We start from the raw sequence: 138,020 nt of genomic DNA, 5'->3' as shown, positions 1-138,020 counted from the left end.
TTGAAGGCTCGGAAGCCATTTTTTCAAGCAAAGAAGTAACTAAAATCGAAACCGTACCTGAGGCCAGATATGCCAGAACTACATTGTGCTGTAACACCATGATGAAAGCTCCGCCCCCGTAGCCTTGGCTTCATAGCCAGAAGAACCTGTCCGCGAGTGTAAGGACAGTTCTTCAGGTCCTGTGATACTTTATAGGGCTGCTCTGGTGAGATTCTGGATGCGTTCCTATCTACATAAGGTTATCCTGAAATGGTGGTCGCGCAGTTATAGGAAATAAAACCTATATATAACGTTTATAACATGTTTGTGCATTTTTATGGTTATAAAGGTCTAAGACCGTGGTGCCGGTGTTTAGGCAGATTTCTTCTTACAGATTTGTTGTATGCTCTAGACCCTGCAGGATATGTCTGTGTCAATAGAAACATTGAGATATTGCTGCTGAAAAGTAGCAATACTAGCAGGATTAAACGTACCTGTGAAAAGCCTCTAGCGACGAAGTGCAACCGTGATATAGGAATCAACAGCGATTCTTTCCTTACCCGAACGGTCAAGGCACCGTGTTTCGGAAGGACAAGTTAGCCTCCCACCATTTCGAAACACTTCCTCCTCCGTCATTGCTAACTTTGGTTTGACGACGTAGCCGTCGATTTGTTGCTTCTCTGACGAGCAGCCTGACCACTGGCCGTTCTCGTGTAACCTGTCCTCGTCCTCAGCTTCATAAGGCACGCCGATGGAAAATAGTTTATGTAAAATTTTTACGCTTTTACCCTTACATGTATTATTTACTAGAAGTGTGCAGTGCACCGCGATTTAGTATTAATTTTATTTAGAATCATATTTTATTATTCTCTGCTGTCGCCTAGTTATGATCCTTTTTTTATTTCAAGTCATTTAATTTCATTTTTGTCGCACTCCTTTGCCTGGACAAGATATGTTCAGATTGGTTTGTCTGTCTGCTCGCTGTTTTCGCCTGATGCTGCCACTACTCTGCCGTCATAAAAATAAAATGGAAAAAAAAAAGATGTTTGAATCTATTCAATGGTGTTGGAGGTGCGCCATCGCTATAAGAATACTTTTGCTGTTATCCTAATATGTGCTTTTAAAACCTCGCAGACGGGCATAGAATGCCGAGCGACCGCAAATGATTTGAAGTGACTTTACAGCTTCTGACGAGCATAGACAGCATGTCGAGATCGCATGGCGTTCCTGTACGCTGTACGAATACGAGCCTGCGCTTGGGTGGCAGGGGACGGTGAGCGCGCTTTGACTGTCGCTGGCAGGGGATGGTCGCACGATGGCGGTTGAGGCCATAAAACACGCACCTTTGGCACTTGAGGTATTGGCACTTAGTACTTATAAATGTGTGTGTGTGTGTGTGTGTGTGTGTGTGTGTGTGTGTGTGTGTGTGTGTGTGTGTGTGTGTGTGTGTGTGTGTGTGTGTGTGTGTGTGTGTGTGTGTGTGTGTGTGTGTGTGTGTGTGTGTGTGTGTGTGTGTGTGTGTGTGTGTGTGTGTGTGTGTGTGTGTGTGTGTGTGTGTGTGTGTGTGTGTGTGTGTGTGTGTGTGTGTGTGTGTGTGTGTGTGTGTGTGTGTGTGTGTGTGTGTGTGTGTGTGTGTGTGTGTGTGTGTGTGTGTGTGTGTGTGTGTGTGTGTGTGTGTGTGTGTGTGTGTGTGTGTGTGTGTGTGTGTGTGTGTGTGTGTGTGTGTGTGTGTGTGTGTGTGTGTGTGTGTGTGTGTGCGTGCGTGCGTGCGTGCGTGCGTGCGTGCGTGTGTGTGTGTGTGTGTGTGTGTGTGTGTGTGTGTGTGTGTGTGTGTGTGTGTGTGTGTGTGTGTGTGTGTGTGTGTGTGTGTGTGTGTGTGTGTGTGTGTGTGTGTGTGTGTGTGTGTGTGTGTGTGTGTGTGTGTGTGTGTGTGTGTGTGTGTGTGTGTGTGTGTGTGTGTGTGTGTGTGTGTGTGTGTGTGTGTGTGTGTGTGTGTGTGTGTGTGTGTGTGTGTGTGTGTGTGTGTGTGTGTGTGTGTGTGTGTGTGTGTGTGTGTGTGTGTGTGTGTGTGTGTGTGTGTGTGTGTGTGTGTGTGTGTGTGTGTGTGTGTGTGTGTGTGTGTGTGTGTGGCACCACCTTCTCAGGCAATGTTTGCTTGTGAGTACCCAATTGGTTCCCGGAATAAAAGGTCAATAGCCAATATATCGCAGCATACATATTGAGACTAGCATGATATGCCGGGTTATCCTGAGTGTAACTCTTCCGTAAACCTATGAAGCAGTGTTGCCTATCAAACCGAAAAATGTCGTGCTTAGGGAATTTTCGAAATCCCGAAGGCAGACTGCCATATGCACAGTCGTTGCAACAGTCAGGAGCCAAAGGAAGTGGCAGTCATTCATTTATCGGTGACCAAATATTGAAATATTGAAGAGGAGGAAATCGGCAGGATATAACAATTTACCCTTAGATCTTTGATCCTCATTATTTTACAAATACATCAGAGCGAAATTTGCCTTTCAGTGCTTTGAGAGATCATAACCTCTAAGGTACCCGAAATACTTAAGAACATTCCAGCACATTAATCTATTTGAAGGGGCGAGAAAAGATTAAGGAAATTTCATTCCTGTCATTACTACCGTTTCTTGCTAGGTATTTTCAGAGATTACCACTAATGAAGCTGAATAATTATGACCTCCGCTAAACCAAGAATTAAGGCGTGTTCGAAAAATAAAAGCTTTAGATGTACTACACCATATTCATGTGATCAAAGATCAAACCAAAATTCCTGGTTAGTCGGCCCTTTATTTTGGTTTTTCAGCTAAGTTCAACCAAGGCTTTCGATAACACGGGCTGTCATTAGTTGGTGAAACCGACTGGGAGCTTAAACTAACACCAATCTTCGGTGTTCGCATCAGTCAGGTATAATTTACGCAGCTTTATTGAAAGGCTTTAAAAAATGTGTCAGCTGGTAGTAGCAGAGCGAGGTACGTTGTGTTACAATCGCGGAAGAGCTCACTCCAACGCTATGCTAAATGTAGCAAGCGTACATAGGTGGCACAATTTTTGACCTGCTCGAGCGAACGAAGACACATACCTCGGAATGCCCGCTCGGCTGCTGATTCCAGCGCTACGTTCTTGTTTCTATACATTTGGCTCCAGGGAGGAAACAGAGACATTTATATCCGAGAGTAGGACGTATACTGACAAAAAAGCAACATTCCGTGCTTGATAAAGCGTTTATATTCCGGATAATCACGTTCTTGCGGCCAAATTGCTGCATACCTCGTCGGCCATGGCGGCCATGTTGTCAGCGGCCATTGGGAGGCTCTACTGCTCAGCCCCGACCGGGAACACAGATCAAGCTCCCCCTGAGGCTGGCTAAAAGCGCCGCCGCTGCCCAATCTATAGCGGCTGTTGTTTAAGCGTGAGACAGACATTCGGGTTCGCTCACTCCTCTATGTCGACTGGTAACAAAGTTCAGCACCACCACTGGTCCGACAATGCGGCTTGCAATGTCAAATGTCAAAGAATTCGCATCTGGCAGGACACTGAGCTGGTTCTTACACGTTCCAAATTCAAAAGTCAAAAAATGGCATAGCTTTGATTGTTAGGGCTTAGATAAAACAGCCATTCTTGTAGTGCAATGATGAGGAATACGTTAGCATGACTGCTGTGAAATAGTCACGTGCGGCGATGCCACTTTATAAAAGTGCAATGCATCAAAGCGAACACAGCAGTCTTCCAGATGCGCATTTTTCGCGCCCCATATTTTGAGCGAAATAATCGATACAAGCACGATCAAATAGGGGCTCACCTTATTTGTTTAAAAATTTCAATTTTTATACATAATTCTTTAAAACCAATATGTATTAAATCATTCTTTTTAACGTTTAGTCATTGCGATCTGTTACGGACATCATGTCCGCCTTACCCTAGAGTCCACCACCTCATGCACTCCGCACCGTTGTATGTACCTATGAACGCTTTTGAATACAAATATTCATACGATTAAAACTATCGCTCGGATACACTTAAAAAAAATAATATTAATGCATTTTTTTAAATTTGTTTAAGCATGATTGAGAAATGTTGGCCAGCGTCATCTAATAGCATCATTTTGCACATGGTTTGAGCTGGACAAATAAATTAGAATTGCTTAGTGCTTGAATAAGAGATGACTGGAAGATAACGTTTGCAGTGCCAAATTGTTTCCTGGGTATTTGCATGACAACTAAACCACCAGCCTGTAGTTAACGGCATTTTCTCATTGCTTTGCTCTGTGGAAGTGATGTTTGAACTGCGTATAGATAAAAGCTAGTGCTGGGTACAACATACACGCTGCTGTTCTGTCCTGTGGTTGTATAGTCGTTAAAAAAATTGAATTCCGCTTTATAAATATAATCTTCCTTTAATATCTTCCGTTTTATTACAAGCAACGTTTCACAACGATAGGCAATGCTTGATCTACGTGGCAAAATTACTCAAACATATCCGGGCAGCCTTTCCTGGCAATATACACAAAATTTTGATGTGCTAAATTTCTAGCGAAATCGTGTACAGGCCTGGCTTACAGAAAAAGACTCATACAAAATGCACAAAAGCATAGAGGAACATGCATCCTAGAATAGTGTGCAAATTGTAACTACTCGCTATCAAACGAGTTCTTTCACTAAATTAAATGTTATAATATATAATTTATGATTGAAGTTACATCATTTAAATAGTAAAGAATACAGCGCTTGAAATAGAAGCGCATGTATATGTTGGAATTCAGTAAAAAAATAACGAAAGAAATACTTCAAACACCAAAGGAAAACAACGTAATGCCTGAGGAAATTTCGGCGTCATAATCTAACCGTATTTTACAATTCTAACCAAAATCAGTGGAGATGTGATCGTGGGCCCTATTTCTGAAACGTACTTGCGAATGGTGTAAATTTATTTAATATGAAGGTTCTGCTTCAACTCCTTCCTTCGTTCTCACGAAACGTGCCGAAAGGAAAGAATGTGAGAGGCATGGGTAATGGCTAAGAGCTAACGAGAGCCTACTTTCGTAACATCAGGGGTGCAGAGAACATTGGCTCTGGAAAGTAGCCTGCGCTGAGAATTGTAAAACGACACCGCCTTCTCAGCGCCTAGAACACAGATTAGCTATCAAGCACTGAAAGAGCCACACGTCCGCAGATACATCCCGCTCACTACGGGACTCCGAGCCTACGTGAGGGACCACGGACCAGCACGTCGATTTTGAACACCGAAACGTTTCCGACATCCAGCTTCAAGGGCAATCAGCAGCCCAAAAAGAAAAAAAAAATACATTAAAGACCGTCAGTGTGGAAAGCAAGGACCAAGTACCAAGTCTTTTTGTGCGGTCACAAGTGAGTTGAGCCGACATCTTGCGCCCGTAGAATAACGTACCAAGTATGGAAGGCGTTTCATATTTCAGGTAGATACGTGTTAATACGCATTTTCTGTATTTCGTTCCTATGCGTTGTTTGCTCCACTAGGCTAGAGTAGGTGCTTCTGAGTTCTAAACTAGCATTTGCATCCGGCTATAACCAGCGAAAAACGGCCACCAGTTGCGTTAAAAGGCAAGTAAAAGTTTGTTGAAATAACTATGTTTACTGGACACGTTTCGAATTTCCCACCTGTCAAATCTTCTGCACACATTTAGGATAGTTTAAGAGAGCAGTTTCAGTCCCAAACGTGTGAGATAGAGTAGGACGTCGCATGCTTCGTGTGTGGAATTCGTATTTTATCAGACGCAGCTCAAGGAGCACTTTGTGTGCAGGCTAATTCGTCAACAGAGAGGAGAAAAGTTATTTTTCATGCTCCCGTGTCATGGCCCTTACATCTTGACCTGGTCGCTTGTTCTAGATAGCAAGGGTGCTGCTGCCATTGGGAAAACACGGCAGGGAATGAAGGGGCGAGATAAACAAAACATTTAAGACCAGAGTGTTTCTTATTGGGCTTTACTAGATCAAAGTACTAATAATTACGCGTCCAGAAGAAGTTGGCTTCTTCATGACCTGATAGAGGTACACGTTCCGCTTATGATCAACGTGGTCGTCCCGCTATCTGATGCACTGTAGTCGCGTGATGATTTCTGCTTTTTGTTACTAATTGCTGCAATTATAAAGGCTAACTAATTTCATTTCGATCCCAAGGGATGGGTAATGCGTTTTCTTTTGGATGGTCTTTCCATACCGTTGTAGTTTACGACTGTATACTGATGAGATTGTGTGAGATAGTGGAGATGAACTGAAATGCCCCGTTCACAAGAAAATACGACTTGGTGTTTTCGACGTAGTAGCTATGGGGGAAAATTGGCGAGCATGGTTATGGCATCGAGTGGTTGGTAGATTGGCACATGAGAGGACTGAGCACTGTTTGGGAGGCGGAAAGGTCATGACGCCACATAACACAGCCAACTCGGGCTTCCCTTTCAAGTAAAAGGGTGAAACAGGAATCGAACCCTCCGAGACATTTGACGTTTGTCATGTACGCTCCTTCTAACTCCATGCAGCTACGTTGGTATGGTGGGGTCAAAACCGAACTTTATATCCATTTCGGGTGGTCTTTACAAACATGGTAGCTTACAACTGTATACTGATGCGATTGTGTGAGATTGTGGAGGTAAACGTTACGGGATTAAACACTCTCTAGGGCCTGTTGTGGTAGCTAAGGGATTAGGGTGCTCGAGTTTTGTACCATGGGATACGGGAGCGAATCCCAGCAGCGTGATAGCTTTTCGATGGAGGCGAATAATCATCCGTGGGCTGTGCTATGTCAGTACATGCTGAAGAACCTGAGGTGGTCGAAATTACTACACAGCCCTCCATTACGGTGTCCCCTATAGCCTGAGTCGCTTTGAGACGTTCATCATCATCATCATCATCAGCCAGACTGTACCCACTGCAGGGAGAAGGCCTATCCTATGCATCTCCTATTACCCGGTCCTGCGCTAGCCGCATCTACTCCACCCCCCCCCCCCCCCCCGGCGAACTTCTTAACCTCATCCGCCCACCTAACTTTTTGGCGCCCCCTGCTACTTTCCTTCCCTTGGAATCCAATTTGTTACCCTAAGCGACCGTTGATTGTCCTCACTTCGCACTACATGTCGTGTCTATGCCCATTTCTTCTTCTTAATTTCAACTTGAATGTCAGTAACTTGAGATATTTCTCTGACCCACTCTGCACGTTTCCTATCTCTTAACGTTATACCTGCCATTTGCATCCCATAGCTCCCTGAACGGTCCTTAACTTAAGTAGAACCCTTTTTGTTAGCCTCCACTATTTTGCCCCATGCATAGGGGAATACAGGGAAGATGCAGCTGTCATATAGTTTCCTCTTGAGTGATACCGGTAAGCTGCTAGCCATAACCTGCGGATACTTGCCAAATGTGCTCCATCCCAATCTTATGCTCCTAGTTATGGACGTTAAAACTCGTAAAGCCAGGCAATCTCTAATAGTAAGTACGCAAGGGCACACCTGCTGATTGGCGCCGTTAACGCTCTCCTGGCATACCCTTTAAAACAGAGCATAAGTTTCCTTTGCCACATTAAATACACTACATCAATTTTATATAGTCTGCATGCTGATACATACTAGCCTCGTGGCTGCGTCAAGAGAAAAGCCGATGTGAAGAAGCATGCAACAGAAACTGCCCCAAAGCGAGGCTACAAAGCATTCTCTTAGAGGAACAATTGGTTATTTTAAATATTCACGTTGTTTCATAAGAAAACGATAAAGTTTCTTGCAGATTTTTTGTTAGAGCTGCTCTGTGCTCAGTCCTTTCCTGTTATTTCTTGTCGCTCTTTTCTCTGATGTCAGGAATTCTGAAACACAGCTGCGAAGCTTGCCTGCAAGCAAAGTTTTCTGTTTTCCTGTGTACATGCGTACAGCAGCAGGTGTATACGTACTAGTTTTTCTTTCTGGATTCTGGAAAATTTTTCTAATGAAACAATAGGAAGTGAAAGCGTGCTCAAAGCATTACACAGCCTAATTGGTATTGCCTAAATATAAAGATTAAAAACTTAGGCATCAAGATGAATATGAAGGGATTCCTGAAAAAGATGATTTCTTGCTCACTAGGCGTGCCTTTGCAAGAATGAGAGTGTTTGCAACGCTGTTAAACATGAAGAAGTGTCAACAATACAGAGACCGGAAATAAGTCGCATATCTCAATAATACATCAAGCGTCGGCTAAACGTTGGTTGACCATATTACTAATATGTAGGGTGCAACATATACACATACTCTTGGTTGCTAACGTGCAAGGAGTGGCTAAGGGTACTTTCTCTTTAGCGCAATAAAGACGCTTAAAATTAGTTGCGAATCCCCCCCATTTGCTGCTTCCTAGAAATGCAAACTTCTTGCGGTGGTCCTAAACATTGTTCTCTAATCTATGAAAGCCACTTTGTGCGAAATCCTTAATGAGAAAATTCGGCCGATACACTTAAGGCTGCATATGTGTAGAAATTAGAAAGCCTTATAGAGTAGCGCTGAAATATAGTCTAGTGAGGTATCCTGCATTCATTACAGTTTTTTTTTTTTGTTTCTGCTTATACTGCATTAGGTGTGCATGTTTTTGCGCTGGCCGTAGGCTGCGATGCCTCACGCCACGTCTGGCAGCAGTAATTACCGTAACACTGGTTGGAATCCCTGTCGCGATCTTCTAACTTTACAGGAGGCGCATACCACATGCTAGGAGAAGTCCTGACGTAACACGGTACACTTTAAGACGAACTGTTGCGCAGCTTTTTGGATAAAAAATCCACAAAGCATAAAATTCTCTGTACATATGTCGGTCGCTTTGAATTCTTCTCATGCAACGCGGATTAGTGTGAAACTGCCGGGGTCATCATTGTGGTAAAAACTCGGACAAACTGCCTCCACAGGAAGATCAGCCAGTCCTGAGTATGCATATACGAACAGGTTGAGCATTATCTCAAAGGCTGGTGCCCCAAAGTCGTTAATAACCATGAACAACCTTAGTTATTTCATGTTACACAATTCCTATCTTAATGCCAGATACTCATTGCAAGGTTTGCACCTTTTTTCAATTCAAAGCAATGCATTGCAATTTACGTTCGCCGGCAGCCTCTGCCCATCTGCGATGTAAAACACGATATATGCCTTTTTTGTTTCAGGAACAAAACCTATTTTAAAGCAGTGTCTTAAAGATTAGTTATCCTGTGTGCCGCGATATTGGGGTGAAAAGTGTGCACTATTTTTATGTATTGTCAAGAGCAACTGTACTGCATGCACGATGTTATATTGCTTGGATATATCCCTTCCTACTGTAATGCCTAACGGCGCTGTGGGATTATGCATAAATAAAGGAACCCAATAATAATATAATCAGAGTAACGATCAAAATAGGTAGACAGTTTTGTAGGACACTTAACGGGGCAGATTGGTGCATAGCTGTCAAAAATTTAAGCGCAACAGAGACAACACAAAGACTTGTCCTATCTTGTCTGTGTGTTGTCTCTGTTGCGCTTAAATTTTTGACAGATCAACATAGGGTTGGGAACACCTAGCGGTACTTTTTTTAACGTTTTCATGTGTTTTTATGATGAAGTCAATTAAAACCTGGAGTAAGGCTTGCTGGCTGGGAACCACATATTGTTGCAACACTACCCTTTTGTGTACCCCGCCGGGGTGGCGAAGTGGTTACGGCGCTCGACTACTGTTCCCAAAAGACGCGGGATCGAATCCCGGCCTCGGCGGCCGCTTTTCGATGGAGGCGAAAAGTAAGGTACCCGTGTGCTGTGCGATGACAGTGCATGTTAAAAACCCCAGGTGGTCGATATTTTCGCAGTCATTCATTACGGCGTCTCTCATAGCCTGAGTCGCTTTGGGGCGTTAAACCCCACAAACCAAACCAAACCAAACCTTTTTTGTGGTAGCAGCAGAATGTAATCCAGAACCAAGGAATCTTCATGCTATCCGCCATAATCGTCCAAACGAGCAGTTTGATGAAAGTGTAAACATTTTAGCAAAAGAGCGCAGATAGAAGCATCCAGGTGAAAAATTGCACTTCGGAGTGAGTTTACACAATGGCTTCTTTTGCACTTTTGCAGCTTGCTTGAAGATGCCATTTTTCTTCTCGTCGGTTGCGGCAGTGCTTGCTATCTTAGCGCTCATTGCTTCCGCTTATACCCCACGAAGAATCTGGACCCGGTCAGACCCCAACTCGAGCAAGCTCTACGAGGATCTGGCAATATACGCAATCAGGAAAAGTACCACTGGACGCTACTATGACACCTTGCTCCACATTGTGGACGTTCACAGGAAGGTGAAAACTTCTTGTTGCCCACAATGATGCATGTCTTAAGTACTGAGTGTTAGTACATTTCCTCGTATACTCGTACACTACGCTGTTCTGTTTGGGGAGCTTCTAATGCATTCTTCCGCGACGCACAAAATTAGCAACGGGAAGGGACCGAATGTACAGCCTTTGTCAAAAGTGTAGAGCCCAGGGTTTCTGCTTTTAAGACGTGTAGCGGCACTGATTTAGCGTTAATGAAGGTCTTTCCCGTTGGAGAGGGTAGGAAAAAAAATCTTACCTTCAAGAGATCCTGAACAATGGACATGCATTACAAGCCGCACGAAGCGGCTCAGAAGCAGACCCCCTGGACTCTACACCTTTGACAAAGACTGTACGTCTAGGTACGTACTTAGGGCGCACTCATGGGGTCAGTCATTTTTTGCTTCACAGCAGCGTCTTGGCATTTGCACATTCATAATATTGGCAGCCTAGGACTTCGAATATAACTTTTATTCGTGAATGTTTCTTTAGACGGCGAGTGATCAAACTTTGTAAAGTATTTATCCATCACCAAATTCATTGCCTTTTGTTCCTAAATACAAAAGGTTACTGAAACATAAGTAGCTGTGGCTGGAGATTAAGGGACGTATAAAACAGCCTTAGTAAAAAAATGGCATCGTGAGCTAAATAACGGAAGCTTCGACTCACCCAATCACAAGCACATTTTCTGTTTTGCTTGTGGGCTGATCCCAATGTTAGTGCCGTGCCCTTGCAGAGTAGTCGCTGTATAGCAGCGCTTTAATATACAAGTACAGTCATGATAGCGTGTCTATACATAATAGCTATGATCAGGGTAGTCATGACGACCGTTGACCTTGAGCCTGAAAGCAGAATCGTCTCCCATGCTAGCGTCGACGTCGAGGAAACAGCACCTGTGTACCCTGTGAGACTCCACTATCGCCTCGTACTAGAATGTTAGCATAAAATCACTGCATTCCATTAATGGCGTCTTTTAACCCCTACCACTAAAGCTTATCAATTGCTCCCAAGTGTGGCTAACGTTTTGTTGTTCAGGCAATTATTTATGCGGTGGCCTGTAGGTTATTTGGCGCGGTTTGAAGTCCCTTAATTGGGATCGCTCTTTCATATGCATTCCGCTACTGTGGTGCAATGGTTAGTGCACTCGACTTACTCTGCCCAGGGATGCGGGATCGAATCCCGGCCATGGCGGCCACTTTTGGATGGAGGCAAAACACAAGGTTCCCGTGTGCTGTGCGATGTCAGTGCACATAAAGAAACCCCAGATGGTTGGAATTTCTGGAGCAATCCACTGTGACTTCTCTCAACCTGTGTCGCTTTGAGATGTTAAAACCCATTAACTAAACTCTTTCGTATGCAGCGATCCGTACAGAGCAATATAAAAAAGAGACAGTTCTGGGCAAGGTGAAACAAATTTATTAAGTTAGCCTGGTTGACTACACGTGTGGCACATGCAAGAGTGCTGGTGTTCTGACGACAAGTCTCCAAACGTCGACGCTCACACTGGTTGTGACTCTGACGTAGGAGAAAGATGTTCCGTTGCTGTAGGCGCCGATGCGGGACTGTGACACGCTTGCTAGGCGGAACGGACATGCGTTGTCCAGGCATCTTACGAGTCGTGAATTTTTGGGCGAAGCAATGGAAGGCGTACAACTGCTGTCGGATACCTCTTACGGTGGGGAAGTAGGTTCACTGGGCAGCAGGTTCCAGCGGGTACTGCGCTCCTCCTTTCTCTCCCTCACCGAGAGTCATAGTCCTGCTTCTCGTTCTTTCATCTACCAGTGCGATTTATATGAAATGGCAGTTGGCCCCACTGACTGGCATGAATTTTGCGGCGCGGAAGGTTCCCCGTTGCACCGGCTAGCTCAGAGCTTCAGGAGCATATAGCATGGTAGCGCTCAAACAGGTACCGGCCACACTGCGTATATTCGAATTTAAAGCAGTCATAACTGCTTTCCACATTAAACATATATACTTTACGCTCCTGAAGGCGATCGACGAGCGCCTGGATTTAACGTAAGCACAGGTAGTTGAGTAGGTGACAACAAATAATTAGGTCTGGTAGTTCACAGGCAAAGGTGTCTCGTCTCTTGCTACACGTCTTCGAGGAGGGTTTTAGGCATGGTTGATACTTCGAAACATTTAGGGGCATTCCTCTTGCTTAGACAAAATCACGAGCATAATCAATCTCATATTGATGGAAAGTGCACATTTTTACTTGTTATTCAATGCCGAACATTACATTTGCTCGAATAAACTGTATTGTGCATCTAAGGAGGCAAAAATACCGCACTCATGCTGCCGCAACTGGAGATTTGCTATGAAAAATAGGTGTTAAAAATATATTGCTTCCGTATGCCACTCTCGTAAATGTAACATAAATAGTTCCACAAGAAAGTGAGGAGGGAGATTTACACCGTTAGGTGAACTGAAGACTTTTGTATGTTTACTGGAATTACGTTGAATACATATAGCACAGGATCGGGTCAGTTGGAGTGTGTTTTGAGCGATATTTGTCCTGAAGTTGATGTAGCCCGGCAGGCAACAATTCACTTTACTGTATATGCTAGAGTATTTGTCAGTGCGTCCTCAAATTTTACACAAAACATATATTGCGTCTTATTTAGGTCGACTCAAGGAGGCTACAAGCCACCGACGTTGAATTATTGCTATAGAAGCACCGCCGGACATATCAAATGAGCAGCGTAGCCGGGAGAAATTGTCGCTAGAGAAGTTGCGATTCAGTGCTCAAAGTGAAGCCGACAGCCACAGAACATGCGTGATGTAAGGTGATTTCATTGTTTTTTTTTTTTTTTTGCGAAGTAAGGAAGACAATATTAGCATCGACACCACCGCGGATGTCGGCGTTGATGAAAATAGTACACTTTGTACTCATTGACAGCTTGGCATTTGGTTAGCTGGCTGAAATGTGCTTTCTAGTGCGGTCTTCCAGCAAAAGCATGTAACACATTTTACGAGGAAATTAATATCCTCACTGTGGTAAATTTTCAACGCCTGGATATGTCAGACAGCCAGTCGCTTGAAAGTTGCTAAGAACGGCCTCCGGCATGCAGGAACCGTTAAGGAGGATTGACTTCGGCTGGGGTAGAGGAGCTTTGAATCTTAATTTACCACTCGGCCTACAACGCGCAGACACGATGCTGCCACTAAGGGGAGCAACTTAAAGCTTATTTTTGCGGTAATGGTGCGAGCCTATTTCTTGCGTGCCTATTTCCGAAAACAACGGTCGCGTTAATTGTTTTCTATGCTAAAGGTTGCAGGGAATAAAAGATTATTTTCCGAAGGCATAAAACTAACGCTGACTTCATATTTGGGCGCTTTTTTAGATTGTTTCACAAACGGAAAGTCTCTGTCGCTTCGCAATTGTGACCTATTGTTACATTCGAATACATTGATCATGAATAGAGACGCTAGAACTGCCATTGACCTCACAGACCACTTGGCTGTTTTTTGCGACCCTGAGAAATTTCGCGAAACTGCAACCTAAAAGAAGAAACGAAGCAACAGAAATTTTCAGGAAAGTCACTGCTCGGTATTAATAACGACGAAGGTTTCAGTTGATATTACGCAAATAGACCCACAGCGGTGCTATTTGCGCTGTGCTCGTTAGGGTGCTCGACTGCTGTGCCCTATGATACAGGATCAAATCCCGGCCGCCGTGACAGCTTTTCGATTGGGGCGAGAACAAGGCACCTGTGCGCTTTGAGTGTCAGTTAAAATCCCCGGGTGGTCAAAATCTCCGGATCCCTCCACTATGTTACATCGCCTGAGTCTCTTTCGTCGTTAAACCCCATAAACCAGACATTAGCCTATTTATTAGATTTCTACGAACGAGTACAAATGAGCAAAATTTTAATAAAAGCGAAACAGTACGGTGAACAGTGGAGTATACAGAAAAAACATCCTCGGCAAATCGTTTCTCTGTACAAATACTTTCATTACAATACTGATTTGCCTTAAGATCGGACGTATTTCAAGAACTGAGGCATTCACGTGTGCATGTGAACATTCAATGTAAACTGAACTGCTATATCAATATAATATGCATGCCGCAGGTGACTCCAGGCACCAAGTACCGGATCCAGTTCACAACGGCCAGAACAAAATGTCCTGTTTCTCATATAAAGTTCAGCAGAAAGCGCTGTCCACCAAAAAGAAACTCTGTAAGTATAGGATTTGATGCATGATTGAATTTGAGTGCTAAGAAATGATTTTTCTTTCATGAATCCCGTTGGGCTTATCATAAAAAATAACTTTATGTTTAAAAACATTGAAAAGAATATACTGCCGTGATATTTATGTTTCGCATTAATGTCAAATAAAATTCGCACACTATGTGCGAAAGTGGTTTCAGCTAATAAGCTCCTTCACTTCTGGCGCACAAAAAAGACGGATCCTCTTACTATCCAACTTTTTTCATTATAATTTGTGGCGTGTAAAACATCGACTCTACCAGTGATCGCGCACGCTACCGGGTGTGCGCCGGCTGGCCGCCGTGCCCTTGGGAACATCGGCTGACAACAAACAGGCATTTATTACGTCGACAATAACAACGCCAGCTAGCAATAAAACACGCGAATGAATATAAGTCGTCCGACTCACCAGCAAGGTTATCAGCGAATGTTCACCAAAGCTAGAGCTCAAGGTATACTTCGTGGTAAGACGTGATGAGTGGGTAGGACCCAGTCAGACAGGAGCCACGCGGATGTGTACGTACGCGCCGAGTTCACCATACTGAAGACGTATTCCCCCATCGTGCGTCGTGACGAAGCAGTCGGTGGCTCTCGTGCAGCCGATACGCTCGCTCCATATATCAATTGTGAATGTTCAATACCGAAGCTGGCATTATTTCGTGATATGGTCACGTGGTGGTGACCACGCCGATGACAACAAATGAGAAGTCTGGGAGGGCACTAGAGAAACTATTTACTGGGTGACTTACACCCGCAAAAGAACTACGCGATTCTGCGGCTGTGATAACAGCAAAGTTGCTCGCTGGTCGTCGAAGAAAGAATGCCCGTTTCAATCGTCAGCGCTCAGTTTACAGCGGCGAAGAAATATCTAGATAAAACTGTACATTTTGACGTGACTGGGCGACTTCGGCAGCTAACCATGGCCAATAATACTTGTACCGGATTCGATTTAACGTGCGTGCAAGGCCGGGATGTCCTGCCATAGGCTCATCGCGTAAAGCCTGTATACATATAGAATTGCCTTCCTGAGATTTGTAGGCACCACCAGGAGGACTGCGGTCCTGTTTGATGCAGAGTTCTACACAATGACGTCATTTTGTAGATTGAAAGACGACAGCTGACGCCTAAACACAGCGGGAGGAGAAGCTGTCTTTTGTTGTAGGTAATCGGCTTGGGCGGGGGGGCTCTAAGCTCAGGGTCTCATCACTGCTGTTCTGTGAAACTGCTGGCGCTTACGGGTCCCAAAAAGGCGTTGTATTGGCTTGTTTCGGGAAGGTGTCAACAGGAGCCCATGACAAGCAGTCTGCGTCAGAATGCTGGCGACGAGTCTTGTCAACCACCACGATATCGAATTCTTGGAGGTGTAAGCTTCATCGTGCAAGGCGGCCGGAGGGCTATTTCAAATTGTCCAGCCAGCAGAGACTGTGGTGATTGTCACCACCTTGACTGGTCGGCCGTATAAGTACGGACGAAGCTTTGAAGTTGCCCAGATGATCGCGAGGTGCTCTTTCTCAATTTTAAGTAATTCTCTTCGGCTTACAGGCTTTCGACAGCGAACGGCTGGCGAATGCAATAACTCGTTCTTGTCCTTTAGTTCTATGGATGAGAACTGCTCCTAGGCCAACGCTGCCTGCATCGGTATGTATTTCTGTCTCGGCTTTTTTGCCTAAGTGCCAAGAACAGGGCGGCCCTCAAGTTCTTTTAAATGTTACACTTTCGGCGCTACCTCTTTGAAAGGCCCATTAGCCATTATAAGGTGCGTCAATAGTTCGGCACTGCACGAAAAGTTCCTGACAAATAGGCGGTAGTAAGCGCACGGCTTTCTTGTCGGAAGGTTGCGGATACTGGGCGATCGCAGCAGTTTTCTGCGGATCTGGGCTAACGCGATCCTTGTTCACAATATGGCTCAGGAATAACAGCTTCTCGCAGGCGAAGCGGCACTTTTCTGATTTTAACGAAAGTCCCGATGACTAAATGGCATCCAGCACTGTCTGCAGCCTTTTGAGGCGGTCTTTAAAGTTTGACGGGAAGGCAAGTCATCATTCAAGTATACCAAACAAATCTGCCACTTCAAGCCAGAGAATGCAGGGTACATTATTCGTTGGAACGTGGCTAGTGCGGAGCGCAGGCCAAATGCCATTACCTGGAATTCGAAGAGGCCGTCTTTTACGCCGTCTTCTCCCGGCCAATTTCATCGACCTCAATTTACCAGTACCCGCTCTTCAAGTGCGTAGGACGAGATATGCCCTAGGTTGCGGAGACAGTCTAGAGTGTCGTCGATGCGAGGCAGCTGGTAGACATCGTGGTGTTGTTCAAGCGGCGGTAATCGACGCAAAATCACGGCTGAATCCCGTTCTCGCGAGGCGTAATTCCTTAAAATGATCGCGGATGGCCTGGTGTTCGCGTGGCGATGCACAATAGTGGCTTTGATTAGGTCGGGCATGTTCGTCAGTGATAATGCGGTGCTTTGCCAACGGAATCTGTCGCACATTTGACGCTGAAGAAGAGCACTCGCTGTAGCTTTCATGAATACTGCGAATCCGGTCTCTTTTTTTTTTCTCAGGGCAGTGCAGCTTGAATAGGTTGAGTGCATCGTCCTCAGGCTGGCCGGGGACAGCGAAGACGATCTCGGCTGTCCGCTAGCTCGATGCAGGAGTCGATATTCCTCGGTGAAATTCTTAAACAGCACTTGAGCCTCTCCTCCTCAGATACGGGCGACACCTCTAACGATGCCGAGTCCTCCCTCCAAAAGAATCTGGGTGCTTCCTTGGAAGACGGATTCCTTCGGTGGTTTCGATGTCTGCGTTTCCCATGCAGGCGACGACAATTGCTCTTAGTAGCATGAGCATGTCTCCGTCGATGATGTTTAGAGCGGTGTGATGTGTCGATGTCCTCGTGAAGGGTATGACGTTGTCTGTCGAGAGTTTGATGAGGTTTGAGCGAAGGCCGATGATTTTCCGATGTTGACTGAGAGACTCCATACCTAGAACAACGTCTCGTGAGCAGTTCTGTAGGGATACGAAGTTCGTAGGATAAAGTAAGCGCATTTATTCTCTCAGCCCGAACGGCGTAATAAGGTGCGCCGACCAGCGGTGCGGATTAGCGGGCCATCCCAAATGATCATCACTCTCTTTTGCTGGCCGCGAACACTCCACTGATGACGGAAAAGTCGCCTCCGGTGTCCACTAAAGCGGTAACCATGCGACCGTCAACAGCAGCTTCGAGGTCACTTGTTCGTGTCCTCGTTTTACATTTTCTATTCGGTGTTCTATTTATACATCGTCATATGCCGAATGGGCTGGCCTGTTGTAATGCGACTGGAACACGCGGTTGTCACTCCGCTGGGCGGTAGTTTTAGTTTAACGCATGGTCGCGTGGTCGTCGATGTCCCTGCCGTGAGTAGCGGCGATGTCATTGTTGACGCGTCGTCACTCTTCCTCGGTGGTGGAGGATCGTATCTTCGTGAGTGCAGCGTTTAGTAACCTGACCTCAAAATGTTGCGGCTGCCTTTAGTTTCCCCTATGGGGGCTGGGGTCCTTCCTTGGACTTAGCTGCAGCCTGCCGACGCAAATCGGGCGCTTTACGGTGATGGAGAGGGGTGGCAATGGCTTGGTGGCTCTACGCTGTGCACGTAGATGTCTGTTTTTTTTTTTTTTTTTGTCTGTCTGTTGGGGCTGTGAAGCGTTGATGGCGAAGCTCTACAGGTCGATGCTTCTGTACGGGCAATGGCAATGTGGCCGGCCTCACCGCGTTGGATGCATATTAGGCGGTTGTTCGATGCCGTTGAGGCTTCGCACTTCCTTATGCTGGAGGGTTTTTCATAAGCTTGGCAGATAGATGCCAGAGGGCATTTTTCAGGAGCAGCTTGGTCGCGTCCAGGTGCTCTTAAAGGGTCTCATCGGAATATCTGTCAAATAATCCTCATGATTCTCTAACCATATTCGGGCAGACCTGTGGAGTGTAAAATAGACTTGTCGCAGCTTGGATTCTCCGTTCCAGGCATTGAACGTTGCCTTGCGTTCGAGTAGGTCGAGCTACATCCTCATCTGGTCGTCCTTGGAAGCACGGGAGCACAGGTGATTGGACAAAACCAAAGGTGCTCTCTGCTCGACGGGTGCCATCTTCGGGGGTACATCTCGTTTTCGGGATTTAGAATCTCCGCCAGATATCACGTTGTCGTGACAAGGCCTAAGACAACAAATGAACAGTCTGGGACCGCGCTGAAGAAACCCTTTATTGGGCTGACTTGCACCCACAAAAGTACTAAGTGATTCGGCGGGGACGATAACACCAAACTTGCTCGCTGGTCATCGAACAAAGAACACCCGTTTCAATCGTCAGCGCTCAATTTAAAAACGGTAAAGAAACATCTTGATAAAACTGCGAAAGGTGACTAGCATAACAATGAACACTGTATAAACACAAGCGCGTCGCATGGAATCCTTCGAGATACATCTCGAAGCATCTTCCGCAACAATTCAAATACTAAAACCCCGTCTCGCGACAACTATTATGAGCAAACAAAGGGTACATAGTCGAACAGTGTGCTACAATCATAATGATACTGTCACATGTTGGTAGCTGCTAACAAAAGGGCAAATAAAGCTCGATTGTTGCGCGACAATATAGTATAGAGAGAGAGACTGGCTTGGGCGAAAGATGGCTTTTAAGGGGATGATGGGAGATCGTTGCCAATAAATTTCAAGCTATGTCATGTGTGTACACTCTTTATTTGCTGCCTCTACATGTACATTTAACGTTTTGACGTAGGTACATTCAACTGTTCCTGTTGAATAAAATATTTGTGCACTGACAACTTCGCATCATGAACGTGAGCTTTATCTTATTGGAGCGCACTTTGCGAATTTTTTTATTTCCGAAAACTAGCAGCGGCCTTTTTAAAGACCCCGAAACGAACAATGCAATTGTATCTTTCCACCTATATGTGTTGTCTGTAGATTTGTCTAAGCTTCATCTTAAAGGATGAAGAACCAATGAGAATGATCCTTGTAGAATCGACCAGTAGAGACGCCTCCTGGTCACTCTGGTTTCTATATAGAATATGCTACATCAAATCAACTTGTCGCCGTTGGGCTTCGCTATAAATGAAATAATGTCTCGTAGTAAAAACTTTGCCTGTGTTCAGTATGGGCTGGTGTATAAAAATAGAGACATGAAGAAATACGCTGAATGTTGCCTTTGATCTCCATAGAACACAGACAATTCTCATCATGAGAACCATCCTAAAGAGGGGATTTGTTTTTTAAGAGGTGAGTCAGCCCAGAAGAATGTTAATTATATAGCTATATGTATGCCATCTTTTTATCGCTCGAAGTTTAATAATGTTTTATTCAACGCATCATAGAAGCCGATTCCCACTTTTCAGGCACATCTGAAAAAACTGAGTACATGATATTTAGAAATGACGCTACCTCACAATACTTCTAGTTTTACGTTTGCGACAAGTTATTCGTAATTTGAGTGATTATCCAACATATGGTGCTACTTATTTTTTGTTTGCTCGGTCGTTTGGCAATTTTAAATGCCTTGTAGTGCTTGCTTTATTCTCGCTCATTATGCTTCATGCTGTACAGCTGGTAACAACGAATCAATATATTAGTCATATTTTTATTGGAGACATACCCAGAGACGCACCAACCGTTTGGGATTGTGATAAGGTTTATGCCTCTTTTCATCTTGACCAGCAATACAGTAACTTATTCCTTGATAATTTTCCAGGCTCACAACCTGTGCATCGCTGTTGTCCACCAGAATATTGGAGCTTCACTGCACCGTGTTGAGTCGTTCTTGTGCAAGCACTAGGTAAATGGTACATCTCATACGTAAGCGCTTGCATAATGCGACTACCTTCTCGATATCACAGTGAACGTATTCATTGCTCTAGGAGAGATTAAGAAGTTTGAATCAAGCCATTTTGATTGATTGTTTTGCCATCAATTCAAAGTTTTACAGTTTATTTTTAAAAAAAACTGTATTAACCATTAAAATATTTGTGTAGTGAAGGAAAAAGTGCTGAATATCTGCCTGAAAAATTTATCAGCCGTTTTTCCTAGATGTGCGTTCGCGTGATATGGTGGCACATATTTATTGCACTGTGTAAACCAGCAACACTATATCAGCGACACAGACATAAGAATGTTTACCAAAAGAAATGTCTTGCTGGCGTTTTGATTCATATTGAAATTATTATACTGTTTGCAGAATCTTGTAAATCACAACTGCGGAGTAGAATTGTCCTCCTTCTCGAAAAGGTATCGCGCGTACAAAGAAGAGTTATATTATGAGTTTGCAACTTCAATCACACTATAAGCAAATGTTGTGTTACGGAGTGACTAAACAACCATCAAAGGAAACTGTGAGAAGAGGTCGGAATTGAGGCCATGGATGCCGGAGCCGTCGCTTGATGTCGCTTTTGGCAGCGACAAATCGAACAGGCGTCGGAATTAGTGTTATTTCGTTTTGTTCGTGAATACCTCTGGCTGAAGATTGTAGACAGTCCCCAGTTTCAGCTGCGGCGGCCACCTGGCTGTCTTTTGGGGCTCATACTAGCAGCTGATTATACGCATCCAGAGTGCAAGCCAGTTCATCGATAACTGCGCACACAAATCTGAGTTTTTCAAGTTCTTTACATTAATATGCAAGAAAATGAAAATCCCTTAGCAGCTGACACTGAATTTTATGCTACACTGTGCTAATTATCACTTAAAATATTGAACTTTTATTGCATGCTAGCTAAGAAAAATACCAGAGTGCTGCTTTATGCTGTTCGAGCAGGAGGAGTTTATGGCACGTATCTGGATCCACACAATCTCCAGCCGAGTCTCAAAGAAGAGAAATCGTTTGGTAATGTGTGAGAGATGCTCGTGCTTGACTCCAAGTAAAAACGTCTGTCATGTCTAAATAATGTTCCGGGTTACCTTAGGCGCCTATAACGTGATGCTGTCAAATAGTGGTAGTTTATTCAAATACAGAACCTGCTTGTCGTTGACTATATTGTGGTGACTGTGGCAACTGTTATAGTGCCGACACGACGATGTTCATGTAGATTTGACTTCGTTAATGTTGAAACTTCGACAGACATGATAGCGGCGAAGGAAGGGGCGCAAGCTGCTAGTAATTTCCGCTGATTATGTTCTCAGCAATTCACTTTCAAAAAAATTTTGTTTCTTCCATACATATCGCCATGAAATTATAATAATGATGCAGATCTACCAAGAATTCGTGTTTTTGCAAACTACATATAGACAGTCAGAATACGATACCGTCGCCTTTAGCCTCCGTCATCTGTAGCACGCTGTGATCTACCCCCTTTTTCTCTTCTATGATGTCGCAGGCTACAAATACTTTCAGCATACTGTGTTGTCACTGTCTGACATTAAAAAGTATCCCTGTTTGCTCGGCGTAGCACTCTAATGAACTATCTTTGAACTAAGTTTCGCAAGCGTGAGCCGCCAGCCGCAGCCGCTGCCACAGTCACTGCTGCCGCATCGATCTTCGCTCGCTTCCGCGCTTGGTAAGCTTGTTTAGCAGTGGGCTAGTCTCGCTTCTTTTTGTTCAATGGAATCGGTAGCCTGTGTGTCAGGGTTGCTTTCTTTAGGAAAATTTATTGTGTATGGCGTATTTACCTACTTTAAGTTAGAGACTGACGCAGGTGGAGATTCATGAAAATCGCGAAGTTCGCTGCACAGCGCGAGTGTTTTGTAGATGAAACTTAATGAAGACAGCAATATTTAACGCGTAGCAGGAGACTGTGTTGCGATTTTCCACGAGGCGTGATCGGCTGCAGCGGTAGCATAGTGCACTCGTGCCTGGGCAAGACGATAAATACGACGATGGATTCTGCACGACTTGGCCACAGTCGCTCCATCCAACTACCTTATGGTTTGTGCATTGGAGGTGTAAAGCCGGCGCTTTAAAAACCATTTATGCAATACATTTTTCCAGCGACATCTAAAAATTGTTAATAGGAATTTGAGAGCCATTTCATTTTTCCAGTCTGATATTTTTCCCACTCCAAGTGTCAAATACAGAGATTACCTGATAAAACTGACCTATTTCCGGAATTACACAGGCAGCATTATGGCAGTGAAATTAAAAATAACAAACCCCATGGGAACTGTTCACTGAAGACGCTAGAGCATAATGAAAGAGTAATTTCAATTTGACAATATCACTTTATTTTGCCAAATAATGTGGATTATATCTTGACAATTGCTGAATTTTCTTCCCAAGACGAGTGTGAACACAAAGCAATTGTTGTCATGGCATACATTAAAATTAACTGCTTTTTTTGTAGATAACTGTACCAACACCCATCACAAATGAAATACGCACGCATGTTGGCTACAAAGTGTCCGACATGAATCTACACAATTCTATTTCAGAAACGTATTATTACATTTAGCTTACGGAAGAATACCTTGAGTTACAACTTGAAATTTCTGCCTGCTAATTCTTTTATAACAGCTCATAGTCGAGAGCGTGATATAGTACATGAAATCTTCGAGATTGCCAAATTACAGTCCTGTGAAATAGGTTTGTCTCTTTTTGTAGATAAAGAGTTCTTGCCAAGATTTTACCACTTTCTTTTACAGTAGCGAAAAGGAATTTGCGTATTAGTTCTTTCTGTATCCTGTCTACATCATACAATTTTGCGCTTATTTTGCATCTGTGAATATTGTAATTGTCAGCCAAATGTTTATGGTGCTTCTCCCCTTCCTTTCACTTATTTTTGTTGGAGCCCTGTTTTTCAGAGCCTTGTACGCACATTACGTACTTAGCAGGTCTTAGGGTGGTATTCTAACTTTATCACAATCCATTTTGAGCCTGATATGGGCCTTCGTGGACTAGGTGCGCATAATTTCGAAGTGTGTGTTTAGCTGCCACTCGAAAAATATACGAGCATAGCCAACCAGAAACAGTTTCTTCTTGCAGCACGATTATTTGAAAACAATGCCCGGAAATTCTCCACTCACACTAAATCACTTGGGCAAAATACGATTAGTTAATATTCGCTACGCACAACGCTGTAAATTACTTCAAATAGGCCTCCTCAGACAAAAAGAAAGGAGAAATCTCTAGAGCTGCTCATATTTCATCAAGAAAGCTAGGAAAATGTATGATCCAAATATAATATTCACTAGGATGAGGGGTCAGAAAAACCACACATCTCTTTGTGAAAGACTAAGCCGCCACTGCATATCGATCTTATTAAATCTGTATACAGAAGAACATAACCGCGAATATATCTGATATGTTTATGGGTCGGAATGCTTGGTAAATATTGCCAGTACAACAGGTTCTTCCAATCAGAGGCCACTTTGAATATCCTCAATTCTAGACCGAGACGACTTTATTATTTTATTAACAAAACTGACCCACACTAACAAAAGACACGCAATCACAGTTTCTTGACAGTTTTCCGCCACAAAGCATCTTTATTGCATTCTTCTGTAAGTGAAAAGAAACTACTTCAATTTCAGCTGTCTCCGATGATGTTCCTATAAAAGCTAAGCAATGAACCATTTCGACATTGTCGAAATTTAACGCGACATAATGGACTGCGTTGTTTCAGATGCAACTAGAACCTTCTTATTTATCGGTATTGGGGCGAACATTGTTGGAGCCAAATTGCGAATCTTCAATTTCTGCCATTTATTTATTTCCTTTCATCTCTCCATTACGCAGTCTGGCTTGTGGCTAAACTCTGAATATTAAAGTTAGCTTTTCTTAGGCACGGGGGAGCACTCCCAAAAACTTCTTGCATTTGTTGTCGCAGTCCGCGTAGGTGCGGAAGTTGTTTTCGTTTCCACCGCATCCACTGTAGAGGAACTCTTCGCAGCCCTTCGTGAGGGTGTTGTAGTAGTAGCGCGTCTCGTAAATTTGGCATGCCCCTACATCCTTAGGAAAGGTGCACTCTCGGGGAGGCGGGACTGCGGAGGAAAAAAAATCAAGCATTCAAAGATACAGTTCGTATGTGTTGAAAAAGAACATTTCTCAACGCCGCGCGAGTCCTAAGCCCCTGCGAATACACAGCGTCGAAAAACAACGTGCAAAATTCTTCGGCACATTATGTATGGTACTTGACTGTTAATCTCATTTTGGCCTATTCTTCGCAATATCACGATTACGACCAACCAACCCCCGCTACCGACGTAATTAACACGCCAATATAAACTAATGCGCCCTTTCTATAACTGATAGGTGGCGTGAGTATATGAGCGCGGTCTCACAAATTTCATAAAGAAAGAAACTGTATCGACATGCTACAGGACACCACGAGTCTCCGCAGCGAATACATATTCTACTGCCCGACGTGGAAAAAAAAGTTTATCGAGCACTATCGTTTCTCTTTATTCTGTTTTTGCCATTGCATCAATTTGCGAAAAACGCATTTCTCCTAGTTCTGAGCCCATTGCGATTTACACGACAAGCGCGTACTCACTAACTATAATTAATGCACACTGCCGTACGTCAAATGTAGGTAGCCTATCGCATCGTGTAGTGTAAAGATCTGTGACGTATATTAAGTTATCCAATGAAAAATAAATGAACGTTTCATAGGGACAGCTGATATGAAGTCCATATAAGCTTCTGTGCAAAATGGCTGGATGCCTCCTAGGTACGAACCTTTTTTGTAGCTCTCTCAATACATTAGACTTTTATGTATTTATGTAGCAGCTGTTTTACTTCTGTAGTTTTTTTTCGCAGTACTTCTCTGTGGCCTGTGGTTCTGTAGCACGTTTCTGTTGTAACTACAGAAAACTGACACATGATAGTGCAGAAATAATTGTCATAAAAGGTTCATTCTCAAAAACAAGACAGAAATTCCGTTTTCGCACAAAAAAGCGCTGTACTCTTTTTTTGTTTTGTTTTGTTTTCTTTTTTCCACTCAGTAATGAAGCAAAGTTCTTGAGGCTGATAATATTTGCAGAGATATTTGCATCTTGTATTTGACAGAGAAAGTTAAGAATGGGCTGAGCTTTATTCATTTATTGCTGGAGTTTAGCAAAAATCGAGCAGAATTTATCCCAAAATAGAAGCCTGGCCGAGTTGGTATGTATACATTCTAAAACAGCGCAAAAGAGCGCATAAGCTTAAGAGACTACTCACTCGACAAGCCAGGCAGTTCAAATGCGTTGGAGAGAGCCAGGTCTTCAGGGTATTGGGATACTGCGTAAGAAATTGAACAATGCTGATCAGCTCTTCTGTCATATCCTTCGCTCATCAACCTCGTCAAACCCTCGCGATATCTGTCATTTATTTTTGCTGCCTTCTTATCGCTATTCAGTGCTGCAATAGGGTTTTGAGAGCGTTCCGTAGGGATAGCTGATATTGACTCCTATATACTTGTGTGCTAAATTGCTCGGTGGATCCTACGTATGAAGGGCTGGCGAACATTGAGGAGCAAATAGGTAGACTATCAGGAAATGTATAGGCTCGTAATAAAGGTCTTGTTACGCACTGTTCCTTGTTTCCCTTCAAGTGACTACTGTGAAATGGAATTTGCGCAAAAACATAGCATTGTGAGCTGCTGAAACGTTCCTGACGGGGACATCTGGTCTCTTAAGTGGCAACCAGGAAATAGGTAAAGCCGTATGTGGGATTCTGAACTCAAAAAGAGATACCTTTGGCACGATCATCAACATGAATGGCGTGGTCTACGATGATCTGTAGCAGCAAACGTTAGGTCAAGTAAGGCGAAGCCATTGTCGGCAGAAGATTAGGATGGAAGCTGATATATCAAGTTTTTAACAGATAGGACGCTGCCACTGCGCTTAATTTATTACACTTACTGAGGTAATGTCACTGCACACGGCACACGCCCTTGAGCGTTCGCATAAGTTAAGCCGAGTGCTCGGAGATAAACTCTGTCGGCTCACATAAACAAAGGCAGAAGGTGAGTGTTGGACTGGTCAAATATGACGCATTACAAACGTTGCTTGTACGTGAGCTTATCACCAAGTTACGAAGACATTTGCTTGACCCATATGAGACTTAGTTTAGCAAATTTTATATAGTATTCTTGTAATGTATTGAAGTTACCTTTTTGCGAAAACAGATTCGTAGACAGAATCTTACTTCGAATAAATTTCTTTGGAACTGTATTACTGCGCCGATAATTCAGCGTTAACAGGTGTTCATTGTATAAACATATCATACAGTGCATTGAGGTGACACAACCAAAAACGAGAAAAAGCAACAAACAAAAACTAATAGGGATAGTAAACCTCCTCCTTTAAGGGTATGACGTGATAGCGTTAAACTACCTCGCTATTCAGCTGTTCGGCGACCACCGAACAAAACGCTTGGGATGAACCAAGCCGTATGAAAGTGTCTGCGTGGCCTAGGTGTAGCGTGCCTCACTCGGCATTAAAAGCACTGGTAGGTTGATTCTTATTCCGCCTTCCCACCTCAAATTAGCAACCCGAGTCGGCAGCTCCTCCAAACTTCCTGATATCACGTGGTTTCGTTAAGCCGCTCAAACCATCCATGGATCAGTGCTCACCATATCAGCTGCCAGCTAGCGCCATGAGTGTGATCCTTCGCTCACAACGCAGATGCCGAAATCCTTGTGTAGCGAGATTAACGTTATCTCGTCAAAAGAATAATTTGCTGCATCGGGGGTAGACACAAATATCTGGGTTCAACTCTAATTTAGACTGCTGCGTTTGCAGTTCGCTCATAGCCGTTATCAAGGTCATACAAACTCATTACGATGCACACCAGCTTCTCTGTAACTGTAGGCCTCAGCGACTTATTAAGCGACCACATATGTGGTTATGTAAAGCCTGAGTCGACGGACTCGCATTCAGCGTAAGCCGAGGTTAAACAGCTCCGCGACAAAAGTTCACGCACTCACCCCGACACCTGTTCTGGCACTCTTCAAGCGTCACAAAGTTGTTTCCGTTAGCTTCGCAGCCACCATACGTGAATTGCTGGCAAGTCTTCGTGGCGTTGTTGTAGTAGTAGCGGAGGAACAAGCCCCTGCATGGACCGGTCTTCACGGGTTCGTAGCAAGAGATGTCGATTCGCGCTGCGAGAGTTCGTTGCGAAAGAGTTTTACTCACAGGACATGCGTACAGGTAGGTTTCATTCACAGGCTATTTTAGTGCGTTTAACAACAGACCATTGTGCCTGGCAGGGATCTACAAGAGAGCCATTTAGAGTTTGTCGGTACATAGTTTTGTAAACACTACTCTGCACAGCTGGTGGGTTCTAGAAGGAAATAAATATCATAAAAACACAAAGAATTCAGGAGGAAATGTTGATTGCCTGCACATGTGAAAAATATTTGTGCATGCCGTGCGGCATTCGCGTTTTATAGTCGAAAATGCAACTTTGTATATGTAAAGCGCCGGCAGTTTAGACCGAAATTCCCCACGAGCAGCCGACCAGTTCTCAAATTAGCCGTAGTTCGGTACGATTATGCCCCGGCAGGGCGTTCGCTGTTGTGCGACAGGTTGTGACAGATACTGCGCCTTTTCTTTCTTGTGAACCAATTATTATTATATTATTAGAAACATGCGAACCATAACACTTTTACCGATAGAGATTATATCGCCGCAGTCTTAGACGACCGGTTTTATTGGATTATAGGGTGTACCGTCTCAAGGCGACCCTGGCTATAAGCCCCATTGTAGAGGATGACTACATTGGTAAAAACCACCTGGGTTGCTTTAACGGGGACAGACATTACGCAGCATACAGCACCTTGCTTTTTGCTTCTATGGCAGGAGGTAATCATGGCCGGTATATCAGATGCTGCGTACTTGACTTCAATTGTCCAGAGCCCTCAACACTCAGTCAGCGCGTTGGGGCCGTCGTTCCTAAAGTGTATATTTTAAAATACGTAATTCAGATATCTTTAAATGATGACCTGTGGTTGTTTTCATTCATACATAAAAATAATCATTATCACCAAACATAGCACAAAGCCCTCCGTGGGGGCCTAATGATTTTGGCACTCGAGATCTAAACGAAGGATCGCCAGATCGAATCCCAGTGCAGTATTTTGGGGGAGGCGAAAGGCAGCGCACCCCTGTACTGTGCGATTTCAGTGCACGTTGGAAACCTCTGCAGGTTGAACATCTCTCAGCTCTCCACTACAGCGTTCCCATAGCCTGAGTCACTTTGGGACGTTAAACTATTCAGTCCTTACCCTATGGTGAAGGTGCACAAGCATGCCAAAAGAGACAAACTGACTGCTGTAATGCATGTTGTCAGCAATGGCAGGCCAACCTTCGCGATTCAGTGAAAACGTTGTCGGGGCAGTCGTTAGGGCGCTCCACTGTTGCGCCCAAAGGAGCGGGATCGAAATCTCAGCTTCAGCGGCCGCTTTTCGATGGAGGCGAAAATAAAGGCTCTCGTGTACTGTGCGATGTCAATGCACCTTAAAGAACTCCAGGTGGTCGAAATAGCCTCAGTTGGTTTGGAACTTTAAACCCCAGAAATTAAACCAAGCCGAAAAGTTGTCCCGGTGGCATATAAGTTTCAATTTCTCGTTCTAGCTTGGCAATCATCCTACTCAGGACCCCACAATGCATGTGCTTATTCCACCTCCTCAGGAGACTTGCATCCGCTTCGTACATGTATAACAGTCTAGAGTCCGCATATTTGGGATCGGATAAATGGGAAAATCGGATGTAAAAGGACATCGCAGTTGTTGGGACACGTTTTAGATCCAGCGGCAACCAAGTCGGTGCAAAAGAGGCAAATGGATAGATTAGGGCTTCAGTACAGGGAAAAACTGGGGAATTTATAATGGAACTCCAGCATCGTTACGTAAACAGTGAGGCGGGCGGTTTCTCGCGGAATTACTGGGAGGATGCAAACGTAGCATTAGGCGCGGAATTTACGGTGGTAGAGGTCTAATTTTCAATGGGAAACTTCATACTACATCGGCGGCGGGTCCTGATGGGTTTACCAACAAACTGCTTAAGAACTTGGACTTCAGTTCGGTAGAGGCACTCAAAGACCTGGTGCACAAGTATTGGAGGCTGGTAGAACTTGCAGAATGGCAGTATGCTAGAAGTATATTTATTCCTTAGCCAGGAAAGAAGCTTTGCCCTGAGAATCTGCTTCTCATCCCGTTCACGTCCTGTGTGGGGACGTTGATGGAGCACATGATGCTCAGCTGACATCAGGCTTATGCGGAGGACGAGGAGTTGATGCCTGCAATGATGATTGGTTTCAGAGTCACTTTGTCCGCACAGGATGTCATGACGCAGGACATGGCTCTTCCTGGTTGTGGCAAAAGCAGCGATAATATAGGGCCTTGACTTAACCAATGATTTTGACAATGCTTGCGATGAGGTAATATTGACAAACTTATCAGACATATGGCGGAAGGAGGTAGAACTTTCTGGCACATCATATCCTTTTTGGAAAGCATGACTACGGAGATTCTGGTCAAAGAAGTCAAATCAAATTCCTTCCATTTGGGAGGCAAAGGAAGAATGCAGGGATAAATGTTGTCGCAATTCCTCTTTAATCTAGTCTTGATCAAGATACCGGCGAGGCTAGAAGGAATATCAGGACTTAATAATACATTTTACGCCGAGTACGTTACTCTGGGGGTCACCGGGAGCAGCGACGTAAACCTGGATGATACGCTACGATAGGCAGCAGTTATTGTAGAGGACCTAGCAGAAGAGGCAAGTTCTCGTGCTATCAGCCCAAAGTCGCGCTTTTTGTGATTAGGGATACTTGCGAGGCACTATGTGCCGCCACCACTGCTAGATGCAGAGGTATAGGTGTGCCGGTCGCTGAGGTCCAAACGATCATGATCCTGCGCATCTATTTGCAGACTAACAGGAAAAATAGAAATGTCGAAGGAAAGCTTGAGAATACGGTAAACGCTACCGTGAGGCTTATTAGGTGAATCGCCAGTCTTAAAAGAGGGGTGCAGAAAAAAAATTGTGTAAGCGGGTACAGGCGTTCGTGATCAGTAGCAGAATTTATGCAACGCCCTATATAATGATGGGCGTGACGGAGAAAAACAAGGCCTATAAGAGAGCCTTTGAGCTGCCTGACAATGCGTCTAGCGAAATTCTGCTGGTAATGGGGGTACACAAAACCTGGAAGAACTACGGGATGCGTACCTGGTGGTGAAACTGGGTAGACTTTCGAAACCAATAGCGAGAAGAGACATATTGGAGATTGGCATTCGGTCTGAGGGTCAGGCCAGGGACATAAAAACTCAGTTGCAGAATATATTTACAATGGCCCAAGTGCCTAATCAGGTCACGGGACAACAGCCTAGGGAGGTGGAAATTGTCTGGGCGCCGGCAAACTATGGGCACCTTGGGAACGAGGTGACTTACATCAATGTTTGGGGTTTCGTCAGCCGAGCATGTGAGCTCGCGGTTCCAGGAAGGTCCACATGAGATGAGCTGGTGTCCTTTCACGACATTACGAATCATTATAAACGGAACCGGAGGATTTATCCGGAAGCGGTTGGTCAAGGCACAGGAATGCGTCTGGAGAGGATTGCAGACTAGGCCTTTCTTCAATCCATACACATTGAGACTGAGTACACTATGCCTGGAGGAGATTCAGCCGTAGGGCAGATGGTGCCAGGAGTTGGCAATTATGACCATATCTTATTGGAGTGTGGCGTAGCGCAGCCGCCAGCGCATATTATGCGTGATAATTCTCTCGAACAGTGAAATGCCGTGTTGACAAGCTCAGGTCCGGTGGACCGGATCTGACAGGACGACCCCGCTACATGTTGACCGTGCGAGGGGTCTTCAAACCTCGAATTATTCATTTAAGCAGCGCGAACACGAAGACAAAAGACAAGGTAAAAGAAAGACACAGTACAAGCGCTCACTCACAATTATGCCTAAGCCCCTTACTCAAAGGCCCAGATAAAAACAAACATGACGAAAACAAAACAATCACGCGAAACAACTCCTTGGTTCACCTGCTGCACAAAAATTCACTCAAAAAAGACACCTCTTTACATGAAAGAGCAAGAGAAGTCTTGCTGACACACGTATTGTCCGTTGAAATAAAATATGGTTTCACTATCTCTCTCGTCATCTTTTCTTTGTGGCGATACAAAATCCTAACCTGGTCAAACTTAGGAGTGTACTTCTTCTTCTCTTTCTTCTTTGTTTCACATGAATGGCAATGTGGTACCAGAAACGTTTTGGCTTTGCCACTTTCCAAGTTGTTCCGGTATTCCTGTAGTCGCTTGTTAATACATCTGGTATCACATAATGTTCTGCGTACAACTTCCTCTGGTTTCTTATGTTAGTTACAAAACTCGGTTTACGAGGGCTCTTTTTACCGTTTAGTAGGCACTGGTGTGAATTTAAGCATCTCCTCAAGAAAAAAAAATCGGTTTGTAATGTAGCACTCGCCGCGTAGCAATGTGAGAGTCTGAACTTAGCTCAGACGACAATTTTGTATCTGGATATTTATGGTGCTTAACATAAGTTAACTTTAGGATGACTATTGTGCGAGAAATGCAGGTCTTTTTTTCTAACTGTAATGGGAATTAATGTTTGCTTGTTTATTTTAATTTCTCATGTGTGCCAACCTTACGTTATTATTTCAGCAACTATTAACTGCATGCGGTCTTTGTGGCAGTGCATTGTTCTAAAATGCATTCAGTGTGTCTAAAGAAATTACATCTTAGAATGATGCAAATTATTGCTGTTAGCCATGCAATTTATAGCTGTTTGGCTTGGTATGGCTTATGGGGTTTAACGTCAAAAGCAACTAAGGGTATGATTGATAGCATATTGGAGGGAACCGGTAATTTTTATCACCTGGGGTTCTGTAACGTGCACTGACATCGCTCAGCACACCGGCGTCTTGCTTTTCGCCTCTATCGAAAAGCGGCCGCCGCGGCTGGGATTCAATCCCGCATCCTTGGGCACAGTAGTCGAGCGGTCTATAGCGAGCAGGCATAACAATGCACCAAGGACTGACTCTTGGGGAACTCCTGTCGAAACAGGCAATGTTTTGGATGGAATATCCTCCGAAAATCTTAATACTTGAGTGCCAAAATTTATTTATTCAAGGTAGCAATTTTGTCTCCCCAAACAAAGTGCCTTCTAGCATCTGCCTTTCTTTCTTACTCTACATATCTATATATCTTTACATGACTCTCCTGTTGAGCCTAGCACAATTAGGTGTGCTTTCTGCGTAGCGTCTGCCATTTCCTGTTCTTTTTTTTAGTTACATGCATCGCTGAGTATCCAAAGCGCACAGCCCTTAAAACAGGCTTGAGAAACGTATACTAAGAATTCCCGAATTTTCTTCGGCTATTAGATTCAGGCTTTGTTATTCAAAGGCGTTCTGACCTGTCGAAAATTTTTATTACAGGCAAGCTTCATAAGCGCCGGCTCAATTGTTAGACTGCGCGACTACTCAGCCAAGTCCGCGGTTCGATTCCCGCCACAACAGCTGAGTTTCGACGGTGGCAAAACGCCGGACTTCAGTGTAATGGGGGATGATATCAGTACACGCAAAAGAAACCCGAGTGAAGGTCTAAACTTTTACGAGCTCTCCTCTAGGGTCTCCCTTACAGCCCGTGTCACTTTGCTAGGTGAAAATCCACGAACCATAAACCTGCATAGGCAAAAACAATAGGAATACAAAATCATGTCTAACATGTTTCTGTCCACTTTTAAACAGTTCGTAGCTATTTGAACTGAATCTATCGGCAAATATAGGCTCACTGCGCGTCTTTTTATCCCTAGCTATAACGGCTTTTTGAATAGCCTGATGCCCCGTTTTATATGACAAACAAAATAACAACTCACCAGAGATACGCGTGTAAGGGAATTCCAGTTCATCGTAGCTGGGAGCTTGCACATACTGCACCTGCATGCAGGCATATATAAAACATATAAATAAATTTGGGTGATTTTTCATTTACAAATCACGAAATGGACACACTTAGTAGTATCGAGAGTTTCAAAATTTGCTACTCGCCTGACTTAGTTTTAGGGAAATATTCTTTGATTTTGCACCCCTAAAGTTTATCCCAAGTTCGGAGATCCGCAGTGCAAGAAGAAATGCGCGGAAGTGTTTCAGATAAAACTTTCAAATTGCTGATGAAAAGAACCATTCACAATGCCCTGCTTTTTTTTTTGCTATTCGCCCAAATAATTGCTATTCGCCCAAATGGAAGCCCACATTGGTGACCTTCATTCATCAACAACAAATGCAAACACGGCGAAAAAACAAACATCTGCAGACGCGGGTTTTGCCGCCTTCCAATTGGGAGCCAACCAAAGGACGTAATCGTCGGATGGTAACACTTGAATTATTGTTAAATAAAGATTTTGTTGTTCAAAACATTTTTAACTTTCTCTATTGCGTGCAATAAGGTCCACGACTCTTACAACGAGGTGACGATTATAACGTAGGATTTTACAGGTCCGAAGCGCTTAGTTAGGAAGGCGTTCGACTATATCTTTTACCCAAAACGTAGAAGTTTTGTCTTTTGGAAGGATTTCACCCTCCGTCGCAACAAAATGCGACTTAGGAGAACGGGAAGAAAATTATACTAACCGCAATTGTTGTTAAAACGTTTATTAGGGGCCTGCAGTAGAACGCGCGCTCGCGCGCGCACGCTCCGGACGGGGCCTACGTCGTCCTCTGAGCACCGCAAGTAATATTTCTTCGCGTACATATGGGGACCTCATCGCAGCAAACAAAGCGACAAAGCTCACAAGTTTCCCCGCTATTGGAGGCTTCGACGCGTTTGGCGAAGTTTGAAAGACGAGTGTTTATGTTGGTAGCTCATGCAACTGTCGCTAGCTTCATCAATGAAAAAATAGGAAACATATCATGTATAAATTTTGAGTGCTTTGTAGGGGTGAGCAACGAGGAGACGGAACTTAATAAAGAAGTTTTGCTTCAATAAATCGAAAAAAGAAGATATTTCATCAGTACAAAGTTCAGTGCTGAATATGGAGTTGAGTGAAAACAAAAGCGTCTTAATAAAATAAATTTTTTCCATGACACAAATAAAAATCCAAATAACGACTTCAGTGATTCTCAGATGTCTCTTATCTATCATGCAATTTTATTCGATAAGGTTGAGGTGTCAATTATGATTTAGCGTGCAGCTGGTCTAAGATTTATTTTATACATTTGGCTTTCACATTTCGTATTGTGAACTCAGTTGTGGGAACTTTTCCTCGTCCTGTGGGAAATAAGCAATTAAAGTTACGCAGCTGGTGGTAGTAAGAACGAATTTTGCTTTCCTGTTCTCTACACTTTTGAAGATGCAAAACATCCAGCATGTGCGAAACAACAACAAAAAAAAAAAGATTTCTGAAAGGTTCCTAAGTACCCCGCGGGGTTTTGATATTTTATTCGTGAAAGCAGTTCGGCCTACCTCAGTTTCGGAACTCACTTCTTCTGTGGAGGCTCCTGATGGCACGTCTGCAAGAATATGTCAAACCATTGTCTCAATTACATTAAGAACACATATGCTTCTGAGCGACACCCATTGCATGGGAAAAACAATTTCTCTTAGTGTGTACACAGGCTTCTTTTAGAACAATAAAAGATGATTTGATCGCCCATTCATGGCAGCGCAATTATTATGTCTACTGCGTAGTTAGGTTTTTACACAGGTAAGTTGCTTCCAAAACAAGGCTAGTGGTATAAATAATATTTAATATTTTAGCTATATTCAAGATTTATATAATCATATTATTTTTATTCCCATGATATTTCCCCTCAAACAAGCCGTTGCATACAGTCTGAGCTTGATCGTTATGCATGCACGGCCATCCGCATTTACACAATTTAGGATTAATTTCGATTCATCCAGCAATCGCTCTGACGATCGCCGTCAAGACTGGTTTCGCGAAAAAAATGAGAATTCTGTTCACTCACAGCGACACCGTCTCTTGCATTCCAGGAGCGTTTGGAAGTTGTTTCCATTGGCCTGGCAACCTCCATAGATGAATTGCTCGCAGGTATGCGTGGTTTGGTTGTAGTAGTATCGAGGGAAGTATGCCATGCATGGGCCCGGGAATTTGGGCTCGAGGCATGCGACATCGACTCGTGCTGGAAAGATGCATTGGTAAATAGCTGACATTTAAGCATCTATTTTATGGAACATGCATTTCGTTCGCCATCTCTGCGGCTCTCACAGGAGCATTCTATTTGGCCGCATTCCGACACAGAGAAACAAAGGAAATTGGGACCGCAGCATTTCACAAACAGCACCACATTGAGTGGGAACTAAGCTGTCGGCCATTGAGATGTGATTAAGCATTAAAGACTAGACAACTTTGTAATACTCAGTTGATTTAAACATACACGTCCTGGCAGTTTATCATGAGCAAAGGCAATGTTAAAAGCTTAACGAGTGCAGCATGAAGTTGCACTCCTCTCGAGAGAAGGGCACCGCAAGCTCCGCAGCTGGTCTCATGTTTCTCTTCTCCTGCACTGTAATGCCTGTGTTATGCAATCCCGTGTATCTGACAAACGTTGCCTCAACTAGCCAGAAGAAAACCATTACTGCTTTACACACTCACCACGAAAACTCTCGTCAGTGTTTTGTGTTATTTGGCAGAAAAAACAGTTTGCGGTGTTCAGACTGGTTAGTTCGATGACAGCGTGTGATAGCGCGGTTTGAATTGCCCACGCCAGCACGTCGCTCTAACATCACGTTCCGATCTCACGCGCAAATTAGACGTCAGGCCCCGACGATTGTCAAGATTCTTGCTTGACTCTGATGTCGGCATCAGTGCTTTCGTAGAAAACGCCTTGACATAAAGAAGTGAAGCCGGTCACAAACATTCGAGCCACATAAGAAACGATAAAAAATAAAAAAAAATAAATGGTTATTTAGTTTTTATGCCTCTTTGTTAAACACCGTTTCCTTGACACTTTATACGGCATTACTTCTGAATTAAACCAAGCTGCTCTTATACGTTCGGTTATGTGCGCCTCATTTCTAAACATGCAGTGCAGTATCTCTCACAACTATCGGCGGACAACTGACCCGCTGCAAGCGTAAGGAGCGTGGTGGGAATCAAAAAGGAAAGCGAGAAAGAGGTGGGGTAGTGGAGGGTTCTGCAATAATTTCGACCACTTGTGGATCTTTAACGTACGCCGATATCACACAGCTCATGGACACCTTTGCATCCCACCTCAGTCGAAACAGCCGAAGCGGTATTTTCGTATTCTTTTGCTTCAATAGTTGTATATGCCTTATTCGCCTGTCCATGCCATCATTGTCAGCCACTGTATGCGTAAACGCTGTTTTTTTTTTTCCTTAATTTCAAATATCACCATGCCCACTACGCGAACATCCGTCTGGCGCTTATGTCAGCATTCGATAGTTCCCATAACGATGGCAGCGAGGGACAACGGCATGCACGAGAGATATCCATGCGGTAACGCGACTCCATCTCTGGCGCGCTATCAGCTGTATAGTATCACTAACGTATCTCTATGCTGCACGAAATTTTCCCTATTACTAATATAACTGTTGATCAACCGTTCTTTTGATAGCGTTTTGGATGGTGTCATACGATTTGCGATAGGGATCCGAACTGACGACATATGTACCCCTCATTGCGTTCCTCGGCCATTTAACCGCAACACTTGACTAAGGCAGTGGGAGGATGAGGATGGTACTGTCGGAGTGAGAGAATAAGTGGAGAGGGTTCTGTCAGAGGAAGAAAAAAAAGTACACACGGCATCGCGGTACCGTTGACTGCTACAGGAGGAAACGTATAGGAGGAAGCATGCGGTAGCTCTAGCTACAGGAGGAAGCGTAGCGAGCAACATCGCGGCAGCGTATCAAGCAAGCTAGCTTTCGCTGCCATACACGCAGGCCCTCATGAATGTCTCTGCGGAGGTTCCTATTGGCAAACACATTTGTCGAAAACTTTTGTATTGATTATGTGTTCGTGCTAAAGCGTCTGTCCATGGCTTTATTGCTTTTCTTCAACAGGAAATCTTAATAAATGAATTCATAATATTTACAGCCGTGATTAGTTTTCTGTTCGAGATTGTAGTTGAACGATGACCGCTGGTTACGGAAGTTTCTGGGTCAGTTTTAAATTATTGAAAACGGCAGGGAGCCAAACGCATTTAGTTCTACGAGTGCCGAGCATGATCGTTTGTATCACTGAAGCCAACCAACGCGCACTTTACCGGCGTAAAGCATCATAAAAACTTTCAGAGCACTGCAGAGACTACATTGGAGAAGCCTGAGCGTTGGTTCATCCCCCATCGTGCGCCCCATCTATAGGTTTTGCTGGCAACGCCATGACACGTGCCGTATACAGAGGAAATTTCCTTTTTTTGGCGCGGGTTTTGTTGCAGTACTCCTGCAGTTGTGGGTTTGGAAGGTTCACCGTTGCCCCTGTCGCGTGGTGCTCCTTGATTCGCTTTTGTTGCATTTTTTCTGCAAGTGTAGGATCGGCGGTAAAGCGGTGCTCCTGTCGCGTAGCATTATCATAGCCAGGTGGCATTCTTATGTAACTTGACTTTCACGTGACCTTGTCACGTGATACTCTTATAGTAACGTGACAATAGCGAGCCATGCATCAGCACTCTTTTTGACCCAATTTTAGAAGCCTGACTCACAATGCTTTGTGAACCACAAGCGATCACTACGACTTACGTCTTTTTTTATAACTCCACACAAACACTTAAGACAAACCCTAAACTACTTGCCATTGGTGAAAATATTATCTCCATATATTCAACCTCATCTCTCGATTGTCGCTTGACTTAATAAATAAACTCCAATCAATCCCGTAATTTGAATATTAAACCCGACTCACCTTCGACAGGCAGAGGATAAGGGCGTGTAGGGTCGACAAATCCAGGCACGTCTGTGAAGAAGGGGGTAGCAGATTTATGATCAGTAGACTGACACTCAAGTAATGTTAACTGAAGGTTTAATATAAGAGGACAGGCGAACTGGTAAACTCATTCACAGCGCAGACTAACTTCCAGATCAAAGCTTATCTATACTATCTGTACCATGGTAACTTTAAGTGAAACCGAAGGAATTATTTTGAGGAGTCTTTCAGACATTCAGCATCAATGAATCATTTAACAACAATACGGCAGCCAATTAGTCACATTAGCGTACATAAGTATTCTTTGTTAACAAATGCGATCGCCCAGTTAAATAAGTTGCAGAGGTTAGTATTGCATGTACCGTCGAAATATCCACAGAAAAATTGAGAACCGCGACTCTGTGTGGCTGTTGTATATGAATATGGAAGATCGCTGAATAAGGGTAGAGAGGGATCCTCAGTTCGCTCGCAAGCCGAGCCAGCGTTTCAGCAAGTGGACTTGTCTTCATCTGGATCCAGACGAAGACAGGTCCACTTGTCGAAACGTTGGCTCGATCGGCTTGCGAACTGAGCCTCTCCCTCCACCTTTGTTCAGTGGTCTTTCATACCATGTAGCCATCTTTCTTCCTCTCGTTCTGCCATGCTGTGTATGAAGTGACATTGTTTGTAGTGTGTTGTGTATCAGGCGAAAAAGAATCAATGCAATGTAAATAATTTGATTCTCTTGCTATTTATTTATTGTATTATTCCCACTCCTGAATGGGCCCATGGGGGCTCCCCACTATATGTAACAAAAAATTAATAAAACTAAGGCTCTCGACCACGGTGGCAGTTCCAACCTTTCATATGTCAGCATGGCTTTATGTTTGAGCTCACAGCAGGCGCTTTAACTTCTTTTGGACGCGAATCGGAGAGAAGTAATCTTGTGCACGCGCTAAAAATTCTCCTCAGAATTAAATAAAAGTAATTATCACACTCACACCGACACCTGCTCTTGCACACTTCGAGCGTTTCGAAGTTGTTTCCGTTTTCCTGGCAACCACCCCAGATGAACTCCTCGCATGTCCCCGTGGTTTTGTTGTAGTAGTAACGTGGGACGTAGGCGTAGCAAGGTCCAGGCTTCTTAGGTTCCAGGCAGGCTACGTCGACTCTGGCTGCACATGTAAGTGGTTGGGGCGACGTCAAATTTTACCCGTTACTTTATATACGACCTATTCCCTGCGCCTGTCAGTTTTCTTCATGTTCCACGAGCTGATTACACATTTACCTGTTCGCTCTTCTAGCAGCAAGCGAAAAGAAAATACCTTTCATAAAGCTTACCAAGCAGAAAACTGTAGCGACAAGTAATCTACAAGCTAACACACATCCATCCCTCTGCCTTTTTCACTAGATAAATATTTTTTCATACGCAGCTAAATGCCCAGTTTGTGGGAAATATCGAAACTTATATGGAATGGGCATGTGGGAAAAACTAAAATTTTGAGTTAATAACAAAATTCTTAAAATTGAGCACCGCTAGGAGATATTTACCAGCTCATGACTAGGTGACTAGAGAGCACTGGCAATGTGGGCGTAAGCGGCTCCCGGCTCAAATAGAGTCCTAGACACAGGACTCGGCTCACAACAAACAGCAGGCTTTCAGAAATACATCTCGACAATAGATTATATTATAGCTGTCAGCTAATTAATAGAAACATGCTTCGGAATATATACAACACATATGTATGTTTTAGCAGATTACGTCAAAGGATTTCACTAAATCGAAACCTGAGCGATTATGTGGGCATTAAGGAATCAAACTGTAGATGAGACTACATTGGAGAAACCTGAGCGTTGGCTCATCCCCCATCGCGCGCCCTTTCTAAAGGTTTTGCTGGCAACGCCATGATACGTGCCGTACAGAGGAAATTTCCTTTTCTTGGCGCGGCTTTTGTTGCAGCGCTCCTGCAGTTGTGCGTTTGGACGGTTCACCATTGCACCTGTCGCGTGGTGCTCCTTGATGCGCTTTTGTTGCATTTTTTCTGCAAGTGTAGGATCGGCGGTAAGGCGGTGCTCCTGTCGTGTAGCATTCTCATAGCCAGGTGGTAATCTCATGTAACTTGACTTTCACGTGACCTTGTTACGTGATACTCTTATAGTAACGTGACAATAGCGAGTCATGCATCAGCACTCTTTTTGACCCAATTTGGGACGCCTGACCCAAATGCTTTGTGAACCACAAGTGATCACTACGACTTACGTCCTTTTTATAACTCAAGACAAACCCTTAACCATCTAATCACCTAATCTAAAATTGCTCACATGACCACGACAGCGACCCCAAATACCGTGTATGTGCCGCACGAAATGTTCCGCGTTCAGACGTAAGTACTAATTTCACGATATGATGATCACCCGTTCCATTTTGAGGCGAAAACCTTTAATAGCTCATACCAATGGCCATGATTCTGTCTGTCCGGCTACGCGAAGTGTCACACTTCTTCGCGAGATTCCGCAGGATATCGCAAGATTGTGACGACATCATATGGTAACGTAATCGGCTATTATGCGCGGTATTGGGACCGCACATAATAATTCACCTTGTGCACTGTGGGCAAGAGGCAGAAATAAACAAATAAATCCTGTCTCCATCGTGAATCAAACCTCTATCCATTGGATTCACAGCCGAGCACTTCCACCAACTGAACCATGTTCAGAATCGTGAAACACGCATCATCATTATCCTTGTCTATAGCGAGGATGATAGTAAAGATGAAAATGGCGCTGCAATGAGCGATAATGACCATGATGACATTTGCCTTGATGATTACGGTGCAAGTAGTTGATAATGATAATGAGAGCAAACGCAATGCATCGTGTGTACAAGCAACGCTTAGCCTTTCGCATTTCTGCAGTGTAGATTCCACAGCGCTCTCGGAATTTTTTCGTTTCCAGTTTTTGCGGACACGTTTGGTGCCAACATCATAGCCTAGTAAGTAACCATAGACGAGGGAGCAAGGTATCATGATGGTTGCTTTTTTTGCGGCAGTATTGTAGGTGAACGTGGCGTATGGAATTATGTCGTATTTTTTATGTTCTGTGTCCACACATACAGAGAGCATATCTGCAAGCGCCTTGTTTAAGCGACCGGTAAATCCATTTGTCTGCGGGGGATAAGCAGTGTGACGATGACTGCTGCAACTATACAGATAATTCTGCAGCATCAAAAGGGACATGAACGCCGCCGCTAGTTGTGTGATAAGAATTTCGGGGGACCATGGCGTAGAATAATCTGTTTTATGAAAAACTGGGCCACCCCAGCCATGGTGCCACCTGGAAGCGCGGCATTTCGGCATAGTGCGTGAGATAACCAGTGATCCCAATAATCCACTTGTTACCTCATAGTAAAAAAGGGAATAGTCCCAGCATGTCCATACCGATTCGTTGTGTGTTCCTTCACGTGTCTCGTGTTTTTCTGTGCTATTCTTCCTTCGGGACAACCATCCGATTACCCGGAACGGTTTTAATGGTCCCGTGGTAGGTTGCAACAAACCAGCTGTTTGTCAAGAAGGCTTTTTACGAAGCTGGCAGCCACGACAAGAGCACACGTAGCGTGTCACTTCGGATGAAGCAGATCTTGAATTCGAGACACTATACGGGCGATACCTTGTTGTCACGAAGCTGGTTCGTCATGGCAAGCTCCACGTACCTCGCCGCGCAAATATGCACTGACAACGATGAGATACAGTGACCTGTTTGGGCTGAAATTCTTGTAGTTAACGCCATTGTAGATGCAGAGTGTGGACACGTATTGCCGGAAGGCCTTGGGGATGACAGAAGGTTTTTCCGCAGAGTAATCGAAGGCAGCCATAAATGATGGATCGCTGCTCTAGTCACCATCTCCATCTCTTCAGCACCAGACTGCGTGCTGAAAGGTCACTCAGGAAGATGTCTTCAATGACGCTGGGCGGGTGCTCAACAGGCGCCCGTAACAAGCAGTCGGCGTCCGAATGTTTCCGCCCGAACTTCTTACTGTCATATCAAATTCTTACAGTTGGAGGCTCTATCGTAACAGGCGGGTACAAGGGTCCTTCAAGTTGGTCACTGGCTACCATGCCCTGTGCTGGCCGACACGGGACAATAAAGGGCCTTTCGGTACCTTCTTGACTGCTGGACTGTCATCGCCACCACGTGAAAATACAAGAAGAGGCTGGAACCTGTAGCGGCGCCGGCTACACCCTTGTTCATCTTTGAATAAAGCACTTGCATTGACAATACGCGGATCAACAAAAAGTGAGAAAACTACAGCGTCAATTTAAATAAAGAATAGCAAACACGACACACACCGCGTTGTGCCGGCAATGGAGATATCTACCCACACTGCTGGAGAACTGCAAACAATATTTGACGAAACCCTCCGCTATTGCAGGGAATATGCGCTCGGTAGACGAGCTGGAGTGCCTGGGTATAACCTCGCTCGCTGTGCGACCACGTTCGGATGTATAGGCGAAACTCAAAATATGTTCAAGTGCTTTAAAGGTTACTGAACTCATGCCGGAGGCCTCCCATGCACCGTCTCTCTCAGCCTGAGCTGCTTCAAGACGTGAACTCTTCATATCATATAATTGTATAAGATTTTATTATCAGTTTTACCTGAAAAAGCTGAATTTGTTTGTTTTTTCCTAGAAATCTCATTTATCCGACTGTAACCGTTGTTGGCAGAATCATTTTAGAGCATATAAACATGCGCTCATCATCTCCTAAGTAATAACACTTCGAATAAAACGCTAGGGCCAGCTGATATTCTTTCACCTTGTCACATTTTGCGCTACAACTCCTCACCCTCTACAAACTATTTAACGATATGCCTAAAACCATCTATTTGTGTAGGAAGCCCCTTCATACTTGGCGAAAATTTCTGTCAATTTTTTTATTGTTTCAACGCACGCTCCCCCAATAAGACATAGGCCCGCACGCACCCTGATTCCTCCTCCCCGAATTCCAATTCCCGCGTAAGCCTTCAAAATATTTCTGAAAACTTCAGTCTAGAGTTCTACGCAGGTTTCCCCACTTTTTCATAGGTTGCAGAAGCTAAAATGATCATGATCAAATCATTTTTACGGTGCTTTTCATTACAGCTCAGAACACTGGCATAATTGATTTTTTTTTTTTTTTTTAATGAGTAAAGTCGACTTATCGCCACTCAAGGTTGTTACCACATGGGACAACACAAAATGCTACCTAGAATGGGCTGTTTTTTGTCGAAGTCGTAGGTACATAACATATCTAAAACATAAACTACTTGCCATTGGTGAAAATATTATCTCCATATATTCAACCTCATCTCTCGATTGTCGCTTGACTTAATAAACTCCAATCAATCTCGTAGTTTGAATATTAAACCCGACTCACCTTCGACAGGCAGAGGATAAGGGCGGGTAGGGTCGACAAATCCAGGCACATCTGTAAAGTGGTGGGTAGCAGATTTATGATCAGTAGACTGACACTCAAAGAATGTTAACTGAAGTTCTAATATAAGAGGACAGGCGAACTTGTAAATACATTCACAGCGCAGACTAACTTCCAGATCAAATTTTATCTATACTAGCTGTACAATGGTAACTTTAAGTTAAACCTAAGGATTATTTTGAGGAGTCTTTCAGACATTCAGCACTAATGAATCATTGAACAGCAATACGGCAGCCAATTAGTCACATTAGCGCACATAAGTATTCTTTGTTACCAAACGCGATCGCCCACTCCAATAAGTTGCAAGAGGTTAGTATTGATGTACCGTCGAAATATTCACAGAAAATTTCAGAACCGCGACGCTGTTTGGCTGTTGTATATGAATATTGTCACGTAGTGGTGACAAGGGTTGAGAGGGATCCTCAGTTCGCTCGCAAACCGAGCTAGCGTTTCAGCAAGTGGACTTGTCTTCATTTGGATCCAGACGAAGACAGGGCCACTTGTCAAAACGTTGGCTCGATCGGCTTGCGAACTCACCCTCTCCCTCCACCGTTGTTCAGTGGTCTTTCATACAATGCAGCCATCTTTCTTCCTCTCGTTCTGCCATGCTGTGTATGAAGTGACATTGTTTGTATAGTGTTGTTTATCTGGCGAAAAAGAATCCATGAAATGTAAATATTTTGATTCTGTTGCTATTTATTCATTGCATTATTCCCACTCCTGAATGGGCCTATGGTGCCCCCCACTATATGTAACAAATAAATAAATAAACCTAAGGTCCTCAATACCTCAAAACCCGCACTGTACTGCACACCTCAAATCGGTCGCACGGCTTCGGCGAAGATACATTTCTCTCATTTTTTGTCATGCCCTTACATGGTCCGCGTTTCCGAGGAGATAGATTCCTGTCAATAAAAAAACCTCGTCCCATAAATCTCAATACTTCACGTGAAATCATCGCCTTGTAATGTCAACTTCTCAGAATTGTGATAGTTTCTCGACCACGGTGGAAGTTCCAACCTTTCGTATGTCCGCATGACTTTATGTTTTTGCTCACAGTAGGAGCTTTAACTTCTTTTTGACGCGAATCGGAGAGAAGTAATCTTGCGCATGCGCTAAAAATTCGCCTCAGAAATAAATAAAAGTAATTATCACACTCACACCGACACCTGCTCTTGCACACTTCGAGCGTTTCGAAGTTGTTTCCGTTTTCCTGGCAACCACCCCAGATGAACTCCTCGCATGTCCCCGTGGTTTTATTGTAGTAGTAGCGAGGGACATAGGCGAGGCAAGGTCCGGGCTTCTTGGGTTCCAGGCAGGCTACGTCGACTCTGGCTGCACATGTAAGTGGTTGGGGCGACGCCAAGTTTTACCCGTTACATTATATACGACCTATTCCCTGCGCCTGTCAGTTTTCTCCATGTTCCACGAGCTGATTACACATTTACATGCGCGCTGTTCTGGCAGCAAGTGAAAAAAAAAATACTTTTCATAAAGCTAACCAAGCAGAAAACTGTAGCGACAGTAATCTACAAGCTAACACACATCCACCCCTCTGCCTTTCTCACTAGATAAATCTCCTGGCATACGCAGCTAAATACCCATTTTGTGGGAAATATCGCAACTTATATGGAATGGGCATGTGGAAAAAACTAAAATTTGGAGCTAATAACAAAATGCTCAAAATTGAACACCGCTAGGAGATATTTACCACCTCATGGCTAGATGATTAGAGAGCACTGGCAATGCGGGCGTAAGCGGCTCCCGGCTCAATTAGAGTCCTAGACACATGACTCGGCTCACAACAAACAGCAGGCTTTCAGAAATACATCTGGACAATAGATTATATTATAGCTGTCAGCTAATTAATAGGAACATGCTTCGGAATATATACAACACATATTTATGTTTTAGCAGATTACGTCAAAGGATTTCACTAAATCGAAACCTGAGCGATTACGTAGGCATTAAGGAATCAAACTGTACATGAGACTATATTGCAGAAGCCTGAGTGTTGGCTCATCCCCCATCGCGCGCCCCTTCTAAAGCTTTTGCTGGCAACGCCATGACACGTGCCGTACAGAGGAAATTTCCTTTTCTTGGCGCGGCTTTTGTTGCAGTGCTCCTGCAGTTGTGAGTTTGGACGGTTCACCGTTGCACCTGTCGCGTGGTGCTCCTTGATGCGCTTTTGTTGCATTTTTTCTGCAAGTGTAGGATCGGCGGTAAGGCGGTGCTCCTGTCGTGTAGCATTCTCATAGCCAGGTGGTATTCTCATGTAACTTGACTTTCACGTGACCTTGGCACGTGATACTCTTATAGTAACGTGACAATAGCGAGCCATGCATCAGCACTCTTCTCGACCCAATTTGGGACGTCTGACCCAAATGCTTTGTGAACCACAAGTGATCACTACGACTTACCTCTTTTTTATAACTCAAGATAAAGACTTAACCATCTCTTTAGTCATGATTCCTTAATCATGACTCACTTAATCTAAAATTGCTCACGTGACCACGAACACGACTTCAAATACCGTGTATGTGCCGCACGAAATGTTCCGCGTTCAGACGTAACTACTAATTCACCATATGATGATCACCCGTTCCATTTTGAGGCGAAAACCTTTAATGGCTCATACCAGTGGCCATGATTCTGTCGGTCCGGCTACGAGAAGTGTAAAACTTTTTCGCGAGATTCCGCGGGATATCGCAAAATTGTGACGACATCATATGGTAACGTAATCGGCTATTATGCGCGGTATTGCGACCGCACATAATAATTGACCTTGTGCACTGTGGGCGGGAGGCAAAAATAACTAAATAATTCCTGTCTCCATTGTGAATCAAACCTCTATCCATTGAATTCACAGCCGAGCACTTCAACCAACTGAACCATGTTCAGAATCGTAAAACACGCATCATCATTCTCCTTGTCGATCGCGAGGATGATAGTAACGATGACAATGGCGCCGCAATGAGTGATAATGACCACGCTGACAATTTGCCTTGATAATTACGGTGCAAGTAGTTGATAATGATAATGAGAGCAAACGTAATGCATCGTGTGTACCAGCAACGCTTAGGCTTTCGCATTTCTGCACTGTAGATTCCACAGTGCTCTCGGAATTTTTTCGTTTCCAGTTTTTGCGGACACGTTTGAAGCCAACATCACAGCCTAGTAAGTAACCATAGACGAGGGAGCAAGGTATCATGATGGTTGCTTTTTATGCGGCAGTGTTTTAGGCGTGCGTGGCGTATGGAATTATGTCGTATTTTTTATGTTCTGTGTCCACACATACAGAGAGCATATCTGCAAGCGCCTTGTTTAAGCGACCGGTAAATCCATTAGTTCGGGGGATAAGCAGTGTGACGATGACTGCTGCAACTATAGAGAACATTTTGCAGCATCAAAAGGGACATGAACGCCGCCGCTAGTTGTGTGATAAGAATTGCGGTGGACCATGGCGTACAATAATCTGTTTTATGAAAAACTGGGTCACCCCAGCCACGGTGCCACCTGGAAGCGCGGCTGTTTCGGCATAGTGCGTGAGATAACCAGTGATCCCAATAATCCACTTGTTACCTCACAGTGAAAAAGGGAATAGTCCCAGCATGTCCATACCTATTCGTTGTGTGTTCCTTCACGTGTCTCGTGTTTTTCTGTGCTATTCTTCCTTCGGGACAACCATCCGATTACCCGGAACGGTTTTAATGGTCCCGTGGTAGGTTGCAACAAACCAGCTGTTTGTCAAGAAGGCTTTTTACGAAGCTGGCAGCCACGACAAGAGCACACGTAGCGTGTCACTTCGGATGAAGCAGATCTTGAATTCGAGACACTATACGGGCGATACCTTGTTGTCACGAAGCTGGTTCGTCATGGCAAGCTCCACGTACCTCGCCGCGCAAATATGCACTGACAACGATGAGATACAGTGACCTGTTTGGGCTGAAATTCTTGTAGTTAACGCCATTGTAGATGCAGAGTGTGGACACGTATTGCCGGAAGGCCTTGGGGATTACAGAAGGTTTTTCCGCAGAGTAATCGAAGGCAGCCATAAATGATGGATCGCTGCTCTAGTCACCATCTCCATCTCTTCAGCACCAGACTGCGTGCTGAAAGGTCACTCAGGAAGATGTCTTCAATGACGCTGGGCGGGTGCTCAACAGGCGCCCGTAACAAGCAGTCGGCGTCCGAATGTTTCCGCCCGAACTTCTTACTGTCATATCAAATTCTTACAGTTGGAGGCTCTATCGTAACAGGCGGGTACAAGGGTCCTTCAAGTTAGTCACTGGCTACCATGCCCTGTGCTGGCCGACACGGGACAATAAAGGGCCTTTCGGTACCTTCTTGACTGCTGGACTGTCATCGCCACCACGTGAAAATACAAGAAGAGGCTGGAACCTGTAGCGGCGCCGGCTACACCCTTGTTCATCTTTGAATAAAGCACTTGCATTGACAATACGCGGATCAACAAAAAGTGAGAAAACTACAGCGTCAATTTAAATAAAGAATAGCAAACACGACACACACCGCGTTGTGCCGGCAATGGAGATATCTACCCACACTGCTGGAGAACTGCAAACAATATTTGACGAAACCCTCCGCTATTGCAGGGAATATGCGCTCGGTAGACGAGCTGGAGTGCCTGGGTATAACCCCGCTCGCTGTGCGACCACGTTCGGATGTATAGGCGAAACTCAAAATATGTTCAAGTGCTTTAAAGGTTACTGAACTCATGCCGGAGGCCTCCCATGCACCGTCTCTCTCAGCCTGAGCTGCTTCAAGACGTGAACTCTTCATATCATATAATTGTATAAGATTTTATTATCAGTTTTACCTGAAAAAGCTGAATTTGTTTGTTTTTTCCTAGAAATCTCATTTATCCGACTGTAACCGTTGTTGGCAGAATCATTTTAGAGCATATAAACATGCGCTCATCATCTCCTAAGTAATAACACTTCGAATAAAACGCTAGGGCCAGCTGATATTCTTTCACCTTGTCACATTTTGCGCTACAACTCCTCACCCTCTACAAACTATTTAACGATATGCCTAAAACCATCTATTTGTGTAGGAAGCCCCTTCATACTTGGCGAAAATTTCTGTCAATTTTTTTATTGTTTCAACGCACGCTTCCCCAATAAGACATAGGCCCGCACGCACCCTGATTCCTCCTCCCCGAATTCCAATTCCCGCGTAAGCCTTCAAAATATTTCTGAAAACTTCAGTCTAGAGTTCTACGCAGGTTTCCCCACTTTTTCATAGGTTGCAGAAGCTAAAATGATCATGATCAAATCATTTTTACGGTGCTTTTCATTACAGCTCAGAACACTGGCATAATTGATTTTTTTTTTTTTTTAATGAGTAAAGTCGACTTATCGCCACTCAAGGTTGTTACCACATGGGACAACACAAAATGCTACCTAGAATGGGCTGTTTTTTGTCGAAGTCGTAGGTACATAACATATCTAAAACATAAACTACTTGCCATTGGTGAAAATATTATCTCCATATATTCAACCTCATCTCTCGATTGTCGCTTGACTTAATAAACTCCAATCAATCTCGTAGTTTGAATATTAAACCCGACTCACCTTCGACAGGCAGAGGATAAGGGCGGGTAGGGTCGACAAATCCAGGCACATCTGTAAAGTGGTGGGTAGCAGATTTATGATCAGTAGACTGACACTCAAAGAATGTTAACTGAAGTTCTAATATAAGAGGACAGGCGAACTTGTAAATACATTCACAGCGCAGACTAACTTCCAGATCAAATTTTATCTATACTAGCTGTACAATGGTAACTTTAAGTTAAACCTAAGGATTATTTTGAGGAGTCTTTCAGACATTCAGCACTAATGAATCATTGAACAGCAATACGGCAGCCAATTAGTCACATTAGCGCACATAAGTATTCTTTGTTACCAAACGCGATCGCCCACTCCAATAAGTTGCAAGAGGTTAGTATTGATGTACCGTCGAAATATTCACAGAAAATTTCAGAACCGCGATGCTGTTTGGCTGTTGTATATGAATATTGTCACGTAGTGGTGACAAGGGTTGAGAGGGATCCTCAGTTCGCTCGCAAACCGAGCTAGCGTTTCAGCAAGTGGACTTGTCTTCATTTGGATCCAGACGAAGACAGGGCCACTTGTCAAAACGTTGGCTCGATCGGCTTGCGAACTCACCCTCTCCCTCCACCGTTGTTCAGTGGTCTTTCATACAATGCAGCCATCTTTCTTCCTCTCGTTCTGCCATGCTGTGTATGAAGTGAGATTGTTTGTATAGTGTTGTTTATCTGGCGAAAAAGAATCCATGAAATGTAAATATTTTGATTCTGTTGCTATTTATTCATTGCATTATTCCCACTCCTGAATGGGCCTATGGTGCCCCCCCCCCCTATATGTAACAAATAAATAAATAAACCTAAGGTCCTCAATACCTCAAAACCCGCACTGTACTGCACACCTCAAATCGGTCGCACGGCTTCGGCGAAGATACATTTCTCTCATTTTTTGTCATGCCCTTACATGGTCCGCGTTTCCGAGGAGATAGATTCCTGTCAATAAAAAAACCTCGTCCCATAAATCTCAATACTTCACGTGAAATCATCGCCTTGTAATGTCAACTTCTCAGAATTGTGATAGTTTCTCGACCACGGTGGAAGTTCCAACCTTTCGTATGTCCGCATGACTTTATGTTTGTGCTCACTGTAGGAGCTTTAACTTCTTTTTGACGCGAATCTGAGAGAAGTAATCTTGCGCATGCGCTAAAAATTCGCCTCAGAAATAAATAAAAGTAATTATCACACTCACACCGACACCTGCTCTTGCACACTTCGAGCGTTTCGAAGTTGTTTCCGTTTTCCTGGCAACCACCCCAGATGAACTCCTCGCATGTCCCCGTGGTTTTATTGTAGTAGTAGCGAGGGACATAGGCGAGGCAAGGTCCGGGCTTCTTGGGTTCCAGGCAGGCTACGTCGACTCTGGCTGCACATGTAAGTGGTTGGGGCGACGCCAAGTTTTACCCGTTACATTATATACGACCTATTCCCTGCGCCTGTCAGTTTTCTCCATGTTCCACGAGCTGATTACACATTTACATGCGCGCTGTTCTGGCAGCAAGTGAAAAAAAAAAATACTTTTCATAAAGCTAACCAAGCAGAAAACTGTAGCGACAGTAATCTACAAGCTAACACACATCCACCCCTCTGCCTTTCTCACTAGATAAATCTCCTGGCATACGCAGCTAAATACCCATTTTGTGGGAAATATCGCAACTTATATGGAATGGGCATGTGGAAAAAACTAAAATTTGGAGCTAATAACAAAATGCTCGAAATTGAACACCGCTAGGAGATATTTACCACTTCATGGCTAGATGATTAGAGAGCACTGGCAATGCGGGCGTAAGCGGCTCCCGGCTCAATTAGAGTCCTAGACACATGACTCGGCTCACAACAAACAGCAGGCTTTCAGAAATACATCTGGACAATAGATTATATTATAGCTGTCAGCTAATTAATAGGAACATGCTTCGGAATATATACAACACATATTTATGTTTTAGCAGATTACGTCAAAGGATTTCACTAAATCGAAACCTGAGCGATTACGTAGGCATTAAGGAATCAAACTGTACATGAGACTACATTGCAGAAGCCTGAGTGTTGGCTCATCCCCCATCGCGCGCCCCTTCTAAAGCTTTTGCTGGCAACGCCATGACACGTGCCGTACAGAGGAAATTTCCTTTTCTTGGCGCGGCTTTTGTTGCAGTGCTCCTGCAGTTGTGAGTTTGGACGGTTCACCGTTGCACCTGTCGCGTGGTGCTCCTTGATGCGCTTTTGTTGCATTTTTTCTGCAAGTGTAGGATCGGCGGTAAGGCGGTGCTCCTATCGTGTAGCATTCTCATCATCATCATCATCATCATCATCATCATCATCATCAGCCTGATTATACCCACTGCAGGGCGAAGGCCTCTCCCATATTTCTCCACTTAACCCGGTTCTGTGCTAGCTGCATCCACTTGACCCCTGCGAACTTCTTAATCTCATCCGCCCACCTAACTTTCTGCCTCCCCCTGCTACGCTTTCCTTCCCTTGGAATCCAGTTTGTTACCCTCAGCGACCATCGGTTATCCTCTCTTCGCACTACATGTCCTGCCCATGTCCATTTCTTCTTCTTAATTTCCACTAGAATGTCGTTAACTTGAGTTATTTCTCTGACCCACTCTGCACGCTTTCTATCTCTTAATGTTACCCCTACCATTTTTCGTTCCATAGCTCTTTGTGTTGTCCTCAACTTAAGTAGAACTCTCTTGGTTAGCCTCCACGTTTCAGCCCCATAGGTGAGTACAGGCAAGATGCAACTGTTGTACACTTTCCTCTTGAGCGATACCGGTAAGCTGCTAGTCATAATCTGCGAGTGCTTGCCAAATGCGCTCCATCCCAATCTTATTCTTCTTGATATTTCCTTTTCATGGTCTGGATCTGCGGTTACTACCTGTCCTAAGTAGACATATTCGCCTACTTTTTCCAGTATTTCGCTACCTAATGTAAACTGCTGTTCCTTCCCGAGGCTGTTGAACATTACCTTAGTCTTCTGCATATTGATTTTCAAGCCTACCATTCTACTTTTTCTGTCTAGGTCATCAATCATTATTTGCAGTTCATCCCCCGAGTTGCTTAGCAAGGCAATGTCATCAGCAAATCGCAGATTACTGAGGTATTCTCCATCTACCCTTATCCCTAACTGCTCCCATTCCAAGTCTCTGAATACTTCCTCTAAACAAGCTGTGAATAGTACTGGGGAGATTGTGTCTCCTTGCCTAACACCTTTCTTTATGGGAATTTTATTGCTTTCTTTATGTAGAACTATGGTTGCTGTGCAGCCACTATATATATCTTCCAGCACTTTCACGTACGTCTCGTCTACCCCCTGATTTCGCAATGCCTGCATCACCGCCGAGGTTTCAACTGAGTCAAATGCTTTTTCGTAATCAATGAATGCTATGTATAAGGGTTGGTTATATTCCGAGCATTTTTCTATCACCTGATTGATGGTATGGATATGATCGATAGTAGAGTACCGTTTCCGAAACCCTGCTTGATCCTTTGCTTGATTGTAGTCTAAGGTTGTCCTGATCCTATTGGCGATTACCTTAGTAAATACCTTATACGTAACAGACAGTAAGCTGATTGGTCTGTAGTTTTTAAGGTCCTTAGAGTCCCCTTTCTTGTGAATGAGGATAATGTTTGCATTCTTCCATGCTTCCGGTACCGTCGATGACACCAGGCACTGCGTATACAGGGTGGCCAGTTTTTCTAGCACGATATCCCCCCCGTCCTTCAGCAAATCTGTAGTTATCTGATCCTCTCCAGCTGATTTCCCCCTTTTCATAGTTTCTAGTGCTTTCTTGACCTCGTCCTTCGTCACTGGTGGAACGTCTGACTGTTTTTCCCTACCGCCAATCTCACTACGGTCCTGACTACTTCGGCTACTGTAGAGATCTGTATAGAACTCCTCGGCTACTTTGACTATCTTGTCCATATTAGTGATGACGTTGCCCGCCTTGTCCCTTATCGCATACATCTGGTTTTTGCCTATGCCCAATTTCTTCTTTACCGCTTTAAGGCTTCCCCCGTTCTTTACAGCATGCTCAATTTTCTCCATGTTATACTTCCTTATATCGGCCACCTTGCGCTTATTGATTAGCTTTGATATCTCGGCCAATTCGATCTGGTCTGTTGGATTGGAAGCTTTCATACTCTGCCGTTTCTTAATCAAATCTTTCGTCTCCTTAGACAGCTTACCGGTACCCTCTTTAACTATCCTACCGCCTACTTCTACTGCGCACTCAGTAATGATATCTCTGAAATTATTGTTCATTGCCTCTAGGGTAATGTCGCCATCCTCAGTTAGAGCTGAAAACCTATTCTGTAGCGAGATTCTGAACTCTTCTGTCCTCCCCCTCACCGCTAATTCGTTGATGGGTTTCTTTCTTACTAATCTATTGCGTTCCTTCTTCAGATTTAGGCTAATTCGGGACCTCACCATCCTATGGTCACTACATCGAACTTTCCCGATTACCTCTACATCCTGCACAATGGCGGGGGTTGAACACATTATGAAGTCGATTTCATTTTTAGTCTCTCCGTTAGGACTTTTCCATGTCCATTTCCGGTTCTTCCGTTTGCTAAAGAAGGTATTCATGATTCGTAAGTTATTGCGCTCTGCAAACTCAACTAGTAACTCCCCCCTGCTATTCCTAGAACCAATGCCATAGTCACCTACTGCCTTGTCTCCTGCCTCTTTTTTCCCTACCTTGGCATTGAAGTCGCCCATTAGTACAGTATACTGCGTCTTTACTTTTCGCATTGCCGATTCTACATCTTCATAGAAGCTTTCAACTGCCTGGTCATCATAACTACATGTAGGTGCATAGGCCTGTACAACCTTCAGTTTATACCGCTTATTAAGCCTAATTACGATGCCTGCAACCCTCTCATTAATGCTATAGAATTCATCTATATTGCCCGCTATATACTTATTGACAAGAAAACCTACCCCTAGTTGTCGCCTCTCTGGTAAACCTCGATAACACAGTACATGCCCATCCTTCAATACAGTATATGCCTCATTCGGCCTCCTAACCTCACTAAGCCCTATGACATCCCATTTCATGCCCTCTAGTTCCTCTAACAGCACTGCTAAACTAGCTTCACTAGCAAGGGTTCTAGCATTAAACGTTGCCAGGGTCAGTTTCCAATGGCGGCCTGTCCAGCGGAGCCAGGCTTTCTTAGCACCCCCTGCTGCGTCACAGGTCTGACCGCCGCCGTGGTCAGTTGTTCCGCAGCCGCTGGTGACTGAGGGCCGGGGTTTTATGGAGCTTATCATAGGAGGTTGTGGCCAATTACTGCACCAGGGTGGCCAACTCCTGTTCTGGTGAGGGAGTGCGTTGCCGGAGGTGTTCACCGGCATCAGGTCGCACCCCAAACCTGTATATGCAATTCCATCGACACGCGGATTTTTTTTTTTTTTTTTTTTTTGTCATCCGGTGGAGAATTGCGCGGCACCGGGATTTGAACCCCGGTCCTCTTGCATGCGAGGCGGATGTTCTACCGCTACGCCACCGCTGCACCTCATAGCCGCTACGCCACCGCTGCAGCATTCTCATAGCCAGGTGGTATTCTCATGTAACTTGACTTTCACGTGACCTTGGCACGTGATACTCTTATAGTAACGTGACAATAGCGAGCCATGCATCAGCACTCTTCTCGACCCAATTTGGGACGTCTGACCCAAATGCTTTGTGAACCACAAGTGATCACTACGACTTACCTCTTTTTTATAACTCAAGATAAAGACTTAACCATCTCTTTAGTCATGATTCCTTAATCATGACTCACTTAATCTAAAATTGCTCACGTGACCACGAACACGACTTCAAATACCGTGTATGTGCCGCACGAAATGTTCCGCGTTCAGACGTAACTACTAATTCACCATATGATGATCACCCGTTCCATTTTGAGGCGAAAACCTTTAATGGCTCATACCAGTGGCCATGATTCTGTCGGTCCGGCTACGAGAAGTGTAAAACTTTTTCGCGAGATTCCGCGGGATATCGCAAAATTGTGACGACATCATATGGTAACGTAATCGGCTATTATGCGCGGTATTGCGACCGCACATAATAATTGACCTTGTGCACTGTGGGCGAGAGGCAAAAGTAACTAAATAATTCCTGTCTCCATTGTGAATCAAACCTCTATCCATTGAATTCACAGCCGAGCACTTCAACCAACTGAACCATGTTCAGAATCGTAAAACACGCATCATCATTCTCCTTGTCTATCGCGAGGATGATAGTAACGATGACAATGGCGCCGCAATGAGTGATAATGACCACGCTGACAATTTGCCTTGATAATTACGGTTGATAATGATAATGAGAGCAAACGTAATGCATCGTGTGTACCAGCAACGCTTAGGCTTTCGCATTTCTGCACTGTAGATTCCACAGTGCTCTCGGAATTTTTTCGTTTCCAGTTTTTGCGGACACGTTTGAAGCCAACATCACAGCCTAGTAAGTAACCATAGACGAGGGAGCAAGGTATCATGATGGTTGCTTTTTATGCGGCAGTGTTTTAGGCGTGCGTGGCGTATGGAATTATGTCGTATTTTTTATGTTCTGTGTCCACACATACAGAGAGCATATCTGCAAGCGCCTTGTTTAAGCGACCGGTAAATCCATTAATTCGGGGGATAAGCAGTGTGACGATGACTGCTGCAACTATAGAGAACATTTTGCAGCATCAAAAGGGACATGAACGCCGCCGCTAGTTGTGTGATAAGAATTGCGGTGGACCATGGCGTACAATAATCTGTTTTATGAAAAACTGGGCCACCCCAGCCACGGTGCCACCTGGAAGCGCGGCTGTTTCGGCATAGTGCGTGAGATAACCAGTGATCCCAATAATCCACTTGTTACCTCACAGTGAAAAAGGGAATAGTCCCAGCATGTCCATACCTATTCGTTGTGTGTTCCTTCACGTGTCTCGTGTTTTTCTGTGCTATTCTTCCTTCGGGACAACCATCCGATTACCCGGAACGGTTTTAATGGTCCCGTGGTAGGTTGCAACAAACCAGCTGTTTTTCAAGAAGGCTTTTTACGAAGCTGGCAGCCACGACAAGAGCACACGTAGCGAGTCACTTCGGATGAAGCAGATCTTGAATTCGAGACACTATACGGGCGATACCTTGTTGTCACGAGGCTGGTTCGTCATGGCAAGCTCCACGTACTTCGCCGCGCTAATATGCACTGACAACGATGAGATACAGTGACCTGTTTGGGCTGAAATTCTTGTATTTAACGCCATTGCAGATACAGAGTGTGGACACGGATTGCCGGAAGGTCATAGGAATGACAGAGGTTTTTCCGCAGAGTAGTCGAAGGCAGCCATAAATGATGGATCGCTACTCTAGTCTCCATCTCCATCTTTTCAGCACCAGACTGCGTGCTGAAAGGTCACTCAGGAAGATGTCGTCTTCAATGACGCTGGGCGGGTGCTCAACAGGCGCACGTAACAAGCATTCGGCGTCCGAATGTTTCCGCCCGAACTTCTTACTCTCATACCAAATTCCTACAGTTGGAGCCTCTATCGTAACAGGCGGGTACAAGGGTCCTTCAAGTTAGTCACTGGCCACCATGCCCTGTGCTGGCCGACACGGGACAATAAAGGGCCTTTCGGTACCTTCTTGACTGCTGGACTGTCATCGCCACCACGTGAAAATACATGAAGGGGATGGAGCCTTTAGCGGCGCCGGCTACACGCTTGCTCATCTTTGAATAAAGCAATTGCATTGACAATACGCGGATCAACAAAAAGTGAAAAAACTACAGCGTCAATCTAAATAAAGAATAGCAAACACGATACACACCTCGTTGCGCCGGCAATGGAGATATCTACCCACACTGCTGGAGAACTGCAAACAATATTTGGCGAAACCCTCCGCTATTGCAGGGAATAGGCGCTCGGTAGACTAGCTGGAGTACCTGAACATAACCTCGCCCGCTGTGCGACCACGTTGGGATGTATAGGCGAAACTCAAAATATGTTCAAGTGTTTCCCTGGTTACTGAACTCATGCCGGAGGCCTCCCATACACCGTCTCTCTCAGCCTGAGCTGCTTCAAGACGTGAACTCTTCATATCATATAATTGTATAAGATTTTATCATCAGTTTTACCTGAAAAACCTGAATTTGTTTTTTTTCTAGAAATCTCATTTATCCGACTGTAACCGTTGTTGGCAGAATCATTTTAGAGCATATAAACATGCGCTCATCATCTCCTAAATAATAACACTTCGAATAAAACGCTAGGGCCTGCTCATATTCTTTCACCTTGTCACATTTTGCATTACAACTCCTCACCATCTACGAACTATTTAACGATATGCCTAAAACCATCTATTTGTGTAGGAAGCCCCTTCATACTTGGCGAAAATTTCTGTCAATTTTTTATTGTTTCAACGTACGCTCGCCCCTATAAAACTTAGGCCCGCATGCACCCTGCTTCTTCCACCCCGAATTCCAATTACCGCGTAAGCCTTCAAAATATTTCTGAAAACTTCAATCTACAGTTCTACGCAGGTTTCCCCACTTGTTTATAGGTTGCAGAAGCTAGAATGATCATGATCAAATCATTTTTACCGTGCTTTTCATTACAGCTCAGAACACTGGCATAATTGTTTTTTGTTTTTTTGTTTTTTTTTAATGAGTAAAGTCGACTTATCGACACTCAGGGTTGTTACCACATGGGACAACACAAAATGCTACCTAGAATGGGCTGTTTCTTGCTGAAGTCGTAGGTACATAACATATCTAAAACATAAACTACTTGCCATTGGTGAAAATATTATCTCCATATATTCAACCTCATCTCTCGATTGTCGCTTGACTTAATAAACTCCAATCAATCCCATTGTTTCAATATTAAACCCGACTCACCTTCGACAGGCAGAGGATAAGGGCGGGTAGGGTCGACAAATCCAGGCACATCTGTGAAGTGGTGGGTAGCAGATTTATGATCAGTAGACTGACACTCAAATAATGTTAACTGAAGTTCTAATATAAGAGGACAGGCGAACTTGTAAACTCATTCACAGCGCAAGCTAACTTCCAGATCAAATTTTATCTATACTAGCTGTACAATGGTAATTTTAAGTTAAACCTAAGGAATTATTTTGAGGAGTCTTTACGACATTCAGCATCAATGAATCATGGAACAACAATACGGCAGCCAATTAGTCACGTTAGCATACATAAGTATTCTTTGCTACCAAACGCGATTGCCCACTCCAATAAGTTGCCAGAGGTTAGTATTGCATGTACCGTAGAAATATTCACAGAAAAATTCAGAACCGCGACGCTGTTTGGCTGTTGTATATGAATATTGTCACGTAGTGGTGACAAGGGTGGAGAGGGATCCTCAGTTCGCTCGCAAGCCGAGCTAGCGTTTCAGCAAGTGGACTTGTCGGTCTGGATCCAGACGAAGACAGGTCCACTTGTCGAAAGGTTGGCTCGATCGGCTTGCGAACTCAGCCTCTCCCTCCACCGTTGTTCAGTGGTCTTTCATACCATGTAGCCGTCTTTCTTCCTCTCGTTCTGCCATGCTGTGTATGAAGTGAGATTGTTTGTATAGTGTTGTTTATCTGGCGAAAAAGAATCCATGAAATGTAAATATTTTGATTCTGTTGCTATTTATTCATTGTATTATTCCCACTCCTGAATTAGCCCATGGTGGCCCCCACTATAGGTAAAAAGTAAATAAATAAAGCTAAGGTTCTCAATACCTCAAAACCCGCACTGTACTGCACACCTCAAATCCGTCGCAAGGCTTCGGCGAAGATACATTTCTCTCATTTTTTGTCATGCCCTTACATCGTCCGTGTTTCCGAGCAGATAGATTCCTGTCAATAAAAAAACCTCGTCCCATAAATCTGAATACTTCACGTGAAATCATCGCCTTGTAATGTCAACTTCTCAGAATTGTAATAGTTTATCGACCACGGTGGAAGTTCCCACCTTTCATATGTCCGCATGACTTTATGTTTGAGCTCACAGCAGGAGCTTTAACTTCTTTTGGAAGCGAATCGGAGAGAAGTAAACTTGTGCACGCGCTAAAAATTCGCCTCAGAAATAAATAAAAGTAATTATCACACTCACACCGACACCTGCTCTGGCACACTTCGAGCGTTTCGAAGTTGTTTCCGTTTTCCTGGCAACCACCCCAGATGAACTCCTCGCAGGTGCCCGTGGTTTGGTTGTAGTAGTAGCGAGGGACGTAGGCGTAGCAAGGTCCTGGCTTCTTGGGTTCCAGGCAGGCTACGTCGACTTTGGCTGCAAAGGTAAATCAATGAAGCGCTTAAGTGCAAGTCTTACATCATTCTGCACCGTCTCCCGGCGTCAGTCAGTTTTGCTCATTGTTCACGCGCTCACAACATACTTACCTGTTCGCTTTATGACAGGAAACGAAAAGAAAATACTTTCCATAGAACTTATCAAAGAGGAAAGGGTAGCGGTTAAGAATTATCTAATATAACGCGTACCCACACCTTAGCCTTTTATATGGATACACTTCCACGTATATGCGCCACAATGTAAATTTTGTGATGAATGTCACAACATATATCTAATGATCTCGCCATGTAACAAAATTTGAATATTGCAGCTTATAAAATTTTCAGTATTGAGAACTCCGAGTTTACATTCAACAGCTCCCATATGGAGGACCGGAAGCACTGGCAGAGCAGGCGTAAGCGGCAGCTCTGCAAAATATGGTATCCGGCTGAGAACTCCACCCACATTGTCTTGAACAGCATTAAAGTTTTGTCCTCCATGCAGTGTGTTTTCCACTTTAGTCGTCTATGATTTGCCGCGGGATTGAATAACCAATTGCCCACTCAGGTATTTGCGTCCTTTCAAGTGTTATCCATGCGTATTTAAACCAACCTACAGGCAGGTGTGGTGTGATTTCCGACAAAAACAAGTATTCCGCTGGGCTACGCCACATTCACAACGTGGAACGAGCCGTATAGGTAGGTCGACTAAGTCTGCGCGACGGAGTTTACGCAAACAGCTGTTTTCAATGCAGTCAGCGCAGCTCCGCATAGGGCATAGAACGAATAGCGTGTGAGCGTGTGAGGAAAAGGGGGCTAATTTTGAACTGGGGTGTACAAGCTTCCTAAGCCGTTTTCCGCGCGAACGTTGCAGTGCAATGAACCTTCTTGGTGCCATGCGACTATTTCACTGAATCGAAACCAGATTGATCATGCAGACATGCGGAATAAAGGTAGAGATGAGCCACATGTGAAATCAGTGGAATATATTTGTAAAGACACAATGATTACCTTACTCATCCATGAAGAAAGTAACAAAATTTCTATGAGGAAGGATGTGATATAAGGAGACAAGATCTTTCCTATGGCTTTCACCGCTTGCTTAGAGAAATGATATAGAGAATTGGATTGGGAATAGTTAAAGATGAAACTTAATGAATGATAAGTATTAGTAACCTGCGATTCGCTGATCACATTAACTTCTTAAACTACTCTTGGAAATAAGCGCAAAACCAGTAATGACCTTGACAGGCAAGGCAGAACGGTTGCCCTGAAATTATTCAGCAGACTGAAGAATTGTTGAACAGCCTCAGAAGGGAGAAACAGTGTACGACACCTAGGAATGTCTTAAACGTGTTATGCGAATACGTCTACTGAAAACATATAGTGACCTAGGATCCCTACTACGAGAATGAAATAGACTCAGATCAAGCGACCTTGGCAAGTACTCTCAGGTCACGAATGGAACTTTGCATATATCCCATCAGACAAAATTAGGTAAAAGTCGAATCTTACTGGAACTTAATTACGGGGCAGAAACTTGGATGGCAACGAATATAGTTCAAATTATATTTAAAAGAACGCAAAGAGAAATGGAACAAAAATGATATGTGTCCGAATAAGAGGTATGAAGTGTGCAAAGCTAATTAAGGCACAACCGTTGGTTAATGGCATTCCAGCCTAAAAGAAGAAGAAATGGGCCTGGGCAGGACATCTAATTCGAGAGGATAACCGATAGTCGCTAAGGATAATATGCTGGATTCTATAGAAAGGCAAGCATAGTAGAGGCGGCAGTAACTTAAGCTGGCGACTGTTATAAAAAAGTTTGCAGGGATTCGGTTAATACAGCTGGCAAATGTGGGGGCTATTTGGAGAGTAATAGGAGATGCTTTTACCCTGCAGTGGGTGTAATCAGGCTTTTTCTTTCGATGCTGCTGCTGATAATGATAATCTTGGAAGTAAAGTTCTAATGTTTGTGCTTCTTTCAGAGATTTTGCTGTCTCTAGTTAGGAACTTGCTGAAAAAAGCATTTTTACAGCTGAGTGTGGTAGGATTAACTGAAGAGTTTACTGACATATTGTGCCAGGACTTCAAATTCCAATTTAAACACAACCGGACATGAGCTCAGAACATACTTTGCTCTGGTTGCAGACTTGACGCGCCCACCTCAATATTGTGCAAATGTTCTTTATTATGAATGTACAAAGCAGCCCATGAACTTCGCCGAGGTTGAAGCCACTTAAGATACAAGAACAATTCAGAGGCTCCTGCGCTATGAGTCCTACAATTTTCTTCAATTTCTGAAGTGAAGTTACGTAGAATAAGAATGGAATTCAAGGGAATAGGCTGGCACTCTGATATCATTTTAGCGGGATTCCTAGTGCTGATTTCGCTGTTGTACTGCGCGTGTGCGGTGGCTTAGACCATTACCTTTTTTGGCTTAAAGCCCACATCAATTTGTGTACCAACCTGTTAGATTTAACACTGTTAATAGGCCGCCGTCATATTTTATAGTTCACTTGCTACACCTTACTATACTGAACTAATAATATCCTTAGTAGCGTAGTGCGTCTGAAGTTCATTTCCTTGGCACAGGTATCCATACCGACCTGAAAGCACGATCAGCGATGTAACGAATATGAATTACACATTTTCTCCCATCCATAAAGTTGCAACTAGAATAGGGCGCTCGGGAACGGGATTAGCAGCGTCCAACTCACCAAGTGCGCTGCCGCACAGCGCCAGCAGCACGAGAAACTTCATGCTGCTTCTTTGGGTGTGAAAAATCAAGTGACAGTGGCCCACCAAAAACTCCGGTTCTTATAGGAGCCGAGAACGCTTCGGAGCTGGTATTCCGTTGTAGAGATAAAAGCAGCTTGGTGAGCCATGCTTTTGGAGGGGAAAAGCGCTGCTCTTGGAGGAGTGGGCTATCAGTTGCTGCTCAGAGAAGCGTACAAGAGCGATGTTTACCGAGAGCATGCGGCACAAGCGCTGTACAAGCCTTTCGGTGGTGTACATGCCTGGCAAGCACGTCGTAAGGCAGTCGTGTGATCTTTCCTATGTCAGCTGCGAATGTTAACACAATGCTAAGCCTCAGAACGAGTTCCCACCTGGTCTTTAACACCTTGCTAGCGTCCTCAACTATTCTTGTCGACAATGTTCTCGTTTCAAAAAGGAAACCCGGTGTAAAATCTCTCCCTTGGCTCTATGGAAGGTGTCAGATGACATGGCCGCGCACTTATTAGTCGCATTGCATGTGACGTGTCATGGCCGATTGGACAGCAACTCCTTCCATCTTGAATTTCTCAATTCAGAAAGGCGGGGGGTGAAGGGCATTGAGCCTTTCGGCACCCGTGCATTCAGTCAGACACGCCAGCTCTCTATGCCTAGCAGACACGTTCGAAGAGACTTGATTAAGCGTGACATTAAATCTAGGTCGGGTGGTCTTTCATGTATTGCTAGCTTACTGCTGTATGCTAAAGGGTGTGAGATAACCGAGGCTCAAATTAAATGATTAGTGATTAGGCGATTGAAAGCGTGCATGTATGCGAGCAATAATTCACATAGGGATCCGAGGTCGGAACCGTAAACGCTTCTTACGCTGAGCAGTAAACTGATTCAGGAATGCCAAGTAGCCATGGATCTTCCTGTGGATGCTCGTCTCTCGAGGGCACAGTGACAGAGGGATGTCCCATGCTTAAATGGTCCATGCGCACCAATAGAACGTCTTATGGGCAGCTACATATGAGATTGCTCTTTTACTGTGGAGGACAAATTACTACGGGTATACCTTTAAGCAGACAACAAAAATCTCTAGCTATAGCAAACTGTACGTTCCTTTATTTTCAGACCAATGCAGTACTGCAGGTTGGTGTAGCAAACTGTCTGTAAGTAAATGTCTCTAAATCTGTAGACTGCGCCTTATATAACCATTTAGCTGACTGTAGTAAACTATATGCATCTAAGTATGCCGGTTAGCTGCCGCACAGGTTTCTATACGGGCCTATAAGAAATGAATGCCTGCAAAGCTACAGAGTTCAACCCATGCAGTTGCTTTTAGAGAGATATTTTGAAGTCTAGAGCTGCACATCAGACGAATTGCAGATTCCTGCTGAGATATGATTGCTTCTGATGGTTTACCTTCCGAAGCAAGATGATTTTATTTACCTAAAAACTCTAAACTCCTAATATATCATCGACTATTCTTATCAGGCACAATGTACTGTCATTTGGTATGAGATCTTAAAAATATTTCAGATGTAAATTCACTTCATATTCTACAAAAGAAACCAATTCGCGTTCTCATAAATATGTCATTCCAAAGGTATGCAGAATACCGTTCTACTGAACTAAAATTACTTCTCCTTCTCTTCATGTACACAACAAACTAGTTAAAATGCTACACAACTGGTATGAAAGAGGTTAATAACGCATCATTTAATTATGCTAACCTAAAACACGAAAGAAACGTTCGCACTAGCCGACATTCCGAAACCTTATACATTCTGTTTTCTGACGTACAAATTGGTAATTTTTAAATACTGCGTCATCTCCGGTATTATACATAAGAAACATTGTGTACTAATTGAGTTTTTATTGATATATGTGTCTGGAATTTATACGTTCGCGCCATGTATTATAATCAACAGATATGTTTATTCATATTTCCGTATACAATTGTGTCCGGAATATACAATGAGGTTGTACCATTGTATGGTCGTTTGATCGAGACAGTTCCTGGCCCTGTGGGCTGGGACGGTGGGTGGGCGCCGTTTGCGGCGGGGGCTGGCCAGCCACCGAGTTTTTGTCTGCTGTGGGCCGTCATTGCGCTCGCCGCCGCTTTGGTGGTGGGCGACGGCTGTTGCGGCGCGCTCTTTATCTCTCTCTTCTTTTCTTTCTTCTCTACTTTCTCCCTTCTGTCCCCACGGGACAGCGGAGGTGGCTCAGCTACAGAGTCAGTAGCAGGCTCGTGCATTTTCTTTACCTTCTTCCTACAGCCACAGCAACAACAACCCCAGTGTTATGTAGTATATTTTATGATCATGCATGTCACTGCAGCACCGCTCAACTGTATGTTGTCTTTAACCTGTGTGAAAACTGATCTGAGATCATATTTGCTTTTACATTTCTGTACACCTAATGGCCAGAAGATCAAATCAGTCGATATTGTCGACCATAAACCCTGACTGCTCATTGGAGGGTCAAATTCTAAAGTTAAAGCTCAGCAACTTTGGTCATCTGATGAGAAGAGAGGAGTCGCTGGAGAAAGATTTGATGTTGGGAAAGGTTGAGGGTGACCGGAGAAGGGATAGGCAGCGAACGCGATGGTTAGGTGGCATCCTCGAGGCGCTGCAGATGAAGTTATGTGATTTTAGGAAGCTAGTGAGAGACCGGAAAGCGTGGCGTGATATGGTCCATATGGTCACGAAGAGTCGGACGTGACTGAACGACTGAACTGAACTGAACCTAAAAATAACTCTAGCTGTATATACACTACCATGTAACAGAGTCGGGGACCTAGTCAAGCCCGTTAAGAGGCTTTTTGTCAAACGCCCACAGCCTCCCTGACACTGGAATAAAGATTTCAAATGATGCCAGCGGTTTTAGCCAGCCGCAGATATAGTTCTTTTTTTGCCTCTATCGTGCTTTGTTTGGGTTGGGTGGCCCTACTTCAGCTGGTTGCGAAGAGATGTTTGACCGGGTGTCACTTCTGGCTTTTCTGTATACTGCTGTAATGCAATGCTGAGAACACCATTTTAGAAGGCATTAAAATATATTAAGAGAGTTCAACTCACTTAACTTTTAATAAATACCTTAGTTCGAGGCTGCCACTTCACTCGCCAGTAAGGCAAGGCTAACCCGTGGTTCCTCTGCTTTTTGCCTTAAGCTTACGTTTTGAAGCGAAAGCTTCAATTTGCTAGGTAGAGCCGGTCTTCACGTGGGCTTCAATTTGACTTTCAAGGAGCAGGAGGACGAACTGTTGCTATGCAGTTCAAGTGTCCACAGAAAAATGTGACAGATATTGTGCCTTTCCTATAAGCCAACACAAAATGTCAATGTCAGTTTTGGTTGGTTTTTAGCGTTTAACGTCCCAATGCAACTCAGGCTATGAGACACGCCGTAGTGGAAGGCTCAGAGTTCGACCACCTGGGGCTCTTTAAGGTGCACTGATATCGCACAGCACACGGACGCCACACCGTTTCGTCTCTATCGAAACATAGCCGCCGACGGTCGGGTTCGTACCCGGGAACTCCTGCACAGTAGTCGGGCGCGTCTTACCACTGCACCACCGCGGCGGGGCAAAATGGATGTGTGGGCTAGCTATTGGCCTTCAAGGAGCCAAAAGACAGAGTGGAACTCCTGCACAGTAGTCGGGCGCGTCTTACCACTGCACCACCGCGGCGGGGCAAAATGGATGTGTGGGCTAGCTACTGACCTTCAAGGAGTCAAAAGACAGAGTGTGGCTATAAATATACTGTATTCCTTTCCCAAAACATCCAACCGCATGATCTGTACCATAGTGTACTACCTTAGTATTGTACCACAAGGTCATGACCTCGAACATTTGACCTTTGGGCAACTTTTGCCCTTTTCGAACTTGGAGCTCAGAAGAAAGCGTAAGGGGTCGAGCATGTGATTAATCACGTGGGTGTCGTCGCATCACGAAATCGCGTGACGGAATCAGCTATGACATCAATAGATGGGTATAAAAGCCCCAGTATAGTCCGACGTAACGCGCGAGCGCGCGCGCGCGTCTGCCTCCGCGACGTTATGTTGGCGAACATCCGATGTCTATAATCCAACGACACGACGTGACTGGGCGTAGCGACCTCGAACAAGAGCACCTCAACGTCGCCGACGTGCAAATAAAATTACTTCTAGTTCTCATAGCTTTCCGGCCGCGTATCCCAGCATTCCTCACGCACAGGGAAGATGGCCGTTTGCCGCGCAGACAGCGACCGCGCGCGCGTTCCAGACACTGTTGCGGAAAGGCTGCTAGAAGACATTCCAGCGCATCTCTGCGCCCACGATACCAAATGGATTGACTACAGAGACGCAGAGAGATAAAATTACGAGGGACTTTATCAACTAAAGTATGGAAAGGCGAAAGCCTGAGTGCCGCATTCCGCTGCGCAACTGGCAGTGAGTAGTAATTAATTAACTAAGTAGTATTTGAGTAGGCAAATATTTAATCATTATTAGTTATTCAGACATGTCTTAATGAGTTATAATTGATAATTCTTCAAATAATTATTTGATCATTGACATATGGCTGTATAAGGCACGCATTCATGCCTACTGTGGTGTGCTCTGTACTGGTCGAGACCGCTATGACTTTATCCCGTCTCGGCCAGTTAGAGCGCCGCATAAGTGAGACACATTTTGTCCACGACAGCATGAGCCATCAAGGCTTTCGCGTTAAAAAAAATGCTTGCGATGTAGTGCGTCAGCAGTGAGGCCGGGGCATAGCTGTGAGCTCTTCATTGCAGTGTGTAAAGGGCCATGCCCGTTTTAATGCAGTGCTCAAGGAGGTGTAACGATGGCGTTGTTTCCCTTACCTGTACTACTTTCAGTACAAGAATACCTCAAACTGTGGAAGTAGCTTCGTGACCGGTACACGCCGGAATCAGAAGACGTCGATTTGGCGACACGGAACGGCAGAGATTTAGTGGCCCCAACAACCTTGGAATTCGCGAAGTCGATGGAATTCTACAGGAACTATGGCCGACCGAGAACGGGATCCTCATGAAGTGTGATCTATAACTCTGCAATCATGCATATACGTAAATGATGATTAGTTTTCACTAGAACACGCACGTGCACAATCATTATCGCTCCGTTCGTAGTCGTCGTCGACGCGGGCTCAGGCCTTTGCTGGGCTGGACTTCTATACGTCCGGCTGCAAATGTTTTGTGCTGCTTTGAACATTCGCTGTGAGTAAATCGTATCATTGCCTTGATCACGACAGTATATGCCTCGGTAGGCGACTTCCACAGTCAACTATACCCCAGTTCCTCCCAGGAACCATGTAGTCTGCTCGAAAATGCACACCGGAAACGTACCAGCGCTCGAGAGCGTCTTGAGCGACTGCGCGCTGCGGCACCGGGCACGCCAGACGTCACAGGCTGTAGAGGCGACAATTTCTTGACACGCCCGTCGTAGCCGGAATAACGTGACCGACGCTACCGGCTCTGCCAGTCGCGCCAAAAACGTTGGACTATTGTTGTGCGTTTACAAAAAGTAACAATGTAAGCATTGTCTTCTCGGCGCCATGTAAGCTCTCAGAAATTTGTCCAATGATGGTGAAAAAGCAAAAAATTTATTTTAGTATCAAACACCAACTCTGGTTCACCCGGTACATTACAAGGTAGTTTACAAAATTCCACTAAGTTGTAATAGAGCGTGCATTGATCAAACAGGACGTTGTTTTAATGATAAAGCCAGGCAGCACTATGATCAAGTCAATTATTAAAAAGGGAACAATCTTGCTATCCAATGTAGGGATTGTAAGTGTAAGCCCAATTTTCAAAACACTAAGTTTCTTGGGCGCGGAAAAGATCAGATTGAAAGAGAGATTGTTGGAGGATATCATATCATTAAAGCGGCATATCAATGTGCCAACATCCCGTCAGTCTTTCTGCATATGAATGAATTGCCATTTTTCGACGAACACGGTTCACTAACACCTGGCGATAATAGGTATCTTCATAAGCTTGGCTTTTTTCGAATAAACTTTTGTTGGAAGCGGAGCATTTGTCATGTCGTGTGTGTTTCTTGTCTTCGTTTCTTTCGCGCCGCGAAAGATGGATCCCTACCAACGGGCCCAAAAATTGGTTTGTTGCGCATGTTTGCCCACACGTATTTCTTCTTCATCTCCGTAACGTGACGGGTGATAAAGTTCCCATTTCGGTGCTGCGCTCCGCTCCAGTTGTGTCAGCTTCTTGTCTCTTCGGGCACCGAGCCTCACGGCAAGAGCTGCCCGTCGACATTTTCTTATCTTGGAGCCTTGGTGTGCGCTGACTATGGCGTGCACAGCTTCTCGATACCGCACATGCCGATGATGCGTGCTCGGCGAACGTTAGCCAGCTCACCTTCTGAACCGTCTTTCGAAAAACATTTCGGGTTTGGCGGTGTGTCAACGCGTGATCCCTTTATGTACCGAGACAAAGGCGATAGGACTAGGTCAGTGACCTTTTTCTGATATGGATTGGGAAACAAAGACGAGCCTTTGCTTCTGAACGCGGCAGATTCAATACGGTTACGAGCACACCTTGCTGTCCTACTGAAGACCAGCATGGAGTCCTAAATACGCGATCCATGACCAGGTGACTGAGATCTGACCCGGCTTCCTAGATTGGTGCTAATTGAGATCTGTGCAGCTAAGTGAACAAAACTGTTGTATTAAACAGTCGGTTTCATAGTCTGGATATATAAAGGGTTGTGAACATTGCAAAGCCGTGTGAATGGACAATTCAATCCTGCAGTAACAATTAGTCATCTAGTTCTATTGTACATTTCTATACATTAGTAACTTGACCCTAGCAATAACGATGAACATGTATTTATTTTTTGAGCAAGCAGCAGTATTCACGGGAGCCATGTTTTTATTCGTCTACTCTGTGCGGAGTCTTAGCCGCAGCGGGCGACCAAGAACGGCGGATAATATTAGGCCTATATCTACAGGTATCACATACCGACAAACTTCATGTGAAGTTGACGCGTTACACACACGCTCCTCCCTGGGTTCTGGCGTCGGCGGTGTCGGCACTCGGTGCGGAAATCATGATAATGAATATAACAGGTTACGCGGCTGAACTGTGAATGGTCGGCGGGCTGTGTGACGTCACGATACCTTATGGCATGGCCGAGCTTACAGGAGCGGCCAGCTCGTTTACACCGTTGAAATGGGAAGGTGTGATGGGAATAGAAGCTGTGAACCCTGCATTGCAAGGGAGTCACGTTTTACGTAGACCACGCAGCCTCGTTCCTGCGGCTTGGAGGAAGCGGGTACTTCTAACGTGACTAGTCTTTCACATAATATGTTACTGTACGACTCCATGCCGACGAGTATGCGCGATATACTAGAAGGAAAAAATGGAATAATGACCCGCAACCTGAGCCGTAGACGGATTTCATTGTTAATTAAACATCATGCCGGTAAAAGCGGAGCTTCTGAATGCCTTAAAATGTATCTTTTTCACTTCTCAAGATGGCATATCCATATATTGCTGCAGGGGCACAGTCCAAAAGCTTTCGCTATATGCTATGACCAAGTGCTCTTCTGGTATGCGCTGTTGATTGATTCAGGAAAACACAAATTAAAGATTTGTCCCTCATGGTTTGCTGCCAGAATCTTTGTTCGAATTTTGACGTGCACAGGCGGCTGCATATTTATCAAGAAGTAACTCTGTCTGCGCAGCACGCACCCAGGAACGTCTTTACGTATCGTGGTTACCGTGGCGTATCAGGGCGTACGTATCGGGGTTGTCGTGGCGCTTTCTAAATCTAGGACGAGTTGCATCAGTAGCGTCGGCAATCAACTGGCTTTGCTTCTGACTTTCATCAATTCCTCCTCTCTGGCTGCCGCTGTTGGCCCCTGTTCGACCTAACACGGAACTGCGAGAAAGAAATGTTATTCTTCAGGACGGTGACATCGCCACGCGGCAGTTGGCGTACTTTCATAGATATCCGAGAAGCATGCTGATATCTGCGGCTGAGAGCTGTTTGAAGAATATGCGACCCCGAACAAGAGAACGTAAAGAGACTGAAAAGAGAAGACAGGTTGTTGTCCTGCCATACGTACATGGCATATCACACAGGCTTAAGAAGGTGGTAGCCAGCCGATTTGAAATTAGGGTCGTGCTGTCTGCACCGAACAAGTTAAAAAATATGTGCAGGAAGGTGAATGAAACGAGAGAGACTAAAGAAGGATGCGGAGTAGTGCACAGAGAACGTTTTGTCAAATGCCGCACGGGTGTCGTGTACAAGATACCCCTGACATGTGGGAAGGCCTATGTGGGCCAAACAGACCGATGCATCATTGAAACGCTAAGGGAACACAGAAATTCGTGTGCCACATTGCCTGCTCGAGGAAACCTGGCGACTTATTGCTCTCGTTGTAAAAGGGAAGACGATCAACATGACTTGAGGGGCACCCATTGTGTAATAAGGTTCACCGAAACCAAGGTGCTGGCACGCGCAAAAGACAGTTTTAAAAGACAGATTATTGAAGCATTTCGGGGGAAGAAGAGGATTTCGGGGGAAGAAGAGGAATTCGTGAGTGTTCCGTCGGTGGCGCTCAACAGCAAAAAGGTGGTACTTCTCCGTTTGGACAATGTAACAAGAAGTTAGACGTGATTTGTCATTATTTTCGTTTTATTTTCATTCAATTTTTTCATTCTGAATTTCATTTTTTCTGAATCTTTTGTTTACTTCTTCTTCGTATTGTAACCCTGCGTTTTTTGTGATGCATTCTTCTTATTGGTACCACAAAAACATGCAGTTGGTAGCGAGCGCATCATCTGCGTGAACGTCTTGGTTTAATTCTCTTGTGTGTGTAGTGTGTTTGTGTATAACCATGCAGCGCCAGAGGTCGTCGGTGTTATAGCGCCCGGTGAATAATTTTTTTGTCTTACCGTATTCTTATTGTACGTCTCTATCTGTATTAGAGCTTTTCTTAATTTAAAGGGATCATGAGACCAATCTTGGAATATAAACTGTTTATTGAATCTTATTCTCGATATGCCCAGCAACTACACCTCAAAGGTTCAGCTACATCGAAACTGCATATATTTTTAAAACCAGTATCTTCGTTTCTTCGTGAACACCTTACTGATCGGGCCATCTACGCCGCGTCATCTGCTGCATGTTCTCTGCACGAGCGGCGTCAAACCGCGGTTGCGCTCACGGCACTATAATTAAGAGAAGCCGATGTGGCGGACCAAACAGCATTCATGCTGCTAACTGCGGTTTCCGCTAACTGCTTTTCGATCTCTGTTACCTCTTTTATCTTAAGCAATAGCGGCGCCTGTACGCGGGTTTAGCAAGTCGGCGCCCGACTACGAAGCAGCACGAGCTGGCCTGCTCGAACACTACACACTGTACACTGAAACACGACTCAAAAGCAACACATACGCACAGAGTGCCGTCCCACGGCGCTTTTCTACAATCTTCAAGTACCACGCGACAGCGCAGCATCGTAGTGTATACGATACGGCGCGTTACATCGAGGCACCCAATACGCCGTCCCGTCTTAGAAGCATCGATTAAGCTGCTCGTTTTCAGGCCCAAGTCTAGCCTCAGCCGCATCATGAAAGTAGACGATAAGCTTATGACGCTTGTAGCACAGGATGCCGCCAGCTTACAGCAATGGAGCCGCCCGAGAGCACGGCTGACGACGGCAATCTGGCCGTCTGCTTTTCCCTAATCATCGCTAGGCATATAGATTGCTCACCATCGAAGCCACAGTGGGCGGCACTCTGCAAGTGATCAGCGAGGCGTTCTATTTAAAGGGTCACTAAACATAGAAACTTCCTATCAACCCCATTGTTTAATAGGGAAGTAAACTATTATTTCCGGCAACGCCTTAGCAGCGGAGCTATCATACAAGATCACGTGCACCTCACCGGCGGAAGCTGCTGTGCGGCTGCTAGCAAAAACTCCCATCGTATGGGTAAGTACTTCTCAAAATGCATTTATTGTTTAAATTCCCTTTTCCGGGGCCTACAATTTTTAAGAGAAAAAACAATTTGAGCATGCTTTTCTTACATTCTAGTGGAAATCAACCAGAAGAAATGGTCATGGGCAAGACATGTAGCGCGAAGAAAAGATAACCGATTGTCGCTTAGGGTAATAAACTGGATTCCAAGGGATAGAAAGCATAGCAGGGGGCGGCAGAAAGTTAGTTGGGCGGGTGAGGTTAAGAAATTTGCAGAGGAAAGTGGACGCAGCTAGCACAGGACCGAGTTATTTGGAAGAATATGGGAGAGGCCTTCGCCTTGCAGTGGGTGTACCCACTGATGATGATGATGATGCTGATTTCTGACAGAGGTGCTAGGGATTTGCCGTATCGCTGGCGCGGACGGCTTGTGGAAGGCTTGAAGAGCACAACCGGCACACGGTGTTTACGGCGGTGGGCCAGGGCAGTGTTACTGCGGACGATGGCGGCAGTCGCGCTGAAGGTTAATGTGTGGGCTATATAGTAGGCAATAACTAAATCGCGCTGCACAACAGTCTGTGTCCTGTTTCCAGAAACATGCTGAGTACACTCACTGGGAGTCATGGTAGTTTTGAACAAGCCCGAACACAGTAGTGTATCGGCAGGTTATCGGAGCCAGCACAGCAGCAGACGACGCAGAGTCGGTCTGCTACATCGCCAATCGTCTCAACATGGTGGTCGCTGTCGGTGGGAGGAGCTTCGTGGTACCAACTTCAGTCACTTATTTGGAAATAATGAATGCGTCTATAGCACTCAACTTTCAGAAATAACATAATAAGGACCAGTATTTCTGGCCAGACTGCAAAACTGCTATATATTGGGTGATCATGGCATGACCATTTTAAGCGTTGCCCGTTTTGCATAGCTATTTATGAACACTGACTGAGCTCAGAGTAGTTCAGTATAATTCCTCTGTTTCGTCACTCGCAGCATAGTCTCTTTTGTATGTTTCCCTTTGACTCCGACACATTTTCGGGCTTGCAACCGGAGAAAGCTTGGCACTAAACGACCACCTCCTTCTGTCATTTGGTAGCTGGTCCGGCTCAGTTTCTAATCCAAGTCAAGGGATTCTCTTCTGAGCCCGAAAAATTTTGTCCGCCGCCCCTCCCCCTATGGGTGTCTCAAATTCTCAAGCCAAACAGTGGCACATTATATGTTTTTACGGTGACAGTCTGACGATGCCTCGTTTGAGTTGGACCGATTTTGAAGCGAAAGCTTCACTACGGTAGGTAGATCGAGCCCGGGTTTCCCGTTGAGAGAGATATAGAGGTCAAACTCGTGTGTTAAGCCTGGTGGTCGCCATGTGACTTTGGGGCATAGTCATATAAGCCACAAAGTGGCCCGTAAAGGTCAATGTAACGAGATTTAGCGGTCACACTTTTGTGTTAAGCTTGATGGTCGCCATGTGGCTTTGGGGCAGAGTTGAGTAGGTGTAACCACTGTCAATGTCAAGGTCAAGGTCATGAGATTTAGAGGTCAAACATCTGTGTTAAGCCCGGTGGTCGCCATGTGACTGGAACATAGCCACATAGACCACCATGTGGCCCGTGACCACTGTCAAAGTCACAAGATTTAGAGGTCAAACTTCTGTTTTAAGCCTGGTGATCGCCATGTGACTGGGCATAGTCCCGTAAGCCACTAATTGGCCCGTAACCACTGTCAAGGTTAAGGTCACATGAGGTGACATCAGTGTGAAGGGGAAGTAGAGGGGCGATACGTGTATAAGTAGGAACCCCCGGGCTCCTGCCTAAGATAACAATGCGTGAGATGGAGGACGAACACCCTGCTATTGTAGCGCGTCGGATTAAGGCCGTGAAAAGGCGGCATGCCGAAGAGACCGGTGAATAACGCGCTTTGCGTTTACAGAAACGCACAATGTGTTTAATCCAAGCAATGGTCAATGAGCGTAGCCATGTACCGTCTTTGCCAAAAGTAACCAGGCTGCATGGTTTGCTCCTTAACCCTGTAGAAAAGCATATATGGGACATCCGAAATTCCTAATCACATACACGAAAACACCACTCGCTCTTGTTTGTGAAGACCATTTTTTGCAACAAGTTCGCCATGCGGGCTAGTTGGTTTGAATCAAGCATAATGCAACCAGCGAACAAAACGGAAAACAAGAAGGAATACACAGGACAGCGCTGGGCTAACAACATAAGTTTTATTGGAGAGTGATAAACCCCATTACCATTTTTTGCCTTTCGGGGTAGACAAAGGACACTGAACACGGCTTAGAAGCACACCCCGCAGCCTTTTTACATTTGGCAAAGACGGTACGTGAAGCTTTCGCTTCCCTCCAGGGTTATCCAAAGTTAAACAACCAGCTAATTTTGCTCCGGTCGCCGGTTTATGATGCCTCGATCATGTGCTCATTTGCAAGCGAGAGTGGTTTCCCCAAATTCCAGGTGATCCGCATTTTCAATATGTTGGTGACTCATTTCTTGTAGTAACCGATGGGCATGCGGGGCAATAAGATTTTTCAAGCTGAGTCATGCTGCTTGAGAATCCGCAATAACTATGTGCGCGGTGTCTTGTCGACAGAGGCATGCAGCATTTACGATGGCTAGTACTACTAACCCTCCTCTCCCTCCGCCCTGAATGCAATGCGCATGAAGCCCACCACCCTCCCAGGTTCTTCCCAGGCCACTACTCTAGGGACATTGTGATCTGTGTTGAGTATGTTCCCTGTCGCAACTAGGTACATGACATTAGGACTGGTTAGTACTGTTTCGCGAAGGCGAGCCAAATGGTAAAGCGATGCGATAGGATGAGATATGAGTTGATGGCCAGGGTGTCTAATACGAGTGCTTAGTCCCGCGTGAGGCCAGCTTCGAACGTAAGAATATCATATATAAGATGTTTCATTATTTCATTAATATAGTCACTTAAGTAGCGCGGTGACTTCCAGACTGTAGACGCCGCACCATCTTACATTTTCCTCTTAATTATTTAGCATTCAATTATTTAAGCAATATCTTCAGTTCGGACAAGCAATCCCACCATGAGCTACGTGCATACGTTTGATAATTATCGGTGTCTTTGATGATTGCTTATATCAACATAAGCTTTTATAAGGTATAACGCGCTTCAAGATATGCGAGAATTTACCGGTGTCAGTTATGAACTACAGGCTCTTAATAAAACGTTCCTTGGATTATTGCATATGTTGTCTTATTGCATATGTTGGATGTTCTACCGCTACGCCCGCAGCGGTGGCGTAGCGGTAGAACATCCGCCTCGCATGCAAGAGGACCGGGGTTCAAATCCCGGTGCCGCGCAATTCTCCACCGGATGATAGAAAAAAAAAACGCGTGTTGATGGAACATCATAAACAGGTTTGGGGTGCGACCTGATGCCGGTGAACACCTCCGGCAACGCACTCCCTCACCAGAACAGGAGTTGGCCACCCTGGTGCAGTAATTGGCCGCAACCTCCTATGATAAGCTCCATAAAACCCCGGCCCTCAGTCACCAGCGGCTGCGGAACAACTGACCACGGCGGCGGTCAGACCTGTGACGCAGCAGGGGGTGCTAAGAAAGCCTGGCTCCGCTGGACAGGCCGCCATTGGAAACTGACCCTGGCAACGTTTAATGCTAGAACCCTAGCTAGTGAAGCTAGTTTAGCAGTGCTCTTGCAGGAACTAGAAGGTATGAAATGGGATGTCATAGGGCTTAGTGAGGCTAGGAGGCCGAAGGAGGCATATACTGTACTGAAGGATGGGCATGTACTGTGTTATCGAGGTTTACCGGAGAGGCGAGAACTAGGAGTAGGTTTCCTTGTCAATAAGTATATAGCGGGCAATAATAGATGAATTCCATAGTATTAATGAGAGGGTTGCAGGCATCGTAATTAGGCTGAATAAGCGGTATAAACTGAAGGTTGTACATGCCTATGCACCTACATGTAGTTATGATGACCAGGCAGTTGAACGCTTCTATGAAGATGTAGAATCGGCAATGCAAAAAGTAAAGACGCAGTATACTGTACTAATGGGCGATTTCAATGCCAAGGTAGGGAAAAAACAGGCAGGAGACAAGACAGTAGGTGACTATGGCATTGGTTCTAGGAATAGCAGGGGGGAGTTACTAGTTGAGTTTGCAGAGCGCAATAACTTACGAATCATGAATACCTTCTTCAGCAAACGGAAGAACCGGAAATGGACATGGAAAAGTCCTAACGGAGAGACTAAAAATGAAATCGACTTCATAATGTGTTCAACCCCCGCCATTATGCAAGATGTAGAGGTAATCGGGAAAGTGCGATGCAGTGACCACAGGATGGTGAGGTCCCGAATTAGCCTAAATCTGAAGAAGGAACGCAACAGATTAGTAAGTAAGAAACCCATCAACGAATTAGCGGTGAAGGGGAGGGCAGAAGAGTTCAGGATCTCGCTACAGAATAGGTTTTCAGCTCTAACTGAGGATGGCGACATTACCCTAGAGGCAAGGAACAATAATTTCAGAGATATCATTACTGAGTGCGCGGTAGAAGTAGGCGGTAGGATAGTTAGAGAGGATACCGGTAAGCTGTCTAAGGAGACGAAAGATTTGATTAAGAAACGCCAGAGTATGAAAGCTTCCAATCCAACAGACCAGATCGAATTGGCCGAGATATCAAAGCTAATCAATAAGCGCAAGGTGGCCGATATTAGGAAGTATAACATGGAGAAAATTGAGCATGCTGTAAAGAACGGGGGATGCCTTAAAGCGGTAAAGAAGAAATTGGGAATAGGCAAAAACCAGATGCATGCGATAAGGGACAAGGCGGGCAACGTCATCACTAATATGGAAAAGATGGCGCACCGGTACCCGCCTCTCCTCTTCGGGCCGCGCGGGTACCGGTGCGAGGATGCCCCAATACCCTTGCTTTTAATAAGTTTTCTCGCTCTCTCCCCTTCCAACATCCAGCATGCGTCACTCGAACAGGGGTGTTTAGGCGACGCGGCTCCTCTTTCCGCTCACAGCGCGATTGCTAGGTGCAGCGTCTGATGCCGGACGCCTCTGACGTGATAATTAGAAAAAAGTTGTACAGTACACTTAAAAGTGTTGAGTATGATTTTTTTTTTCTTTTTTTGGTGACATATGATGAACCAGCAACTCAATGCAACCCACAAATATATTTTGACATCATATATTTATTGCGGTTGTGAGTGAGAGAAAATGCTTCTTGAGAGCTTATATTGCAGTTTCATAACCTAGCTTCTTTCAGTAACCTTAATTGCAACGATGAAAACTAGGCGAGTCTACAATCAGTATTTCGTGACGGCTATATCGAAATTGAAATGTTTCCTGTTTTGTTGCTTTAAATGTGCTCTGTCCATGATTAGAATATTGTAAATGATTTCCCGTTAAGGAAGCTACATTCTCTTCTTCATGCGCAAGGCAGCACACCCAAAACCCTCTTGCATCGGTACTTGCACTCGGCAAATGTGTAAAAGTCGTTTTCGTTCACTGCGCACTCTCCGCGCGCGAACTGCTCGCAGGAATTGGTCTCAGAATTGAAGTAGAAGCGCGGAGTGCCAGCGTTGCACCTTCTTGAACTGGCTGGATAGTTGCACTCTGGGTCTGGGGGCGGCAAGACTGCAAAAAAATACAAGTTCATGCTAAGAGATTAAGTCAAAATGAGGAGGATGCTTAAGATTCGATTTAGGAATAGACACGATAGTGAGGACGTACGTTTTCTTCATCTATATTTTTTTTAGCTAAGACGGACTACGACGCAGTCACTAATCACTTTCAGACCTTAGTTATGTCGAACTACGACGCGACGATTAATGTCTTTCAAATGTTTGGCTACAACGGACAACGAGGCAATGACTTACAGCCAGTAGATTTTTGCATTTTGGCTACGGAGTAATTTCGACCACCTGGGGATCTTTAACGTGCGATGTCAGCGCACGTTAAAGATCCCCAGGTGGTCGAAATTACTCCGTAGCCCTCCACTACGGTCCCCCTTTCTCTCTATCCACTTTCACTCCCACCTTCATCCCTTCCCCTACGGCGCGGTTCAGGTGTCCACAGAGCAAGTGTGACAGATACTGCGCCTTTCCCTTCCTGTGAACCAACCAACCAACCAACCATCCCTGTGTTGATAATTGTTTTACGCAAGAATTAAATTGCAGTATTTTATTCTTTGGCGATAATTATTCATTCAATTATGTCTTTAGTATTGACCACCAATCATTCATTACACTTCCATTCTTTACCTAGCACTTATCGATCAACTCCGGCCTCCATTTTTCGTGCCGCGTTCCGGACACTTCCGACAAATCCCGACAACGCCCCAGCCGCAACTGAGGAACGGCGACGGTTTTCAACCGATAAGCTGTATACGCTTCGCACAATAATTGCATGTTGCTACACGAACATGACGGAAAAAGTTAACCATCATGAACAGAAAACCCCAACGAATACTGTCGTCAGACCACGTGGTGCACAACTATGAATTTCCAGCTTAAGTTAAGAAATACGTTATCTGCTGAACATGATAACAGGCTCTGAATCTCAATTACGTGATTAGAGTAATTCAAAGCAGTGTAGATTGTAGCGGTCCTGGTTACCAAAGCTGTAATATCACAGCATTGGCGCGTCGCATGATAAGCAGGACATGTAACATTTGAACTCGTCTACGAACTGAAATGGACAATTTCTGGAAAGAGTTTCCTACAAACCGAACACATGTCTTTGCTAGGAGATGTACTCTGATTTTATGGCAGAGTTCGAACTGTTGAAAAACTTCACCGTCAGCTTGCTCAACCTGCCCAATATAAATAAATTAGTAATATAATCACCAGAAACGGCGTCAGCATTACAGCCATTCGGGCATACAATAAACTTTTAAAGTAAGCACTTAATAAAAGTTCATCCAATAGATTACGCGGCTTTTGACGAGCACTTATTCGGTCACTATTTTTGGGGTTGGGACAAAATTTTGCCATGGGTACCTTTGCTTAACATTTTCACACAAACCAAGTTGTAAGGTATATTAAGTGTCAGGTTATTCGCACTGTCTCTAGCTGCGGCGGTTGAGCAGGTCTGTTTAACTACTCGGGTATACATAACTGCTCAATTCTATAGCTTGATCGAGTACTGAAATCAATGCCATAATTAAGCTTGTCATAAACCGCGTGGTTTTTAGCGTCGCGCATTCTCTACCAACAGAAGAAGTTTCCGTGCTATGAGACAAACATCCATAGCTTCATACGCTCCGAAAAGGGGGGGGGGGGGGGGGGGGGGGGGGAGTGTACAGGCGAAATACAGTCCTCAGCCGGCGTCCTTGATATATATACTTTGCCTCACGCTGGCTTGGCGCGTATTCCTGGAACATAAACATTATGTTCAATCCGCTTCTTTGAAAAACACGCCATGAACATAAAATTAACTTAGAGCAGAGATGTCAATTCAAAAAGCAAGATATAAAATAATGGAAGATTGGAGGTGACTGTCATAAACCACATGCCTAAGTTTATGAGATAGTTTTGCAGCTGTTGCCTCCTCAGTAACGCAGTCAGGGGGTAGAAAATACATTTTGAAGAAAGGTGTGCAACAGAATTAAACACTTTGAAATATTACCCAGCAATTCACAATTTTTTGTTTTTTCTAATATTTCGCACCAGCGCGAATCACTAATAACATCTTTGAGGAGACAAGAATTCAATAAAAGGGATTTCCACGTCAAGAGTTGGAGATGCACGAAAAACAAATAGACATTTTCCGTCGCTTCTGAGCAGTTTCGGGGGCGCAATAATACACTTTAAGTTCTTGCTGTAGATGCTGATAAAACAATCTTTTTTTTGTTGCCTGATAACAGTGAATTGTTGTATATTTAAGCACGCAGTCGTGCTCCTTAAGCGTCCGTAAAGCTATCCGCGCTACGTTCCTATTTGCTAACTCATTACATCTATTTTCATTACTATTTCATTCACCATATCGTCGTTATTCCCACCAGAACTACTCGACTAGAAAACTGACTTACAGGAAAGGTGAACTGATGGAAGACCCGCACGTTCGGGCGGGGCGATAATCCGCGTCACCTCTCCGTCTATCGAGGCAGCTGCGTCAGGATCCTGCACAGATTAAAGCAACTTCACTGTCGCATCATCGCCAATATCCTAGCACATAATAAAAATAGAGGGCTAAAAAAGCGCTCAAGAACTTAATGGGGCCATCAAGCGCCCGATACGCACTGCAAGTAAAAATAACACAACGAAAGTTACAATAGTGATGGCTTGGTTTGGTTGATGAGAATTAACGTCGCAAAGCGACTGAGGCTATGAGAGAAGCCATCGTGGAGGGCTTGGAAAATTTCGACCACCTAGGGTTCTTTACGTACACTGGCATCGCATAGCACAGCGGAAGCCTTGCTTTACACCGCCATAGAAAAGTGACCACGGTGACCGGGATTCCTTGGGTACACTAGACGAGCGTTCTAACCACTGCACAACCGCGGCTGGTTGCAATAATGAATATTCTTTGATTGCAACTGTTCTAGACGTTAACACAGGCGCGTCTTTATCAACGTCCGATCTTTGGGTGTTTACAAAAAGGTAGACAATTTATAAAGATATGAACAGAAAGGGAAGCTAGATATTGAACAGCATTCCAAAGTAGTGCCTCTCCAGTGAGCCAAATTCTCTCAACGTTTGCACTAATCTTTAATGCAAGCAAGTAGATATGCTGAGCTACGACATCAAGTAATTATTCACTAAAAGTTAGGTGCAGTTGAGCAAATTTAATTTCAAAACATTTATCAAAAGCATTTTAACTTAATACCTTTCAAAACATTTATTAAACTTGTACCTTTCTGGTAAGCAAGACCCCTATAGAGACTTTGAAAGTTCGAATTTTAAATTAGACGAGCAAAATGTACAGCTTTTAGAAAAAACTGGAATAAAATCAGATATTTTTGTGATTTTCTAGCCGAGAAAGCAAGAGTAAAAGTCAGTTGTCACTTCCTTTTAATCTTAAACCTGGGCATTAATTGTGCCTTGCGACTTTACGTTGATTAAAAGTGGCAGTGTTAACCTCTCCTAAATATATTGTATTATGAAATCACGGGAAGCGGCAGTTAAATCTATACCTGTGGTACCATCCGGGAGCCGGCGGAGGTTTAAACATGGCCTTCGTGATCAACTTTTCTGCAACGGGACGCTTGATTGCGGAGGCCGTATTTTTCTATTGCTAAAGTGAAAGCGTCCGCAGCGATGGCTCAGTCACTCGGCTCCTTGACCCGAGTACTCGAGCGACCTCGGCTTTGTGGGTGGTTTCGCAGTAAAGCAATCGTTTAGAATAGTCTCGCAACGAAACTTTGAAATAATTTGCGATCGTTTTAAGTGGTAAATATAAAAAAGTAATTTTGCTTTTCATCTTGCGAACATTTGTTATTTCCCGGATGCACTAACTTCTGCAAAATATCACAGCAGTCTTTTTTTTTTTTTTTTTTTGCATTGCATTCGCGCTCACTACTTACAATACCATATTTGAGTAGCACATCTGCATGATTACTCTAACGCAGCGAAAACGAACTTTCGCCCAAATATCAACTATAAAAGATATAACAAACAGTAGCCGCATGCTGCTAGCGCAGGCAACGCCTGATGTTAACTGTTAAAACATTGAAAAGACAAAAGGCGCTATTCTCTAGAGCAAGAAAAATCTGCTTGAAATTATCAAAAAGCGGATGGCAATATCACGCAATACATGTATTTTACTTGCGCTAGTTTTGGCATTTGTCCTCTCAAAGCTTCTTTTTCTTCAAGAGTTCTGGTGAAGAACTTGGCACTAGTGCTGCATAAATCAAATGGGCTCGGGAAACGAAATTCATGTAAAATAGCGCTATACCTGCAAACAGATTAACTGTTTTACGGCCCTGAAAATATGACCGTTGCGGCGTCATTAGACGTTGTTATAAACTGTGCATTCAAACATTTTCAAAAGCAGTCGCCTGAGGGACCCTTTTCACAGTGGGAGTATCATTCTCACACAACATACTCGGCCATACGTTGCGTTAAACTATATGCCAACTCTGCCCGCAGATTCTCATTACTCGCATCATGTTGTTTTTCTTTCTTCAGGTATTATCGCTAGGGTCACCTTCATAGGCCTGTGAGTGCGTACTGGAAGGTCAAAGCTGGAGCTTTTGACTGTGCCGCTTTCTTGAGATGATTCTGTAAATAAACGTAAAAATAAGAAGTTTTGCATTTGTGCTCCATGCAGTCATTTAATTCTGCAGGGCAAGTGGATCCATAAGTAGTAACTGAACACTCAAGAAAATGCACAAAAATTACTCAAAGACACGTTCTAGCGCATATGAACGAGGACGAGGGAGATGTAGACAACACGAGCGCTAACTTAAAACTCCTCGTTCATATGCGCTAGAACGTGTCTGCAATGCCCCAACTCGCCCAACAATCTGTGCTCTTACTCAAAGAGCACGCCTTCATGCACGTTACCTAAGCATGATATATTCCTTTATTCTGTCCTAGTTGCTTGACAAGCTACTTACAAAACACCATCTTTTCTTGCGACCTGCAGTCCGTATACCTCTCCCTCATGTAATATCCCTTGAATGGTGCCTTTGAGGTACTAATAAAAAAAAATGTATGTCCGTCCTCCCTTGCTATGTTTCTTTATGCTTCCCGTTTATAATATGAGAAAGAAGACAAATAAACAAATGTGCAACCTAAATGAAAAGAAAGTGCTTGGACAGTAAGCGACTCAAAACCCACATTAACATGGCGCACTAGAACAAATAGCCAATTAGAACCTTTTAATGCTACACCTCCCTCGACCGGATCTCTGTTTTTGTACAGTTGCAAGTTAGTACGTGCAGAAAAACGTTTTTCTCATAACGCTTTGATGCGACCAGACTCCCAAGCCCCATTTTATACGTATTGCGATAATGGCGTGATTATCGGAAATGCTGACATAACAAAAACCCTCAGACATGCATGCGGGAGGCAGGCTAACGGTCCCGTATACCTAGGGCAGAGAATATGCAAGCGGATCATTATATTTACTGCCTCTGAGATATAAGTCAGTTTTATTTATTTATTTATTTATTTATTTATTTATTTATTTATTTATTTATTTATTTATTTATTTATTTATTTATTTATTTATTTATTTATTTATTTATTTATTTATTTTTATTTGTTTATTTATTTAGTAATATTCCCTTATTTTCTGAGATAGATGGTACCTCTCAGAGTTTTGGTGACAGTCAAAACACTTTACTATTTCGCTTCCGCGAGAAAAGCCACAGTGTTACTCTTGGTGTACAGAGGGCGCAACTGTGCTCTTTTTACGAGGACCTGTCATAGAGTTAGTTCATAAGAATGGCATACGAAGCAAACAAAACAATTACATTTCGTCTCAGACATTTAGCGAGGAGAGAACGCGAACAGAGGCCCTAAATGGATGCCATATTTATTTGCAAGAACATGTCAGACAAAGACAGTCGTCTGAGCAATTTCCATAGTTATTTTCATCTTTACTGAGACCGTGTCTTACACACTGGTAAAACAATCAATGGCCGTGCCCAAGGGCGTAGACGTTCGACCAATGACTGCAATAAACATAGGCTGAAACATAATTCTCTTGTTAAGTTATTGCCGCTAGTTCCAATACTGAAGTTCTTAACGCTACCAATTATTTTTACATTGCATCATTAGCTCACCTGAAAGGCGCACATACGGAAGACGCCCACGTTCAGGTGGGGCGATAATCCGCACCTCTTCTCCATCAGATGAAGCTTCTACATTAGATCCCTGCACAAGTTATCAAAACGTCACTTCGGTATTATCGCAAACATTCCTTCACAGCACACAAAACAAAATTGAGCAAAGTGCACACGAACCAAAAAAGTAAAGCATGCATAACGCATCGGCTTTAGAAAAAAATACCCCACATTAGTGTTACAAAACCTCCTGTATTTCAAAACCCTTGGCAAAACAGCGCTTAATGCAACCAAACATATGCAAAAAGACACATGTATATAGCTATGTGTCTGTGTCTTCTTATATATGTCTGGTTGCCTCCTGCGCTCTTTTGCCACGAATTGTGTGTGAAGTGGCCCGGATGCTTTACGTGAGGTCTTTCGTAACGCAGCTCAAGTTCCAATAGTGGACCTTTTTCGGCATCGTCTATTGCTACATTTACAGGATGTATGCATTTACATTATTCTTGCTTTGTGTATTTATTAAATTGAATAATCTGAGAACAAGAAAGAAATATGTACGTTTAAAATACGGCAATGTAAACGCGATTTTAGTAAGCCAGAAAGTTTGAACCAGTTAAGTACATGATATATAAATAAATGCATGCGCTTAGCTACGGCGCAAACTTATTAGCGTGTAGTTAATATTTGAGTGAGCCTCATTTTTGCAAACTTTAATTCCAAAAATATGATCTAAATGATTCTAAATGGTTGATTCACACTGCCTGGGGCGTATAATCGCTAATTATGCTAATTAAATCAACTTTAAATTAGCCGGCAATATGCCATTCATTGAATAAGCAAAAATATACTTAGGATTATGGTTTACTTATAGGACAGGGAGGAGGGCATAAATCCAGGGCTTTTTTTTTTTTATTTTCGGATAAAACATATAATCTGCAAAACAGAATGGCGCTCATGTCACAATTTTTCATACTTTTTACACTGAAAAGATTCATTGCTAAGCGGTACGAAAATTTAAACATATTTTGTAATGTCACTGTACGTGAATGAACGCAGATGGCTGAAATTTGGCAGTGACGTTCCTACTATTTGCCCACATTAAGGGAGCGGTGCTGAGTTGGGCATCCACTGGCCTAAAAAAATTCGACGTGACCGCCTGAGTTTGCGCCATATGATTGATTCAGGACGCGGCGTCACAATTCGATAGCGTCAGCAAAAAAACTTCCCATTTGTTCTCGGGGGTAGGCTCGGGCCAGATTGACTGAAGATTGCGACCGCGTGTAAATTTGCGCCGCATGAGCCACCTATAGGGGCCAGGACTAAGCGCACTGGTGCCGCGTGTCGATGATCTTTAGTAACAGGGTTCTCAATTTTGTTCTCCTGGAATCGCCTGTGCTAGCTAATTCGCCGAGTATTGGGCACAGCTCTCTCCCAAACCACTCACATCGGCGCCAGCTTGTTCGCGCTTTCAAAAGGGCACCTCGTCTCCTACTCGGGATCCCTGCGATATGATTAAGTCGCGTGGGTTATGCGAGGTCACCGATCTTGAACAATAACCGCACTTATTTACGAGCCAATCATCACTATTCTCTGGTCGGCATCTTACCGTAAGAGAAGAGAATGCGCCGAGGATGTCTCTGTTGGACGTTTCGTTAACGCCTCCCGCGGGACTAAACCTACTCAGTAATCAGTATATAAAAAGTAAATTCTCCGCCCAGGCACAGGTGCACAGGGGACCCATTAAAAACTAGCTATGGTTTAGCTTGTGGTTAAACCTGCAGTTACGCGAGAGTAATCTGCATGGCAACGTTAATTAGATTCGGCTTGAAAGTATAGACATGGATATGTCCATAGTTTACTATATGGTTTCGGCTTTATGTCATAGGGGAATCACTTTACTTATGGGTGCCCCTTGCCTCTCAATGTTGAACATTTTTATTTAGGTATAGAAGACTTCTGGTTGCATGACATCGTCTCTACGTCGAACTCCGAGGCCCACCGCCATCACAACGTTCGAACGAACTTTCTGTCCTAGCAACTCGCTGTTGCTTTCGCCTCTACCAACTACCGAGTTATCTGCCTTTTTCTTCTTGTTCTTCTTCTTCTTTGCTTTTTTCTTCTTTTCTTTCTTCCTTCTTCGAACGGGGACGGACAGGCACGGCGAAATGACGACACTGGCCAATGTAGCTCTGACTACAAAAGAAATCCTAAAGTTCTTCGTTTCAGTGCTTATCATATAAACGACCCTATTAAGTTCTCTCTAAATTTCAGTCCCTCTCTGCTTCGACGACCACCAACCCATCTATGTCAAAGTGTCTGAAACCGGCACTTACTCAGCACCTGACTGCCGTGTAATCTACGCCAGTGCTGTCTTAATTCATGGTCGCGGTTAGCGTATTTGACATACTGGGTGCTCTATCAAATGTCTATTAATCCGGACAATATGGCGGACCACCCTCTACAATCCATCTTCGGTCGTTAACCTCAAAAACTACTATATACATGCGCTTGTAGTGTCTGTATCTATTATTTCGTCTGTGTGTTTCGCGCTGTTTTATTTTTAACCATGTATCACCAACTCGCCCGCTTAGCTATTCTGTCATATACATGCATTGCGTTCATGCGCTTATTGAGGCACCATTTTTGCGTAGTCACGCCGAAGTCTATAAAGCGCTATGGTTCTAAACTGTAGAGCTGCGATACTGGCTGCCCTACGTGTACAACGTAACTTTCCATATCAGATGGCGTGTGCCATTTTCGTCTTTGAAATTGTAGGACCTGCCGGTTTATAGGGGCTAAATAAGTACAAACTGTGTAGTGAAGGATTGCTGGCGTGCTTTTGCTTGTTTTTGTAGGCGAGGCATTATTCCAATTACTTCCCATTTACGGCGGTAGACTCGTGGCCTACTAGTTTTGATATTTCGCTGGCATGTATAGTTTGTGCCACCAGCCCACAGTTCCAGTTCATAACATACAACCAAGTAGGCGAATACCTCATCTGAGGAAATCAAGACACATCCCTGCTTTTAGGCGGCCGCGACGCCGCATTAAGCATCGCAAAACTGCCCAAACAACGTAATCGGCGCCTGGTGTTGCCGCCGGGCGTCTGTCGCACCAGCCGCGGTCGAGAAGAGACGAGCACAATGCGCGCGAACAGTACGCGGTGTGAGAAAGCGCTCGCAGACCGTGGGCACGGTTGTTCAAGGCGACACGGCGACACGGCGGCGTCGCACTAAATGAGCACCCCAAAATTCCGCCGCTAAGAGAGGAGCACGAGCTGCAGTCGTGCAGCCAAACGTGAGATTGAATTCCCTATACGTTTTTCATTTCGAAAACCTGTTATTCAAACATGCTAACCATTGAAGCTCTGTTACATTGCGTTAGGGATATTTTGGCGCAACGCATCCTGCGATGTGTAGCAAAATTAGGCGTCTGTTAAAATGTCATTTAACTGTGTATTTGTTTTGCTTGCCTCAAGTAGTTGTTGTTTGATTCAAGTATTACCGGCATCCATACCTGCACACGCCTGTAAGTGGACAGTAGAGAACGAAAGGAGGACCGCTCATCTTCGCCCCTTGCTTGAGACGATTCTGTAAATAAAAGTGAAAATTTGGATCTCCCTTGTGCACGCCCACGCAGAAAATAAATCCTCGAAGCAATTGATGAGTGGATGTATGGATTCCCCAAATACCTCTGTAAAAAGATACTAACCAAAAAATGTGTCATATATGTTACCTGAGAGTGCCGTACTGCCTTCCTTCGCTCGTCTGTTATGCCAGTACATATATACACTTCTAATCTGGTTCCACATAGCAAGTGTAAATTTTAAAAATGCTCCACTTATAAGTGGAATATTTTTAAAAGTTATATTATAACTGGAACATATGCGGAGCCAGATAAAGACTGTATTTAGGTCGTCATCTCAATAAAGGTTTCCTTTTTTTAGCTGCGGGTGACAAAATAAAAGACTTTGTGCAGGGGTCTAATTTGAAACATGGTTTTGCCATTGATCTTCTAGTGCACACAACTCAAAATTCTGTACAAGATGTTTTGCTTTTATTTTTAACCGGCAATCATTCATGAATGAAATTTTGTTGCACACTATATGATTGCATTTTCAGAGCCTATATGTGCGCACAACTTCTCTCAAGACGCTTTTAGTTTTCTTCTATTAGTTGCGCGAAACGAAACTCATACAAATGTCTTAATTGTTGGCAGCAAGCGCTAGTTCTCCTTGTAGATTTTTCTTTTCATCGAAAAACGTCATTCGCAAGAGCCTTGCAATATTCTACATTTTCCTCACTATCATTTTCAAAAACTCGTCGTGTTTTCATTGACGATCTTAACAACTCGATGTGAAACACCGCACTCATAAAAGCTATATATATGATTACCTTCCCATAATCAAAAATTGACTCGCTACTATTTTCAAAAAGTCACCTTATTATTTTTTATGGCGGCCCTAGCAGCTAGATTCTAACTCTAAACAAACTATGAAAGAAAAATTTTACAGTGTGCCGGGGAGACAGACCTCACATGAATTCAGTAACACAGCTGAATTCAGTGCAGCTCTCTGAAACGGTTTTTCAATACACCTAATCAGGCTATTCGTCTATGATTGGCAGAGTCTGCTGGTCGTTTTGTGACGATCAGAATGGTATCGTGATTGTTTTTTTTCTACGCTTCCAATATTTTCCCGTTGGTCGATATTTTATTCAATAGTTTCGGCAGAAATTTTAGCTTTTTGATAGATGGACAGGCACTGTGTGTAGTGTATACTGTCTGTGCCTGGTGTTATTCGTTTTTTTTTTCCTCTAGAAAATAGTTCTCGAATTCATCCGTGATAAAAAGCTGGTTGTAGTCTTATGCAGGCCTGCTCCAGAGGGAACTTTTTGTTTCTATGTTATTGCTTTATTTCACTTTTGCTACTATTCGATGAATGAGAAGCCCAGGGGGTTAGGTACCTCCACAGCACGAACACCAACATAGCTCCGGAGCTGCTCCAGGGAAAAGCAACTTACCCAGCACGATGCCGCAGAACGCTAGCAATATAAGTAACTTCATCCTGCGTCGGCCTTGAGGACGCAACGCCTGGGCTCAAACCAATACTTCGTATTATGCAGGAGCTGAAATGCGTTCCCGAGGTGGTGTTGCCTCGAGTGATAAAAGACGATAAATGGCGCTCGGCGTGCAGTACCGTTCCAGCAAGAAAGTGTCGCGATTGCTAGCCTCGGTTATCTGGTTCTGCGTGCGCAGGCTCACAAAAGCAATGTTTGCAAGCACATGCGCCCGTTTTCTCCGTTTCGGAAGACTTGGCTCACAAAGTGTAAAAGGATTTAGTTTGAGCCACTGCGCTAAGCCTGAACTTATTGTTTTAAAGAAATGAAATATATGAACCAATTATTATTATTATTATTATTATTATTATTATTATTATTATTATTATTATTATTATTATTATTATTATTATTATTATTATTGAGGATATTACCCAGGGAACTATCCATGTATTCAAGTGTCGTTGAATTCGCCTGCGTTTTGTTGACGCTAGCTGCGAAGCACGAACACTCTTGAGTTAGAACTTGATTTTCGTGCAGAAAGACAAAATGAAGTTGACAGGAGAGTCCGCTAACAAGTCAGCTTTTTATTGACAGATCACTTGCAAAACCTTGGTTAGCGTTCTGTCCTTTTATCGTCATAGTGATGCCACTATGATGGCCAAGTAGTGACTACTATCCCTTCCTCCTCCATCATCATCATCATCATCATCAGCCTGACTATACCCACTGGAGGGCGAGGGCCTCTCCCATATTTCTCCACTTAACCCGGTTCTGTGCTAGCTGCATCCACTTGACCCCTGCGAACTTCTTCATCTCATCCGCCCATCTAACTTTCTGCCGCCCCCTGCTACGCTTTCCTTCCCTTGGAATCCAGTTTGTTACCCTCAGCGAGCATCGGTTATCCTCTCTTCGCACTACATGTCCTGCCCATGTCCATTTCTTCTTCTTAATTTCTACTAGAATGTCGGTAACTTGAGTTATTTCTCTGATCCACTCTGCACGCTTTCTATCTCTTAATGTTACCCCTACCATTTTTCGTTCCATTCCCCTCTGGGTTGTCCTCAACCTAAGTAAAACTCTCTTGGTTAGCCTCCACGTTTCAGCCCCATAGGTGAGTACAGGCAAGATGCAACTGTTGTATACTTTCCTCTTGAGCGATACCGGTAAGCTGCTAGTCATAATCTGCGAGTGCTTGCCAAATGCGCCCCATCCCAATCTTATTCTTCTTGTTATTTCCTTTTCATGGTCCGGATCTGCGGTTACTACCTGTCCTAAGTAGACATATTCGCCTACTACTTCCAGTATTTCGCTACCTAATGAAACCTGCTGTTCCTTCTCGAGGCTGTTGAACATTGCCTTAGTCTTCTGCATATTGATTTTCAAGCCTGCCTTTCTACTTTTCCTGTCTAGGTCATCAATCATTATTTGCAGTTCATCCCCCGAGTTGCTTAGCAAGGCAATGTCATCAGAAAATCGCAGATTACTGAGGTATTCTTCATCTACCCTTATCCCTAACTGCTCCCATTCCAAGTCTCTGAATACTTCCTCTAAACAAGCTGTGAATAGTACTGGGGAGATGGAAATTTTGTTACTTTCTTTATGCAGAACTATGGTTGCTGTGCTGCCACTATATATCTCTTCCAGCAATTTCACGTACGGCTCGTATACCCCCTGATTTCGCAATGCCTGCATCACCGCCGAGGTTTCAACTGAGTCAAATGCTTTTTCGTAATCAATGAATGCTATGTACAAGGGCTGGTTATATTCCGAGCATTTTTCTATCACCTGCTTGATGGTATGGATATGATCGATAGATAGAGTACCGTTTCCGAAACCCTGCTTGATCCTTTGCTTGATTGCAGTCTAAGGTTGTCCTGATTCTATTAGCGATTACCTTAGTAAATACCTCATACGTAACAGACAGTAAGCTGATTGGTCTGTAATTTTTAAGGTCCTTAGAGTCCCCTTTCTTGTGAATGAGGATAATGTTTGCATTCTTCCATGGTTCCGGTACCGTTGATGACACCAGGCACTGCGTATACAGGGTGGCCAGTTTTTCTAGCACGATATCCCCCCTGTCCTTCAGCAAGTCTGTAGTTATCTGATCCTCTCCAGCTGATTTCCCCCTTTTCATAGTTTCTAGTGCTTTCTTGACCTCGTCCTTCGTCACTGGTGGAACGTCTGATTGTTTTTCCCTACCGCCAATCTCATTACTGTCCTGACTACTTTGGCTACTGTAGAGATCTGTATAGAACTCCTCGGCTACTTTGACTATATTTTCCATATTAGTGATGACGTTGCCCACCTTGTCCCTTATCGCATACATCTGGTTTTTGCCTATGCCCAATTTCTTCTTTACCGCTTTAAGGCTTCCCCCGTTCTTTACAGCATGCTCAATTTTCTCCATGTTATACTTCCTTATATCGGCTACCTTGCGCTTATTGATTAGCTTTGATATCTCGGCCAATTCGATCTGGTCTGTTGGATTGGAAGCTTTCATACTCTGGCGTTTCTTAATCAAATCTTTCGTCTCCTTAGACAGCTTACCGGTATCCTCTCTAATTATCCTACCGCCTACTTCTACCGCGCACTCAGTAATGATATCTCTGAAATTATTGTTCCTTGCCTCTACGGTAATGTCGCCATTCTCAGAGCTGAATACCTATTCTGTAGCGAGGTTCTGAACTCTTCTGCCCTCCCCCTCACCGCTAATTCGTTGATGGGTTTTTCTTGCTAATCTGTTGCGTTCCTTCTTCAGATTTAGGCTAATTCGGGACCTTACCATCCTGTGGTCACTGCATCGCACTTTCCCGTTTACCTCTACATCTAGCATAATGGCGGGTGTTGAACACATTATGAAGTCGATTTTATTTTTAGTCTCTCCGTTAGGACTTTTCCATGTCCATTTCCAGTTCTTCCGTTTGCTGAAGAAGGTATACAGGATTCGTAAGTTATTGCGCTCTGCAAACTCAACTAGTAACTCCCCCCTGCTATTCCTAGAACCAATGCCATAGTCACCTACTGCCTTGTCTCCTGCCTGTTTTTTCCCTAGCTTGGCATTGAAGTCGCCCATTAGTACAGTATACTGCGTCTTTACTTTTCGCATTGGCTATTCTACATCTTCATAGAAGCTTTCAACTGCCTAGTCATCATAACTACATGTAGGTGCATAGGCCTGTACAACCTTCAGTTTATACCGCCTATTAGGCCTAACTACAATGCCTGCAACCCTCTCATTAATACTATAGAATTCATCTATATTACCCACTATATACTTATTGACAAGGAAACCTACTCCTAGTTGTCGCCTCTCTGGTAAACCTCGATAACTCAGTCCATGCCCATCCTTCAGTATAGTATATGCCTCATTCGGCCTCCTAGCCTCACTAAGCCCTATGGCATCCCATTTCATGCCCTCTAGTTCCTCTATCAGCACTGCTAAACTAGCTTCACTAGCTACGGTTCTAGCATTAAACGTTGCCAGGGTCAGTTTCCAATGGCGGCCTGTCCAGCGGAGCCAGGCTTTCTTAGCACCCCGTGCTGCGTCACAGGTCTGACCGCCGCCGTCGTCAGTTGTTCCGCAGCCGCTGGTGACTGAGGGCCGGGGTTTTATGGAGATGATCATAGGAGGTTGCGGCCAATTACTGCACCAGGGTGGCCAACTCCTTTTCTGGTGAGGGAGTGCGTTGCCGGAGGTGTTCACCAGCATCAGGTTGCACCGCAAGCCTGTTTATACAATTCCATCGACACGCGGATTTTTTTTTTTTTTTTCATCCGGTGGAGAATTGCGCGGCACCGGGTTTTGAACCCCGGTCCTCTTGCATGCGAGGCGGATGTTCTACCGCTACGCCACCGCTGCACCCTCGTACACATCGTACTGAGTGATTAAACATTATTGTGGGACCATTTGCATACATTGGCTTTTCTTGGTTATCAAGGCTACGACGGTCTTCTGGTCGGAGAAATGGATACAGCGTGGTTTCCTTACTGAACCGTTCTCCTGCTGTTTCTGGCCTCCATGGCGTCGCAGCGCGCCGGGGTGAAAATTGAAAGCAAATGCATTGGCAGTAATGTATTTTACCAGTCACGTGCTTAGGAGAGAAGTAATCACGACAGCGGGCAAGCGGCGAAGGCCGGCACAGCTGTAGCAAGTACATGGCATGATCCTCCCGATTAGAGGTCAGAGCGCAAAGTTCATAACCTTCAATTTTGCTGCTTGGAGAGTAAGGGCTTCCACTTTTAACAGATTGACAGAGGTATCATACATTTGACAGTTGCCTCACAACTGTTTTCAAAAATGCAGCCCATTTTTTCCTTTATGTATATAGTAATATCACCTGCTCTCTGCGAACGCAGGAAAAGTAAAGTGTAAAAGTAATTTTTACCACGCATCCGAAGGTTAGCCGTTCCCACTAACACGTGAATAGCAGTATATTATAACACATCATAGCTGTTAGACAGTTGAAAGCTATTTCAGAATCCTGTACAAAATCAAAGATATGGCTCAACTTAGACCGACATGCTGGCTGCAAATACACTGTAAAACAGTATTATGCGACAATACAAAAGCTACAGGTGCCCAACATCTGTGTTCTAAATACATCGATGTCAGCATCAAGGCAAATTTCGCGGTACCGATGTCAAAATGTGCAAGGCGAAAGGGTAGGTGCTGAATGTGCGGGCGAGAAACTGAACTAAAATCGGTAAGACACGTCCGTCGTATGCGGTGGCGGCCGGCCTGGACCTCCACGCCTCAAAACCAAATACTTTCGGAGAAAGAAGTAGACGAGTACACAGAGTACGGGCAGTAGCATGGTCAGAGTCGCCAAGAGGCAGAGCACCCAGTCAGGCTCCGTTGCCGAAACTCGCACAATTCCTGTGCGCCTCCGGTCGGCATAAGCTCTATGCGGAGGCTCCGAATCTGGTGCCACTGGCTCTGCACATAGAAGGGCGGAAGCCAGACGATTATAGTCTGCTTAATAGAAAACTAAGACAGGTACAATTAATCGAAGCAATTTTGACATGTAGGCCCAAAATGCATTTTCAAGGATGAGCATGGCGATGGAAATCATTGACGCCCATAATAAGTTGTCTTTATTTAATCACTATCATCGCTTAAGAGTTGTACAATAAAACACTGTATCTGCGAATATGAAGAAAAACGTAGCTAAACAGGTGACAATGCATTAAAGAGAGAGACAGACACATAGACAAGGACGATGGCGCGGTGAAAACTAATTATTCTTGTGTGAATTGTCGCCTGTTCACCTAGGTTTTTCATCATGTGTGCAACCAGCTAGCTCAGTATTTCACTGTATTATCTGCGAATATATTTATTTTTAGTATCTGATATGATCTGCGGTCGAAATGATTCAGATGCGTTTCACTGCGGTTTTCCAATTATTGATCCGAGCTACTTTGCCACATTGAACCTAAAAAATGAAAACAAGAGAGACCCAGCGACTTGGCAAACCTGATTAAGCAGATCTCTTTGCTTCACTCAGCATTTCCTAATAACGACCATTCATACAACTTACTGTTTCCCCAAAAACATTAAAGCAGCTCGAAGCAGCTCAGGCTTGATGCCTTACCAGCGCCTTGTCCAATGTCCCACTGCTGAGCCCGGCAGTCTATGGGCAGGCCCTCGGAATGTACAATGGCAGGTAGTTGAAGTGATGCGTTGTGAGGAGGCGGAACGTAATATCCCTGGCGAGAAGCAGGCAGGAGCAGATGAGGATAATGTGTATCGCCAGTGGTCCCAATCGGCTCACGGTAAGGCCATGTGGAAGTTCCGCCACGCACGATTTTCTCAGGGTAAAGAGCGGTGCCAGCAGTGGGCTGGTTCAAATTCGTATACGCCAGGTCAGGAGCGTTGGGTTGAACCTGCTGAGCACCAAGAGCACTTGGGTTGCTAGGCTGCTGAGGCAGTGGATATGGAACGCTTGCCTCGTTCGGGGGAGCCAAATGCCAGTAGGGGCGGATTGAATCGCTAGCTGTGCGAGGAGCGAGATGGGCTGGGCGAGCTGTCTGCGATGTGCTGGCAAACCGCTGGAAATACATGACTGTAAGAGCTGAACTCCACTGTTGTTGGGGCTGATGTTCGCTTCTGCAATGAATAAATAATTGAAAATATGGCAAGGCTGAGGGGAAGGGTGAATGGGAATACGCGTGCATGGGAGAGCAGGGCTAGCCAAGCAATGTAAGCGGTGCGAGTGGATGCTGGCTTTTGATGACACGTCTATGCTTGATAGGGGAGCCCCTGGGTTATTTTTTGAATCATGTGAGGCATATCACATCAGCAGACCTGCAGATTGGGCTAGTTGGTGTTGCTTCATGATGATGTTTTAACAGCGCCATAATGATTGTTTAAAAAGGAATGCACGCCGTCCACGTGCGAATGCACGCCGTGTTTTGATGACACTGATGTGTTATTCGTTCATTCTGACCAGCGCACTAGAAAAGTAGATGAAGCTTTTCACATTATCAGAAAACGTAAAGACTGCGTCAGTAAGCCTTCTGTCACATTATCTCTTCGGGAAATGAATATGCTGCATAGTGGGTAGCAGTTCTGCAGATGCACTCGCGATTTTAAAGAGTTTTTTTTTTTTTTCATTATTACTAAAAATTAAGGTCGTTGACATTGCGCACGTGCGCTGTTTATTTGTGTGTGTTTGTGTGTATGTATGGCGTGATTCTTCCCAATAAAAAATCAATTGTAAGTTCAGCGCTGGTTCGTGTGTCTCGTCTCTTTCTTGGTCTGTGTCTGTTTTGCGCTGTTAAACTATACTATTATGAAACATTAGCGGAGACGACCATTACTGCATCAGAGCATTAATCTTGCCTTGTCAGCAAAAGGAAAAGATTTACCTGGGAACGTTGACACGTTTGAGTTAGTTTTTTTTTTTTTTTTTGCATACCTTGTTGTAATACAGGCGCGCATGCTCAACCGTGCTGTATGTATCTTCTGTCGCCATGAAACTTTAATTGATCATTAGCGCACGTACTGCATATTTCTATTTCTTTGTCTCCATCCTATGCGCTAGTCTTTTTAATTAGTCGTGTCCGTATATCCTGTGGCGTAGGCGTCAAGGTGCATCTGAATTTTTAGACGATACAGCTCGCCGTGAAGAAACGCTTACAAAAGAAGTACGCTAAACCGCCAGCCGAATCCGATGAAGAGCAAGAAACTCGGCGAGAGAAGAAACTCATGCCTAACCATCTTTAATAAAGCTTTCGCTCGTATTACTAGGCTTACCCACGTTAAACCTCTGTAATTTTGTGCCATCTTCTCCGCAAGAAATTGATCGAATTTTGACCACCCTTTTCTGCCGTAGAATTAGTGAACCTGAAAAGCTGATTAGATATCAATCTGTCTTATCCCGCATGAGCACTGGCAGTCGCGACTGAATCCACACGTGTGCATCGTGTCATCAAGCGAAAGTGCGCTATTACCCTCTGGCCCCACGAAGCATCTCCTAAACACTTCATTTCGCACTCGTCAACATCGACATCGCACCCTAGCGGCTCAGGTGCAACTGGAAAAGGCTACCGCCTAGAAGAAACCTACCCTCCGTGTGTATCGCACCGGAAAGACTGAAATTAAACAGAAACATTTTTATAACTCCGTAGAAAGTTCGTTACTTTTCGAAGCGCACGCGGGAGAGCTACAAAAAAAAAAAAACGTTTGGCGGGAAAAATTTAGCGAGCTAAAACGACAGAACAGACAGATTTAAATGTTACGTCAGAAAATAAAAGATACTATAGAGAACGTTGTTCTCGCTTGTCGAATGTTCCAGCCACAGCATCCAGCTGGAATCATTTTGAACACGCTTAATTCTCGCCTCAACAACGAATTTGGCTGCTGGTATTGAAGCAGTTTTAAGAGAGACAGCAGGCGTGGTTTGTGAAGTGGAAGCAACCAAAAACAACGGGTAAAGTAAGAAAAGGAATCTTTATGGAAACAAAGATACTGTAGATTCACCTACATAGTCAGGGTAGGACACCTAACCTATGTCTGGAAGCTTGCATATAATTTATCGCTTCTCAAACAGACGCGCCTCTGATATCTCAAGATAATGTTTTGACAAAGGCCTGGACTACTGTTAGATGCTTTTTTGACTTTCCATCCTCATTACCCTTTCCCCTATAAAATTGAAGCAAGCCAGACAGGGATCATATCAATGCGGCTTGTCAAGCACGAGTCCAGAGGCGAACTCTGAATTTGCAAACTGGAAACTCAAGCTTCGATTCCCCCCCCCCCCCCCCTGGAGATAGAGGAATATCTCCGCAGATGGTGAGTGCCAACGCCCATGAAAGGCGCTACCAAGCTTTACTGCACCCTAGTCAAAACCCACAAAAGAAAAGCCTCACCAAGGAGCAGCAAGACGTCCGGGGCCAGGAAAGATGAGTCAGCATGAACAGTCCAAGGCCAGCACGAAACTGGTGTCACACAGTTATTAGACAACGGCAGGTATCTGATCCTTCTTCTGCTTCTTCTTCTTCTCGCCTCTGTGCATATAGGACAAACCCGTTTCATATAGGTTAACCGTTCCACTTCGGCCACACTGTGGCTTGTTTTTGAGAATGGCAATGTGGCTGCCTAGGCTAGGTCGTTGACATAAAGTATACCAGTCAAGAAGCTGAATGTCTCGAAGCAAATCGTAATATTTGTAGAGGACCGAGGCGGAATGTTAACAACGATATGTTGACACGGCGCATTCCTCGTCATCCCTTTGGGCTTTCGCGAGCCCTTGGGCTCCTCGAGACGAAGAAGCCGAAGTTTTGTTGTTGAGCTGCTGGCCTAACCTAGCTCGCTGCCGCTGTGGGACCTCTGCTCGGACACTTTTGCTAAGATCTGGTCCCGTGACAATATGTCATCAGGCATCTATAGCTAACAAAATTATACATGCTGACTTTGAGCTTATAGCGACCAGTATTTCGCTTCCGCAGTGTGTCACAATAGCAATATTTGATGTCTATTTCCCTTTAGGCGTCTGACGGTTTAGATGGTTATTGGCCGCCGCAAGCAGTGCTGTAATTACAAGGAATTTTAGTTCGCATTACAGTGACTGGGGCTGTGGGACAAATTCCTGCGGCCTGCTTCTGTGGCCGTGGGTGTCTACAAATGCTGTGCACTGCTGGAATTCCGGAGTTATTACATTTATGCGAGCAGTTTCCCGCTCACTCATTACCTTAACCTTATCAATGGGTGGACTAGTGCTAACTTGTCTCCAGATGATTCTGGCACATGTAGTGATACTTTTCCGATACCCTTCATAATGCATTTATCTCCAATAAAAAATACTGGTTTACCCCCAGATTTGTCAATTACATTACCTAAAAATTTGATATCCGCTTATCTTGCTTCGGTAGTTAGTACAAGCCGGTCCGACAGAGCTCAGCAGACAGGTTTTTTTTTTTTTTTTTTGCAAAATGTGTACAGCAATCAGTATTTACTGTACGCGTGGCAGCCTCTGCCAAACAGCCGTCTTCCTGGTGGACATAAGAACGCGCGAAAGCGTATCGTCGTAGAAAAGCTGCCTGCAGAGTCGGTCTTACAACCAGAGTCCAGTAATTGTATAAACTATAAATTCTTCCCTGCACATTTGAAAATAATTCCAAAAGCAAAGGAGGAGTTTAACCAAAAGTTAAGCACACATCTTTCAAGTCCATGTAATAGGGCGCCTCTATGTAGGTTCATGGAGCATAATAAGATTTCTCCACCTCCAACCTCCCTAATTCAATAGTGCTTTCGCCACGGAAGGCTAAAAAAACCTTGGAGTGCATTTCTCAGGGACTGGCGTTAGGCTTCCAGAAGCACAGACAGGTTCCTTTGTCTATGCTGTCACCGTGGCCAGCCTTTACCAAGGTTACCTTGTGAGAGCTGCTGTCAGTCCTGACAACAGTGCAATTTGCAGCTCCAGGACACAGTGGTGTCATGGATGGAATGATTTAAATTTTAGCCAAAGGTTTTACAATTGAGCTTTTAGATATTGTGAACTCTTCGGTGGCGAATGCTTAGATTCCACGCGTTCGGAAGATGGTGAAAATTGTTTTGTTGTTCAAAGATTCAGGGAAGGGATACGTCTCAGATAATTATCGACCAATTGCATTAAATTCAAGTTTAGTCAAATTAATAGACATAATAGTGCACGGTCGTCTATCAAAGCATGTTCATGAAGTTAACAGTCCCGGCTCAGCACAGATTCGCTTTCAATGCGGTTGCTCCCTATGATCTGCGCACGTAGACCTAAAGAGCAGAATCCGTCTCTCGATACGAAGGAGAAGTCTCTGCCCCGGTGACAGTTGATGTAGCTAAGGCCTACGACAGCGTAGAACATACGATCCTGCTTAACAAACTTGCTCAGTTACATCCACTATGATATATTTATGAACAGAGAAGTGAATTTCTGAAGTATAGGCGTTTTTGCTGTACAGACGGAATCCTCTGTTCTAATACGTATTATTAGTTAAGGGGTGTGCCACAAGGATCACTTCTTCCTCTGATGCTTTTTAACAGTTTGTTAAATGACATCCTCATCCGTCTAAACATAACAGTTTTTATTTATGCAGACTATGTAGCCTTTTTTGCCTCGGCTGCGGATATTCATGCTACGTATACCACCATATCAATTTATCGTTCAATGTCAATGAATGAGGTGTGCTTGCATTTCCCCCGGACACACCTTTGCACATTTATTTAGCTCATCGCTCCAACCAAATTCCACACGTGCATTCGCGGAGCTCAAATCACTTTAAAAGCTCTGAAGCGCTCCATCCCCATTCCGTGTTTCCATCCACGTGTACACAGCGACCATAGGTGGCCCATTTAGAATAGCGCTCAAATTTTTCCCTACCTGTCTATCATGGCAAAATTTCATAACGGGAATGGAAGTAAAAATAAACGATTTAATTCTCGACGAAAGTGACATTTCGATGGCTGAGGATTTTGGTGTGCGCAGTTATGGCGACTGCGACAGAAAAGTCCTTCTCTCTGCCGGCTGATTGTTGAGAGAAGACGCTGTGATGACTATAACAACGTAACCTGTCTCACCAGCCTGCAATGGCCGAACACTCACTCAGAAGGGCCGGTGTTGTTGGCGTCTTTAGTGGGCACGGTAATAACGGGTACGCTTTTGGCAGGTCATATATGGTTAAATGAACGAGAACTGATTGGTCGTCAAATTATCCGACATCACGAGACGACATATCATGTCGGATTTGGCAGGAGCTGATAGCTCAGGTTCCTTTGGGATTTGAATCTAGCCCGGTGTCCTTGGATCCTGAGCCAGACACCTACCCTGGACAAGCAGTCATGCATTGATTATAGCCGGATGGCATATCTATATATACCTGAGGTTTTCACAGAACATTGTGACATACAATGATATTCGATTAGTATGGGCTAATACTAATGAATATCCGAAGGTATGTATGAGATAATAAGGCAGAAAATAAGACAATATGATCAAGCGAGTAGTTAATCCATGTGACCGAAGGATAATCCGCTGAAGGAGTCGCAACCGCTAATAGGAACCATTATCGCCGTCTCGTCATACCATTAAAGGCGGCACCTAATTAAGTATCTCTCAATATTTTTCTCCATCTGCCTTACCCGTTAAAGCACTCAACAGATGACGCCAGCACAATACTAAAGCTCTACCGAATACAACTTCTTTTCATCCAAATACAACGTCATCTCGCTGTCCCTACATCTCACCTGCTTTTTCTTTACTATCTGTATACCATCATTCCACTATTGTTAGCTGGAACTTTTCACCACATATACACTATTGCGCCGCCTTTGTTAAATTGAATTTTGCGTACTGCAAACCTTACGTGTCACCTAGAGACAGCACCTATTATTAAACCAGCAAGGTAATTTTCTTCAAATTTTGTTTTCCAGGAACCAAAAACGAATCTCACAAACGTAATACTGGACCTCCAAATAAGACTTGCAAGCCCTAGCAGCCCACCCTTATAACCCGGCCTCTAAAAAAATGAAATATTTTTTCTACAAATCGTCCACATAGTCATACTCTCGTACAAATAATTAAACAAGAGAGCTCGTCGGTTAGAAGCTATGACTGCGCTTCTGCTGTGACTAATTGCCGGGGTTCCGGCCAGCACTTCCATTTATAGATAATAAGAGCTGTGAATAACTTATCCTCACTGCACCCGTCCACGTTACAAAATCTCAAACAGCCAGATGTAGTATTGCTTATCTTGAATTTTAGTTCGAAACATGAAGGTCGCTCTCTCTTCGACTTCATCAGTTATCTCAGGTTGGACGGGATAACCGTCAGTGAACCTGATCTGTGTCTGTGCCCACAATATATCATAGTGAGTATTTCGGTTTTCTCTTTGTTATTTCAACACAGCTCAATGCATAGGGATGGCGTTTTTATTATATTGATAGATTAGAACTATAGGAAAGGTTGATGGTTTGAATTTGTTACTTGTTTCTGTTTCTTTTGTACCGTTCGTAAAGAATTGCTTGCAGATTGGTCAGCAGAGTCCAAATAATATTACAGCATCTATGCCAGGCTCAGGCCGGTGACCACGAGCTGGCTGCAAGCTGGTGGTGGCACTACAAGGGGGAGGAGGTTGGCACAGGAGCCCGTTACAGTAGATGAGATGCGGGTACTACCCTTGTGACGCAAAATGGCACTGCGCAACAGCTTGGTATGCAGAAATGTAAGAAACCACATTGCCTGCAGCGCCATCTTTCGGAAGTGTGATGAAGAAACGCCGGAAAGCTCAGTTTATATCCCATTCCCGGAAGGCTAGATATTGATGTTTAGCTCCATACATTACCTGCCGTCAAGTGCACATTTTTAACAGCTGCATTCAAGAAGGTATTGCTTATACAAGTCATTCTTAGGCGGTCGGCTACTAGCTATACTCGCATGATGACTACGGAAACATGCAAACGTCAACTATTGTGTAAGACCTTATTTAGTGCTTTCAGCACTCTGCTCTGACCCTTCAACAGCGACTTGACCATTATAGTCCGTAATTGCCTCGGAGAGGAGTGAAGAGTCCATGTAAGGAAGCAACTGGAAGCATACGAGTGCACACAGGGTGATCTGTCACCTTTGTTCTCTCTGTCACCTCGGTCTCTGTCACCTCTCTTCCGCACTGTTGCGGTTCGCGATGACAAATTATCGAATAATTTATTACTATACTGTCGTTCCCGGTTGGAATTGAGTACCGAAAGTAGCGGAGCCATATTTTAAACGAACGCGTCATATTTTTTTTTTTTTTTTTGGTGCTCGTAAATTATGACTGCCTCAAGTTGCCTGCAAGTTTTTGCTTTGTTCCTCCATATTCTCAGAGAATAAATACTACCCAAGAACAGGTGCCGGCCTTCCTTGATAACTAATCTTTTCTGAATGAGATAGCAAAATGTGCGGTAGTTTATGGTCTAGAGAACCTTTCAAAGAATACGTGATATTTAACAATACATCGCCTAAATATCCCTCTACATAGTGTCGGTCTCACGAGTAGATAGCTGCCAAATACCAGTAAAGGTTCTATGATGATTGCTCCGCCAACAGTTCACGTAACTTACTTTCAAGAGAATTCTAAAATAGAAAGCATTCCGCACCTTTAAAAGCACTTACTTCCCCATATAAGCAGGCTGATGTTCTCTGGGTCTTGACTTGGTTCTGTATTAGGTGATTGTGCCGTGACAATATTTCAAAGATTTTTGTTTCCATATATATGGGCACAGTGCGCACTCATAACCATTACCGCAGCTTCTTTCTGGCGGCAGATGTGTTTTTTTTTTTCTGAACTGCATTATTACGGACACGCAGACAGAAATCTCTATCGACCAAACTGAAAAGTACATTTAGTAGGAAGCTGCAAATTAAAGGCTCAATATAAAACCTTCAAAATTCTACCGACATGACCCGCATCCAGCCATGAAAAAGAAACGCACATGTAACGTAACGATGAATAGAAAATCACTTCAACTTGATATCATTCTGGAATAACAAACGAGAAATATAATCAAATTCAGGGCCATTTCATGGGCTAGTTTGTGGAGTTTGCTCATTTTGGTGAAGCCTGAAGGGCAAAAAAGATGGGAACATGAGAAGGACACTGGACAAAACGCAAACTTCAACCGAATGTTATTTGGAGCTCGGAAGCGGTTATAAAACAAGCGCTAAAAAACGAGAAATAAGAAAAAGTTCATCGCACACTCATGCACCGCGCATCGAGCGGACACATTTTAATTCATGAAGCTGTGCTATAAGTAATTCACAGCATTATTATTTTTCTTTAAGTTTTAAAACTCTCTTCATTATTTCTGTTATTGCATGCTCGTTCTTCTGCACATGTTCGAGTAAATCACTGATTTGATCAACGTGAATTCCACAGATTTTTCAACACCGTCAACGGTCTCTTCCCATCAGTGCTTCCAGTTTTTTGGTTAACAGCTAACAGCATTTCCAACATGATCTGCATGTTTTGTTCTATTTCTGCTTCCTCCAGTTGTTGATTGCAGCTTTTTGGCTCCCAGCATTTAGGGCACCAACATGTTTCACTTGTCATCCATTTTAAACTTTACCTTGTATTTGGCACTAGAGCACATTTTCCTACATGGAACATGGTGCGGCATACAGTGCAGGACAGACTATTCCGACTTTCCACCAATCACTGACACTGCGAAAGTTCATTATCGAACATTGCAAGACACCTAATAGCACCAGCAGCCAGACAATTAAAAGATAAATAACTAAATTTTGTCATACAAGAAGTGGGAACACCGACCTGCGACAGTGCAGCAGACTTATTAAGATGCCGTCATGACCACTGTTGCCACCAACGGTTTCTTCAAGATGCCAACTGCCTTTTATGCTGGGGCTGCCGACGGAGATGCCTATAGTGACGGATTTCAAGCGGCAATTGCGAGAAGTGCTGACCCGCAGCGATCATGAGTCATAGCTTGGTGGAGGCGTGGCGTTACTGATGGAAAAAGATGTACGTTTCGTTATGTTATCTGAAATTGAAGGGGTAGGAGCAATTGTTTTGCAAACTCTGCTTTTGTGATTCTGCCATCGTTGTGGGCTGCGTTTATCTTACTCCTTCATTCGATCCAGCAGTAATTCAATCATCCTATGCGTATATGCAACATTATATTAAAGAGCCAGACATTTAGGTGATTTCAATATTCTTGTTATTAATTGGAACATACCGCACCATAATTCACCTTGTTGTGGTGTAGTTCTCGATGTAATGCTCTTTTTTAATCTCTCGCAAGTAGTAACAGAACCCATCCGCGTACTAGGAGCCAGCTCTAACATTCTAACTTTAGTTATCTTCAGGAGCTATTTCCTCTATCAAGAAATTAATGTGAAATTTTTAAACGGCCCGTCTGTTCACAACGTAGTAATGTGTCCTATCTCGTATCAATATAATACACCTAGTTTGCGATCAACAATGCCTTTTTCTGACTACTGCCGAACAGACGACACTACCATACTTGATACCTTATCACAAGAACTAACATCATTAAAGAATTCACAGGTAACATAAATACTGACACTGAAACATTGCAGCACAGGTACAAAATGTTGTGTCATATTGCATTAATAAATAGGTACCTACCAAAAATAAAAAAACATAACCATAATATATGGATAACTCGAAATGTATTATATGTAAATGCCAAGCGAAAAGTTCAACCACTGAAAACAAAAACACAGAAACGCCATCCTCCACAGAGAAAGGTTGACAAATCGACCTTGGCTGTCAGTGATTTGAGATCCAAAATGAAAATCGCTAAACCATTTTACTTTACAAATACCCTGACTAATTTCATTAAAAATCTCCCCGAAAATTACCTTTATCTAAACCCTGAATGACCAAATGAAAGCCAAGGTTCTCCAGATTACAGAGTAAAGCCGAAATAGTGCAACCACGCTGAATAACCGTGTTTGTTCTATTTTCACCATATACAACGAAAAAACGCCTCGCACTAGCCTTCGCACAGGAAGTTATCTAGGACCCCTTACTGTAAACAATCAAGAATCTTAAACCTTTTACTAAACTTGGGCAAAAATAAAGGATCAGGGCCTTATTCATTCTTGTTCGAACTGTATGAATGCTGACCGTACTATGTTCGTCGAAATTAACGAGAAATCCGCGACAGCCAATGCAACATCAGGTGTAGCACCTGACCTTAGGTGGGCTTCTCATCCTATAAGAGTGTCACATCAGGGACCTTAAAACAAATCTTTTTCATTAACAGACGCCTCAAACTAGCGTCACCTAAAACACAATTGTTTGTGTATAAAACATTTGTCAGGAGGGGAGAGGAGAGGAGGTCGTGCTTGTGACTTTTGCGCAGCATTTACACCGTTTGTAATAAGGAAACAATTATTCATTGACATCCACCCAAGCGCAGTCGATCGGCTGCAAAGGAAAGTTGTACAGCTCTTTCAAAGCTGTATAGCATTTACGTTCTAAAATAATGTTAAAACATTGATAGCGACTCAAAGAAGGCACACGTGCCCTATAACTGTCTCATAGAGGCACGCTAGCTTCTGGTCAGCGACCTGACGCTTTTGTCCACGACAGTGGGCACGAGGTGCTGACACTGTGCGCTTTTACGGAAGCGCGAAAGAAAGCTTTTCGTCCGGTAGGACGCGGCGCAGGATTCGTAGAGTCTGCATCGCCTGGTACAGCGGTTTTGTGGAGCGGTCTTGTAGCGAAGCACGTGACGACTGACAGCAAACGCTGTGATAACAAATTGCAGAGCAAGTACAAATGCATCGCGCCTGAAACTCAAAGTGATAAGTTATCGCCGCTCAGACGTTCGCTTCCAGCTCGATGTCTGAAACTTGTAGCAGGTCTTTAACATTGTTTTGGGGGCCCATGGACCACGCATGAGTGCTCTGAAAACACAGCTATATTTGAATATTCATCAAAAATTGCGGTTTTATAACATAGCCAGATATAAGCTCAATGCTGAGGAAAACGTCATAATTTACAGAGTAAGCCGGCCTTCCAGTGTCTGAACAAATGTATTTTTACCATCCAGGTTTTGAAGCATGCCACGAATATTTAGTTTTTGTGAGCAAGCGGAAATAAAAAGCATTCTCGTTTTACCGCTTTAGCGGTAGCGGGTCGTAGCTCGCTCTTCAGCAAACCCTCGTTCCAGGAAACGCGGGCAAAACCGGACCTTCGCACCCACCAGAAAATATCTACAGCCGATATACGTGCCCAGTGCTACTTGAACGTAAGTCGTCGACTAAAAATACCTGGAGCAATCACTGTAACCTATCAACTTTTACATGCCTCGATGCCTATATAGTGAAATGCCCGTCAACGCTTGACAGTTCGCGATATAAAGTCTTAAATTTCCTGTGATTTTTTTTTTAGCTTCGCGTCGCAGCTGATAATATATTGATCGCGTTCTTAACACTAATTCTCATTCTATAGAACCCCAGTTACTTTCAGATGTTACATGCCACTGCAAAGCAATATATTTAAACTAAAAGAGTGCTACGAGGCACGTTTCATCGAAAATGTTTGGTACAGCTCAACGAACAGTTTCTCTTCAGCTCTAGGAGCAACTCTCTCTTTCCGAGAGCGTGTAATCGAAACCAGTTCGCTAAAATGAGCTGCTTCTAGCGACGAACATGTCGTGTCGCCAGTGGCAGGCTTGAACCTCATGTAAAATTGAACATTTCACAAAATGTATTCTTAGACAAATTAATTATATTACAAAGGTAAATCGTTTCAACCAGTCGGCGATATTTATTTCACATTACATGTCATGTTTTAATCACTACAATTTCGCGCGTGAAATCACGTTTAGCGAGTATTTTGTAGGGTGTCTAAAATTCCCGCAAGAGGTCATGTTTTGAGGTCAAAACCATGTCGATCGGGATATTTCCGACACAGTCAACCACGCCGATACCGGCTTCTCAGAGACAAGAGATACTTGACGCTCTCGCTTCAAAGCAGGACATGAATCAGACAAATGTATCTGCATTAAAAATCACCGGCCTGCCTTCGCTTTCTTGCCGCGTTATGATTTATAAATTTCAATAAAAAAGCATCCACCTGCCGGTTTGAGTAGCCTCCACGCACCAGCTGTCATATTTATGGTTCGCAATGCAGTTCAATATAAGAAGACAGATACCATGGTTACACACAAAGTTTGAAAAAAGGTGCAGCGCCCGTGGAGATGCATCCCCCAACCTTGCTCTATCAACGCGGTCAGGGGACCCGCCTACGCGTAGGTAGAGCACGTAAGATAAACTTTTCCTCTGGGAAAAGTAAGGCCGCAGTAACTATCTCGCTTGTTGGTGGATACTTCTTCAACGCTGTGATGGAAAAGGACTTTTTCCTGGACTGGAGGGCTTGTAAGCAATGTCGATGGCCCTGTAATGGCGTGTACACCACATGACAACCTTTGCAATTTACATCTTGGCACTTCGGAGATTTTATCCCACTTCCTCGGGTTAATTTCATGAGGTTGTAAACACTGAGCTGACGAAGTAGGTGGTTCGTTACGCAAAGCGCCGCTACACACACACACACACACACACACACACACACACACACACACACACACACACACACACACACACACACACACACACACACACACACACACACACACACACACACACACACACACACACACACACACACACACACACACACACACACACACACACACACACACACACACACACACACACACACACACACACACACACACACACACACACACACACACACACACACACACACACACACACATGCACACGCACACACACGCGCGCACACACACACACTGGTGCGTAGCTTGTGGTTGAATCGGAACGCATCGTGAAAGAAGTCGAGCTACATAACAGTTCCTTCAGAGGAGCCAAACATAGTCTTTCTGATCAAGACCTTCCAGCAAGGCACAAGAAAAAAAACCTCCAACGCGAGAAGCAAAATGTCGAGTTGGGCATGTTTTTTGCGACCACAAATTATAGCAAGATGCCATCATGGATAAACGCGACATATTTATTTATTTATTTATTTATTTATTTATTTATTTATTTATTTATTTATTTATTTATTTATTTATTTATTTATTTATTTATTTATTTATTTATTTATTTATTTATTTATTTATTTATTTATTTATTTATTTATTTATTTATTTATTTATTTAGACATACTGTCAATCCACTGGGGATTTTAACAGAAAGGGCATTTAGTGCAAAGCATATCAGGGTGAAAAGGAGTACATGGCTAAAATTGTCAGATGCAGAGTGCGTAGTCTTAAAACGAACTTAAAAGGTGAAACGATGAGAATACATTGTCACACTCCATTATACAGTTATACAGGGATGATCACCGACGCCTGGCAAACAAGATCACACTGAAAGGTTAGGCATTGCCCACATAGCATCACACAGAAACAATATGAACTAAAAATGTTGCACTAAACATGAAGTTAGCTATTTAGGATGACATTTAAAATATGTGATAATGACAGGAGGTGATTTTCAACAAGTTTTGCAAAAGTATCTAGTGATGTATTATTAGTGATGTGATGATGAAGGTTATTCCACTCTCTTACTGCAAGGGGGAAAAAGGAATATTTCAGACAGTCAGTGCAGAAAGAATGTTCTTTTAGTGTTTGGCTATGTTTATGCCTAGTTGGTCTCGCCTCTGAGGTCGTGATGTACTTAGTTTTATCAAGATTAAGTTGGTTATGCAGCAATTGATAAAGCAGCTTAAGACGTGCACGTTTGGCTCTATTTTCCAGAGTGAGAATGCCGGCGTCAGTTAGTAGTTGAGTCGGTGAGTCAGTATACCTGTACCTGTTAAAACAAACCTAACTGCCTTTCTTTGGATGGATTCTAATTTACTTATGAGACATTTCGTGTGAGGAAACCAAGCGACAGTCGCATATTCTAGAACCAACCGAACAAAAGCGTTTTATGCAAGTTGTTTTGTTGAAGACGGGGCTTGACGGAGGTGTCTTTTTACAATTCTTACAAGTTATTACACTTCTTACAATTTTCTCTGAGATTTTTCCAATAAAATAAGTTTCTTACGCAGGATAGACAGTACATTAGGTAACATAAATTTTATTTAGGTGCCCGTAAAGTTGATTTACCCCTGTAATGAATTCGCACGATTAGCGTAACCTTCATTTGCGCTTAATTTTATTACAATGAAGTGTGAAGTGCATCATGTATATTTAACGCACACCGGTTACAGGTAATTAATTGTCTGTGGATCCAAAGAAAAATGAGGGCACAAAATAAGATGTACATATCAAGCAGTTTGAGAAAAGAACTTATGAATGGCTTAACGCTAGTCTTAAATTTGTTGAGAATGTCTTACAGGATATTCAACCCTAAAATGACAAGAAAAGCGAACGCACAGGAAGAAATGGGAAAAACAACGCGCTAGATGAGAAAGGAATTGTATCTCCCCCTTTTTGCGACTTGGGGATAGTATGCTCGAACAATGTTATGCCAAACGATGAAAAAATACTAATAACAAACTTTCTCCCGTCACGTAATTGACGAGGAAACTAAATTCGACTCTATGGAGGATGCAACCACTCAAGGAGCGGTATGTGTATTTGGCGCTATACATCCCCTCTTAAAACTATTGTCAGCAAACTATTCTCTGCATTTAGGCATTCCTGGTCACCTAAGTTTTCAAGCGCAACACTCATCCATAAAAAGGACTAACATCTGCGCGTAACCAGGTGAAGGCTTAAAAAACACTTCTCTGAACTCGTGTCACCTGATGGCTGCCTCTTGCTTCAAGCATACCACTTTCTTCTCGCTAACGCTTCAAGAAAAGGGCTTTATCTTTCGTGCAAGGCAGCACTACGCAGTCGCTCGCAGGTGATAAAAGGACAAACACTCTGGTTAAGCGGGCTGTGTCTCTTCGGGCATCTATACAGACAGCATGAAGTCGTTCGTGCTGCTGGCGCTCGTTGGCGCAGCTTGTGGTGAGTCAAAATGGCGTTGGCGTATTTACAAGGGCGCGGTACTTCAAGGCGTTGTAACGTTATGTCCAATTTCGCTTAGCATGAAACAGGATTCTTTGGTGGCTGTGTGTCACCCGACTTGTCAAGGAAGCCACAGTGTGCCTTTATTATTGGTAACACTCTCGACAATGCCTCAGATGTTCTTAGCCTTCATGTCGGCTATTACATCTGGTCAAGATATGCGAGAAGTACGAAAGTATAGAAAGCCGTACGTGAAAACAGCACCCTCCGCTTCATAGAAAAACGTTTGCACAAACTTTTCCCTAAGATGTAACAATTTTTCATCGCACCCTGAAACACAATGTGAGGTATCACGTGTACTTCGTTGCAAATTCTTCTCCATTAGTAAAAACATTTTCGAAAATGGCAGGCGATGAAACCTGCTACGTGACTGCGCGAATATGAAATAATGGATGAATTCTACTAGGCCTGCAGTTATGAAGCAGCACATTGTAATCCTAAAAGAGGGCAACAGCTTCTTCTCTTAACACATAAATGGTTCGGTACTGCAGGCTGCCGGCTAATCCAAGTACTACAGTTACAGGGGTGATATTCCACACTGATACTTTGTGGGGCGGTAAACGTCTACATTATTGTCAGTGTTGTATAACAGCGCCTATTTGAACAAACGCCTAGCTCTGAAATACTGCTTTACAAATACTTCTTGCATGCTTTGGCACACCTTCAAAAGTGCTTGTGCCATAAGTGTCGCATCTTGCTTGTACAGTCTTCTGTCAGCAGGTAGATCAATATTTCTTCTATTTTGAGGGGTACTCTACAAAAGGGCGTTTTGCTCAGATGGCATTTTCAAAGAACAAAAACCAAAACGTGCAATACCAGATTATTGCCTAGCGTCTTCGAAAACAGCATAGACCCAATATAGCAGAAGATTTATGTTCCAAGGTACTATACCATATAATTATTCAAAAATGATTTGATTTTGATTGTCGCATCTTGCTGTTATAAATTCATGCTTCTTGGTACTGCATATGTATGCTAGGGCGCGCGAACATGTATGACGTTCAAATAGTTATAAGTGATTGCCTGAATAAAATCCTTCATATATTTGGCCATCTTTTAAACACTGGAAGTATTTAATAGGTTTCTCCTTGTTGTAACTTGGTATTTAATCTAGCAGTAACAGCTTTCGTTTCCTCCACTTCCTATTAGATCAGACATTAGAAGCGCTTTATAAACGCCCTTAGTAGTTGGCGGTACCCAAAATCTCCTATGTAATAGTTTTGTAGCGAAAACTGCACTACTGTAAGTTTTCAAGCCGTAGGCGCAGCACAGTGGCACCGTGGCAGGAGCTCCGGACTTGGGTCTGTCGTTTCACATGAGACGGTTATGTCAGAATCAGCCTGCCAGGACCCTGGTGTAGGGTTTTTTTTAGCGCTAACAAAGACAAAGACAAGAAAGGCGAGACGTGTATGTCTCGATTTTCTTGTCTTTGTCTTTGTTTGCGCTAAAAAACCCTACATTAAGATGAACTACCAACTCGCCCAGCAGGAAGTTTTAATGCAGGACCCTGGTATTCACGTTACCCCTATATGCCACTAAAGCACGGTCATACGGCTTGGTTCAAGTGGGGCTTTATATGTGGGTTGGTAGTCTCCGCTATCGCGTCATACCCTTAAAGGCGGAGCTTAAGTGTCCCCCATATTTAGATGCAATAAACGTCTTTACCACCACCACCTAAAACACCGGTGAAATTTGATGCGTTCAACGGAACACTGGTTGTGTTCGATGCAACGCTCGGTCACCCGCAGCCAAACTTTTCTCTCCACATTCAGTTCACCAGCATCGAACCCATGTAGTTTTTTTAACAGCTCTTATATATCACGCAAATAAGGATAGTCATAGCAGTTCCAGGACCACTTGGTTTCCGATGACAACTTTATATTTCACATGGATAAAAGATTAATACGCTCTTACACACTGACCGCAGAGTGTTATTGCTCAAATTCGCTTTCTTCTTCCAATTTACCTCGTTGCCTTTCCTCCTCCTCCTCTTCCTTCTAATATATTATTCGTTTGAAACTGATGCGATTGCAATTCTTCAATGCTGTGAGCTTCCTTACTCCTGGAGAAAACATAACACCTGGCAAAACCCCATTCCTCTTATTAAATTAGGGATATTTCGATTAGAGTGCAATCCTTTAAAAATATGTGTTCTAAAAAGGTTCTTCACAGCATAGGGACGGCAGAACATAGGAAAATTAGTGATGGAGCTGAAAATTGTTTGGCGGCCATTTATGACATGCAAGAAATTAGATTCGCACATTTCTTGCCCTTCGAAAAGAAGGCAAAAAAAAAGAGCATAGTTATGCCATTTATCTGAAACGTTAAATATGAAACAGCACACCCTTTGGCTAGATACTTTAGTTGTTTGGGGCGGTTCGTCCAGTGGCTTCGACGTGCAACTGCGGAGATTCAATTCAAAGCGTGAAGCCAATACAACGGAACACTCACTCGCTACGAGGCTTCTGCAAATAGAGCCACGTAGAAGTGCAGCTATCTAATAGTTTAGAATAAAAATATTCATGTACTCTAAACACGAATCACTCGATAAGATAATAAGAATAAAAAAGGGGTGCCATGTCCTCTAGCGCGCTCCCTTGTTGGGTCACAACGTACTGTCCAAGCTCTGGGATAGATTTTCATCTCTAGAGCTGCAGTATAGCTGTGGTCGGCAGCGGAAGCTGATTTCCCCTAAACACATGCCAAGATCTAATAGTTACTAAGATGTGAAATGAACTTTTAATGTCTTCTATATTTGGTAACCTTAAAACGCCAGATGCAGCAGTTAGTATTCCAGGCTTTGAGGTGCAATGATGGCGTCCTGGTGCGTTTGGAACCCTCCCTCGGTATTGCTGAACGCTCAATTACATGCATCAAGTCTACCGGGCCGAAAGGCTGCAATTTCGAAAAACGCAGCTTATGATTAGCAAGTCGGGTCGCTCTACTCGAACCTCAAGGGAACCATTTAATAATTTATTTATTTATTTATTTATTTATTTATTTATTTATTTATTTATTTATTTATTTATTTATTTATTTATTTATTTATTTATTTATTTATTTATTTATTTATTTATTTATTTATTTATTTATTTATTTATTATTTTTTATTTATTTATTTATTTAATTACTCATTCATTCGTTTATTTATTTATATAGGCACCTCACAGACTCCAATTGGAGTACTCTGCGAGGGATTTATAATGAAACTGGAACAATGATACTGGAATAAGCCACAGTATGTTTCGAATTTCTTTCGTTAATTCTATCGATACCACATAAAGTTGTAATTTTTAGAATATGATAATGTAATGTCATCAACGGTAATTTTATAAGACTCATGTAGGCGAAATCATAATGAGGTGCCGATAGAATATTGGAGTAGTTCCTTCGTGAAAACGTTTTGCGAAATTGTGTGAAAAAGTTATTGAAAGGATGAGGGGGGCTCGTCGTGAGCGATAGGATCACGAACATATAGAGAAGCTTCAGAAAGTGAAATTGTTTTCCAGAACCTTTTGAATTGTGTTTAGGAATAGATTGAAAGTCATGGAGCATGAAATTACATGTTGCTTTTCGGAGCGCTGCACAATCTTGTTTATCAGCATCTTCAGGCTTCTGTCATGATGGTGGTGTTCCCAGCCGTTTAGCTGTTCCGAAAAGTCGCTTTTGAGTTCACCCCGGTACGCGCGTTCTTGTGGAGCCAGACCTTAGACGAGTTAAAGCTGAAAGATATACGTGGTATACAGGTATATAATAACTCAGTTATTGTTTCTCTAAACTGATGCCAGTTTTCGTTGACGTGTCGCTGGGAAAATGATGGCAGAAAAGAACCGCAAAACGTTTACAAACCAAGGTTAATAATATCGTAATTTGCTCTGCTATATTAGATCTGTTTGGACGTTAGGTTACGTTGGCGTGAAAGCATTTTATTTTGTGAAATTAAGTGGTTCGTGATCGCTTGAACCGCCCGTCATGGTTATCGGGCTTACATAATGTCGAAGACCGATGTGAGAACAAATTATAATATGTGAATGCCGCTGGTAGGTTGATGAACCAGTTGAGTTAAAGAAAAGTTCAACCAAATTTATCAAGTCATGAGCCGGTGCTGTCAAGGTACTTCGGTTGATAATTAGGTAATTAAAATCCCCAAATAAATATATGTCGCCTTTTGGGCTTTTGGAAAGCTAATAACGATGTCTGTGAGATTGACAATGCAGTTCGGTTACGAAGGTTTCAAAACAACCCGGTGGTCAGCAGCACATTAGAAAAAGGAATTTAAATGACGAGGACGTGATTCAAACCCGTAAAGTTTTTAAGAGGGGATGAAATATTAACGCGAGAGGAAGAACTTTTTATTGATCAATACTGCACCACCCTTTTATTAGGTCTGTCATTCCGGTAAAGGATATAATCATGGGACTCTGGTATGTCTTCATCATCTGTTAAATCTATGTGCAACCAAGTTTCTGTCAAGGTTAGGATGTCTGATTTACTGTCTTGTAGGTATGAGCGGAGTTCAGTGCGGTGGCAAAATTCTGCGTATGTTAGTGAACGATACGGGAAGCTAAGAATACGCAGTGCCATAGAAAATGGACTGGGGACGATTCTCCGCCCTGTGTGAAACCGCTCTCTGTTTTCGGCATCATGTACAATCTGTAACTGTGTCAGAAGCAGCGTTATATTGATACGTGGCAAGGTTAGTGCACGAAGGTTAGTCAAGGATGACGCAGCACACAAAGCACAGAATCACAGCAGCGTTAATCTTCTTCTAGCACTAAACGTTGCTGCCACTTTGTCGTCTTCTGTGTCACTGCTTCCGATCGTTGTCTTCTTTTACGTCCAGCGATGCAGGGCATATATGTCACAATCTTATCACGCCACTGACGACGAGGAAGAATTGTGCTGGTCTGGGAGAAGAATAGGAGAGAGCGTTGGTGCCTGGGGGCTAGTAGGCTTCACCCTATCCCACTGCCATATCACTGTAAATAAACACTCCTTTTCTACTTCACCGTAACAACTTTTGTGGAAGGTGCTCTGTTCGATCCCTAAGTACGGCGCAGCAAGACGAACTTGAGTTTCGACGTAGTCGCCGCCTTGCTGGACTGCCACCGCTTCCAAACATCGTGGACCACACCGATTCTAACCGTGCCAGCCGCGACGCTGCAAGTCAGGCTGGTTAAAGGCCTGCCCCCTCCAGCTCTGTTCCCTGCCAGCGACCGGGAACCACGACCGTTTGCAGGAGAGGAAGGTGAGGACGTTGAGAAGTGGCTACTTCATTATGAACGAGTTAGTCGGTACAACCGATGGGACCCTATCACCATGCTCACAAATGTAGTTTTCTTTGTAACTCACACGGCTATGACCTGGTTCGAGAATAACGAGGACAATTTGCAACTTGGGAACGGTTTGCCACCGAGATAAAACGGCGTTTTGGTGACTCTGTACCGAGCAAAAAGCGGGCTGAGCAGACCCTTCCTCAAAGAGCCCAATTGCCGGATGAAACTTGTACCACTTATACAAAAGAGATCCTCAGATTGTGCAAATGTGTGAATTCCAACATGCCCGAAGAAGACAGAGTCGGCCACATTTTGAAGGGCATCGCGGCTGACGTGTACAACGTTTTAATTGCCAAAGACACCCTTGAAATCGTCTCCGATGTTATTAAACACATTCGCGCTTTTCAAGCTCTCAAAACCCGTCGTATTGCGCCAAAATTTGGGCGGCTGGCCAACGTGCCTACCGTGGCCAGCCTTGATGGCCATGCCCAACTAGATCTTCCGTCGACGATCCGGCAAATCGTGCGGGAAGAACTGCTGCGGCTCAACCCGCTTCCCCTGCACGAATCTGCTGAGGTCTCTGTCCAGAGGGTATCTAGACGGCCGGCTTCACCACCACAAGCAATTACAGTGCAGCCTTTCGCACAAGCTCCTGAAGTTGCAGCTTCTATTGACTATCCTCCTATACATTTAGCCAACCGGAATGCGCCGATGCCTGACGCCCAAGGTATGACGTCGCCTCAAGTGCACATAGATCTTCCATTCGATCTACCAGGATTCCTGAGCAGTATGAGCATTCAGCCAGACCTACGACGCACCCAGCTGTTCCTTGCTCTTATTCCCAACAGCATTTTCTACCTTCCCCGCCGACATGCCACCGCTGCGGCGTCGAAGGTCACATTGCCAGGTACTGCCGCAGTAGGTTCCCACCTCGCTATAACCGTCCGACGCCTCCAACAGTACCTAACAATCGGCAATACAATCCCGTTTTTCAGCAATCCAATACTCAGCGTGGGTATTACCGCAGCATCCATAACCAGAATCTCTGCGCCTACTCCCCTGCATCTGATAGAAGTGTTACTCCTCCACCCGCCTTCCGTGCGCGTCGTTCTCCATCACCGCGGCGGCGCACCATGTCGCCTCAGCAGTAAAACTAACCAGCGCGCCCAATGGGGGTGAGGCCGCTGGAAATGTGCTGTGTGCCAACATCCCTCCAACTATAATGCTCAAATACAAAATTCGTGTGTTTATTGATGATGTGTATACATTAGCTTTGGGGGATACGGGTGCGACTGTGTCTGTGATGAGTAATAAGTTTAGGCGCTTGTTAAGACGCAAAGTGATGTTTGAATATGACCGTGCTTCAACGTTTTGTGTTGTGAGTGGAGAGGCGTTGCGGCCACTGGGTGTGTGTAGTGCGCAAGTGACTGTGGGTGGTGCACTTTTTCAAGCCGAATTCGTAGTCTTACCCCACTCTACGCATGACATCATTTTAGGAATGGACTCTTGAAGTTTTGTGGTGCTACCGCGGACTGCCGGAGTCAAGAGGTTCATTTTGAGGGCTCGCATCTGCCGACTCTTTTTAAAAGTGGCCGTAATGAAGACACAGTTTTTAGTATTACCGAAGACACAGTAGTTCCACCTTTGTCTTCCATGTTCGTCACCGTGTCCGCTCCACTTCTTGACCAGGTTTCATTTCAGGCCGTGGTGCACCCAGTTCACTCAGCATGCCTGAAGAAAAATGTTATTATCCCTCACTGTATGATCTCCATGCATCAGGGTAGTGCCTCGTTATGGACAATCAATCCATCGTCCGAGCCAGTAGTTTTACCAACGGGATGCGCTCAACGTCGTTGCTTTGGTCACAGATGCTACGAGTGCCACCGTACCTCTGCCTGCTGATGAAACTTCGATCTTCCGTATGATCAGCGCCGATCTCAGCTCACCTCAACGCCGTACTCTTGTGGATATTCTTCTACCCTTTTCGCCTATGTTTGACTTTTCTCAAACAGATGGACCGACCTCTCGCCCTGCACATCGGACCCATCATACCATCGACACTGGTTCGGCTCGTCCGATTCGTCAAAAGCCATATCGCGTGTCCCCATCTGAGCGCAAAGTCATTCATGAGCAAGTGGAGGACATGCTACGGAAGAAGGTGATACAGGAGTCATCTAGCCCCTGGGCTGCCCCTGTTATTCTTGTACGCAAGAAAGACGGTTCGTGGCGATTCTGTGTCGATTATCGGCGTCTAAATTTTGTTACGAAAAAGGACGTCTTTCCTCTTCCTCGCATAGACGATGCCCTCGACTGCCTCTCTGGTGCGTCCTATTTTTCTTGTTTGGATCTCATATCTGGCTAGTGGCAAATTCCAATGGACCCTGCGGATAAGAAAAAAACAGCCTTCGTAACGCCAGATGGCCTTTATGAGTTTAATGTTATGCCATTCGGGCTGTGTAATGCGCCAGCCACATTTGAACGCTTTATGGACGCAGTTTTGCGCGGCTGAAAATGGGACATTTGTCTTTGCTATCTCGACGATGTCGTCATATTTGAGAAATTCTTCCAAGAACACAATGACCGTCTATTACGGGTCTTGAATTGTCTGCACAACGCCGCCCTAATCCTAAGATCGAAAAAGTTCCGCTTTGGAGAGCGCCAAGCGCGGGTGCTAGGACACCTTGTCAATGGTGATGGTGTAACGCCGGATCCCCAGAAAACTGCCGCTGTTGAGTCTTTTAAACCCCCGCAGACAGTGAAGGAGTTGCACAGTTTTTCTGGGGTTGTGTTCTTATTTTAGGAGCTTTATACGTCGCTTACCCATTGACGTGCCTTCTCAACAAAAACTCCACTTTTGACTGGACACCAGACTGCGACGCGTCATTTCGTCAACTGAAGTTTCTTTTAATATCGAAGCCCATCCTACGTCACTTCAATCCTGCTGCAGTGACAGAAGTTCACACGGAAACAGTGGAATCGGTCTCGGGGCAGTCCTTGTCCAACGGCACGATGAACGAGAGCATGTTATCGCGTACGCAAGTCATACCCTGAACAAACCGGAGCGAAACTACACAGTCACCGAACAGGAATGCCTGGCTGTAGTTTTCGCTGTGTAGCGTTTCCGTTCATATTTGTAGGGACGGTCGTTTACTATCGTAACTGACCATCATTCACTCTGTTGGCTGCGGAACCTTCGAGACCCATGTGGTCTCCTCGCACGTTGGGCCCTCCGGTTACAGGAATATGACATTGCCGTGGTGTACAAAAGCGGGAGGCGTCATGCAGACGCACATTGTCTTTCTAGGATGCCAATGGCCACGACTGGACCTGACAGCGCGATTTCGACAATTATATGTCGACCCTCGAGCCAGCGTTCCCCGACACGAATGTTTTCAAAACGGAACAGCAAAATGATACCAGTCTGCAGCCTCTCTTTGCCGCCGCCCAAGCCAGCGTACCTACAAGCCGTTTTTGAGTGCGTGATGGCCTCCTACGGAAAAAGTTATTCGCCTGTCGGCCAGCGATACCTACTCGTAGTTCTCAAGACGCTGTACACGGACGTATTGCGTGTTATGCATGATGATCTAACTTCTGGGCATTCAGTATCGGTTCGAACACTCCACCGTGCTCAAGAAAGATTTTACTGGCCCAGAATGCGTTCGACGATTGAACAATACGTTGCCAGTTGCAAGCAATGTCAGCGCCACAAACGTCCAACTGCAACTCCATCTGGCTTGCTGCACCCTGTGAAGACCCCGACAGCTCCGTTTGATCAAGTAGGCATTGACTTCGTAGGTCCATTTCCGACGTCCGTGGATGGAAATCGCTGGGTTGTAATCTGCGTGAACTATCTCACACGTTACTGTGAAACCGCCGCTCTTAAATCTGCTATGGCGCATCAGGTGTCGCTTTTCTTGCTGCATTTAGTCATCTTACGACACGGGCCGCCACGAATTGTCATCACTGATCGGGGCCGACAATTCACTGCTGATGTTGTTGAAGAGCTCATGCGTTTATGCGCCATAACTTTCCGACATTCGACGCCATGCCATCCCCAGACAAATGGCTTGACTGAGAGCGTCAACAGAACGCTTATCAACATGCTAGCCATGTACGTGGACGCAGGGCATAAGAACTGGGACACCATACTACCCTTCATAACGTATGCGTTTAATACCGCCACGCATGAGACGACTGGGTACAGTCCATTTTTCCTGCTCTATGCCAGACCGCCACGCTACTCCCTGGATACTATCCTGCCCTTCACAAGCCGTGAAGACCCCTGTCTGGCTAAGACCCTCTGTCTCGCCGAAGAAGCTCGGAGAATCGCCCGATTACGGTCTGGTGCTTCACAAGAACATTCTAAAGTGCGATACGATGCCTGTCACCGGCGGGTCACGTACTCTGTAGGTGATTTAGTCTGGCTGTGGCGTCCAATTCGGCGCCGTGGCCTGCATCAAAAACTCTTGGCCCACTATGACAGCCCATATGTGGTTATCAAACGCATCAGCGATTTAACGTATGCAATAGCCCGCCTGACAGCATCGGGTCGTCGGTCTGCCAAAACCGAATTATGTCATGTTGCCCGCTTGAAGCCGTGTCAGCCACGCACGACTCACGAACACGCCCAGAGGGCTTAGGCTGAGTAGGGGGGAAATGTCACGCCACTGACGACGAGGAAGAATTGTGCTGGTCTGAGAGAAGAAGAGGAGAAAGCGTTGGTGCCTGGGGGCTAGTAGGCTTCACCTTATCCCACTGCCATATCACTGTAAATAAACACCCCTTTTCTATTTCACCCTAACAATATGTATATACAGTGTCACTCATGCCCAGTCTATCAGCACGAAGCTTACAAGAACCGCGCTCAGACATTGCAAGGTCAAGTAGCTTTCCTGGCCAGACGTGTTTCGAAAGAAGCATATTCGCGTACGACAAACAGCGTGTCTAACTTTAAAGCCGTTCTATATTTTGCGGTTTCTCCTTAAAGTACATGAATTTAACAATACTTGGTCTACATTTATCTGCCTGATATTGACAAAGCAGACGGGCTCTTTCAATTGGTGTTTCTTGAAGAAAGATGGTCCGAGTAAAGATCTTTTCTGAACTGCGCTATGTTTCCGATTGGTCATCATCAATGACAAAGAAACGTATATTGAAGCGGCGAAGTTTGTTTTCTGTATCCTCACAGCGGAAAGTAATCATCTTTACATGATCAAATATATTTGAAGGACCTATAGCAGCCACTTTAGTAGGCAGCATAGCAGGGGCTGATTTCATTTGTTCCATATCAACCTCGAGTTTGCGGATCCTGGAAGATAGCTGTTCCAGCTCAATGTCCACCGAGGACTGTGCGTTAGGGCACGTAGGGCATTCCTTATACCATCTTGGCCAGATATAATCATCTGGATTCTCTCAAGTACAGTTTTAAGGACATTACCTTCACCGGTACCAGGAGGATCTCGATTTATTCCACATCTCCAGAAAGGGCTTAAAGTATGCTGTTAATATAGAGTGCGACTGGTTTCACGCAACAGTCAAGAGCAAGCAACCAGTGTCTGGGGCGACAAATCGAGAACGATTTGAGCTTTGTGCGCATAATGAGTCACTGAGTAGCTTACATGGAAGAACACGAATTATCAGTGCTTCATTCCGAAAGCGGTGCCGTGCCCCAACAAGGTATTATCCGACTGTAAGTTAGATGCCGTGCGTCCAACGCTGATAGCAGGGTGAGGGCTGTACGGGGACCCAGTTGCCAACAGGTGTGTGGGCGGTCGTCGGAAAACGGCGTTTCCGTCCAATTCATGAGTCGGATTGCATCTGGTAGCTTCCAAAGTTGCGTTGTGTTCGTAGGCGGCAGGGTAATCTAATAAGCAGGGAAGCCTGAAAGAACACGAATTGTGAGAGATTCGTTCCGAAAGCTTTCTCATTCGCCCGACTGGGTCGCATAAAATTTTCGCCGTTGAATGACGTCTGCTGGCATAAAACAATTTTAGCATGCTTCTTCTTTTAATGTGTTGTTCTATTTACCATACGCAAAGGTCGCCTTCTCAGAATCTTTAAAAAGCAAAGGGCATTTGGTTGTGCCGATTGTGTTAGCAAATATCTGTCTTGTTGACTGTGAACACAAAATAGTGTTTATTTCTGCTCTCTAAGAGTGGCAGCGCTATTTGAACACCGGGCAGGCTTTAAGAAATTATATCCGTACCTCGAAGTCGACGTAAAAGACATCGAAGGGCCCGTTGTCCCACCTTCACTGCTGCCCATCGCTTTCCTTGTTTATTGCGCACCCCCTACGCATCCCCCCTCCGTCAGAGACAAGCCAAATCTGGTGAAAAATACTGTCAGACATTATGAAATTTGTTTTCAGCACTACTAACTCTGAAACAAATTTGGGAATGCATATCATAAATCGTCCTCCAAACAATACGAGTGCCGAACACGGAAGGTAGACGGTTCCACCTTTAGCTTTTGCCTGCGCAAATAAAGAAATTCCGTAGACTACGCATGATAAATGGGGAAAAAAAAAGCCCTGATAGGCGTCTGTGTTTTTCCCTGCTTTTTTCCTGACCGACTTGGCCAATGCTTTCCTTTAAATGTCTGTTCACCAACTGGCGCAATTGGCTCCAAAGCTGAACTTCGGCGCCGACGCAAGCGCCATTGCACCTCAGCGATAGCATGGCTTGAGGATTCTCGATATCCACGAATCCTTAAGTTATGACGTCACCACCAGTGCTTTGATCTAAGGCACAAGCACTGCTTTTGCCTTAATATTCAGGAAACAAATATTCATGCAAATATTTAACTTTCATTGTTCGGCATTGTTTTAGCAATATATTCCCGTTTCGTTCAGTTTCAAAGTAAAACGTATGCGCTTAGGTTTCTGCCTGGAAAATATGCTAATGGCACGTCTCTGGTGCCAATACAACCAAACTCGGGCACGATACAGGCGGCAGACATGCACAGTCATGCCTTCTCGGCAACGTGAGAGCACTTACCATTGGCTGGCAGCGTTCCACGGACGTTGTTGTTTCCCTGTAAGCGGGTTACTTGATTACTACCTTTTAAGCCATAAATGTACTGATATATGAAAAACAAAGTGCGTTCGCCTTTCAAACGTCTGCTTTTGTCGATTGCAAAGGCCAGCAAGCACCTTCTTCCATTGTTCTGATTGATGTAGACCGCGGGTACTTTTATCTGTTGTCGGACTACGCCTGTATACCACATAAAATGATAGTGCCATTATGTGCCCTCTTTAACAGTGAATCAAAGTGTAGCGAAAAAACGTTACATCAAGGAGCATGACAGACACTCGGAGATAATGTATACATATATATATACATATACAACTTTGCTTACATTTGGCGGCGTGCGTGAGCAGAAATAAGCATGAAATTTACAAGTACAGGCGGAACTGTTTTCAGAAAACACAACGAAAAAATTTCTCAGTTTTAGGCTGTCTAAACCATGGTGTCCTAACATAAACGTGGTCTCTGTCATTGGCACCACTACTTCGACTTCGTGCCCATAATATACCGTGCGTAGGCTTGCAGGCATGCAGGAATGAAGCCAATAATGCAAACACGGGGGCCAGTTGGTTGATCATTCTGTGGAATACTGCGCTACTTGATACACAGAGACAAATGGAAGACGACACACGAATGAAGCGCTTCATTCGTGTGTCGTCTTCAATTTGTCTCTGTATATCAAGTAGCGCAGTATTCCACAGGAATGAAGATTTCCCATGGCTTTCATTTTCCAAGAGCTCATGATGGTTTTCTCTACTATGAGATGATTGGCACCTTGTACAGCGGATCTTGGTTTATGATATTGTGGTTGCCAAAGATGAATTCATAACTATTCTTTCCATATTGTTAATTATTTTTTCCGGCTAGGTCCTCCACTATGTTGCAGCAGTTTCTTATTTCTGCAAACGCGGGACGAACCGGGTAATAACAATTTCCGCACATAAAATGACTTTTGCACAATGTTTTCCTTGGCATGTACAATGCAGCATGCTTCAGAAATATGTCCGCGAAGTGCAAACGCCATTACTACCGGTGATTATTTAGTAAAGCTAGGAACTAAACAGCTTAGTTTAGAGGTTCAACGCCTGGCGACAACAAAGATTATTGAACGGTGATTGGCGCAGTCGGTAATTGGTATCACATTATCGTCATTACCGATTGGTATCACAATTGGTAATTGGTATGTCTCAACTTCACATTTTTAAGACATTTGAATAATTTCAAAAATTACAACTATAGTCATACATATTGATGGTGTTTTTGTGTGGACAAATTCGGAAGTATTTCCTGCATTTGGGCCTCTTTTATCTCACACAGCCGTGGCGGACTTCGAGGAGTACTGCAAGCCCAAGGCAGATCCCGGCCGTTGCCAAGCCTACATGCCCAGGTGGGCCTTCAACGTGACCACGGGCCAATGTGAGGGGTTCATCTATGGCGGTTGCCAGGGCAACAAGAACAACTATCAGACAAAGGAGGCGTGCGAAGTTGCCTGTCTGAGACGTAGAGGTATGTTCACTATTCTAGTGTTTTCTGAATACCTTGAACGAAGACAAACTTCGGAACAAGAAAACAATTTTAGGCAACAATGGAGGCCTTACCTGAAAACACTGCTGCATTCTTTCTGATCATTAACAATTGCACCACAAACCGGAGGCCATTTTTGTTTAGTAAATACATCAAAAAGCCCACTAAACTTAGTTTTTACATAAAAGGAGGCAATTTTCAGAATAAATTTGAAAGTAGCAGTTATGAATATCACCACTTTCTTCAAGAACCACTCAGCGGAGGCTGAGTGTTCGACTAGTGAACCCAAGGACACGGGGCCAAGTCTCGGCCGCGGTGGCCGCTTTTTGACGAAGACAAAAAACAAGGCAACCGTGTGCTGTGCGATGTTAGTGCACGTTAAAAGACCCCAGGTAGTTTAAATTACCGTAGCCCTCCACGACGGCGTCCCTCATAGCGTGAGTAGCTTTGGGACGTTAAATCCTCTAAACCAAACATTTTCGATGCAATGTCTAGAATTTCAAACGCGTAATTTTTCTCTTAATTTCTTGTAATTAGAGGAAAGTCCTGTAAAACTGATCATTCATCCAATGCTGGGAACAAGAAAAATTAGGCATACTAGGGTGCTCAAGATGCCGGTTTTTAATGCCAAACTCTAAGCATTTGTTAGTGAGTAAGCAAATTTTAGTTGACTTACAGGTCTTTTCTATTCTTAGTTCAAAGTTAAGCCTCAAGAAATAAAACTTGACCTGGCGATTCTCTCGGCAGACGTGCCTTGTGAAGATTTCTTGTTTCGGTCACTCTATATATAGCAATTGAAATGGGTGTTTACATTGAATGCTGGAGACAAGTGAATACATGCCTCTTTACGGTGACATAAACTTGTTTTCCTAGCCCTAATAAAAGAATCACAGCCAACATGCAGTTATACTAAATATTATAGAGCGACAGTCCTTGGAGGGGCAGGTATGTAGATTATCCGCGGCGCAGTCACATTGACGGATTGTTGCTTCTTTGTAGCTATGCTGGCATTATCCATGCATGTCTTCCTCACGGCCAGGAGTCTGAATTGGGATACTTAGCCTTGCTGATGTCGACATGCGTGGCTCTCAGGTGTTGTGGCAGGTTGCGAAAAAAAAAAATTCCAGCAACCAGTACTTATTACTTTGTTCGAATTACACGCGCAAGTGCACTTCTTGGGCTTCGAACTTCGCTCCTTCACCACAGATACAAACTAAACTAGGAAAGAGGCTGCAACAGGGGAAATAGGAAACGGGAGCAGCAGTGTAGCAGTGAGGAACTCGAAACGCTGACAAGTCTGTCGTTTCTTCTGTGCCAGCGTCTTCGTCGTCGAAGCGATGGTACTTCGTTTGTTTGTTTTTTTCTCTGGCGATGCAGTATTCGAACGTTCGATGGGCAAAGAAAGCACTAGCTATCAATTCACTTAAATTTTCCTTTCATATTTAATCTTTCGAGACTAATGTCACAGCTAAAACAGCCACGTGTAAAAAACGCAATCCAAACAGCTCTTGCTATTGGCGGAAAAACACTTGATTCCAACAACATGATGACAATGTGCATTTCATAATATTCAGAGAAGGAGTACAACTGGGCGTCGCTACTCGAGAGCGTACCCAGTGATGCGTTGAAGCTCTTCCGGGCATTTAACCTATTCAACTTTCCATCTGTTTCAGGTGAAACGGAAATAGCGGCCTACGTTTTGTCTGAGGATGAATACTCGGATGGTAAGAAGCCAACGCACGTTTCTTTAAAGAGGTTGCAAACCATGTCCTGTTCCCACTTTCTCAGCAGTTTCATTTTTTGTGAACGGCGAACCTTTCTTTTCCTACAGTAGGACTCATGGTTGATGCTAGCCGTGTAAAGACCACTATCACGTGGAAAATTAAAGGAGGTTGAGGAAGGCTTAGCTGCATGTATACCATATAGCTTCCACTAAGTTAAGAAATCAATTTTTCGCTGTGTGAGGGGTGACGTTTTAAATCAAAGAACGCTTTTGAAGCTAGGAAGGTATGATTAACACTTATTAGGTATCGTTGTGTAGCCTTTTAACGTAATTACAGTAGGCTACGTTGCTTGTGGAGGATTTCACATCTTTTTCAAGGATAGCGAAGTTATCTGTGTGATGCACAGTGGATTAGCTGCACATGACAAGAAAAGAACATTTGAGATTACAGTCTTCATTTTTTCACCGGAAAAAAATAACAAACAGTGATTATTTGTTCAATGCTCTTGTGACCAATATAGAAATTTTTTGGAAGATGAATAAGGAGACTCTTCTTCTCCAAAGTACTCCTTCTCCCCTTCTCTCTTTAAAAGGAATAGAAGGACAGGGGCAGGAAATATGAATTTGCTATTGCAAGGAGATGGTTTGGTTTGGTTTGGTTTGTGCGGTTTAACGTCCCAAAGCATGAGAGACGCCGTAGTGGAGGACTCCAGAGATTTCGACCACCTGGGGTTCTTTAACGTACACTGACATCGCACAGCACACGGGCGCCTTGCTTTTCGCCTCCATCGAAAAGCTGCCGCCGAGGCCGGGATTCGATCCCGCGTCCTTGAGAACAGTGGTCGAGCGTCGTAACCACTGCGCCAACTCGGCGGGGCCTATTGCAAGGAGAGCAGCGTAACTCGGTCGTTTATTACTTTCACATATCCCGCCTGAACTATATCCGTAAACACTGTGTAGTACAGAACATTGACGCTTAGCTGCGGTAATTACTTGCATATTTAGCACTTAATTTTAAAATATTTCATACATTTTTTCTTTTGTTTTCAGGAGGGAAGGGTATTTTTAAACGTACTAAATGCAAGGAAACACTGAAGTGGGGAGATTGGGACAAAACGAACGTTGGTTGAATAAATATTTCATCCGATACGACGCACTTTATTAGTAGCTTAAAATTCTTTCCAATGAGAGCAAAAGCAGCTCGAGCTTTTTCTAGTGAAAATCCTGGCATTAGGCGCAAACCTGTCCTCATAACGCTGCTTGAAACCTTAATATTGTAGCAATAAAACCCTGTCCATAACACTATACTACGTGTTACGCAGTTATCCGCCTCCCGTTGAATGCTTTTAATCTTCTGTATCAAACTTTCTTGTGGCACATATGCTATGCTGCATCGCATAAATTAGGACATTCGCCTCATTCGCGGCGACTGCCAGGCAAAACAATCCCAATGATGGTAGCTGTGGCGCCAGGAGCAGAACCTGCAAAGTAAAATATTAGAATGCGTTAGAAAATGAGACAGAAGGAGGCAGACAAAATTTTGGAAGACGCTAGGCACCGTCAAACAGTTGACGCGATGGCATGCGTCATTTCCCGACACGTTTGGCGAATGCTGGCGCGATGCGAGCTCTTTCAGCAGAACGAGCTGTATAAGGAGCTTGCATGAAGCGATGTATGCTGGGTAATCCGCCATGGTATTGTCGTCGGCAGCAGATGAGGCAGCAGGTCATTACCACACAGCCTCGTTTACATGTTCGCGTAGTGCGTGTAGACGATGCTGGCATGGTCGTACAGGCCGACTGCGGGTTGTTCATAATTCCAAAAATACGTCTGTACGAGTGCGAGAAGGCAAATGATCCCTCTAGCGACGCCGACGCGAATGGCTCGCACGGGCCAACAGACGCGAGATCGACGCCAATCCGCGCAAGTATCAAACTACTCGCCAGAACTAGAAATCATGAATGACGGTGATGTCGACCGGTGGCCACGGGCTCAGACGCGAAGTGCAGTCACTCGTCCCCGCGTAACATGAACAGCTCCGCGCCGCATTGCTTTGCATTTCTTCATATGGTGCCCGATCTTTCGGGACAGCGTCGATCGACGCATACGTTCCTCAGGAAACTGCCGACACCCTGCACTCACGTAAAGTCAGAGCACGAACAGCCGCGTGTTTTCTCGGTGGACCGTCGAAAACGACAAGGCACTCGGTCAATTCAGCCATGGCTGCGATATGGTAGCTGTGCTGCCCGTCATCCGCTGTCGACATCATGCCAGATTACCAAGCATGCATCGCTTCATGCAAGCTCCCTATACGCCATCGCGCAAAATTAGCCAAGGTTTAAGTACATTTAACACAATTGAGACCTGCGAAAACACTAGCTGGCATGGTTTCGCATGGTTTCGCATGTTTTCGTTTGGCAGTTTGTCATTTAGAGAAGGGCACACAGTTTGACAAATTCTTAAAACTGTTTAGTTGATTTGGGTTTCAAAAAAAATCAAATTGTGAGTATCTGTCTCACTTCTAGGTGGACGGGCACATTTACAGTAACGACTAACAATAGGAGGTACATGCGTCTTCGGTTAGAATCACTACCGAAAATTAGCCGTCACCTTGACTGGCTTGTGGATACTAAACGAGAAGCGAAATGGTATGACCTCGGCCTGAACGCAGCAGGAATAACTATTGCACCACAAATTTGATAAAAAATGCCATGCGTACTTTTTGGGGCACGTTTCGAACGATTTCAACTCATGAAAACGGCGGCATCTTTACGACGGAACGAGCTGTATACGATGCAGCGTAATGAAATGCATAAATTTACTTACAAATTAATTAAGAGTAACAGAAATTACTACAGAATTACACCATAAGTATGCAAGAAGCGCGAAAATATATAAGCTTGAACACAAAATTAACAGGAAGAGGAGCAGATATCGTTGCTGTACATAAAAATGAAAACCGAAAACAAACAGGAAGGAACTGCTTTATTATAACTCAAGAAGCAGTGCCGTTTTAAGCGAAATCAGGGATTTTTTTTTATTAATTGAGAAACTTGGGTTCCGCCTTAAGAGTGGAACACAATAGCTGTAATAAGCTTCGTCGTCGCCTTTCCTGCTTGTCATTCGCTGTCATCTGCATGTCATGCGATTGACTGAGAAAAGGACTTGCACTGCGAATGGCACGTACATTCTTTTCATTCTTCTTGTATTCATAACGGAACTTGCGTTCGATGGCAATACCGCTTAGTATGCAATCACTATCTACAAATTACATACTCCTGATTACAGTTAGCGTTAGAATATATATTCAAGATATATATATATATGCACCCCAAAATTAAGAGTTAGGGCACAAATCAAAATTTACATTTAGCACTGAGGGAAAGTAAACCTATTTGTTTTTCTTTAAGAAAAAGTATTTGCAGATAATGCCAGTAAATTAGAGTGTTAAGATTAGCCTAAAGGCAAAATATATTTAGCATAGAGGCGCCCGTTACCGCTTTGCTTCAAAGCTAATGGTCCTTATATCCATCCATGGAGATCCGCGAAGTCTCTATTCGGCACAGTTTGGTTTAGAAATGATGTTACGCAACGAATGTGATAAAAAATCCGAGTTCCTCAGGATAGCAGTACTTCTTCTGTATATTCCTCGTTACTGACAGTCAGGTCCATACACTGCCGCTTAGCAGTCCAGCTGAAGCATTCAACCCTCATTGAATAGTATTTTATGTGTACAAAATCACACGGCGACCTCATGCGGTTTACATTTTGCGTATCCGCTGCCCTTACAGTGATTATAAACTCCGCGTGCCTTATGAGGCTCTTCGCTTGGGAACTTTTGAGTAACAATTTACTACGCCGACTTTAACGCAGTTCACTAAAGGAGGAAGGTTCTAAAGCAGCCGTCAATGAAAACTTTTGTGACTGTCGATCTTTTGCAGAAATTTCGAATTTCGCCTGCTTGCCCGAACCAGACGTCGGGCCGTGCGATGCGCTCTTCACTCGCTACTATTTCGACAAGGAGAGCAGAACCTGCAAGGAGTTCGTCTACGGAGGCTGCCAGGGCAACAAGAACAACTTCGACTCAAAGGAACTCTGCGAGTACAGCTGTGACCGTGAGTTTTCAGCGGCAATAATTTGTTGAAATAAAAGCTATGTATTTACTCGCGTAATGAAGGTCATTTGCGGACAAACAGCTTCACAATTGAGGAGAGGCCTTCATTACGGGGAGTATTAAGGTCAGAGAAACATTTGCCAAAGATAAAAATGCGTCATAAAGTAGGATATTAAAACAAATAAGCCATAGCGTGGGACTTACCTTTAAACACAAACCTACATCTTAAAATGTTTTTCCTGTCCGAAAACATATCAACCTTTACCTACACCCGCACGTGTAAGTGATCTAGAGTCCCTAAAGCTGTGCGAAGAAAAAATATAAAGAAAAATTTCACAATTGTACCGAAGTTGCACGAGATACCGCCGTTTTACATGAACTAACGGATTGACAGCATACTGTAGGTAATATCGAAACAACACAATCACCACCCTGCATATGACAGCCGCAGGTTAAATACAATCTAGCCTGTTTTGCAAACTGAGCATACACGTTTCCGAGAAATAACCGTCAACCCTTGGGGTTGCTTCATTCCGCGGACAAAAGATCGCGCAACAAATACACGATCTCCCAGCATCGTGTACAAACATTCCTGCCCTGACTGTTCCTCGAGTTAAATTAGCAAAACGAAGAATTTTCTTCAAAGCTTCAACCGTTCAGGAAACGTGTCCGAAACATCGGTCGAGAGCGCAGTGTAGTCGCGGAGTACTGTAAGGACTTATACCATCTCACTGCCTTCGAGCACGCAAGAACCGTTAACATCAAACCCGGCACTGCAAGTGAGAACTTGTAGAATTCTGGCACATACAAAACACCCAAGGCACCCCTAACCGATTCCAAGACTTATTTCCATTGGCGTATTAACAGCCCTAGGAAAAGGGGGATAGGCCATGGCTTTTGAGGCAGCGGCGTTTGCGGCCTCGTACCGCGCGCTACCTGCGAGAATGCCGTGAGTCATGCAAACCTTGGCCCCCACTCTCGCTTGGCTATTTAGCATGGTTATAAATTTCTAGTGTGTCGTTCGGCTACACTTCTGCTGACAACGTGAATCGCGCATCACTGAGTTCCCGGAATCAGCGCTGTGTGCAACAATCATCCTGTCAAGCGGCCGGTGCGCTTCAATGTCTTGTTTACGATCAGCAAGGAAGGCCAGGGCTGGCTTATGCGCAATGAAGGCAGCTCCAGCCCTTCCACTTACTGTGCCTTCTTTCATGAAGAGCTAGCCCTTAAGTACTTGTTGGCCACTTCAGCGACGGCTGTTTCATTATCCGGCACGATAGCTGCCCAGTCTACAGAGACTACTTACGCTTCTACATTCACGTTTGTACTTTTGCTTACGTTTGTAGGTCTGCTCTACTCACTTTTGTGCATATGGACGAGAGGCTTATATGAAACAATATATGCAATGAAAATAGATGAAGAAAGCATAATCAGTATTGTGAGCGACCGTAAAAGATTACGGTGAGATTTGGTTCCAGCGGGGAGGATAACGCTTGACCGCGGAGACACGACATGCATCACGGAGATCCGTATATGAACAACCGGCATTTGATAGCCATATCTAAATACGTAGAGAAGCCAAAGAAAAGCGCAAAGGGGTCATGGATGTATAAGAGGTGGTGGAAATTTCAGACGGAAATAGTCTTCGTGCTAAAGAAACCAGTGAAGAGGCAAAAAGAAACCAAATGTTGGTGAGGCGTAAATGTTAAAGGGGCAATAGCAAGCCGTCAAGCACCTTTCAGAGCTCATCGAAAACAAAAATGATCCTTGCCTGAGCTTTAACAGAAATGGGACGAATACAGAAAACAAGAGAATCGTGCCCATTTTTTGATACAAACAAAATTAATGCTACAACCGACAGGATGATGGCAGATATTCGAAGAAACAATAAGAAGACACCTAGAAAGTTCTTGAACAATCTGAAGGCACTTGGCGGGAATTCAGAAGAGACGCAGCGCCATATAAAGGAGGAGGACGACAGTTTATTGGAAAATGTAGAGGCCATTGAATTCATTTGCGAATGGCTGAAGAGCCTTTTTCACGCACTTGTACCAGTGCAGTTTTGATACGACATGGAGGAGAATAACCAGATGGCTTGCAAAAAGATACAAGTGACGAAACAAAGAGATCAATAAAAAAACTACCTTGAAACAAAATACGAGACTCAGAAAATATTCATTGGCCAAGGAGAATGCTGAAAAAACCGAGGGAGCTTTTTAAGGCCACTAAGATAAAAGTTTAAAGCGAAACGTTTTTCGAAAAATCCAAACGTAGTGGTCTATTATTAGAAGCCAGGACATGTTCCTTGAGGATGAAATGCTACCGGCAAAAATTTGACATTTGCTGCATCTGCATGCATAGCAGCGAAACGGCTGAACATATTGTTGTAGAATGTAAGGTGATTCAAACACCAGCGCACCAGGCCCACGCCAGGACTCGAGAAGAACTGGGGTTTCGAGACAGTCATGGCGTGCTAAAGTATGAAACAGTGGAAGCTAGTAAGAGAGAACTTGTGGATTGGTTGAAAAAGTGATGAGAGTAGTTTTTGACTGTGCAGCGCAAATAACTAGTTAATTAAAAATATTTAGCGCTGAACGGAATACGTACGAGCTGGGTGACGCTTTTCACCACCCGGTTAAAATGGGAATGAGAAAAAATATTGAAGGTGTAACGTCACTGCAGGCTTTCTCTCTCGCGCGTGCGTGGCCGCAGGGCCGATAGTTACCCCGTATGCTGTTGTTCCGGTATACAGTCAAAACTCGATTTAACGAAAGTCCCGGTTCCACGAACATATTTTAATTCCCCCTCAGACGCTTATAGGATCCACTGATTTGACTATCTCGAAATAAACGAAATCAATTCCGTGATCCCTCCCGATTTAACGAACCATTTTTTATTTTATTTTTTTCAAAAGATAAAGGTGGAAACAGGCTATGTTTGGTCTATTTTGTAGAGAGCACCACCAAAATTTATTGACTGCGAGCCCATGGTAACAGCGCGGTGCATCTTCGTCCCGCTTGTTTTCAAACTGCGCGGAGCAAAACAAGAGTTGTAGCGTTCAATTGAATTCACCACGTGGTGACAGCGGTAAAAAAAGTCTTGTGTCGCCTTTCAAGGGGCGTTGTTGCTGTTAGATGCTTTTTTGTGGCGTGCTTCGTGTGGTTCGTTCGCCATTGTGCTTCTGCGGATATTTCCCCGTGCCTTTTAATGCATTCTTCTCTCAAGCTTAGCTTGTTAGGCCTACGATGCTACTCAGCTCTTCAGACCTACGAGAAATCGACGCGGCCATTGCTTACAAAGCGCAAGCAGGCAAAGATCACCGACTTGATTGCTGGAAAATAAATTTGTAGACCTCTCGGGCTCTTCTTGATGAGTAACATTTTTGTTTCTTGTGCACTAACGGCACCGGTAATTTTTGCTGGCAGTATTTTATTTTGGGAGTATTAAGGCTTCGCTAGTATGATGCCGCGGTAGCGTTTTCGGTGCCACCGCACCTTGTAATCAAATGTACCAGATTATAGGAGCGAGAAATTCATCACTCGATTTAACGAAATTCCCAATTAATGAAATAATTCACGGCTCCCCTCAACTTTGTTAAATCGAGTTTCAAATGTATATGTGACCCGGACATGTACCGAGATTGAGCCGCTTAGAGCCTCCATTACTGTCTAAATTGTGGACCACCCGATTGGCGCAGAGAGTTCGGAGTGAGGGTTCGGGACAATATGAATCCTAGAATTACTAATTGAGTTGCAACTCAGCTTTTGTGAGGGATTCGCACTGGGGAGCTTTGGTCCTCGAGACCGTAGTGAGGGGCGACCGTTCGAAGGGCTGGGGCGGCCGCATTAGGGGCCGCAGATGGACGCCACTTCGTCGCTTCGTGATGAACACGTCTGCACCCGACTCATGGACCTAGGAGTCAAATTTGGATTTAACGAATCAAGCCCAGTGGATATAACGAAGGCAGTTGCCGAAATGAGTGCGTAATATCCATGACAGGTGGCGTTGGAGAGGAACAGGAGGAAGATGAGGAAGAAAGGCAGGAAGGTTAACCGGTAAAAGAAACCTGTTTGCTACCCTGCACTGGGGGAAAAGAGCGAGTGGATATAAAAGTTGTGGGTAAGAGAGGGATGGGAGAAATCAGCACAGTCACATCACAGATAGCCGAGAGTATAAAGGAGATCAGTTCATGATGCGGTTGAAATCCATTGTTCACACTCTTCAATAGAACACCTGCAATGCTGGTGGTGAAATTTGTACCCAATTATTTGGAAGTCATAGGCCAAAAAGGGTCATGGGTTCCAAGCGTGATAGAAAGGCACCTAGTGAACGAGTTGTGGTTCATATGACTACTTACATAAGTTTGGGATATGTCCTCATGTTAAATTAATAATAATTGCAAATCTTTACAAATTTAAGCGAGGTAATTAACACATCTGCGGAATGCAAAGGCGATATTAACGGTGCTCTCGCGTCTACTCTTAAGGCAGATTTTAACGCGTACTCTTCAATTTACTCCATGGTCATTTCCTTCCTACCTAACTTCTATCGCATTCAACGCATATGTTAGCGAATGGAGGCGAATGATCAAATATTACCTTATAAATGTAATGCGCAAAACTAAACACCATATCCTAGAGCAGACCAACTATTTAGTTATTGTCTAAGGACGAGTTGGTCATCACACTGCATAGATTTTGAAGCAAAGAATGGCCTTCGATGACCAAAAAGAAAAACAAGAATTTTCATGGTAACACGTGATGATCCGCTGTAAGACTATTGATCTTCCTTTCAGAGCTGGATTGGACCAGACGTCACGGAGTGAGTGAGCTGTCGATAATGAAAGCGAAGCATAGAATACTCGGAATCCACACATTTCGCCAGCATGGTCGTTAAAAGTACATCGGTGTCGCCCTTTCCCATTGCCGCATTCCCCAGTCCTCCCTCACTTCGCACCAGCTCGCGTCGATATACTCGTATACTGCCGTTGCTTTCCACGCACCCTGTGACTGGTTACTACAACCGTATATTCGAATACTTTCAAGAAAATGCCTTCTCCAGCTGATGCGTGCTCTAATATAAGAGTGTTGCCTCAAACTCAATACAGAATCACATCTCTGCATGGATCAGTTAACACTCTTACTGATATTAATAATTTTGTTCAACCCAGCCATTGCAGAAAGCTGCATTCGCACAAGGTAGACGTATGTAAAAATATGCAAAAATGTGGGACGAATTGTTCTCACGGTCTATTCGGAAGGCTGTCTTTGTCTCTGGATCTCCATCGGGACTACGAGGCGAAAGTATGTCACGCAGCAGTGTCGACGCTTATTCTTCTTCCGCTTCACATCCGTGGCAGTTGAGGTGCCAGAGACTATTGAGACCGACTGAAATACAATCCGGTACAAACACTCACTTGGTAAGCGACTGATAACTTCTAGGCCGACTAAGTTTTAATACTCGCCCCCGCTAGTTGACGACACGAGTAGCAGCAATCTGCACTGCAGTTACCCTGTGTGGTGGCGCATATGTTTATGAGTATAGTTATGTTTTAGTACGTGAAATGTTTCTTGTTTAGCATGCCTACAGTTATTACATGTTTAAAAGTTTCGTTTTGTAGTTAGCAGTTGCTAAAGCCGTTGCATACTAAACCAACATTTCATGCTCAATAGGCCACAATTGTGTACCGCTATCACAGTGAACTGAGAGAGTAGGGTGCACTGGTGTTAGGGTGTACAGGGCTTTTGCAGCAGTTTTAATGAATCCTCGGCCTTCAACGTAGGCTTCCGAATCGGGCCCTACTGTTGCTATTAATAAAGCAGCTTTCTAAATGCATCGCAACTACAACGACCACTCGCAAACATCCTAGTTATGATTAGTTACTACCGTATTCTGGAGCGTCCTGCTCATGGTATAACATTGGGTCTTTATTGCTACACATATTAGATAGCGACTTTACATGTACCATTGTCATTGCTTGAAGACAAGTATAAGCAGGGTTTTACATAAGTATAGAGCCCCAACTCCGCTCCAGTTCACTTACACTGGCTTCATGATTTTATGGCTTTAGTCAGCGCATATGGCCACTTCAGTCACCTTCGACTATACTCTGCACCTCTCCACAACGTATCAACAGTCTTTAATTTTCATTGCCACGTCGGCTGCAAATAAAATGGACAGTATAAAGTCATTTGTGCGCATACCTTTTTTTTTTTCCTCCACCACCTACAGCAAAGACAGAGTACCAGAAGAAATGCCTTTCGAGGCCTGAGACCGGACCCTGCAGGGCGCACATGGTGATATGGGGCTACAACTTCATCAAGGGCTCCTGTGAGCAATTCATCTACGGAGGCTGCGACGGCACCGACAACAAGTACCGCACCAAAGAGGACTGCGAGAAGACCTGCAAGTTGCCACAAAGTATGTATTACACCTATAAATATACCTAAATTATTCTAAGATAAACATATTGGCAGCGCAGCGTGCCACTTTTGTATACAGCTGCTGCCCAATAACAAATTTCGGAACAATTATTTTGAGGTCTTGTAGAGGCTTCCTGAGAGCTGCTTTTCTGTTGACAGTAGTATTCTGGTATTATAACTGACGAGATTACGAGGTGAATGCGAAAATAGCCACTAAGAATTCTAGAAGGTGTAGCGTATATTTCACCTGTCATTCTCATTCATTTTGCTAGCCAAAGAAAGACAAATGCGAGATATTGTTTTTGGTACATCGCCGACAGCAACCGAAGCCCTGTGCCTGTGGTTTGGCGCACAGCATTCCAGAGGAAAATGTGCAAATCCGTTGATGGCTCGTTGGTGAGAGGGCAAATCTAAATAATACGGTCACTAATTAGTTCGTGCCTCTGTTGTTTTATTTATCAGTTTGTAGGCTGGTGCTTTAGCGGCTCCCGATGCTATAAAAGTGACAGGGTACCGACCATTCACAACTGTGCAATTTGAGCCAGTTCATACGCATTCCTCTGTAATAAGGGTGGAACTGCACGTTGCGATTATGCGTAAAGAAATACTAAAGCTGCACCCCTGTTCTTTGTTCATGCGCAGACACAACTGCCTTGGAGGAAGCTATAGCCGATGCAGGTAAGCTAAAAATGTCATCCTCTACATGAATGCAACATCCTTCATTAAGAAATTCAGGATTTATTGAACATTTAATTCATACCACGTGCCGTGGCTTTACGAGATGGCACCAAAAGTTCAAGGATTGCGAGACACATCTGAAAATTTACGAGAAAAACCAGTCAAAGAAACGAAGTACGAGGAGAGAGAAGTGCGCACACAACGGCGACTGGTAGTTTTGGATGGCAGTTTTGCTGTCGCTAGTTATGAACTTGGCTTCCGTTCCTACGCAAGCTAGCGCTATCGCAACTTCCTCCGCAGTCTCTATGTTGCGGCCTCTGATGGATGCCGCGGATACTGGCTCCCCTCGGCCATCGACTACCGAGGCTACCGCCGCATCTGTTCTGCCACTTGCCGCATCAACATTAACTACTTCCTTCGCTCCCATGTCCTTGAACCGTCGCTCTAAGGCTTCGGCTCGTTTAGGCCTTCTTTCGACGTTAAATTCTGGATGCATGTTTCTAGAGAAGGGAGGGGCGGGGGGGGGGGGGGGGGGGGGACTACCAAGGCGTTCCTGCTTTCCCTATGAATTGTGACTTTTTTTTTTTTGAACACCTCTGTCTGGGTTGAGGCCTACTTTTGCAAAGATCACCCTGCCCGTCTCGGTAGTGATATCTCTCTACCTGGGGGGCTCGCATTGCCTCTTCCAATTCTGCCCACGTGTTATGCACCCCGAGTTCGAGCAGTCGTTCGCTCGAGGTACCCATGGGCAGTCCTAGCGCCTCCTTAAGGCATCTTCGGTTCAGGTAGTCTAATTTCTCTTTTTTCTCCGGTCTTGATGTCCAGGTAAGGCATGCCGTAACTGATTCTGTTTATTACGTATGCCTGGATTATTTTTAAATTTCTCTCCTTGAGGCCTCTTTTTTTAGTGGCGACCCTCCTCAAGTGCCCGAGAGTTTGTTGGACTCTCTCATTAGAGCTACTTCTACTTCGCAGCCCTCAAAGCCAAGCGAAAGCAACCCCACGCGTTCCGCCCCTTTCCACTTTCTAGAAATGAAATAAGTTTTGGCAGTGGATTTT

General features: G+C 44.2%; 2 protein-coding genes across 2 annotated transcripts in view; one reads left to right on the top strand and one right to left on the bottom strand.

The window, feature by feature from the left end:
* Window positions 1-24,259: 24,259 nt before the first annotated feature.
* On the bottom strand, window positions 24,260-95,204 carry LOC146175482 (papilin-like). The gene is made up of 19 exons (XM_084580816.1): window positions 94,736-95,204; window positions 93,947-94,080; window positions 84,082-84,172; window positions 77,796-77,984; window positions 59,512-59,685; window positions 58,294-58,344; window positions 50,598-50,771; window positions 49,377-49,427; window positions 44,944-45,117; window positions 43,726-43,776; window positions 39,315-39,488; window positions 38,314-38,364; window positions 35,402-35,575; window positions 34,914-34,942; window positions 33,310-33,370; window positions 29,457-29,630; window positions 27,393-27,566; window positions 25,643-25,702; window positions 24,260-24,462 (listed from the first exon to the last, which is right to left on the bottom strand). Exons 1-19 carry the CDS (start codon window positions 95,202-95,204, stop codon window positions 24,260-24,262), a joined length of 2,658 nt encoding a protein of 885 aa, XP_084436942.1.
* Window positions 95,205-110,041: 14,837 nt separating this feature from the next.
* The window catches only part of LOC146175481 (papilin-like), a 142,066-nt gene continuing 114,087 nt past the window's right edge, over window positions 110,042-138,020 (top strand). Inside the window, 6 exon segments of the mRNA XM_084580814.1 lie at window positions 110,042-110,139; window positions 123,818-124,006; window positions 125,599-125,748; window positions 129,689-129,862; window positions 136,093-136,281; window positions 136,926-136,961. Coding sequence (XP_084436940.1) covers window positions 110,097-110,139; window positions 123,818-124,006; window positions 125,599-125,748; window positions 129,689-129,862; window positions 136,093-136,281; window positions 136,926-136,961 — 781 coding nt within the window. The 5' untranslated portion in view covers window positions 110,042-110,096.

Source organism: Amblyomma maculatum, chromosome 10, assembly GCF_055883805.1.
Source record: "Amblyomma maculatum isolate TAMU_Amacu chromosome 10, ASM5588380v1, whole genome shotgun sequence".
NCBI lineage: Eukaryota > Metazoa > Arthropoda > Arachnida > Ixodida > Ixodidae > Amblyomma > Amblyomma maculatum.
This window is presented reverse-complemented; position numbering and strand designations above follow the sequence as displayed.

What these genes read in the sequence shown, in the direction of transcription:
- LOC146175482 (XM_084580816.1), bottom strand. Translation starts at nt 95,204, where the DNA reads ATGTATTTCCAGCGGTTTGCCAGCACATCGCAGACAGCTCGCCCAGCC. An exon ending in GTGCCAGAGCAGGTGTCGGT is followed by an intron (nt 58,345 to 59,511) that starts GTGAGTGTGATA and finishes ACCACTTCACAG; the next exon opens with ATGTGCCTGGATTTGTCGAC. An exon ending in TTATCCTCTGCCTGTCGAAG is followed by an intron (nt 39,489 to 43,725) that starts GTGAGTCGGGTT and finishes TTACATGTGCAG; the next exon opens with CCAGAGTCGACGTAGCCTGC.